This window comes from Rhinolophus ferrumequinum (assembly GCF_004115265.2).
Source record: "Rhinolophus ferrumequinum isolate MPI-CBG mRhiFer1 chromosome 3 unlocalized genomic scaffold, mRhiFer1_v1.p scaffold_36_arrow_ctg1_4, whole genome shotgun sequence".
Classification (NCBI taxonomy): Eukaryota; Metazoa; Chordata; class Mammalia; order Chiroptera; family Rhinolophidae; genus Rhinolophus; species Rhinolophus ferrumequinum.
The window spans coordinates 2,867,397-2,977,945 of NW_022680354.1; the positions used below are offsets into that span (position 1 = coordinate 2,867,397).

The following is a 110,549-nucleotide window of genomic DNA, read 5'->3' on the forward strand; positions in this document are numbered from 1 at the left end:
AAATGCGTGGCCTCACAGGGCCCAAGACACGTGGATCTGAATGCGGCTTCTGCCCAGTTGGAACCAAAGTGAGAGTGTGGAAGCAGAGGGACGTCAAAGCCCGCTTCCCGGAATATCATCCACTCGTAGCAGCAGTGGGACTTTCTGTGGGCAGATGGGTTGTCGGTGCAGCCAGTGAGCCGCTCACGGCGTCCGGCGTCCCCGACATCCCTGGAAAGAATGGCCTGTGTCGCTGGGCAGCTGTCTGAGTCCGAGCTGTGGGGCTGGGTAAGTGACTGAACATCTGTTCGCACGGTTCGTACCCAGCGCCAGGAAGGGCGGTGTACATCGGAGGTAAATTCCACATCATTCCCAGGAGGCCGAGCCCAGGACCCCAGGTGCTGCGATGCTGGCGGAGACCCGGCTGAGACCCGCCTGACGGAGCTGGGGGCTGGGGGTGATGGGTAAAGTGACAGAAGGCCCTGTGTGACAATGAGAGAGAGAGCGTGCTACCAAGAAGGCCCCTGTCAGCCCCACCTCTTTGGCTTTATTTGGCTTCCAGGATGATGGGGACCTACGGTGTGACAGAACCAGAGGCACAAAAGGGACCACAAAGACCTGCAGGGAGCTCCGGGCAGGGAGCCCCACGACCACTGCACCGCAGTGTGACCCGCTGGTGCCCGCCTCTGCCCAAGGCTGGGAGGCTCGGGGAAGACTCTGGAAGCAGTGGGTTAGGTGAGTGGGTGCCTGCATGCAGACCCATTGTCAGTCCCAGCCTCAGTTTCTCCTGACAGAAGGGAGATTGTGTCTTCCACCTAGAGTCCGTCGTCCTCACAGTATAAAGGCTCTCGATATTGTGACACTTAGCACTCATTAGGGACACGTGTTTCCATGACATCGCAGGCCACCAGGAAGCCGTGCAGTGTGAGGAAAGGTCAGCAGTCTCTGGGTTCGGCGTCCGCTGGCACATGACCGTGGGCCTCCCTCTACATCTGAGAACAACGACTGTGAGATGCGTGTGAGAGCCCCGTGCAGGGCAGGTGGCTGAGAGCAGGACCCGCGTCTCGGACGGACACCTGGGCCCTGCGGTGGCAACAGCAGGCTGTGGCTTGATCCTAAAGGGAAGTGCCGAGGTCCTGGCCTGTCCAACAGTTAGGCACAGTGGGGCCACCTCTGGGACCAGAAGAGGCCGGACGACGGGCCAGAAACCTGCCTCGTGCCGAGCCAGTCGTGACAGAACCAAACATGCTGTCACTGTGGCTCTGGCACCGTGTCCCTCTGGCTAGGACATCTGTCTTGTGCAGCTAGGGGACCGCGCAGTTGTCAGGTTCTCGCACCTGAGTCTTCTGTTTGGGGCCTAATATGTCTGTATCTACGTTGGATACGTCTATAGCACGTCAAAGGTGGTTGCTACTAATAACTGGTTAACCAGTGTGAGCTGACCATCTAAACCATAATATCGAGTTTAGGTTCTGAATTATTTAAAAATATGTTCAACTTAATTAGATAATTGCTCATCTCACTTGTATCAGGGGGAAAGAGCTTGAGAGCAGGTATTCGGTGTGGGGTGATGTGCTCAGTCTGTGGGGAGTGACCGCGATCAGCTGGCCTCCTGTGACAGCGATGGGTCTCCTGGCCACAGTGGGGCAGCCTGAGCAGTGTGGTCCCATGTGCTGGCTGGCGCTACAGAGTGCCAACCCCTCTGGGCACGGGGTGCCCCACCTGACCCACTTCTCGGGGCTGTGGGCCGTCACACGGGCCTGTCTCCCTCCCGGCCCTGCGGTGGCGCCACAGGGGGACAGCACTGCAGCCTCACTTCCCTTTAATGTGACAGGACGGCCATCCACAGAGGTGACCCTCAGGGCGCAGCTGGAGAAGCTACACCTGGCTCTGCTGAGAACAAGTGTTCAAATCCCCAACTCCCTGTGTGGTGACAAAGGTGTCTCCATCTACCAACTCACTGTCCTACACTCTGCCCAGCCTCAGGGAGGACGGCACACCCAGCAGTCCTCTCATCCAGCACAGGTATCCTCAGCTCCCTGTCGCCCGGCCCTGCCCCTGCCCCTGCCTCTCAAAGACCCAGGGCCATGCTTCCCTCCGTCGGCCATGACAGGCTGCAGCTGCAATGTGCTGGGCGCCTCGTCTGTGTCACTGAGACCCACGGTCTCCTGGCGTTGTCACAGCTCTGGTGACCCTGAGCAGCCCCCTGCTCTCATGTCCACGTAGGCATGAGGACCTGGCCTGTGCGGCGATAGCTCCTCCAGGACAGGTGAGGACAGCAGCTCAGCGGGAGGGATCAGAGAGGCCACGAGGAAAGGCGTTGGCGTCTCCACGACACACAGACGCGGAGCAACAGTGGGACACACGGGCTTGACTCCAGTTCAATAAGCTGAACACGAATCAGGGAGGCCTGTTCTGTCAGCCACATGGCCTTTCCAAACAGGTGTGTTTCCATCTTAAACTTTCTTTTTTAAAGTCATGGAGGAATGAAGAGCCAGGAGGAGGCCGGGCAGGGCCGGGCAGCACCACGAGGACGGTGACAGAGCCGTCACCCGGAAGTGCTACTGGCTGGAGCTGAATAACTTCCTGTTTTTGCCCAGAACCGATATTTCTGTGACAATGAGGGAGGTGGAAGGAGGCAGGAGCAGGTAAGGAGGGACACGGCCCTGTGTGTTCCTACAGGTGACACGTGCAGACTCTCACTCCACCAAACAAGGCCTCCCTCATTTCTGTCTGTTCCCCACCATCCTGCACCACCCACTGCCCGGTGATCCTGCTGCGTTGGGACCGTGTAAACCCTGGGGTCTCCTCGTGCATCACTCGCCTCCCTTCCCTCCCTGGGTCGAAGGAATTTGGCTTTGAGGAACAGAAAGCCACTTCACATTGCTTTTTCATCCTAACTGAAACGCCCCAATACAGGATGTTTGCGCTTGCAAATATTCCCTTTTTAATATTGCATGTGACGACTTTTTATGCCAAAGTTTTTTCTACACTTCTCAGGGCTGAAATTCATGTCAAACAAATCCATTCTACGGCTTAGAGCACTCGTGCTGGCCCTCTCCACAGAGGAGCAGCTCACACTGCAGGCGTCTGTTTGAGACCAGACGCACCTCCTTCCCTCACAGTCAGGACACTGGTTGCCACTGAGAGCAACCTGGGAAACCTACTAATCCTGTCAGAAACATCGCAGGTCACTCCCTTAAAAGTCTGACTCCACGTCTGGCACACACAGTCTGCACTGCCATCCACGTCCGTGGTTTTTGTACTAGGGTGTCACCTGGGTTCAGATGTCAAGCCAAGTGGCAGAAAGCCTCAGTTTCCAACTCTGTATTCAGAGCTAAGACTTCAGTACTCTGTGAATGTTCCTGTAAAGTACTCAGGGCTACAAGCAGACATTTCCCTTCTATTCCAACCATTTAAAGTTCAAGTTATCTTAAACATTTACTACTTTTTGTTGATATTGATGTGATAGGGATAGAGGTAGAAACCTGTGCATTCACGGGCACAGACAAAGCTGTCAGAGAGGAAACTGGCAGAAGCCAGAACTGAGAAGGACATAACATTCCAGGTCCTCACGCACACACACTTCAACCGTCAATGACCAGGGCACGTTTACACAGTTTGTAGAAATCACATTGAAGGGGAGGCTTCCAGGGTTGGTTGCACCTTGATTGAAATGGACGTTCTCCCACAGTTGCAGGCATTCTCCTCTCTTCAGAGACCCAGGCCCCTGCTGTTAGTGATGTAAACATTGTCACTGTTCTTCTGTGTGCTCCCCAAAAGGAGGAGCCTGATACTCGTGTTGCAATCCATGTAAAAGGCCGTCTCGTGCCAGCTTCTTCAGGGACCCCACTCTGTTTCTGGTGGCTTCTCTGAGATCATAAGCTGCAGAATACGGACTCAGCAAGTGGCAGGTGTGGGCAGCAGATGTGTCCTTGAGACACAAGAAGAACGAGAAAGAGGGTGCGTTGTTTTCAAGGCTTGTTAGCAAGAAAACAAGGGCAGTGAAATGACACAGGTCGCATGAGTGACCTAAAATGCAAATACTTACTTGAGCAAATGAATGTCATTCTAGGCGTTCAGGCAAAAACTGCTAATACTGTGCATGGACACATTTCATCTTTAAGAAGATTGTCCCCAAAGATCGTCCGAATGACAAGGCCTGGAGTCATCAGAGTGTTTGAGTCCACACCTGAGTGCCAGGCTCCACCTTCAACAGAAACACACTCTGCGTCCCGTGCACGAGGCCCGCTCACCTCACTTTTCTTGGGTGCCTTCCAAATGCTGGTCTTCACCTTGACGTTTCCAGACATGCAGCTGCTCATCAGGAAAACCGTGGCTTCCCTCCAGCTTTCTGCAAAGTTCACAGGTTGAGAAGACACCAGCTGTCCGTCGCTCTGTCTGCTGGGTGCCAAGTGCCCATCCCCACAGCACATGCTGATGTGGCCACGTGAACAGGTGCTTGTTAGAATAAAACTGCAACAATGATAGAATCCACTCAGATAAAATCCACGTTTGGCTTCATGTTATGGTCCGAACCTACTGGTGACACTGATAAGCATGAACACCAGAATAAATCTGCTTTCGTGATCAGCGTCCTTACACACTTTATGCGTGTCCCTCTGAGCACGTGTGTGTGCTTTCACGTGTGCTAAAAGCCCCTGTAGATCAAGCACGAAGCATGGGTGGATGTGGTGAGGACAAAAGCTGACTGGCCCTGTGCTCTCTGGCTCGGTTTCAGGGAACACAGACATTGAACAAATAAGTACGCAAATCAACTAGGCACCAGGAAAGCTGCTGGGAGGCCTTCGTCACACAGGGGCAGGTGGCCCCATCCAGGAGGTGCAGAGAGGGCTTCCAAGTGGCTAGATTTTTCGAGGACTTGGCTGCAGTGACGGCAGAGCGTCCCAGAGGCCACATGGAGGTTTTGGAACTGGGGAGGGTAGAGCATCATGTACCAATAGCCAGTGTGGCTAGAGATAAAGGGACAGTGAGGACGGACGACAAGAGAGTCAGGAGCAGATTACGCAAAGGCCTGACAGACCAAGTTAAGGGTTTAGAGGTTTTTGGTAAAAGCAGAGTTAATAGTCACGTGGGCGCCTGGCCAGGGCAGGCAGAGCTCCGATCTGGACCAAACCACTGAGCGTCACGACCCACTTGATTTGTTGGGTTTCTGATCTGGGCATGTGCATGCAAAAACAGGAAAGCTCCCAAAATGCATGGCACTGCAGGTGCCACGCAACAGGCACAGCGGTCACCTAGGTCACCGAGCGGTTCCTCTTACTGCTTCTGCTCACGGAATGTTTCCCAGGAGACAGTGGCCGAACGAGCCTGCCCTGCGCCCAGCAGCAGCCCTCCTTGGTCCGGCCACACCCCACTCGCCACCACGCAAATTCCAGAGGTAACATTGTCTCATCCGCAATGTCAGAAATTTTCTCTAAAAGTCACGCAGTCTCTTTAGTTTCCCTGAACAGTAATAACCTCTCACCTCTCAGAAATGTAAGTATGCTGTAACATCATTAAAATATCCGTCAGTGTTTACAGTTCTGCAGTTGGAGCAAAGCATTTTCTTTAACTGCCACGTCTCTTCTGATCTATAATTCCCCCCACCCTTTCCCGCTTCAGGGTTCACAAACAAGAAATTGGCAACGCAGCTGCTGCCGTTCTCTGCTTAAAGGAAGGAGGTTGTGCTGGGAATAGGCCTGAAGAGAGCACAGCGACGGCCGGACCTGAGGCGCCCAGGAGGGTCAGGCAGGCAGGGTCAGGAGGGACCCTGCCCAGACCTGGGACGATCTGAGCATCACAGTGACCACGGCAACGGCCTGGGACCCACTGAGCAGGAGAGGGCTCCTCTCGTCCTTACTGGAGAGCGCCATCGATACTCACAGGAGAGAAGACGGCCTTGACAGCTTTGTGACGATGAGAATTCTTCGTGGTACTATTCTTGCACCATTTCTGCAAGTTCACAATTACGTGTAAATGGAACGTTGAAGGGGAAAAAAAATCTAAGGAACAGGATGTGTGCCTCTGCTTCCTCACTGCTGTCACCGAAGTCGCAGGAATTTGGAGCCTGGGGCTGATGGGACCAAGGGAGCCGGGCCGACCCCCTCCAGTCGGCTTGGGGTCGCCAGGGGCCAGGGTGCTGCTCAGAACTAGGAACCCTGCTCCCGCCAGAGGACCTGCGATTTTAAGTCATCGTTTAGGTGCTGCTGTACCTCCCCCTCGCTCCTGGTGGCACCTGGGACAGCGCGCCCGCAGGCTGACCACGCTGGGCACTGCCTGGCACGAGGAGCCGTAGCTGGTACTACAGTGCCCGTGTCTTTCTCTGGCTGGTTTTGATGGGCGTGCCTGGATTTCCTGCGCAAATGACATAAACCCTGAAAGCGGAGGGACCAGCTGATGAAATGTCAGATTAAAACATCAGTGCCAGAAGGGACTCGTGGAACTTCATCCAAAGGAGCGCTGGGAATTCCCATGCTGCCCGTTTAAGTCTTGGTCTGCTCCTTAAGCAGTTACTTGCTTGCCCCGGATGAAAGATGAGTTTACTCCCTGATTTCACAAGAAGGCTAGAGAGATGAAAGTGAGATTACCTGTAAGAACTTTGAGGTTCTTTGTCTTCCATGCAATGGACGGGACAAGAATCCCAGCATACTCTGTATTCCTAAAAATAGATGAGCCACTTAATTTATGATCCAAGTCAGGTCACTTCTGAAAGGAAAAAGACGTGATTAGCAGGCTAACAAGTGTGAGCTGGCACAAGGTCACCCTCCGCCAACCCTGGACAAACACTGGCGACTCCCTTGGTTGTTCTAGAACGTGCTGCCACGCCCGTTCCAGGGAGCAGGGCGCAGGCTGAGGACGCGGGCGCTTCAGAAGCCCTGCCGCTGACGTCCTTCTTCCCGGGGCTGACCAACCGCTGGGGTCCTTGTCTTGGGGTCAGAGGGCTCAGGGCAGACAGGGCTGTGTCCCTCACAAAGGCTCAGCAGTATCCTGGGCTTTGCACGTGCCCTCTGCCCTTACCTGACGTGGTTTGTTGGTCTCTACGGTCCCTCATTTATACACACAGGGTGAGCAGGGCGCCATGTCAGCACGCGGGCCTGGCTCTCCTCCCCAGGAAGATTCCAGAATTCGGACTGTACATAAGGACCAGTGCAATGACCCTGTCACGGTCACTGGGGCACGTCCTCTGTCTGCCTCCCTCCAACCCGGAAATAAACCGCCTTTCCCAATATGGACCTGTCTGTGGTCTTAGAGCTGGCAGCTGGTGCCAAGCCTTTGAAACCAGCAAACGGCACCAGCGAGGCAGTCTATTAAATGCCATCTTGTCCTCAAGAAGGAGCCAAGGTTCTGACAAATACTGCTTAATGGTGAAAGTGGGGTCTGCATCCAGACTGCCCCTTTCCATATTCACTCTGCCCCATGCAAGCCTGAGCCAGCAACTCGCCTTTCCAAGCCTGTTTCCTCAACTGCAAAATGGGGGTGAAGACAACAGTCCCAGGGGACTGCAACCAGGAGTAATGAGACGACACGTGGACAGAGGTTAATGTGGCACCTGGCACGTCGCAAGCACTCAGTGTTTTCTCACTACTGCGATCTATCCTGCCACAGCCATACTCGAACCGAAACTCAACTAACTCTTCAGAATTATGTGGAAATAAACCCAGGAGCCACCGATGAACCAGTGTTACTACTTTGAGACAGAAGTCCTTGCCAGGGGGGCAAAGGGCTCCTGGTGCACCTCTGACGCAGGTGAGGTCCCACTGGGCCCTAAAAACCACCCGGCTCAGAGGGGAGCTGCCAGGCTCTGAGGTTCTCGGTCACCCCTGTTCACAGGGGCCCTGCCACCCTGCAACCCGGCCTGACTTCTGAAGTTGTCCCCACGGTGACCATGGGAGGGTCTCCAGGGGCACAGCAGCCAGGCAAGTTGCTGTTCACTAACCCGATGAAACCAGGCGGAGGCGGTAAAAACGGAAAAGTCAGAGGCCATGTCTGTCCTTGGGGGCCTCCGACCAGTGAGTGAGCACACCTCACCTCGTCGTTCGTAATATTTATTCTGGAAAAATATTTTAAAAAGGAATTTCTTCATTGACAAAACTGTAAAAAACTCAAATAACATTTGCACAATATTCCATAAATACATTTATATACAAAAAATATAGTCACATAGACCCGAAGTGCCTTTGTACATATTTACCAAAAATTTAAATTATAAAAAATGAACATCACAAAATACTCAAGCTTTACAGATATCATGAAAAATATTTTTACAAGTCCAAAAAAATAACACACATTTTTTCCACCTAGAAAAAAAAACATTTTAGTATCAAAAAGGACGATCAAGGCAGTGTTTGTGATTCTAATTCAAGAAAGACTGGCTCATAAGATCCAAATATACACTTCAGACAGTGCATGCTTCTTATGCAGTAATCAAGTCCATTCATTTAAATATATATTTTTAAAAGCAACTGTCCATAGTGCAATGGAGACGTCACAAAAGGCTGTGCCACCGGCACCCTCGAACACCGCCGAGCCCGCAGCCCGCTCGTGGGCAGGCCCTGGCCAGCCGGGAAGAGACCAGCTCGCGCGGGACCCAGGTCCTCAGCAGCAGTCCGTGAGGGTCTCCCTCTTCCTTTCAGCAGCATTCGTTGGGGCATATATCCTTGGAATTTTATTTAAGAGAAACGGGAATTTTGCCTTATCACTTCCACTCTACACCTAGAGGGGCCAACAGACAGAACGGGGTCAGCTGGCATGGGGACGGCATGGGGACAGCATGGGGACCCCACCGCGATGCCCGCTGACTGACCTCAGTTGCGATGACGCACTCGTCCCTGTCCTCTGATATGACGTACACCGACTGGTACTTGGTGTCTTTTGAAGGGGAGTACGCGGAGTCCGGCCTTTTTCTTTCTGAGGCTTCTCTCCTAAATGGACAATAAACCCCAGTAAACACATGGAACATGATTTAATAGTAAAAATGACCCGAGCCTGGAGGAGGACACCCCGCTGCCCAGCGGGGCCCAGCCTAGGGACCCCGAGTTCTGGGGGATGCCCTCCCCAGCCAGCCCCAGCACGCACCCCTGAGTGTCGGGGTGCCATTCTCCTCCCCTGCGGAGCCCTGCAGCTGGCACTTGGTCGCCCGCTCGCTGACGGTGGTGTCGCCCTTGAGCCCGTGCACCAGGTTACAGTCCATGCCCGGGTAGCGGGTCTTGAGGCCATTCTTGCTGGCGCCGTGATCCCCATGGAAGTCCACCTTCTTGTTGGTGTTCTTGACGTGCGTGGCCCAACGACGCTGACACAGGTGTCCTTCTCGCGCTGGCAGTTGGCCAGGTTGTTCATGGTCTCCGTCTCACCTCGGCGGGCTCGGCGGGGGGCCGGGCCTTGTGCAGCCGCAGCCGCACGCAGACGCCCAGAGCGGCACAGCCCAGCAGCAGCACAAGGACGAGGACCACGCCCGCGCACACGGCGGCCAGGGCAGGCGGCCCAGCCGGGCCATCCACGTACTTCTCACTGAGGTCCACCAGCACGCGGCCCGGCGGCGCGGGGAGCAGGAACTGGCATTGGGGCCCCCGTAGCCCCGCGCGCACTCGCACAGGTAGCGGCGGTCCCTGTCGTGGCAGGTGGCCCCATTGTGGCAGGGTGCATGCTCACACCTGCTGACTGGGGCGCTGCAGTCCTGCCTGTGTACCCAGGGGGGCAGGTGCAGGAGAAACCATTCCTCCATCCCGGCAGGTGCCCCCATTGGCACACGGGGAGGACGCACACTCATCCATGTTGTCATCGCACTGCCTCCCCGAGAAGCCGGCTGGGCAGCGGCACAGGTAGGTGTCGCCCAGGTCCACACACTGTGCACCTGGAAACAGGACGTGAGCAGTCAGTTGCTTGTCACCCGCAAACGGACTGAGGCACCTGCCAGCTGTCTGCCACTGCATCACACACGAGACACGAGGACAAACCAGACAGCCTGTGGCCTCACGGCAGCTGTAGCTTAAGGCGCCGAGTTCTCCCAGAGCCAGTGACCCACCAGGGAGCCTGGCCCGGCTCTGTGACTGTCAACAACAGGGCACTCGGGCTGGACGCACACTGTGCAGACGCTGGGCCTGCATCACAGCCCCCGCACAGCAACCCCACAAAAGGCCCCATTCACGGAGGAGGAAACCGAGGCTGAGAGAGGATGGGAGCCTCCAGGGGAAGAGTAGGGACTAGACACAGAGAACAAGAAAGCAAGCAAGAAGAGACACAGGGGCCCACGTCCTCCAGGGTCAAGTCCACTAAAGCACCAGCCATGCCGCCCCTCTAAAATGACGCGTCCGAGGTCACTATCAGAGACAGAGCCTGACCCTCAGGACGGTCGCCTCTGCACACATGGAGAGTAGGGCTGAAGGGACTCTGTGCATGGAAGGTTCCCTGATTACCATGTGGAACCGTGAAGCTCCAGAAGCTTCCAGGAGGCTCAAGCCTGTCTGGGTCCCTGCCCTGCCCCTGTTAATTGGCTCAGGGCACCCCACCACTCCAGTGGCAGGAGGCCTGTCAGGAGACTACAGTTCCTTACACGCAGCACACCAGACGACTATGTTTGGGTGACAGAGCAGAGCTGGGCTTTCCTCCAAAACCAGAGTGGCTAGAAATATCCCTTGAGCGCGGTCCTATGGAAGTAGGGCCCACTCTCAGGCACCGAGAGCCATGGGCCTTAAGCAAGTCGTGTCACTTCTGCGCCTTAGGCTTTCCCTGTAGAGCCTAAGAATAACGCCTGCCTTTCTTGCTCCCAGGAGGTCCAAGCCCAAGGACTGAACCTGCGCAGAGTTCCTGGCTGTGCAAACGGAAAGGATCTAGGAGCCCAGGGCCTCTTGCTTGGTCTGAAACTGAGCATGCGTGCCCCTGAAGGCCCTGTCACCAGCGCTGAGCAAAGGAGAGCTGGCGGAGGGCCGTCCTTACCGTGAGAGCAGGGAGAGGAGCTGCAGGAGTCCACTGTCTTCTCGCAGTTAAAGCCGGAGAAGCCTGCCAGGCAGCGGCAGGTGTACCCGCCCTCAGGGTTGTCTGAGCACCGCCCCCCATTGAAGCAAGGGCCATCTGCACACGCCATGGCACTCAGCTCGCAGAGCCTGCCGTAGAAGCCAGGTGGGCAGGTGCAGGAGTAGCTGTTCTCAAGGTCCTGTGATGGAGAAGACCAGAAAGCTGCCAATGTTGCTCCAAGAGACCCCGGCGGTCTGTGTGCATGCCAAACCCGTGCCCGGACTCACCATGCAGCTCCCTCCGTTCCTGCAGGGGCTGGCACTGCACTCGTCAGTCTCGGCTTCGCAGTTGGCCCCGTGTACCCAGGCCGACAGGAGCACGTGTAGCTGCCCTGGCCCGTATTGGTGCACGTGGCCCCATTCCTGCAGGGCTTGTGGTGCGTGCAATAGTTCAGGTCTGGGAGGGTGGGTAAGGGAGCAGGAGGGAAGCCCAGGTCAGAGTCAGGAAGATGGCACCTCCCCGTGACAAAGCCAGGGAAGCCGAGGGCTGAATGGAAGGGGACAGGAGGCTTACCCTGGTTGCAGAAAAGGCCCCCCCAGCCTTCCTGGCAGTTGCACTGCCAGGGCTGCTGGCAGGTGCCATGGAGACAGCCTGGGTACCGAATGCACTGGTCACAGTACCGGCCCTGCCAGCCCACTCTGCACCTTAGGACAGAGCAGGACAGTCAGAGGGGCACGGACATTCCTGGGTTCCTGGCACGACATTTCCCACTCACAAGAAACTGTTCCAGCAGTGCTGGAAGGAGTGTGACATTGAATCTCTGCGAGTGCTCCCATGGGTCTCAGGCAGCCTTTCCCGAGGCTGCCCAGGGGATGCTAGTGTGCCACTGAGTTGGAGAACCATTGAACTAAACACCCTCATTTCTGTGCCAGCTCTTTAACCAGCTATCTGTAAGTTCTGACAACTACGGAGCAGAGGTGAGCGACAACCTGTGACCTTATACATTTCCATATATTTATTAAATAGAAACATCAGAATAACAGCTCCCACCAGCTAGTCTTACCCAAATTTTTCAAATGATCGCCTAGGGATGCTTTACAAATGCACTAGGTGTAAAAGCATAATGAGGAGAAGGAAAAAAGTGACTTCTGCAAACTTACTTGCATTCCCCTGGCTTGTCACAAAACCCATGCTGTTCATCACATCCTGGCAAGCAGATTGCTACAGCAAAGAGAAAGCAAAGGGTCAAGCCCCAGCACCTCCCAGGCGGCCAGGGGCCGCTGCGTGTGGCTGGGACGCAGCCCAGCTGAGCTCCTGTCTGCCTGTGGCTGCCCTGTCCTGCCTGGTAACTGGACTTTACTCAGCCCAGACATGAGCATTCTTCTTAACACAGCGGCTCAAGCACAAAAGAGCTCGGAAGCCCCCACCCCCACCCATCCCCTTTCTTCTAAGAGAGGTCAGAAGTCCTTCCCCCTCCTCCTCCCCCACTTCCCAATTCTATGCACAAAGCTGCACCTCTTAATACCCAGAAAGTGTGTGAGTAGATAAGGGTGGACAGCTGGTCTGCAGAGGACCAGGGCAAGACAGCTGCTCTATTGTCTGTTCTCTCCCAGCAGCTGCCCCAGTGCAACAATACCGGGCCCTCAGCCCCACGCCCCCACTGCACAAACACCCCTAGCGTGTACACCACGCACGCACGCACGCACGCACGCACACACGCGCGCCCTTTCCGCCAATCGGAGCGGGCGGGGTCCCTGCTGCCTGTGCCGGGACAGAGCTAATGGGTGGCACGTGCGAGCTGGGGGCGGGGAGCGACTCCAGTGTTTGAACAAGAAGAAAAAAGTTTGAGTTTATGGCTGCCCCACGGTGAAGAAGAGGGAGGCCGGTGAGGATGGGAGCAGGCTGGCGGCAGGGCCTGCTGGCTGCCTGCCCTAGTTATGAAACTCATTAACAAGCCGTTTCCACAAGTTTTAAGACAACAGAGCCGCTCAGGCCAAGGCCGAGCTCCAAGTGGAGAGCTGGGCGACAACGATGCTGACAGTGGCGGCCCACCCTCCCCGCCAGGTACAGAGGGACACTGAGAAAGCACCTCCAGGGTCCAGGGCAGGACCTGAGAGCTCCAGGGTTTGTGGGGAGCTCAGGACCCACCCAGTTTGACTGCAGGGAAATCCGACACCCAGGTGTGCAGGGCAGCAGTGAGGACTGAGCAGGCCAGAGAGGCCTACTGGGGTCCAGCTGAACCAGGGCCAGAAGCCAGCAGGGTCCTCCCAGCCCCACCCCTGCCTGGCTTCCTGTGTCCTCAGAGCAGCTGCCTGGGCTGCCTGGACAGGACCAGGGCACGCAGGGCCTAGGTCACTCTTGTGAAGGTATCCCCTTCCCAGTAAGGTGCTGTGTGAGCCTGCACACAAGCAGACGGACACAGGCCCACAACTGGGCAGGGGGCCCTCCCCACGTGGAACTTGCACACCCAGGCCTCCACCCCCACCCTCCTGTGTCCACAGCCCCCACGAGTGCTAACCTCACACAGTGTGTGTGCATCACATGGGATATTTACAAATGCACACACTCTGATAAGAGGCCAAGCTCACCAACTCCAGAGAGAACATTGAGATGCCGTCCCAGCAGAGAACTTGGTTTAGAGCAGCCCCACTCGCACAAACTGCTCTGTCCCTCCCTTCCTTCCTCCCCTCCCACTCCCTCAGGCTTACTTCCTGACCTCTGGCCTGTCCCCAAACCCTCCCTGATTAAGAAGGACAGCTTCCCACAGCGGAAGTTAAAACATCAGCATTGACCCCAAACGACAACTGGAAGACTGGGGTCTCAGCAGGTCTCTCCAGCTCCCTAGCCTCGGTTTCCCCACCAGAATACATCCGGAGTACTACAATCCCAGGATCCCAGCTCCTAGGATACTCCCCTGATCACTGGGAAGTGGGTAAACCGAGCGAGGTAGCCTCTTCTCCATGGAACCCACCTTCCGTGCAGTACTGGCCTCTCCAGCCAGGGTTACAGACTTTCTCCCCTCTCTCCCCACAGGTGAAGTGGCCGAAGGCATCATCTCGGGGGCGACAGAAGACGGAGCAGCCCTCCCCATAATAGTGCTCGTCACACACGAAGCGGTAGGAATACTTGAGGTCTGTGCGGCCGCTGCTGTGCAGGTCCTGAGACCACTCCTCACCCACCGTCAGGTGCCTCTGCGTGGCCAGGCGGCTGATGAGTCTCTCCGGGTTTTCTGTAGGCAGAGGACACTCCAGTTGGTTCTGACACAGAACCCAGAGGCGTGGGACATGGGACGTGGGAAGACCCGGATGTACATTACTAGAAAAGGAGGCCCACGACCCTGAACCCTGAACCCCAGAGGGAGACCTACAATGAAAGGTGCAGGAATTGGTTTCTGGGGAACTACAGAGGCAAACGCGTGCTAACTGGGGGCAGTTGACAGAGTTTCCGCGATTCCTGGCTTGTTTTTACCTGTTGCGAGGTCATCGGGAGAGTCTGTGTGCAGAGCTTCGATGATCAGAGAGAAGGTGCCCTGGGGGAAGGGGGGACACAAGAGATAAACTGAAAATGTTTCTTAAAGATCCAAAGCATTGGGAACAAGTCAGTGATGGCCTGGTGGCCGCACATCTGTGTGCGTAGTACATCCTGGGGAGTGTCTCCCTGCATCTGTCCCGTTTCACTTTCCTCAAGGAAATGGAAGAACTTTTAAAACAGTGATTTCCTGAAGTGTTTTTCAGCCTGTTATTACAGGATATCACCTTTAAAAAAAAAATAGACTGCGCGGGAGCAGGCGGGGCTGGAGGGGCTGCCATCAGTCTCCAGGGGGGCGACCACCGCTGAGAGGCTGACGGTACAAGCGGCCCATCTAGGAGCAGGGGCCCAGGATCTTCCCCCAGACGGGGCTCATTCCACTCGGGGGCTGGGTACAGAGGCCGGATACGGAAATGTCCCGGGTCCTCGCCTCGCTGCCTCTCCCTGCCCCCGCTGTCACCCTTCTGCCGGCGAAGACTCCATGCCCAGGCCTGGCCCTCGGGCCGCAGCCTCGCAGACCGCGCGCCCACCTGCCCGGGCCCCCAGCCCCGCGCGCACAGGGGCGGCGCTCACCGGCCAGGTGAAGCCCAACGGGAAGCGGATGGGGTTGCTGAAGGCGGGGTCGGCGCCCGCACCGTCGGGCAGGCTGAAGGAGTCGACGCCCAGCACCGGCGTGACGGCGCTGCCGTAGGTGCAGGGCGGCTCGGGGGACACGCTGGCCTGGTAGTGCTTGAGGCACACGCGGAAGAAGGTCCTGCAGGCGCACGGCGGCGGCCCTGCGCCCCCGCGGCAGCAGTTGCGGTTCCCCAGCAGCCCCTTCTTGTTGACGAACTCCTGCAGCTTCAGCTCGAACACCCCCGAGCTCCAGACCTGCGGGGCAGGACGCGGCGTGAGCGCGCGGCCGGGCCGGGAGGGGCGGGGGCTTCGGGGCTCGGAGTCGTCGCTGCCGGGGTTCACTTTCGCTTGACAGTCTGCACCGCCCGTCCTGCTCTCTGCCGCCTGTGCCCCGAGCCCTGCCCCGGGCGAGGCGCGCGCTGGGTCCCCTGCTTTACACCACAGGGCTCCAGGGCACGCCGCTGACAGCCTACCTGGCAGCAGGGCCCCAGGGTCCCCACCTGACAACTTACCTGGCACAGCAGGGCCGAGACCACGGCGAGAGCCAGGGCGCACCGGCGGCCCATGGTGCACCGCTTGACGCGCTCGCTCTCCCGGCGTCTCCCCTTTTTCTCTGCTTGAAACCGCAGGGGACGCGAGCGGGATGGATGTGCGCCAAGGAGCGTGGGCAGAAGAAGGCCGTGCTCTGCCGGGGCTGGGACGCCCAGGGCTCCTTTCTTCCAGAGTCCGTCCCAGCTCTGTCCAGGCCGAGGCTCTTTAGATCCGCCTCTCGGCGGCTGAGGGCAGCTCTGGGGATGCAAGGAACCGGGCTCGCTCGGGGAGTGCTCCTGGAGCGGCAACTTTCGGTTTTCCTCGTCTTTCTTTCAATCCACGAGTAGGTAAGGGTCGTCTGCTTCCTGGTTTTGTCTTAAGCTTCTTCGCAGGAAGAGGGGTGGGGGCAGAAAGCGTCCAGAGATATTCAGCTTAATTCCCAAATTGCTGCAGAGGCTCCTCCGAGTCCGGTTAGAAGGCGCGGTCTGGAAATCCACGGGCGCGGCGATAATCCAGGGCCGGCGGTGCGCGGACCGGGTCGGGTCACTCGGCTCCAGGAACACCCTGGGCCCTTAGTCTCTCCTGTGCCACCGCAGAAATACGTGTCGTTCCGATTCGTGTCAGCCCCCGGCCAATGCCATCCAAGTAAACACGCGCGGAGCTGAGGCGGGTCGTGGGAGGAGGCTCTGCACGCGGCGGCGGGTGCTCCGCAGCGATCCGCCCTGCCGCCGGGTCCAGCGGGTGCGCGCCGAGGGTCTGGCTCTCGCCGGCGCCGCGCCCTTATATTCCGCCGGCCGCCCGCATGGCTAATGAGATGCAAATGAGCAGCCCCCCAATCTGGCGAGAGCTGTCACAAAGGAGCCACTTTTCCAAACCCTCCGCTCAATGGATCGCCAAATGGTCAGTGAGCTGTAAAATGTGCAACCCTCCTCCCCGCCCCACTCCTCCCCGCCCCCGGCCCTCCCCAGCGTCCGCCCCCAGCCCCCCCTTCCTCCCTCTCAACACAAAACGCACTCATTTACATTCCTGCAAAATGTTCACCGCAAGAATCCCCTCTGCTCCCGACGCTGGTGCCACCCCCCACCCCGGGCCACAGGCTCGCGGAGGCCCACTGGGACACGCGGGCGGCGCGGCGCCCTCCCGCCCGCGGAGCGCAGCCGGACTTGTGCGCTGGACGCGGTCGGGGAGACTGTCCCCGGCCGCGGCGCCCGCCCACCGTCTTCTCGCGTCCGTGTCCCGGGGCTTCGGGAGCTGCGGGGGGCGAAGTTAGAGGCCCGGGTCCAGTGAGCCTCCTTCTGCCCGGCAGCCTCTTCCTAAAGAGTCTGCGGGGCCGGGGGCCGATGGGATCCGGGCAGGCGCGAGCAGTGGGCAGGGTGGCGAGAGCGCAGCGGCAGTTTCGGGAAGTTTGGGCAGGTCTGACACCGACCCACCCCCGGAGAGGACGGCGACTCTGCGTCTAGGAACGCAGAGCGCGCGCGCAGGGCGGGGCCGGGGGCCGGGGCGGCTCGGCGCCCTCAGGAACCTGGGTGTCCCCGCTGCCGCTGGGGGCGGGGGCGGGGGCGGGGTCCGGGTAGCGTGTCCCCCAGCCCGGAGATCCTGACGCCTTTACTGCCCCCTCCCGTCCCGGGCGATTCTCGGCTACCACCACCTTTCCTGGGTCTCTGGCCCCTCTCTCCTGGGTATTCCCCCTCGGCCTCCCTCCGCTTGGTAAAAAGTGAGTTTGGTGTGTGTCGCTCGCGTGGCTGTCATTAAGGCCGTCTGTTTATTGTGCGAGGCTGAATCAGTGGCTCTTTGTGCGCTCAGCTGTATGGTAATGCAGACCGCACCTGCTCCCGCACAATGCCGAGAGAAAGAGCCCCCTCCGCGCGCCGCGGCCTCTGCGACAATGTCCGGCACATGTTCCAAGGACCTGCACCCGGACCCCCAGCCGCAACCTTTACACGACCATCACCTTATTAGGGTTTTACGCGTCCGTCAGAGCTAGAACTTTTGTCTTCATTTTTTAAAAAAGGAAATGAGTTATTGCAGGACCGGGAACACACGTATCACACAATGAATTATCTAAATTGCTCTCATGCTTGCGGGCTCAAGGCGGAGTTAAGGCACAGACTCCTGCTCTAGCACCCAGCACACACACACATACCCTACGGTGGCTTTATCCGCACGGAAGGTGTCAGTGTTGGAGTAGGTGTCACTTGGGTGGCTGTACAGCCCGCTGGTCACAGTGGCCTCACTGTAGGTGCTATGTCCCACTTGTCGGTGGGAACAGGCACCATCCTGGCAAAATGAGACTTTCGTTGCAGCAGATGTCGAGATCACAAAGTGTCACATAATGCACAGGGAGAGGGAAAATCCTAAATACAAGTAAAACTGCTGCAAACAGCAACCTAAAAACCACGTGGTGACATCGTCCACCGCGGTCCTTCCAGCTGTTAGTGGGAGCCCTGATTCTCTGATCCCCAGTCCCCCTAGAGTTTCAGGACCCACAGATACAGCACTCTAGGTTCCCCTCCACGGCTACCCCACCCCCAACCCCCACACTTCCACCTCTGCTGCCTCATAGAGAAGCAAAGATTTAATCGCAAGTACCTTGCATTGAGGTTTAAGGCTGAGGTGAGAAAGGCAGGCTTGGACCCCACCAGGACCCCTGCTGTTTGCTTGGGAACAAATGGAGGCTTCAGAAGCGGCTGGCCCCCAGGACAGAGAGATCCCAGCCTGGCCACCCTTTGGGGACGTGGTGAGGACACTGCATCACCCTGCCAGCCGTGAATCCTAATTTAATCTTGCCACCTAGTGTCGGCGTCCTGTTTTCACTGCATCCATGTTTCCTCTGAAAGCTAATTTCTGAGAACTCTGCTCCCTACAGCAAGGAAACTAGGGTGTGTGTGTGTGTGTGTGTGTGTGTGTGTGTGTGTGTGACCGGTGGTTGGGGGTGAGGCTTCCAGGAGCAGGGAGATGGAGAGGAGGAAAGGAATGTGAGTGTTAGATCCTCTTTGCCTCTGAGACTGAGATTCAGTAAGAAATGAAATATCAGGAACCTTTTAATTAGAAAATGGAAGTGGGAAACGGGCTCATTTGAATGCCTGTTTAGAAAACTAGAAATAAAAAAGTTCCATGTGCAAGGGCTTAAACCTGGGGGGCGGAGGGACTTGCCCCAAATCTTTAACAAACCCCCCTCAGTATCAAGTATTTGTTAAATTGACATGGCACAGATTTCTCGATTACAGCGGCACAGCGGAACTGAAAAGCATCGTAAAATCCATCAGAATCCTGCCCAAAGCGCTCATTCTTTTCCAACTTAATTTATGCCACGCGATTCTGTATTGGGGAAGTCAAGCAGAACGTGCCTTTCTCCTCCTCTCCTCCTTCTCCTCTCCTTCTCCTTCTCCTCCTTCTCCTCTCCTCCTCCTCCTTCTCCTGCTGCCCCCACCCCCTCCCTCTCTCCCACTCCACGGTGGTTCCTCTCCCCCTCTCCCTTTCAAAGCTGAGCTAAGGGGAGACTGTTTAACTTCAGTGTTTCTATAGGAGCCTGTTGTAGTTTAACTCCTGCACACCAGTAGCCGAGATGAACAAAGGAGAGACTCGAGGTCCAACTATTCACCCTTTCTTTGCACTTTAATTTTCATTGATTGGGAAGACAAGGGGAGCCCTTAGGGATTCAGGCTGAAGGGGGATGACACGCCTTTAGACGCCATCAGCCCCCTAGCCAGCCATCTGCTCCGAACCAAATGGCGTTTTTTCACTCCCGAACTGCATGTCTCTATACTCCCGCAACTCAGCGCTTCAAACCCCTTGAATGCAGGAGGGAGCTGAAGCTACAGGATGCTGAACAGACGGCCTTGTGCTGGCCCCCCGATACCCCTCCCCACACACCATAAATCCTCACCTTGTTCATTAGGCAAAAGCAGGAAACTTTCTTTTAAATACTTTTTGATGTCTCCGCAAATTCACTGTACAAAGTGAGGCTCATTAGGGCTGAGAAGGGACCCAATACATCAGGCCCAGGAGTGCAGAGGGGCTGAGGGAGTTGGTGCCTGGTGGCGGTTTGTTCCTGCCTGGCATGCACCGCTCACAGCCAAATTCCCCCAGTGGCGAGGGCAGGCTCAGGGCCACCACACAACCACAGCTGGGTTCTGTGTGCTAGACACCCAGAGACGTTACCAACCATGTTGTTAGGCCACGTTACCGAGTTAAATGTGCTCGTCCTCAGCAGAGTGTGAGCCTACGACTGTGGTCCCCAAATCCTGTGTCAACCCCCTTCGCCCAAAGCAAGGTCATTCTCAAGGTGTGTGTGTGGTGCTGGCTGTGAGTGGGGGCGGAGGGTCTGGGCAGATTGCAATAAACAATGCCCAGAACAGGCTTCCGACTCTAAGCCAGCCACAGGTTCAGTTTTCTGTGTAAACAAGTCTGGAGACTTGAGTGGGGTTTGTGTTTTCATAGACCAACTGAATACTGTATACCCAACAGAGAGGTTCTCTTATTCCCAAGAAGAATTAGGGTCCTTGTTCAGAACAACAAATAAAAAACTTCCAGGCAGCAAATCTGGTGTTGATCAAACATGCCAGCTTACTTGAAAAAAAGGAAGAGGGGGGGCCCTGGAGGAGGGGGGCCCTGGAGGAGGGGGGCCCTGGAGGAGGGGGGCCCTGGAGGAGGGGGGCCCTGGGGCCGATTAATCAGTATTAGCGTCACATCTCCCACCAACACGCCCTCCTGCCCGTTCTCCATCAGCCACCGTTTTGGAATCTTAAAGCGGTTAAAAGAGCGGAGGAATGGACGCGCTTGCTGTGAATGTAGGAAGCGCTTGCAGACTCGAAGGGGGAAACGCTACGTCTCTGCGATATGCACATTACGGCTATTTCTTTACTTCTTAAGAACCAAGACAAGACACTGACCCAAAGGCATATACAGATCTGCTTGCATTTGAGCGATGTCTGCATGTCTGGTTGAACAAGCATTCCCTCCGGAGCCCTCCATGCATCCTCAGCCGGAAGAGAAGAGGGCGGATCCGGCGTATGTTTAGACACTGGCGGCTTCCCCTCCCGGGCGTGCTCGCCCTCCCGACCGCAGCCCCACCGCGACCCCTGGCCCATCAGGTTCTAGTGAGTGTAGGGTGGGGTGACAGGAGGACAGAAACCCCGGAAAGCAGCGGTGGGCTCCGACAGCTTCTTCTAAGCCTTCCCCCTCTAACCGCAGGCCGGCCGCTGGAGACCCCGTGAGCGGATGGTGGCCCGATTTCCCTGTGGGGCAGGGTCATGGCGTGTCACACAACCTCTCGTTTTTTTCAAGGAACCGGCAGCGGTGGCAAGGGAAGGCTGGAATGCCCCAACCCAATGTGCTTTATTTTGTTGTTTGCGGTGCGGTGCGTTTGTGGCACCACCTCCTCTGCGGGTGCGCGGAGTGGGAGGTGAAGGGCGCAGGTCTGCGGAACGTTGCAAAGGCATGTGCGGATTTGCATGAGAAAGGGCGGGTCGCGTGGCTCCGGCGCGGCCGGGGCAGAGGACCTCTCGGCCCCTCCTCCCGCGCCCCCACCGCTCCCTGCCCCCTACTCCTCCAGTACCTCCCCTCCCCCCGCCTCCTCCACGGCGGCCGCCTCTCCCCAAACCGCGGATCATCTGCTCGGGGCTGCGCGCCCATCTCCATGACAAAGCGCGTGTTTACCTGGCCCCGGCCCCGGCGGGCGCGCCTTTGTCCCGGATCAGATGACCGCGCAGCTGCTGCGCTGCGCGCTTCCCCCCCCGCCCCCCCCGCCAAGCGGCCCCTCGGACCTTTCCAAGATAGAACGTGCCGGGCTCGGCAGGGGGCACTAGGTAGAGACTGCTGCTGCCCCAACCTTGGGCAGCGGCGCTCCGGAGGGCTTCCTGGAGGCGGTGGTGACGCTTGCTCTGAGGGGCGTCTGTGTGATGCTGGGGAGGGCCAGGTCGGCGGGGAGGTGCGGCAGATCACCCCTCGCCTCTAGGGGCCGCCGGGAGGTCGCACGCTCACGCGCCCCTGAGGTTGGGGAGGGGCTCCAGAGTCAGCGCTGTGGGCACCCGAGGGGCGGCTGCACGTACTGTCCGCGGGTGGGCGGCGGAGCCTCTGTGCACTGGCAAGGGGCGCGCCGCTGGGGCCCCAGACCCTCGTGCAGGGACGCTTGGCGGGGTCACCTGCATCAGTGCTCGGACCTTGAAATCTCAGGCCTGTGACTTTGTACGGCAATGGAGGAGGAAGAGAAAGAGTGTGGAAGGGCGACGCGCGGCAGGCCTTCCCCGAGGCCTCGCTGTCCCGGATGCGCCCCACCCGGGAGGTCGCGGGCACCTGTCGCCCAGTCCCCGAGCGACCGGTCAATCACCCGGCCGGCGCCCCAGGCTCTGAAACGCAGTCACCCCGGAGACGCCGCGCCCCTGGCCCTAACCCTGCGCGCGGTGCTTGGACCCCGCCCTCCCCGCGCAGTGTCCCTGCTGGACCCCAGGAACCCCGGGTGGGGCGGAGCTTTCTACAACGCTGTCCTTTCCTGGCCTCCCCACCTCCTCTTTTCTGTGAGCATCTGCCCGGGGAAGAACAGATGTGGGCACCTGCGGTGACAGGCTGCATATGTTCCATCCTATTCACAGGCATTCAGACGCGGCCACAATGGGCGGCCTTTGTGCGCGCACTCACTAAATAGATTAATCTGCGCTCCCCAGAGCACCGGGCTGTTTAATTTTTCACGAGCAATAACATCTGATCTAATCCTCAAATCGGCTCCCCAAAGCCTGCCCTCCCGCCCTCCTTTTTTTTCTCTTTCTCCCCACCCCCTCTCCCGAAAAACGTGTGAAGCTATTCAACCTTCCACCTGTTGCCTGCTGAACTGGGCGTGGGTTCTTGCGGCATCTGATGTGGGTTGGGGCTGGGGGTGGGGTGGGTGGGTGGAGGCGACTGTGGGGGCCGCGGTTGGGCCACATGGGCAGAGCTGGGCATGTTTATCAGCAAAGTAAACACAAAGTGGGAGTGCGGCTCCCCAAATGTTGTGCAAACAAAAAACGATAATTATTAAACAGCTTCCAGAGCAACCCAGCAGACCCATCCCTTCTGTGTAAGCGCCTTCAAAAATGTCCATAAAGTTCCCATTTATCTTTTTGTTTATTAAACTCTAGTGGTTTTTATAAACACCGGTCAATAGGCCACACAGCCAAAAGGTAACATAAATCTTAGATGTAAGACTTAGATTTTTTAAGCAATTTTGTTGCATGACTCTTTTATCTTAGCATCCCTTAGTCTGTTTTGATTTGTTTTCAGCCACAATGAGTCCTTTAGTGCCATTGTGGGTGTCACAATGCAGACGGACATCAGGCTGTGAATGAAGACAGAGGCAGTTTAAACAAACCAAGCTCTTTCTTTCCTTTGCGTCCATTGTAATATGAATGGGCCTTCTGCGTTCGGCTGCTAGGAGACGAGGCTTTGCAAAGCCCTGCTCCAGTAAATGGGCTGGAGAGAAAGGGACCCCAATAAACAGCCTAAGTATTGGAGAAAAACAGAGGGCACAAATTTAGGCAAATGGTTTTCACCTTCGGCTCAACACAGTTTCTTCATCTCAAAACGTAAGACCTACCTTCTAACGCTGCTGCATTCCTTGCTGTTCAACAGTTTCCTTCTTGTCATTTTAACTCTTACTCCCTGCCCTCCACCACCTCTCAGGGAACAGAATAGGGACAGCACTGGCTTACCATCAAGGTTTGTTTTCAAAATGCTATTACTATTTTCTTTAAGGAAAATGGAAGCAGCGCAGGGGCTGTTTGTCATTCACTACGTACGGAGAGTTGTAAAGTGCTTTCAAAATGGACACACTGGGCTGTTGCCAGGTAAGTGGGGGCATGCTTGGTGAGTCTGGATTTTTCAGGAACGATCACAAGCCATGAATTGTTTCAGTGGCACTTGGAACTGTTCCTGTTAACGTTAGTAGGTTAACTGAGGCAAGAAATGTAGCTGTTTTCAGGTTCTTAAGAACCCAGCAATAGTGTTTCTCAGTGGCTAGAACTAAGGCACAGGCCAGCGCTGAACCAACCACAACCCAGCAAGCAGAGAAACCGGGATCCTTCTGGAGATCACCGTTCACAACATGGGGTCCAGCTGCCCCAAGCGCGTGGCGGCGAGAAGGCCACTTCACATACTGGTCTGTTCATCCACTCACTGGTCATAGGGGCTGGAGGCCCAAAATGAAATTAGAGCTGCTTTTGTAACCACAGAACCAGCTCAAGCCGGTCCTATCCTGTTTCTAACAAGACCCGGAAACAGAGTCCACCCCACCTACAAACGTCCCTCATGAGTGACACCTGGGAGCCCTTAGCTGCTCCCCCCACAGTACCAGAGAACCAGGATGTGACCAGGACCTGACCTGCAAACCTTTCTGAAGCAAAGTGCCCTTGTCTAGAAGGACCCGGTGCTGAAACCCCTTAAAATCCCGGCTGAACCCTGGGCTAGTGAGAGGGACCCGAGCCCTGCCTCATGCCAATGGACCCCCAAATAAAAGCTTTTTTCTCAAAAGCCGACGTCCTGGTAAGGGCAGTGAGCCCTTGCTCTAACAGTCTGCCACTATGTAAATTATACAATGAGTAAAGAAGTCTTACCTGCTCTTTTATTTTCAGAAAGAGTTTGTGTGGGATTAATGTCTTCCTTAAATGCTTGAGAGAATTCATCAGTGTGTCCAACTGTGTCTGGACTTTCCTTTGTTGGAAGGTTTTTACTTGCAAATTTAATATAATAAATAAATATAGGAATACTCAGATGTTTGAGTTTTTCTTTGGTCAGGTTTGGTCATTTGTATGGCTCAAGGAATTTCTGCATCTCACCTAAAGTTGTTCAAATAGTCTCCTTTTAACCTTTCGGTTCAAGTAAAACTGTGATACCCTCTTCCATCATTAGTAAGGGTAATCTGTGTCTTCTCTCTTTTTATTGTGGTCAGTATAGCTACAGGTTTATCAGTTTTATTGATCTTGTCAAAGAACCAGCCTTTTGTTTCATTGGTTTTTCTCTGCTGATCTAGGCAGAAAATCCGGGCAGTCATTGGGTTTATCTCATTGTTCCCTTTCTTTCAAGGTTCTCCATCTTTCACTTCTTGTTGTCTCCTGTCTGAAAATAGTAAAACCATATATTTTTGTCTAGTTTTCTAGTTGTTTAGAGTGAAAGGACGAGTTTTGTAGGAATTATTCCCTCATGGACGGAAGCTGAAACAGACTTTCAGCTGCAAGTAACAGAAAACCCTAATTCAATACTCAACTGTAAAGAAATTCAGTTCAGCCTTTACATAAAATAATGAAAAGATACCGTCTTCTAGAACCCATGGAATTAGGAGATGGAGTGGTGTTAGTTACTTTTTGGCTCCAGCACCTGCCAAGGCACAAGGTGCCCTCCCTCTCTCTGCTCTTCCATTCTTGGCTGGGGGCTTCAGCCATGGGTTAGCCGCCTTGCCTGGCTGCATGACTCCTGCAGGGCCTCACGGCACAGACAGACATAGGATGGTGAGGAGAGGAAGAGGGACATTTTCTTTCTATGTGACGCCTTTTATCAGCAGTTAAAACACTTCAGGAATATTAAATGTGAATCAAACATGTACAAGTCAGTATGTTTATATGGTTGTGGCTTTTTTCTTTCCCAAGTTTTGGATGGTGAACTATTATTATTCAAGTAAAATCTAGGGCCCATGTGGTTGCAGCATTCAAAGACATTCAGTCCAGCATTCAAATAAAATTAAAACTGATTCCAAACAAACCTTGAAGGCTACTTAAAGGATCAGTTTGTTACCAAGAAAACCTGTCCCAATGCCTGTCCTTTCCCAGAACTCATTTCAACACTTCACGTTTCTGTTCTCTCATAGTAGAGGTGAAGTCTTCTCTTTAAGTTTACTCTCCCTTAATTCCCAACTTCTCCCTACTTTCAACCTAGTTTTTCTTTTCTTCCTTTCTTACCTTCCCTATTTTCCCCTTTTACGTAAATTCTCCCTCCCGTTTTTCAGATTTTCCCCAAACCGATAAATCTGATGTGCCCTGTAGGGCAGGTCTGTGCATTGTGCAGCAGGAGGCGGGGCAAAGCACGGGAACAATCACACGTAGTTTTTATTTTCTGCTCCTGGTACACTGACTTCTACGTACAACTTGTCTTTTCGTCTTCCAGGAAAGAGATGTGGAAGTAACCTTTGGTTTCTCCTTTCCTTCACTATAGTGTATTGTCGCCATAAAAAAATTTTAAAAGCCTTTAGAGTTTAGACAGATTTGGGTTTCCGTAACAATTGTGCCGCTTACACCACTTGTACAAGTTACTTAAGCAGTTTTTAAAACTTAAATTTAAAATTTTCGCTTTCATTAAGTAGTGTACCTACAGATTTTAAAATTCAAATAGTATTTCTAGATTTATAACAAAAAATGTCAATCTCACATACCACACATCCCCACTCGCACGCCCTTCCTCTCTGTCTCACTTAGTGTCTAATACTTTGTCTTTCTTTTTCAGGTGTGTATATTATCTGTGGGCTTTCTCACTCTAGAAGATGAGGATTTAACTCTGCCACCTGATTTCCTAGACACTGGAGGGGTCAAAGGAAAATAACTTTCCTCCCACCCTTGAGTTCTTCCTGCTAATAATCTAATTAACACGAGCCAGATTAACAGGAGAAAATGCCCAAAGTTTATTATGATGTACGCGCGGGGGTGCCATGAGACCTGACATGGCGTATTGGAAAGTTGAGGTTCATATGCCATTTTGGACAAAGGAGAAGTAGGCAGCAGTCTGGGATTTCAAAGACAAAGCAGAGGAGAAAGAGCAAACACGTGGTAAACAAATTCTTGCTGGGCCACCCAGAAACAATGGGGCACAGAGGGGAGTTCAGCAGGCAGGCTCTGCTAGCTTCCTCCCTGTCTGCCACATCCAGTGGGTATTATGCTGCTAAGGTGATGGTCTCTCCTTTAAGCAGGTTTTTCTATCTGAATTCCTTTTAAGCAGGTCAAGGGGGAGGGTCAAAGGTGCTTTGTGAGTTTTTTTTGTTTCTTAATAACCAGCTTAAAATCAATATCCCCAAAAGCATATTTTGGACAAAATTCGGTCCCCCTCAACACATGTTTATAAACACATTTAAGATCATCTCCCAGTTTCCAAAAATAGTAACGGCATCCTTTTAGAATAAATTACCATTCACTGTTTACCTTATTAAAATTATGTAATCCTAATTATTCATAGCCGAGGCACATACTATGATTACATTCTGTTTTTCGTACAACGTTTTGTCTTTCCTGGATTCAACAATGGCCTAATTTATTTGCTTAATGACTTTCCTATGTGTCTATTACTTAGTCACCAAACTCTGCAGATCTTTTAAAATATTCAAACACATCTGCTATTTGATGTGTAACTCTGTTCCTGAAGACATGGCTCCAGGGATCTCCTGCTCCAATCTAGGTGGTCTCTAGCTTTTGTCCTGGGACACCCCTCTTCTTTCTCACTTGGAGTCCTGCTTTCTAGGTCCCAAATATTCCTCTTTCTTGACTTCTTAATTTTGGAGAAGAATATCCTGCAGTGTGTTTCTGAAATAATGTACTTGGTAGATAATATTTTTGAGCTGCATATCTGAACATATCTTTACCCTCACACTTAACTAATATTTTGATTGAGAGTAGAATTCCATGTTAAAATTATTTGCTTCAGAATTTTGAAATTAATTCTCTGTGAATCTGAGCTTCCTGAGATTCTATTGAGAATTTCCATGTTGTTCTAATGTGAGCCTTAAATGTGACCCTTCTATTTTTTCCGATGGAAACTTTTTAAGATTTTTTCCTTTATCCCTGAAATTTTGTGATAATGTGCCTTGGCATGCGGGGCACTTGTTGTGCCCTTTTAATATGAGAATACGTGTTTTAGATCTAGGAAGTTTTCTTGAATTATTTCTTGAGTAATGTCCTCCTTTTCATTTTCTCTGTTCTCTTTCCTGTAAATTCCTATTTTTCAGATGTCGAACTTCTTAATCTTCTAATCGTCTTATGTTTTCTCTTTCTCCATCTTGTTCAGTTATCTGCGAGTTACCAAATTTATCTTCTCTGTTATCAATTTTTAAATTGAAGTTATTGCTGTCTGAATTTTCAAGAGCTCTTTCTTATTTTCGGAATTTTTTTTATATACCTTTCTCTTATGGGTGTAATATTATCTTCAGAGACTGTAGATAATCAAGCTTTTTAGAACATTTTTTTCCCTCCTACTTCCTGTTGTTTTCCCTTTTTTTTCTGCCTGTCTTCCTCAAATGTCTGTTGATCCTTGGTCATCTGTGTATACTTAGGAGAGAGGCAGAAATGCTTCTTGGAAGCTCTGTGGGGTAGATGAGGACTGCCGAGTGGTAGGACTCACATTGAGGCAATTAGAAGGGTTTGGGGCAGCCGCCTCCCTCCGCCTCCACTACTGTCAGTGTGAACCTCCTACTCCGGAAGTCCCAGTGTCCGCCCTACACCACCTGAGTTCCTACTTCCATCTCTTTCCTAGGCTTGCTCTCTGGAAGCCCTACCTTTTCTGATCCTGCCTTAGATCCTGCACTTCCTTCCGAGCTCATCTGGTACATTACTTGCTTACCGCCTTCTTCGTTCGCACATTATAAGCCTTACCCTGTGCTTTGCTTGTTTTCTAAATTTAATGTCTGTCTCCCCAATCACCACGTGACCGCCTTTAAAACTAGAGACCATTTCACACACTTCTTTCTGTAACCCTAGGGCACCCAGCCAGTAATCAGTAATAGGTGCTCAGCACTGTTGATTTTACTTAGGAAAAAGTATCAACAGGAAATGAAAGCCTTCTATGTGAATTGGAGAGATTACTTCCCAAACTGTTTAATACATATGGTGTCACTTCAATTTGGTAATTCTTTTTGAGTGTTTGATCTGTCATCTGCTTTGCAAGAGACTCTGAAAGGAACAATTATTTGATCATTTTACTTCCTTGACCAAAGTCTCTTGCTCCCTGGGGCTTACAGCAGTCCTGAGGTAGGTTGTGTAAAGATGGGTTTGGGGATGCATCTTAAATAGCTTGGTACTATTAATAATTGAAGTTTGTCAATCATTTACTTAAAAAATAAATTAGATTGGTTTTTCGCTTGGCTACTAAAAGGCTCTCTTGGTTGTACAGCGCAGATAAGGCGTTGCACATAAGAGGAATGGGGATTGTGAAGACTGCCTTGTCTCCGAGCCCAAAGGAGCATGTCCTGAATGTGAATTTTACTCATCTTAAAGCAACTTCAGAAATAAGGGCGCGATGGTGGCTTCGACTCCAAAATCCTTCGATAAGCCAGAGACCCACCCAGCACGATCAGGCGATGCTGTTCACCCAAACCGTTTGATCTGCCTCCGCTCCCTCGTGTATACACCCAGTCACTGAAGCTCCTCCAAAGCATCTTGCTTCCTCGCCAGCCATTGCTCCTCGCGCTGGAACTGACACCCCACTGCAGAGCAAGCCCGCCCCTTCGAAAACGTGGGCTCCAGTGTAATTATGACCTGCTCACGTTGGCTCCTAACCAACGGCTCCTACCGGCAAAGCGGTCCGCTCTACCCTCGGAAGCGCATTTGGGAAGCACCGTGACCTTCCAGCTTTACGGAAGAGGAAGCCCAGGGGCAGAGGTTAAACAACTTGCCCAAGGTCACACGGCCGGCGAGCGCACGCCCTGCTCGGTACTCCCGGCGCCCAGCCACGCCTCCCGCGGGCGTGGGCTCGGACGCACGGAGAGCCCTTCTGCGGGCCAGGGGCTGAGGAGAGTGGACACTCAGTGCTTGCGCAGAACCACGGCAGCAGGGTCCCCACCTGCCCACCAATTCATCCGGCCGTGCAGGCCCCACAGTGAACGGTGGAAGGGGCGGCGCCCTATCAGCGCTTGCTGGAAGCTGGGACGGCGTGACGCCGACCCCCGCTGCACCGCCGTTTCCCAGGCAACGGGCGCCGCGCCTGCGCAACTCGCTCCTCCGGCGCCTGCGCGGCTCGACGCTCCCCCAGCGCCAGCGTGTCTCGCTCCTCCTCCCGCAGGGCTGTGCGTCGACCGGAAGCGCCCCCAGCGGAAGCGGAAGTGCGCCGGAGACTACGGCGGGCCGACGGAGGTGCGGGTGCTTCTGCGGCTGTGCTGGCGCATCTCTAGGTAGGGCTGGGCCTGCGGAGTCAGCGCCGTCCGGGCGCCTCTCTCGGCACGTCGGCCTGGGCTCCGCTGGCTGCGCTCGCGGTTGTGCGCCGTCGCGGCCGCCCCGGCCGTGAGCCCCGTGGGGGTCTCCGGGGCCCGGGTGCGAGCCCCTGCGGCCCTACCCGCCTTCAGCCCCACAGTCACGCTCCCGGGCGTGGGACTCGTCCCTCCCCGCTTTTCCCCTCCCGAGCCTGTCGGTCCTGTCAGCCCCCGACCCCTCTCTGTGCTCCCTGCCCTCTACTTGGCGTCATCGTCCCCTCTGGAGATGTTTGCGGGTTCGGGGCAGCTCGGTTGCCCTCCGCTGCCCGGCTCTTCTGTTCATCACCCAGAGAGGCGGCGATTGACCTCTGCGCTTACGTCTCAGAACTGTGCCTTTGTCCCCGATCACCTCTGGGCTGTTCTGCACGCAGCCCCCGCGCCTAGCAAGTGCTGGGTCCTCGGAGAGAAAGAGGAAAGGACGGGCTCGCTGCTGGCCACGAGCTCCGACAATGACAGTGGGTGATAGGGGTGTCTGGGGGGTGGCTTGTCCAAGACGGCCAGGGAGGGGCCGGGGCTTTCTGTGCGGGAGCGGGTTTGAGCTGAGTTTGGGAGGGAAACGGGCTAGAGGCTTTTCATCTCTTCAGAGAGAACAGTGTTTCCAGATGGGAGATTAGAGGCACTCTGGCATATTCGGTGAAAGATTGGGAATGGCAGGAAGCTAAAGAGAATGCGGAAGGAGGAAAACTCGCAAGTGGTAGTGGAGAGAGTCTGGATGTGAGTTTGATGGGAAGAAGTGGAGTGCAGGCATCCCGTAGCCTCCAGGTTTGGTGCTGCGGCGTCGGAGGAGGTGATCACACCGAGAGAAGCGCACAGGGGAGCAAGTCTGGAGGGCAGGCCCCTCACTGCTCGTCCCCTGAATGTAGTAAGTTGTTTGCAGCAGTGCCTTGTGCCCCCTTTCGTTTTGTTCTCTGCCTGTTGTGAATCACAGCTTTGCGGCTATGTGTGCTCTCTGGCCTGCCCTGTGTGCAGCTGGCTGGTGGGAGGAAGCCACAGCCTTCCCACATCTCCGTTTTGATTCCCCCCACCCCATCTCGGCCACCTCAGCTCCACCATAGAGGCTTCCCCTGACCTTGCCACTCCTTTTGTCGTGCTGCTTGCCTTACCAGTTGTGTCCATGAAAAGCACTGACAGTACTGTCCCATAGCTGGGTCAGGTCCCTCAGGGGTAGTCTCTTCTTGACCACCTTACTCCCCAGTTTCTTGGTGTAATTTCTAATCATCTAACCTCCAGACATACGGAGGTCTCTTGCCTGCAAACCACAAACTGAGAAGACTGCAGTGGGTGACATCCGAGGGCACGTGTGGTTTTTAGTATTCTCAGGTTCTACCCCACCCCTGAACCTGAATTCTGGGGGTCATTTGTGGGGCAGAATTACTGTAAAGCCGATGCACTTCAGGCATCAGGTTCCTCACTTTCACGGGCCTCTTCCAAATCCCTCAGTGGTCTTCTGTTTATAATTTTCTATTTTTATTTTTTTTTTAAAGAGGGACCCTGAATCATAAGTTTCAGGCTCTACACAACTTGGATTGCTACGGAATTGGCCATTTGTCATATCCCGCTGTTTTGGTTTTGTGTTCTTGTCCTTGAGACTCCTCCCTTCCCCACCTGGGACTCTGTGTGTGTGCTTGTTGCTGAGGCTGAGAGAGAAAATAGGAATGAATGGTGCTGTTGGATTCCTGCTGCAACCTGGTTTAGTTCACTCTCCGGTTAGGGAGGGACATGGCCGAGACCTGCAGCTCAGCACAGGCACCTCTGGGACAATGCACGCTGTTACGTCACTGTCGGGGTGTCCTGTCCTTCAAGGAAAGGTCAATGGTCACAAGGAAAGTCCTCTTAATTGAGAGCATAAAAGCGAGATATTTCCATATCTCCGTGGAAACTAAGGTTATACACTGGAAATGCAGAGGAATTAATTGCATTCTTTCTTTATTAGTTTGAAAATGAGGCATCAATTATTTTTATAGCACTTTATAACAAGTATAAATAACTATTTTAACTTGCTTTTAGACATCTGTTTCTTTGTAAGGTGTTTTCTTGGAAAAGATTCAGAGATTTAAAATGTTACTTAAGGTTTAAATTATTTATATAAACACAATAAGATATTTCTAAAAGATTTTATAAGAGTAGTTTAAAATCCACATAATTGAGAAGTAAGTCATTAGGTTATTTTTATGAATAAGGAAATTAATGATGTACAGAGAGATTAAATGATTTGTCTTCAGTCAGACAGTAAATCAGGGCCATTGTGAGCCAAGAGACCCAGTTCCTGAGCACCCTTTTCTTTTAAACAAATATTACTCAATAAGGAGGAATGCATTTAAGTCAGGGCTCACTACAGAGCTCTGACTGTACCATGGGCCAGATTACATCCTTCAGCACATCTGCCGGGCCACCGCGTCCACATGGGTACGCGGGCTTTATGAATGTCCGTAGGCGTGCTGCCCCGTTAGTGCTGTAGCCAGTGAACTCAGAACGCATTCATGTAAGTTATCGGGAAGTCACTTAGGGTGAAATCGTTGCCAGCCATGGCAATAGGAAACTCTTTTTGAACAGCAGAGTTTTCTGGGTAGTTTAATTTTGAGATTTTGCTCATTAAGCACATGAATCTCCCATTTAGGATGGAAATCTTTCCAAAATACATGATTTCCGTGCTTAATAGAATGTGCTGAGTGACGTAAACTTTCTGTAATCTCAATAAACGTTGTAAACATATTTTGCTACATTGTGATGTAAGCAGCATCAGTGCTGTAGAAGCATAGACAGCTGTTTCCCTGTTATTTGTTTGGAGTCTTTATGTCTTTCAGCTTTTTTCGTTTGTTTGTTTTCCTGTCCTTTCCGTAGGTTGGCTATCAGCCGTTTTTTTTCCACTGACAGGCAGTATGCCTGCCTCAAGGGCTCTTCCATCCTTGCTGTGCTGTGGGCTTAGGGGTAGTTAGAACTGGCTGGAGACTAGTCCATAGATGGTAAGTCAGAGCCTGAGGAAGTCTCCTGTGAGTAAATCGTTCTAGCTTTAACTCATGAGTTTCAAACTTTCTGTTGGATTCGTATCCTGAATTTTGGATAAAGGAAGCATACCTTTTTACAGGTGTGCACACATTTGCCTCCTCTGATCAGCGACAGTGTTTTCACATCATGCTTCACAGACCTAGAAGGGGTTTTGTCGCCCTGCAGTGGGTGGGACAGGCCCAGGGCCCAGCGTTCTGCGTTGCTCCTTCGTCCTGGGACTGGGGGAACCTCCAGGAAAGGCAGTCTTTGGACTTAGTTCAGCTTTGAGTGATCTGATCCCTCTGAAATGCAGCAGTGTCAGGTGGGCTGTGGCCCAGTGAAAGGAGCACAGGCTTTGGAGGGGGGAGGGTTCGGGTTCTAATCCCAGTGTTACTGTCACTGTTTGCCTCTGTTTGTGGCCTCAGGCAGGTGACTGAAGGCAGCACACCTGCTGGAGCGTGCCTTTTCCAGTGGCCTCTGAACAAAACTGATAAGGGGCCGTGGGACTAGAGGACCTGTTTCCTGTGGGCTCTCTGGTGAAAAAAGTAGCGGTGTTCTTTGCAGAAAATTCTGGAACAGAAAAACGTTTTAAAGTGTACAGTCTGATGCATTTTGACATACCCTGTTTCCCCGAAAATAAGACTGGGTCTTATATTAATTTTTGCTCCAAAAGACACATTAGGACTTTTGTTCAGGGGATGTCATCCTGAAAAATCATGTTAGGGCTTATTTTCAGGGCAACACGGTATGTGTACATGCCCCCACATTCTCCTTTTCTGATGGCCCTGAGCCTTTGCCGCCCTCTTTAGAGATTCAGGTCTTGGACAGGACTTTGTTTGGTTCGCTGTCGTGTCCCCAGCTGCTGACAGGAGCACTAGGTGAATATTTATGGAGCGGATGTGACGATACACATCTCATGCCTTCCTTCACTGGGATGGGGGTGGGGCAGCAGAGGGCCGTCCGCCCTCCTGTGTCTTTTGCAGTAGGAAATAGGGTTCTTCCAGAACTGGAGGGGTGTTGGATAGTGGGCAGCCAGAAAAGCGGCCCACGACAGCCGCTCGCTGATCTCGTCTTGCCTGCCTCCACGCCTTCTCCATGACGTAGGCAGGGCAGTGTTTCTAAAATGCACGTTGTAAACACCTTGAACGTCACTGGATTTCCCTTTTGGTTGAAGTGTGCACACGTGTGTGTGGTTTGCAAGCCCCTTTGCCGTCTGGCCCCGTCTATTGCAGCCTCATCTCCTTGCTCTTCCCTTAGAGCAGAGGTTCTGCCACACATGGGGTTTGGCTTTGTTACTTCCATTTTCCATGTTTGAGGAACACATTTATAATGTACATAAAGTTGCAGGTTAAACTAAGTAATAGAACAGATAACTTGAAGCATCTTAGAAAAACATCCATTTAATAATAAAAAAGACACCTTAGGGACTTTTAAAAAAATGCATCTCTTATTACTCTTGCTTCATGCCTCCCGCCCGTTCTCCCATTTCTACCTGGCATGCCTGCCTTTCCTGCCTTTTCATCCTCTCACTCGGACAGCTGTCGTGGATCCAGGGTGTGGACTGCGGCTCCCGCTGAAGGGTCCCCACGCTCTCTGCCCTTCTCTGTCCTACTCTTCTGCCCTCGTGCTTGTTGCTTGTGTGATATTTTCCTGCTGCAGTGTAAGCCGCTAGTGGGCAGGGCCCTGTCTGTGTTGTTCATCGCTTAGTGTCGCTGTGGTGACTGACACGAAGCTGCTTACTGACCGAGTAGACCAAGTTTATGTTCAAATAAAATTACCCCGGTATGGTTGAGGAGAACTGGATGTTAGACTTACAGCTGCAGGTGGGCAGCCTATTGGAGAAAAGTTACCAGGATGTGTTTTTACTTTGATTCCGCAGTTTCACACCTCAGGTTTATCCCAAGAAAACCATCCAAGATGTGCTCAGAGACTTTTACACAGATGTGATTCACATTCTTACTTCTGGCATGCAGTATTGGAAATAATCTTAAGTACTCAACAGTAGGGTCAAATAATTCATTTTACACACACATTGTGCGTCCGATAAAATGACACCGTAAGAGGTTGACAATGATTTGGAAATACGTTCATAAGAAATTAATATACAAAATAGATCATAGAAAAGTATGATCCCAATTTTTAAAACCAATAATAAAAAAGTATAAGTATGTACTGTAAAATATTTATTATAGCCATTATTTTTGGAAGGTGAGATTATCAGTAGTTTTGTTTTTTGTTCTGTCTATGAATTTTCTGCAAAGAACATGGCTGCCTTTTTAATCAGCAAAAAAATTTCACAGATAAATATATTCCCAATATTAAAGAGTGATCTAGCTTATGAAAATCCTTAGTAAACCCTTGCTAACATTTATATGGCTTTGTTCTAAATGTTTAAATAAATTAATAATTTTGGCTGGTGCTGGGCAGATTTTACTGAACTTGAGGCAACTGATAAGAAGTGTTAGATGAATAAATTTATACTCTAAATGACATTGCATCACAGCAGTTTATAGAGTAGGTCTTAGGAAGCATTTTGCAGGTAAGACAGTAAATTGCCCAGAGTCTCACTGCTAGAAAGTGGGGGTTAGAGTTTGCACTCAGCAGTTTTGTTCTAGAGATTTCCTGTTGTCGTCAGCCTGCCCAGCAGCTGCCCTTCTCCCAGCACACAGCTGGAAGAGGTGCTCCTGCCGTGTTGTGACTCTTGGTCATGGCCACACTGCCCTGCAGGCTCCTCCAGACCATCCGGGTCTGGACTTCTAAACCCAGGCATATAAAGTACATCGCAGTAGCCACAGGCTTCGTTAAAGAAGAAATTATTCTGAGACGTAGAACAGTGAGGAACAGTTTATCCCAGACTGCTACTGTGTGGAGCGAGAGGGGAGTCACCTTGAATGTCCAAAGACGGGAGTTACAGCTACAGGCGGCGTGAGGGGCTGTGAGAATCAGGGTGTGGGTTTTGATCAGATATCGTCGGGGGATTCTCTGAACTGACCCAGCAGGACTGCTGACACTGGCCTCGGCGGGGACCAGCTGGCCCTGAGGTCGAGGCCTCGTGGAGAAGAGGGCCCAGGAGCCTGGGTGGCATTGGCTCCAGGACGGCGTCTCTGTCGGTGTTGGGTGAGTCCTGCATGGAGGTCTCTGAAGCACGGAGACACACCCAGGTGGCCCACCCTTAGTTTACTGACTTACTTGGTTGTTCGCGCATCTGTCACAACTCAGTAGACGTGGAGCAAACACTGTGCCTTGTGCTGGCGTGGGACAGACCTTTGGGATTCTGTGTCTGGGATCCCAGTGGATTTCTCTTGGGTGGGGTCAGTGGGAGGAAAGGAGAGGAGAGTGGCCTTCAGATACCAGTATCAGGGGACCTCACTGCGGGCCCCAGCCCCGCCAGCACATTACCAGTGAAAGAACAGGCAATTCCCTAAGACTTGGAAATTAAGTGCGGAACAGAAAATAGGCCCCTGTCATCCTGGACCGTTGTTTAACACATTCACCCAACATTATTCAACTTTCTAATACGATGAGCCTCTCTCTTTTCTGTTCACTCCTGCTCAGAGCCCAAACACTGCAATGTTACATGTTAATTCCTAGATTTTGGTCTTGTAGACAGAGTACTTCTGTCTGATGAAGATAAACCCAAAGGTTATGGTTTTGTTGCTCCATGGACATTGACCTGATTTGTCTCTGACAGAAAAGTTTACTGTGGTCAACTCCAGCTGGTCAAGCCCCTGACTCAGTGTCCCCAGGCTCCCTCATCAGTGTGTGTGTGCAGGGGTGATGGCCTGCCACCACTGGGGTGCTGGGTGTGCGCTAAGGTGGCCACACTGCTGGTCCTGCACACACTGCTCTCCATGGGAAGTGTCCCCTGACTGCGTCCATTGTCCTTGTGGCCACACTGAATGCACGTGGCGTCTCTAACCCGTCCTGTCAGTGACAGGTAGGGTTTATAGGTTTTTGCCGAGTGAGGCATACCGCTCGCTTCATTTCTCTGTCTGTAGAGATTGTGAATAAAGGAGCTTCTGGACTTGTGTCCACTTCCTCATGTACTGGCGACGCAATATGTTGGGATGAGTGTGGCTGTGAGTAGGAGGAAGCCATTCCTAGGCGCGGCCGCCTCCAGCACGACAAGTCCCCGTGGGCCTGCAGCCGCGCCTTCATGAAACTTCCTGCACTGACGCTGTTGCCAGACCAGCTTGTCAGAGGCTCGAGGGCCGGACAGGACTTCTTGTGCGTCCTTTCCCCACATCTGGAGCCTAATAGACTCGTTGATTCCTGATTTCTCTATACAGCTGCACTGTGATGCCTCCATTTATTCAGTCATTCACAGATACTGGGCCCTTTGCATGCCACGCACTGCAGGTGTCGGGGTTATGACAGAGTGACGTCATCTGCTCTGGAGAGGCTCATTGATGGAGGGATTCCCAGGCTGTGCTTGGGGTACTAAAATTCCTAGCGCAGGAGATAGAACCTCTCCTTTCTTTCTTTCTAATGAAAATTTCCTTATAGTTTGCAGGTAGAGTAGATGAAATTATATATGTATGTAATTATCTTAAAAACTACCTAAAGGTAGAGAATGAAAAACCTCAGTATATGTTCTTAGCAATAAAAGCCTTAAAAACAAAGAAATATTTAAAAAGGTAGTATCCACAAAAATTATCTTTAAGCATTTAGTTTTCCAGCATACTAACTGCAGTAAGGCAGTGGGAGCGTTGGACGTTTCGAGGAGCTGAAATACCGGAAGGCGTCCTCTAACGTCACAAGTGCCCAAATCTATGCCTCTCAAACTTTTCTTTGTAAATGTCATAGAAGAGCACATTGTAGGTGACATCCCTGAAGTAATTTGTGATTCAAAATGTGAGAAACTGGCTGTGTGGAAGACAGGAAAAACCAGTGTGTGTTTCATTAATATAATGAGCTTTTCAGTCCTAGGTGAGGAAGGAGGGAAAACATTGGAATAAAATCAGGGCAGAGTTGAGCCTGACTTCTTGTAAAATAGAGGAGAGTGTTTTGAGAATCTCAGTGTTGTCACTTGCAGTTTTAATAGAAAAATGCTTGAAACAAAAATCCCTTTTTGTTGGTAAGGGAAGGCAGCCAACCGTATGTGACAGAGCTGCCAGTGGGGCCTCATTGGAGGGCGGGGCCGGAGGCAGGTTCTGTTGCACCCAGAGCACCCAGAGCCTGTGGTCGGCTCCCAGGGTGGCTGGGGCTTGCTGGGAACCCATGCTCAGCACCCAGCCTGGGTCCCAGTGAAAGGAGGGGAGTGTCCTCAGTGCGGAAACTGAGGCAGACGCCAGATTTTAAGGTTTGCTTTTGCTTCACTTATCAGCAAGCCTGCTTTTTTCAAAGTGTCAACCTAGAGAGAGGTTGTGAAGTCTGAGCCTTCTGACCCCCCTTCTTTTGTTCTTAGCCCCCCCCTTTCCAAACCTGTGCCTTCTTACCTACCGTGTTGGAACATCCTGCTGAGAAGTACACGCAGCCGTCAGAGGCACAGGATCCGTGCGCAGAGGTCCAAGCTGTTAGGACCACCTCATGGTTGCGATAATCATTTCATGAAGTCCAGTTTCTGCTTCACAACTCACATCCCTTGGTAAATGTTCCCAAGAGAAACGCTCCGCTAGTAATCCCGTGTTTCCCCGAAAATAAGACCAGGTCTCCTATTAAGGTTTGCTCCAAAAGACACAGGGTTCATGTTCAGGGGATGTCATCCTGAAAAATCATGCTGGGGCTTCTATTCCGGTTAGGTCTTATTTTCAGGGAAACATGGTAGCTGTGCAGTGTTTGGGGTGTATGGATTTGTGCACTCTGTTATGTTTAATAACTTAATAAGCAGGACTTCCCCAAATTTCAGCATAAACGTGCTGCACATGTCCACTCAATTTTTATGTGGTTTTCCTAATAACGGCTGTTAAACAGATAACTTGAAATTGTGCTGATGGGCCACGGCCCATTAACAGGCAGTGCATTCTTAAATGATAACCCTGTGATGGTGCCTTTTCTCAATCTGGTAATCTATTCAGTTTCGTCATTTGTGAAATGCAGCTTGTAGATTTTTACCTGCCATGGCTGTTAGAAAGATTGGAGATCTTTTGTGTTGCGCACCCAGCGTCGTCGGGGGAGCTCACTGCCATACGAGAGCTGTGACTGATGGCCTCTGCCCCGAGGCTTGGCTCTGCTGCTCTCCGTCCTAAGCCTACGGACGGACGGACGCATCATTTGTTCTTGTGTTGCTCTTTGAGTAATAAGCGTTCTTGTTTTTTTTTTTTTTCATCAAAGGACCCTAAGTCCTGATGACTCTTAAAGAAAACCAAAGTGAAAGGGATAAACTGTTAAAGTACAAGATGTCACTTGGGACGTTTGTGACCTTCGATGGGTGTTATTACCTACTCGAACAATGTCTGATGTCACATCTTCTATTATATACAAGGACAGCTCACTTCCTGTGAAGTACTCTGTAGGGTTTTTCAAATTTTGAATTCTAGCTCTGCGCACCATGTTGTATGTTTTACATTTTAGAGTGGGCAGTTTTCCATTCAAAGTCAGTTATTCCCCACCTCAGATGTTACAAATACAAACGTTTGTCATTGTGAATTTTCATGTACCGTACTGTATTTGATCCGCGGTCGGGGACCCGAGGTTGGTGGATTTCCAAGTGTGTGGCTGTTCGGTGCCCACGTTGTTCAAGGGTGCACCGTAGTTTTCTTTGTAATGCCTTTATTGGGGCGTGCTTGCCATACAGTAAAGTGCACATGGTTATAATGTACAGGTTAACAAGGTTTAGCTCGTGTTCACTGGGAGACCATCATCATAATCAAGATAATGAACAGACCCATCACCGCAGAAGTTTCCATTTTGTAAATCCGTCCCTCCCACCTGCTCCCACCCAGGGCACCGCTGAAATACTCTGTCACTACGCATGAGCTCAACTCGCAGTGAACTAGGATCTTTATATCAATATAACCATACAGTGTGTGCTCTTTTTTGGTCTGGCTTCTTTCGCTCAGCAAAATTAGTTTGAGAAGCATCCAGGTTGCATGGACCAGTTTATGTTTTAGGTTTTCAAAATTAACTTCTAGTTGAGTTCCCATACTTCTTTGAAAACTGTTCATCTGGTTTTGAAATTAGTTGAGAAATCTGTTGAATAATAGTCTTTGTGAAAATCTTAAAAGATGCTACACTGTGTTGTCCTTGTGAAAATCCAAAGTTCCTCATGTGTTTTCATTGAAAACGCTTTACGCTCCCAACCAGCACATCGTGTTAACCATGTCATGTTGGTGACCAGGGGTTTTTTGGAAATAGAGAATAAGTATTAAGTATTGTCTTGTGTTTGCTTTGTAAGGTGCCACATCTCTACTGATAATGCCATAATTACTACTTTACTTTCTTTTCCAGATCCTTTCCAGGAGTTCAGTTATGGGTGTGAGAGGCTTACAGGGATTTGTGGCGAGTACCTGCCCACATGTATGTACCGTAGTCAATTTGAAAGAGCTGGCCGAGCGCCACCGGAGCAAGCACCCTAGCTGCATGCCCACCATCGTGGTGGATGCTATGTGCTGCCTCAGGTACTGGTACACTCCCGAGTCGTGGGTTTGTGGTGGCCAGTGGAGAGAGTACTTTTCTGCTTTGCGAGAATTTGTTAAAACCTTTGCAGCTGTTGGCATCAAGTTGATATTCTTCTTTGATGGCATGGTGGAGCAGGATAAGAGAGATGTGTGGGTGAAACGAAGACTCAAGAACAATAGGGAGATAGCCAAGATTTTCAATTATATCAAGTCCCACAGGAAGCAGCCCGGCAGAAACATGTTCTTCATCCCCTCAGGGCTGGCCATATTTACGCGGTTTGCTTTGAAGACCCTGGGCCAGGAAACTCTGTGTTCGTTACAGGAGGCTGACTATGAGGTGGCATCCTATGGCCTCCAAAATAACTGTCTTGGGATTCTTGGAGAAGACACCGACTACTTAATTTATGATACCTGTCCCTACTTTTCAATTAGCGAGCTCTGTCTGGACACTCTCGACACCATCATGCTCTGTCGACAGAAGCTCTGTGAGAGTCTGGACCTTGAGCTGGCAGACCTCCCTCTTCTAGCCTGCCTGCTTGGCAACGATATAGTCCCGGACGGCGTGTTTGAAAGCTTCCGGTACAAGTGCTTGTCTTCCTACACCTCCGTGAAAGAGAACTTTGACAAGAAAGGGAACACTATCTCAGCTGTAGCACACCACATAGCTAAAGTTCTTCGCTTACATCAAGGTGAGAAAAAGCTGGAAGAGATGTTACCTTTGGGACCAAACAAAGCTCTTTTTTATAAAGGGGTGACATCGTATCTTTTGCCAGGACAGACATCTCCGTGGATTTTCCAAAAACTCAAAGGTATAGCAACTTTGCACAAGCAGGTAGTACCCATGAGTTCAGACCCTGAATCCAAGCAAGAAATTCCTGTGTGTGCAGATCCTGAATCCAAGCAAGAAATTCCTGTGTGTACAGATCCTGACTCTAACCAAGAAAGTCCTATGTGTATAGACCCTGTATCCAACCAAGAAGTTCCTGTGTGTACAGACCCTGAAATTAAACCAGAAGACCCCATGAATCTGGAGCCTGAAATCAAGCAACAAGTAACCATGGTTTCAGAGACTGAAATCCTAAAGGTACGTAGACATGCCCACCAGAATCTAATACATCAGGGTTGGAAATGTACCCATCGAGGGCCTTGAGTCAGTGCATCCTGCCTGCCTGCAGCGGTTAAGGCGCTGTGGGGACATAGACCAGGACTCCGGGAGTTTAGTTTCGTGTGACAATCCATGAAAACTCACATTATAAACTATATGTGACACTGTTACAGAAGAGAGCTCTAGGAATTTGAAGGAGAGTGATCACTGTGGGTTAAGGTACAGACAGAAGTTCGCGGAAGAGTGGAACTGGAGCCAGACCTTAATGGGGCCGACACTGACTTTGAACGGCAGTGACTGGTGGTGGGGGCACGGAGGGTGCAGAGCGTGAGATCTGTGTCACTTTGGGCACAGTGGTCAAACACTGGACTGGAACATGGGTTTTGAGGCAGGAAGTAGGGAGGAAAATTAGGAAAAGGTAGACTGCAGCCAGATTGTGAAGACTATTAAATACCACACCAAGAATTTGGACTTAGTTCTGAAAGTAATAGAAAGGCCTTGAGGGGTTTTGACAGGAGGGCCACGGTTTAACCACTTCTGTGTGAGGTCCCGTGCTATGTGCTTTACATGCATTGTGTGCTTTACATGTATTATGTGCTTTACGTGTATTGTGTGCTTTACGTGCATTATGTGCTTTACGTGTATTATGCCATTTAATCCTGGTGTTACAGGTAAGATACATGTCCACATCCCTCAACGAGTTCGAAAGCAAACTCATTACCCACAAACCTGTTACTGTTCCTGGCATCGTGAGTGTCGCCATCTTTCATCTAGTTACAGTGGTACCTCGGTTTTCGAACATAATCCATTCCAGAAGACCGTTCGCGTTCCGAAGCGTTGGGAAACAGCCGACAGCTCGGCCTCAGGATCCTGCACTCAGCGGAAGCCACGTGACATGTTCGACTTCCGAGGGGTGTGCGAAAACTGAAGCATTTACTTCCGGGTTTATGGCGTTCATAAACCAAAATATTTGTCAACAGAGACGTACGAAAACGAGGTACCACTGTACATAAGTTACAAAGCTAGGAATTAGCTGTCCCGTTTTGCATAACCCGTCTCTCCCAGTCTTGCTACGTTTACCTGTCGACTTCCCACTGCAGACTGAGCCGTCCTTTGTCTGGCCCGCACACTGTACCCTTGCAGTCGGTCTGTGACGCATGCAGGAAGGAAGCCACATTTGCATTTCATTCTCTGAGGACCGGACATTAGTCTCTGTGGGGCCAAGGCGCACCCTGACCTAGCCACTCCCACGTCTCTTCTTGCTTTGGGAAGCTGTCCTGCCCTTCTGCTAGTCTCTTCTGTCACAGCGGGGTGGTCACACCTTCAGAAGCCCCCTGAGGACCCACCCTGTCTGTGGTGCCTGCTGGTGAGTGTGCCTGACATTTGTAGCACATGCTTTGGGATTTCGTGTTTGATTAATGTCTCACTGCCAAACCCCTTGTGCCTGTCACACTGTCTGTGTCATAGTAGCTGCTCCTTGGATCCTGAGTGCACATTTGTTCCTTGTCTTGCAGCTGTAGATTCGCTCGTTGGTGACTTCTTCTCCCTCTATACAGCTGTAAGGAGTCTGCTACCCTAAAAAGCCCTTCACCTCTCGCTGTTACATGCATTATAGCAGATAAGCTAGTTTGTTACACAGAAAATTGTTGTGAAAAGTTGAATGTGATACATGCATTAGAGCTATCAGTGGGAAAGTACTGAGGAGCTGAGGAAAATGTCTGACCTTGAAGTGTATTCTTACCTGCCTCAGAGAGGAAAAAGTACGTGGGTTTGAAATTGGAGGAAGGATAGACTTGGAACTCAGACCCAAGCCTTGACTGCACGTTTGACTCAGGCAGACCACACCCACCTTCCCTGTGGGTCTGGAAGCCCCTTGGCCCCCCACAGGCCCAGACGGTGGGGCCAGTAGACAGAGAGCTGGAGCCAGACTGGAGGAACCTGTACGGACGGCTTCAGAGGTGGTGTCAGAGGTAGACCGTGGAGCCTGAAGGACAAGGTCCGGAAAGGCACACGGGCGCCCGCGGCAGCCAGCCCGGTGCTCTTAGGGAAGGAACACAGCAGCGCTGGGCGCTCCTTCCAGTTCTCATCCGCCCCGACAGGCCAACTCACTGCTGTCTCCCACGGGCCAACACACGTGTCCTCTCCGGGCCCCGCTCTTGTCCTGAACCCTGGCTGGCATTCACCCACCGGCGACCCACCCGTGGCCTTCGCTGTTTCAGTGGGCACCCCGGCCCATTTCCTGCAAGGGCAGTGCCGACAGATTGGTCAGCCCACAAGGGGCAGCGCGTGGACTGGGCAAGAACTGAGGCCGTAGTTTTATACTCACCGAGGAGGTATTTATTACTGGACATCTTTGAGCAAGGGTGTGGAGCCACCCGGGATGTGTTATTGCAGAGAACGAACTAGTCTAATCCCACGTGAAAGACCAAAGAGCTAGAAATGGGAAAGGGCCAGGGAAGCAGGCGGAGAGCGCAAACTCCAGGCCAGTTTGGCAACGAGACAAACGCAGGTCAGTCTGGCTGTGGAGGTGGCGTGATCCCACAGTTAGAAACACGCTGGGCATCGGAAGGAAGTCCCACTGCCGGCGCTGCTGGAAGCCGTCCGCGCGCGGTGGGAGGTGGGCCGGGCCAGCAGGGGGCAGCCCCGCAGCCAAGGGCCAGGACCCCGTCCCGAGCAGCCGGAAGGCCCCGGACTGCCCCGGGCCACACAAGTGACGGCTGGGGACTGAGGCGGTTCAGTTGGCGGTGAGGGCTCGGTGACCTCGGAGACTGGCTGCACTGGGCCTGGCTGCCCCACTGCAGGGGCTGGGAGGTGCCTGGGGTGAAGCAGGCGAGGTCTGGGCGTGCACCGCCCGCCCCTGAAGTCCGGTGGTGGGCGGGCCTGTCTGCGGACAGGCGGGTGCCCTGTGCTCACACAGTGACGTTTATTGAATTTAATTACATCTTTGAAAATAATTTTGAAGTATCCTAAGTTCCCCTTGTTTTTCCTTAAAATTTTTTGCAAATAGCCCTATCAAATAGGTAACCAAAATTCTAGCATGTGTGTATTTGACCACACATGGGCACCCTGGAAACCAGTAATTAACCCCAGGCACACCCCACTACCTGTACCTGCCTTTCCTCCTTGGTTTACGTAATGTGGGGCAAACTGAATTATTAATAGCTTTAGAATTTTTAGATGAGGTGAATAACGGTTTTCCAAGCGTGGAATGCTGTATATCTACAGTCACAGACACAGATAAAAGGCACTTACTAGGCGATCCTGAACTAATTCATGGATTAAAATGATAGTTTAGAGAAGTTATGTGAAAAGGCTTTGTACATCCAGACAAGAGTGTTACTTCTCAAATTGTGTACAGTTGCCAAAATTTAGATTTCTTGGTAGGGTAACTATAATTTATTACAAGTTTCTAGATAAATTTGTCAGAATACCAACTCTTTTGAAATGGAAGAGGGAATAGGAAAATAAAGTAGAAGCTATTCTGCCTTAAAAGGATCGTAAAATACATGACTGTGACACTTCTGGTAGATTCTGTATCAGAAGGGGCACATAGAGAAATAGATCACGTCTGGTGATCTTCAGTGGGTTAGAATATCGAGTAATAATTCTTTAAAATCTTTTCTGCAGCCTTACTGACCTGAGAGCAGCCAGCCTGTGTGCTGTCTGGATTTAAAGAAATTTTGGCCACGACAGACACTGGGGGATATCTTACCTTGTAGTAACAGTTAGCACTTACCGTGCGCTGTGTGCCAGGCCGCGTGTTAGGTGCAGTTAATACATTACCTCACTTAATCCTCAGTAGTGTTGTGAGGTTGGCACTTTTATTAAACCTGTTTTACACATGAAGAAAGTGATTCAGACTCAAGTCTCCAATAATGAATGAACTTAACTGGAACTACTGAAGTATGTATAAATAACGAGGCAGCCTGATTCACAGAATTTTGCTATTCCACGTTATCCTAATATGACATTTTAAATGCCTTTAGCTGTGGGCTGTTTGGGTTTAGATTTTGAACAGTAATTTTGAACAGGAATTAATTTTCTCCTGCAGTGATAAGAATGGTGAGGAAAATCAGAGCTGTATGTAGGTTATGGCAGCCCTTCCGAGTCTGAGTACTTATTTAATGAGAATGGGCATCACTTTACATCGGGTATTGTCTCCTCCACGTGCCAAGGCTGCTGACATTGCCAGGCGGAAACCGGTCAGTGTTCAGCACACGTTTCACTCAGTCGGGCAGGGACAGGTGCTTAAGTGAGCTACCATTTCTACTCCCGGGGGTTCCATTTGGTGGGGGGTCAGACTGGGTAACAGTGTTGGGTCCGTGTGAGGGCAGCGTCATGAGGCAGGGGGAGGTGAGCTCTGGGAGAGGAGGAAAGGGTTTATGGACAGGTGACACTGGGGTGAGCCTCGGAAGGAAGAGGCTTGTGACGTGGGCGGCTGGGAGGGGCGGGGAGGGACAGACGTGTTACAGAGCACAGGTGAGGGCGGGGAGGGTTGCGTCCTGAGGAACCGTGAGGCTGTGCCATGGGATCGGCTCGCAACAGTTTCTATGGGGGTGCGATGGTTGTGCGGGAAAAGGAGGCGCTGTGAAGTGGGGTCTTGAGTGAAGATTAGGGTGAAGAATTTGTGGCAGCCGTTCAGATGCTTTGAGGATGGTAGTGATTGCATCTGTGTGTGCAAGAAGACGGGTTGGGTTGGAGAGGGGAGAGATGGGGTAGAGCTCAGCTAGAGGCTTTTGTGGCTTTGTTTCTCTCAGGAAGATGAAATGATGAGACACTGGAGGTCAGCTCGCCAGGTCAGCTGGGTGGTTGGAGACTGGGGGTGCAGCCGGGTGCATATTCAACGCTTGGAGCCTAGAATCCCAAAGGAAGGGAAGCAGAAATGCCACCTCCACGTCCTCAGTTTAAGTGACAGTTGTTCCATTTCCGAGTGCCTTGAAAAACACCGGCATGTGACATAAAGGTGTCGGCTGTTCGGTTTACAGGCTGCGGTTTTGGTTTTGTTTTCGAGGAGAAACTCATGTGTTTCACTGTTGAGCAGATTGCCAGGATGCGCCACGTCCAGGGGGAAAGCTACCTGGTGTACAACATCCTGACCAGTGGGGAGATCGAATGCAGCAACACCCTGGAGGACGCACTGGACCAGGCTCTGCCCAGCCAGGCCTTCGTGTACCGCCCCATGAGACAGCGTGTCTACTCCCTCCTGCTCGGACGCGGCCAAGGTGAGGGTCCCGGACGGCGCCGTCTGGGCTGAGTTGTGACTGATTGGCCAGACCAAGGCGCACGCGTCCTTTCAGGGCACAGATACAGCTAAACAGGGTTGGTTTCTCTGAGTCTGAAATTGAGGGCACTGCTGCCGTGTGTACAAAGCTGGGTAAATGCCACGGGACATCTCCATCTGATCAGCAAGCAGCCTGTTGGTTCCTTACAGGACGAGCGCATTGTTTCTATAAAACGTTACGTTTGTACGTGCTTTTTAAAAAATGTGAAAACCTTCTCGTCCTGTAGGAGTGTAGGGTGTGTTTATTATTAGAAGACAGTGTCAGTGTACTCTCCTTCAAAATGTGATTTTCATAAAAGAATTGTAGAAAATCCAGTACTTCATATTTTAAAATACAAACAGAATTTTCCTTAGGGTTTCGTAATGAAGTCTGTGCATGTTCCCGTCTATATTCCATTGCGCAGTAGCAGCGAGTGTGTCGGGAGGACCTTTATTTAACACCACGTGTGCAGTGAGTCAGGCCTGTAACCCTCTGAGGGTCAGGAGAAGATGCTTTGCAGTAGACAGCTGGTGCTTACTGCATTTAGTGACCTCTGAGGTCAGGCCCTGCTCACCGAGGCAGGCCGACTGCACCGCCATGGTCGGATGGGAGAGGGCTCGGATGAGAAATGGGTTTATATCCTGAGGAAGAAGCTGATTTACAAACAGAAACGAGAGGACCTGTGTAATCAACTTGGGGACCAAATATTGTCTGAATGATTTCTTTTTCTCTTTGGTTTTATGTGGCTCTGCCTGTATTTCTGAACATGCATGATTGCACATTGATTAAGATTAAAAAAATACATCTTCATCATGAGAAACATTTTACATCAGAGAATAAAATTTGCCTGGAATTGTTTATAGAGTGCAGCTGACCCTTAGCAACTCAGGGTTAGGGGCACTGGCCCCCCACTCAGTCAGAAGCCCGTGTATAACAGCCCTCGTCCTCCACACACCACAGATCCCCAACTGTGGCTCAAAATACACTTGACCCTGGAAAACGGGTTTGAACTGCACAGGTCCACTTACTAAAACCCGGGAATAATTGGACCTCGTGCTGCTCATTCAACTGTATTTTCTCAACTGAGGTTAAAATACATGAAGTGCACTAACTTAAATTCCTTACTTTGTTAGTGCACTTTACTTCCAGTTGTGTAGGTAACTTCGGTAGCTAACCATAGTGACAGCAAGACTCGCTCTAAGTGAACTTGTCTTCATAAGTGAGCTTTCCTTTTTTCTTTCTCAACTTTTTGGTTTTGTGATAAAGTTTACAATATTAGGATGTGAAAGTAAAATGCTTCTGTTGCTGGTTTATTTACGGTACTGATGAGGCATATTGTACGTTGTTTGAGTGGCTTATTCTTCTGTGTGCTTGGACGTTAAATACCCTCTACGATGGAGCATAGCCTTCCATAAATATTAGCAATATTAATAAGGCTGTTCAGGTCTTGTACCATCTCCTGCTGATTTGTCCTTGGTTCTTGAGGGAAGAGTGTTGAAATATTCAGACGTTGTTGTGATTTTTATTTATATGTTCAGTTCTGTTAGTGTTTGCTTCAGATACTTTGGAAGTTCTGTTCTTATGTGCATGTATATTGAGAATTATGATGTTTCTTAATGAAATGTCTCTTTTAACAGTATGAGATTTCCCTTTGAAAAAATCTAGTAATATTTCTTGTCTTCAAGTTGGCTTTGTCAGACACCAATATAAGCACTCCAGTTTTCTTAGGTTAATATTTGCATGCTGTATCTTTTTTCTGTCCTTTTACTTTTAAACTAGTTCTTTATATTTAAAGTACACATCTTTTAAGCAGCATATCATCTGACAAGCATATCCTCTGACCAAAAAAATCTGTCTTTCAACTGGCGTGTTTAGACCATTTACAGATAAAGTTACTATTGACATGCTTGGGTTTTACATCTTCTATTTTACACTTCTTTCGCTCTGGTTTGCTTTTTTTTCCCTCATTTTATCCTCTTCTGATTTCTTTTGGATCAGCTGAAAAATTTTTAGTATTTTGTTTCATATTCTCTTTGGAATTGTTAGATTTGTTCTTTTTTTAGTGGTTGCTCTAGGGTTTATGATACTCATTTTTAAAGGATCACCATCTGCCTTCAGGTAATAGCATATTGTGTTATGTGTAATGTAAAAACCTATAACAGTGCACTTTTGTTGTGTCCATGATTTTTGTTACTGTTGCTTTATGTCTCCTGCATATTTTTAAAACTTTTGGAGTTACATAGTACATTGAGTTCCACCTCGAGGCCACACAGTTTCCCCCAAAGATGACTATATAATAAAACACAATACAAAGCAGGAAGTTGACACTGTACAGTGCTCTTACCTAGACTGCAGACCTTGCTCACTTCACATTCCTTCACTTGTGCGAGTGCATCGTTCTGTGCAGTTTTGTCCCTTGTCAAGACACAGCACAGCCCCTCACCACCAAGGAGCTCCCTTGTACTGCCCCGTTGTCCTGCCCTCTGATGACCACTTGTCTGTCCTCCGTCTCTGGATTTTGGTCTGTTTGGAGACTTACATAAATGGAAACAGATATGTTCTCTTGAGATTATGCATGTATCTTAGACTCCATAATACACAATTCTTATTTTTTCTTTAAACAAGGGGTTGGCAGGCTTTTTCTGTGAAGGGCCAGATGATAATAAACATTTTAGGCTTTGAGGTCCCCCACAGTCTCTGTAACAAATACTGAGCACTGCTGCTGCAGTGCAGACGTAGCCGCAGACAGTACGTCGGTGATGGAGTGTGGCTGTGTGTTTATAAAGCTTTATCTAGTTTTCCCATGTCACCAAATTTGAATTTGATATTATCTCCCTGTATCACAGAATATTCTTCTTTTGATAATTTTTCCAGTCATTTAAAGTAATATGAAAAGCATTATTAGGTTTCAGACTGTATAAAAACGAACAGACCACATTTGCCCATGGGCTGTAATTTTCCAGCCCTTCCTTTAAGCAGTCAGTTGTCTTTTAAGGAATTAATAAATGAGAAAGTCCTCTACATGCTACCCAATTTCTGGTGTTCTTAATTTCTTTGTTCTGAGATCCAAGCTCTTCATCTGAAGAACTTATTTTTACATTTCTTGTGATGCTCATTTTAGTTCCATGAGTTCTATTTCCTGAAAATATCTTTAAGAAGTGTAATTTTGCTGGATGTAGAATTTGGGGCATTTTTCTGTTCAACACTTTAAAAATGTCATTATGTAGCCTCTGGCTTGTGTTGTTTCTCATGCGATGACAATAGTCCTTACTATTGTTCCCCGTATGTAATGAGTGTTTTTCTCAGGCTGTCGGTAAGGTTTTTCTCTCGATCACTGGTTTTCAGCAGTTTGTTTAAGCTGAGCTTGGGAGTGGCTTGTACTTTGTTCATTCTGCTTGGGAGACTAGCACTTCTCAGATCTGTGAGTTTATGTTTCCTATCAAATTTGAAAAAAAGTTGAGCGTTATTTCATCAGTTACTGTTTTCTGTCTTCATCTCTCCCACCTCTCACTCTGGGCCTCCAATTACTCGTATGTGGTTTGCATCTCATCGTGTCCCTCAGGCACTGAGGCTGCTTTCAGCCCCTTTTCTCTCTGTGCTTCAACTTGGGTAGTTCCTGCTGCTGTTTTCAAGTTCAGTGAGCCTTTCTGCCCCTCCCCCCCCCCCCCCCCCCCCCCCCCGTCTAATCCGCTGTTAACCCACCCAGTGAAATCATCATTTCAGATACTGTTTTTTAATCTTCTGTTTCTGTCTTCCCTGTCTTCATAAGTCTCTAAATTTATCCACAGTAGCTGTTTTCAAGTCTTTCTCTACTAATTCCTTCTTTCCTGTCATTTCTGGGCCTGTGTCTGTTTATTGACTTTTCGGCTCACAATGGGTCCATATGGTCCTGCTTACGTGTTCTCATGTGCAGTATTTCATGATCGTCTGCTGGAAGGTTTTGGCTGCTATCAGGAGTATTGAGTTTTGGTCTTTCCTGCTCCTTTAGGGCTTGCCTCAAGCTTTATTGGTGGGGGTGAGGGTGGGTTCTGTAGGAACTTTGATTCGAGAGCTAGTATGGCCCCACTCCTGAGGCCTGGCTTTCCTACACTCACCTGAGTGCCAGCCAGGTGTTTAATGAGGACTCTGCACATTGGCTGCTGGGACCGCGCTGGCAGGCCCCAGTGGTTGGTCAGCAGGGCTCCCTTGTGGTCATCTTGCCCGGCCTGAGTCTTGCCCTGGCTGGACGTGTAGTCCTCAGCGCACAGCACCAGCTCTCTGGGGCTCTGCCCTGGGTTCCCCGCAGCCGTGACAGTCTGGCCCTGCAGGCTCTCCTCATCTCTGACGTTCTGCCTGGACTGAGGTGCACAGTGCCTCTGGGCAGAAACTTGGGGTGAAGACTGTGCAATGTGAGGGTGCATTGGCTTCAACAGTTTGTCCAGATGGCGAGGCACTGATGGTGGGGGGACAGGTGGGCAGCCCTGCCCACGTCGGCCAGGCCCTGCGGTGCTCTTGTGCTCCAGGTGCTGACAAAGGGAAGCGTTAGTGCGACTCCTGTTCCTTCTTGGGGACGTTTTTTCTCTTGAAAAGTTTTAGATTATTCTCTTTATCCTTTGTGTTCACAAATTTTTCTCCCCTTCATTATCTCTGTTTTCTGTTACAGGCACTGCTAAGAGATGGGTGTTGGACTTCCGGGGTTGATATTCTGTGTTGCTTCATCTTCCAATTCCTGGTTGTTTTTCCCTACATTATGGGAACATTGCTCCACTCACTCTCTACTCTGGACAGATTGTCCTCTCTCCTTTCTCTGTCCATCGAGACCGCTGTCCTGGTGCCCTGGGGGAGCCCACCCCTGCTCTCCTCTGCACGGTCGGTCCCTGCTGGACCCTGTGGTAAGAGCTCCGCCCTCCCCTCCTGGCTCCGCTGTCTGCCGACCTCCGTGTGTGGCAGTCCTCGGAGCTGAGCTGGCCTCTTGTGCCCAGGCTCTCATTCACTTGCATTGCTTTAAAAACTGTCCGTATTGACCAATGCAGCATTTATTTCTCTGGCTCAGGCCATTCTTATCAATTCTGTGCATCCCGCCAACCCTTGAAAACGAACTCCTCCACGTCCCCACTTACCCCACGTCCTATCTGACGGTACCGTGTGCTTTTCACCCTTAGGCCACCACAGCTGGTGCACGTGTTTTCACATAGTTACTGTCTGCTGGGCTGTGGCTGAGCTGGCCAGGGGTGTCCAGGGGGCATTTTTCCACACTGAGGTGATCGATACATGTTTGTTGAGTGTATGTCCTGGAAAGTGCCACCTTTCCAGGAGTTTTTGCATTTAGCAAGGCATTCCTTAGAAAAGGACAAGTCTGAAGCTTGAATTTCACGTGCAGGAGGGCAAGAGATGATGGTCTCTCCAGTGTCAGCAGGTGTAACGGACAGGACAAGCCCACTCATTTAAAGTGCGTGTGACACCCGAGGTGCCTTTAACTGCACAGTGTGGACTCTGAGCACAGAGCCGGCCTTAAACCTGTGCGCTGTGGGCACTAGAGGTCACAGCCAGAGCCCCAGGCCCTGATGGGTGCCTTGATACTTCAGGTCTGATGATGTGGATGACCGGCTGATTGGACTCCAGTCCGTCTGACCATGCGGCGTTGCAGGTTGATTTCGCTCCTGCAGGGTTTCCTAGTTGACTGCATGGTGTTTCGATGGCCAGGTGTGGGGATAGCCCTGAAATCCTCCGCCCTCAGCCCGCACAGGGTACCCATTCTCACCTCTGTCTCTGATCTGTAGTCTGTCTCCCTAATGATCATCTCTGCCTATGTCACTGTGGAACCTTGTGAATTTGAGGAAATAGAAGAAACTCAGAAGCTGCGAAGGAAGGACCTGTGCTGTCCTTGACGCCTCAGCAGCTAACAGTGTTGGAGGACAGCCCCCTGCGGCAGCCGTCCTGCTCCTGGCCACTTTCCCTCACTTTCACCCAGTGACCGTTCTGGGGCTCCCATGGGGTTGGGGAGCCTGATGGTCCCGTGACGGGGTCATCAGCCCTGCCACTAAGCAGTCACTGACCAGGGGGTGAGGTGCCTTTGCAGGGCACCTACTGCCACCAGCATATTGAAATCCTTGGTGTTGACCTGGCAGGTGGCTTGTCTTCAAAAATATTCACAAGGATAGGGAGTTACTCTGTTTTTTAAGGGCTAAGGACACAACAATTATAGGTTAAATAGCAGTATAAAAATGTTACAGAGCCACCATAGGACAAATGTATTGTTTAAAAAGTCTGGAGGGGCCGGCCAGGTGGCTTAGCCGGTTAGAGCTCCATGCTTCCAACGCCGAAGGCTGCCGGTTCGATTCCCACATGGGCCAGTGGGCTCTCAACCACAGGATTGCCAGTTCGATTCCTTGAGTCCCGCAAGGGATGGTGGGCAGCGGCCCCTGCAACTTAAGAATGGCAACTGGACCTAGAGCTGAGCTGCACCCTCCACAACTAAGATTGAAAGGACAACCACTTGACTTAGGAAAAGTCCTGAAAGTATACACTGTTCCCCAATAAAGACCTGTTCCCCTCCCCCCCCCCCAAAAAAGTGGAGGATCATTACCAACCTGAAAATCGCAGTAACTGTGAAGTTAAAATCCACGGTGCTTCTCCTTTCTCTTCCCCTGCAGTGCAGCCCTCCAGACCTGTGGAAGGAGTCGGCCCTCAGGGGTTTGTGTCACATCCTGTCCGAGGTGTGCACCGCCACACACCCTGCTCCCAGGAATGGGTCTTAGTTACACGCAGGAGCCTTCACAGTGGGGTCATGGGTGTCCTTTGGGCCTGGCAGGCAGGTTGATGGTATTTCTCTGTTTCCATGTGTAAAGTCGTATGTAGTGAACGAGAGACTAGCAGACAGCTTCTGCTCGAGCATTTCCTTTGCTTTCTGAGCTCAGAGCCCAGTACACTGAACGTCCCAGTGAGAAAACCATCCTTTTCCATCAGGAATCGCCAAACCCAGTTTCCTCTTCTGCTTTTCTTGCTGTGTAGGCATTTAAGATTATTTCCTTTTAATTCAGACAGACCAAATTACTACAGACGTTTCTGCTATAGTTCAAAAGCGCATGCCAGGTTAAAACCTCAGCAGTGATTCATTTCCCCAGAGAAAGGGCCGAGCTCTGGGATTTTCCAGCAAAATGTGTTCATTTTTATTTTAAGGAGGTCTCAGGTGACATGAACCCCTAGCTGTGGGTTGGAAGGAGCAGGGAGTTGTGACTACATGTATAGAAGGGATAATCTGGATTAAAAGTGGAAATGGTGCCATCGGAATATTTAGGTTTGGATAGAGATGTCCCCAGACTACCAAACGTACCCTGTTTCCCCGAAAATAAGACCTAGCTGGCCCATCAGCTCTAATGAGTCTTTTGGAGCAAAAATTACTGTAAGACCCGGTCTTCTATTTATTATTATTTATTATACTTATTATATTGTATCTATTATATTATACCTGGTCTTAATAGTAAAATAAGACCGGGTCTTACATTGATTTTTGCTCCGAAAGACACATTAGAGCTGATGGTCCAGCTAGGTCTTCTTTTCGGGGAAACACGGTCGTCTCTGAGTGTTGCCATTCTCCAGCCTCTGGGCGCCGCCCTTCTGACCCTCCTGTGATGGCAGAAGGCATGTTCAGGTCTGTTACATCCCCTGTCCCCACTGGTCAGTGACCTGCTCCCAGTCCCGACTTCACACCCCTTTACCTGCCTCCACCTTAGAGACAGTACTTGTTGAATATCCTTTCCTGCGTCCTTCCCACAGTGTCAAAGAAATCTCACTTAGGGGGGGAAATTCCCATCAGCACACCTGATTTCTTTCACCTCTGGCCAGTCAGTGTCACACACAGAGATTAAGAGTTTCATGTCCAGACTGTGTGTCGTAAACAGGGTGAGCACTCCTTCTGGGGACATAAGTCTTGTTCTGTGGCCAGATTGTGCGGTCAGCGAAACTCATCACATGTAGGTCATTGTGCAGTGGAGGTACCAGTGCCTGAGCCGGAGGGACGGGAAGGAGGTGTGAGCCCAGTGCCCATGTGAGATGTGGCCTCAGGGGGAGGGTCCAGACCATGGAAGGCCGTGTGCAAATGTGGAGGTGACGAAAGCCATGGTGAGGGCAGGAGCCTTGTGAGCTGCAGCCGGGGCTGTTGGGCACTGGGGACGGCATTTGGTGCACTCGCCAGACTTTGGGAGGCCCAGACGTGTTCACGTGTGTTGGGTGCTTGTGCCGCAGACCTGGGGAGGACGCTGGAGGGAGAGCCAGGCAGTGGGAGGGCCAAGAGCGGTGCTCCGAGGGCTGTACTTTTATTCTGGCACCATGGGCAGCCGTTGGGGGGGGTCTTAATTAGAGCAACCTGGCAATATTTTTAGTTACAAAACAAAACAAAACCCAGTAGCCTCAGTTTGCTTGGAGAATGACTTGGGTGGGCATGAGACTGGACGTGAGATGTGACCGCTGGCTGGCCTAACAAGAGTGGTGACAGAGCCAGAAGGGAGCTGGGCAGGGTGCAGAGAGTTCCAGGGAGGGAGGACAGGCTGTGTGGCAGCTGAGGGAGGGGGGCATGCGGCAGGGGTACAGGGGCTGGGCAGAAAGTAGCCTGATGGCTCCAGGGCAGGTCGAGTGGGAACGTGTTCCTTCCACCTTCGCCTTGCTAGGAAGCTGCAGTGTAGAGTCTAGCTGGACGTTTGCAGCAGCCGACAGCCCAACAGCATTCAGAGCTGCCGTGGTTCTCCGTGTTGCCGCCAGCGTTTTGAATTGTCTCACGTGACAGTAGTCTCGATAGTGACATAAAATGGTGAATTTCAGGCCGGAAAGGACTGTCGTGTCCTTACTTTTCCATGACTGTTTTCTGGAGCAATGTGAGGTGGGAGGCAAGGGGGCAGGGACACTGGGGATCCCCCAGGTGGGGACTGTACCCCAGATTCTTATTTCTGTACCCAAGCTATCCTGCCCCCCCCAACCAGGCTGCTGTTCTCATTGGAATAAACAGATGGCCCTTGATTGCAGGGTAGTGGCCAACTCTCGGATGCCCGAGGTCCCCGTCAGTGACCTTGGGTGTGGGAACTCATGTGCTTGCCGTCTTGAGCTGGTCCCGGCAGAGTGGGCCCATTATACCGGTAGGCTGCTGACGGATGTTGGTACCAAGCACATCACTGACCCCGCTGTCTCTCTCAGATGGCGCCAGCGGCTGCCCCACTGTCCGGGAGTGGTTTGTGTACTCGGGGAACCCACTGAGGCATCCAGACCTGGTCAGGCCTCTGCCGATGAACATCCCAGGTATGAAGCCTCCGTTAGGTAAGCACTGATGCTCTGCCGTCTGAGACCAGCCCAACGGTGCATTCACTGCGGGAACATGGTGTTTCAGAAGTGCACAGGTACTGGGCCGAAGGGAAGGGACTTGCCGACTGTGGTTCTGAGCCCATGCAGGAGAAGCCGGCAGGCAGGCCGCTGGCCCGGGCTGGGCCCCCAGCGCCTGACACCCCTGCAGTAGCGGGAGTGGGTTCTTGACAGTCTGCTTAATGTCACCTCTTCTTCCTGTACTGAACTGGCAGCACGAGAGGGGAGATAAAGGAAAGTTATTTTGACAGGAAAAGTAAGTTTCCTTTTTATGAGCGGTATCTTGAAATGTGTAATGAGAGGGAAGGAATAAGGGGTTCATCCAACAATCAGCTGAACTAAATCCTTTCTTCCTTCGGGGTCGTAGTATCCTTTGAAAAAGGTGAAGAATTTATGACTTTAGGGCACAGTGTGTTCCATGGAGACAGTTAAAGGAGAGGGGGTGGGTTTAGGGTTTATTTTTAGTAACCTTGTCACTGTTTCAGAGAACAAATATTCTTTTAAGATTTGGGTAGTCCGTCTTTGTAGGTGTTAAATTTTCTTGTGTGGCTGTTATTTTCCATCACACAGCCTATAATTCACCAAATGAGGATTAGAGCACTGCAAAAATCTCTTTATAAATGGGATTGTATTGGGGGAGAAGTTGACGAAAGTTATGGACCATGTTCCCTTATTGTCTCAGTGCTGTTGTACAGTGATGAAGGTCCACGTCTCCTTCCCGCCCCTTGCCTCCCACTGCAGCCTGAGCCGTCTTTCAGGCACAGAGCTGAGCACAGCATCCTCCTGGATAAGTTCCATCCTTCCCAGCACTCTTAGGGAGCGGCCTTGGTACCGATACCTCCGTCCCTGGAGCTCCCCCTTTGCTGGCTGTTCGCGTGTCCCTCCCGTGGTGGCCCTGTGCCCGCATTCAGTCCTCTGCTGTGAGCCTTGGCGTGCTCTGGGGCACACTCATGCTTGCTGCCAGTGTGCTGTCCCTGAGGGCAGGTGTTAGTCTCTGGTCCCTGCCCTGATGGCCGGCGTGTGGGAGTCTGGGGGCAGGTGCAGGGGGACAGCTGCCTGGACATGGGGTAGATGGCAGCAGGGAGGACGGCGGGAAGCATGCCATCCGATGCCAATGCTGCCCCTCCGAGTCCCACAAGAAACCTCTTCATCAAGCAAATGAGCAGGGGGATTTTAATAATGCAGACGTATTCGTATATATAAAACAAGCGAAACACGAAAAATTTTATTTTAGGAATTTTTTGCATAATCCTTCCAGAGACGTGCTTCCCAGAGCGTGGGGCTCACAGATGCCCTGCCTCCAGATCTGCAGGCACCACACCTGCGTATAGAACCCAGGAACATGCATTCTTTGCGGCGGGTCCTTTGTGCACTGACGTCTGGGAGCCGCGGGTCTCGGGCTGAGAGAGCAGAGTGAGGGGCGAGGCGGCCGTGGGGTGGTCGTGACCCCGCTCGCACCCAGGGCAGTGCCTGTGTGGTGATGTCTGAACAGCTCCTCAGCTACAGGGTATGGCACAGGAAGTGGGGGTGCCTCACCCCCTCGGCGCAGGAGGGAGAGGGTCTCCATGCAGCACGTACACGCCAGCCTGTGACGGCTTCTGTCTGAACCAGGTCGCTCCGTGGTGCTTACCGTCCAGTCCTAGAGCTTCAAAGCCCACGGCTGTCAGGAAGGGAAGCGGCTCGTGTCCCTTGTTCTTTGAGGGGGTTTCTGCAGGAGGCACGTGAAACTTGCTAGTGCAAAGCATGAAAGTGACGGGACTTCTTTTCCCACCTAGGGGGGACACCTAGTTTGAATCTGCTGTGGCTGAACCAGGAGCTGGGAACGCAAGCCCTGCGCATGGACACGCTCCTGGCCTGTTTCGACCTCTTGTCTTCACGGGAAGAGCTGCAGGCAGTCGAGATGCCCTTCCAGGCGCTGTGCTGTCTCCTGACCTACCTGTTCGTGCAGGTAACCCTACTACTTTTGGCCTGCCTGTGGTACATGCTCTGGGGCGCAGCCACGGCCAGGTCCCCGTGTCACCTGTGTGTGGTGCCGCTCTAACCCAGAGTCCCATGTTGGAGAAGCCTGGCTGCCATCTGTGATGCACCCACATGTGAGAGAGGCTTGGGGACCTTGCAGGTGAAGGAACCTGCTTTCGCTCTGCTTCTGCTTCCCAAGCATTTCGTCCCCTGTCCCATCCCCAGCTCGGGTCCCCCGTCACTGATTGGGTGCTTGTCTCTGCCCCTGGGGTCCTGGGTGAGGGTGAGATGGTCTAGCTCTGAACTTGGGCTGACCAGCCTGTCGTCCCCGCCTTCCCATCTGGGCACATGGCTTCCACTTTCCTCAGCTACAGTCATTCATTCACCCAGCTGACAGATTTTACTGAGCACTTACCTTCACGCTGCGCCCTGAGAGCTGGTAATGGCTGCCTCCTGGGGTAACTGGAGACACGCATGGTGGGGCACCAGAAGCACCCTGCAGAAGTGCCGGTGACGTGTCCACAAGGGTCACCGCCATAGTCGTCGTCAGTGTCCTCAGCCACCAGCCACACGTGCACGCAGCTCTAGGGTCTTGTCACCAACCCTCAACGAGTGGGACAGTTGCTTTGTCATTCATTTTGCACTTAGTTTTTCTATGAAAATTGCACGAACCGAGAAAAGCTGCGGGTTGCAGCAGTTTCCCACGAACGCGGTAGTTAGTGTCTGGACCCTCACGACGAGGAGGGCTTAACATGCCTTCCAGCCCCTTCACTCCCCTCCCAGCTTGTTGTTTTAAAATGATGTCATAACAGCAGTGACAGAAAGTCCCGTGCAGCCAGGCGTCTGTTTCTTTAGCCCCTTTGGACTTTCTCTAACCCTCTCAGCCCTCGTCCGCCCTGAACGGAGTCGTGTGCCTCTGATTTTCAGACCTGAGTTCACCTTACAAATTACTGGCTGTCCTTAAGAAACTTACTTCACTGTAGAATTACGTTTCGAGGGAACCTTCCTTTGTCAGTGCCCTCTTGGCTCTGCCATTCTACAGCCAGTGCTGCATTTCCCACTTTGTAAACGTGGGCACGTGACTCTTAGGGGTTCTATGCCTTATGACTGGTCGCATAGGCAGTGGCGTAAACTTAGTTTTCACTTTACTGCTTTGAGTGGAATGTTTCTTTATTTGCACCAGACTTAGCAAAGTATGGACTAACAGTGCGGCAGGAGTGTGTGACATTTCAGTATAAAGGTGCATTTCCTTTGAGACTGTTCACAGGTACACAGGTGTACGTGTGGCCAGCATTTCCCGTGGGCAGCAGTCTTGGCGCTGAGCTGGGCCGGCTGGTGGTGGGCGCTGAGCCGACGTGGGTGCTCGGGCGTGTGCCCTGCGTGGTCTATTCCACCTCATGGTCACACAGCACAGCTCTGGCTCACTCGTCATTTGTGCAGGTGGCGGTCAGCTCAGGAACCCCCTTCCCGCAGAGACAGCTCAGGTCGCAGAACGTGCTGTCCTTTCGTGCCTGTGGAGCCAGCGGGAGGGACAGTGCACTTGGCATCCCCTCTCAGTGACCTTAGTGGCAGGCAACATGAGGCCGACCGCGTGGCTGTCACTTCAGGGGACACTCGTGAACTTTTCAAACTAGAAAACAGGTGGACACGGCAGCGGTGTTCCTTAGGTTAAGAAGCGAGTGTATCCGTGTTCACGGGGATAATTGTTCTCTCAGGATAAGTCTAAAGATGTGCATATATAAATTCTTACACTTTTATATGCTTATGATTACATTAGATGTTTTATGTGTAAGACAGGATAAGAGCACATATGTTCACTGTACAAACCTGCACAGAAACTAAATGCTCTTGTTTCGTCTGACCTCTAAGTTAACAGAATTTTTTATTAAGGACTCATCTGAGAGGATTCTCTGGGAGGGAGAGTTTACATCCTAGAACGTGCACGTTTTAGAAACAGTCTGGAGTGGAGCAGACCCTTTATCAGTAGTGTCCGTCTCCTGGAATTCTAAAAGGTGCGTACCCAGGACTGGCACTGGGTGTGTTGTAGATGTCACCACAGGTGGCGCCCAGTCTGAGATGGGTGTCGTGTGACAGACACGATGTAGGAGCCCGTGATTCTCTTCCCACGGTTGACAGTTTTACATCAGCATCTTCGGAGCTTGCCAGTGGCGAGCGGAGTCCCCTGCCAATGTGCCTGTGTAAACGCAGGGAGCCGCGACCGGGGCTTTGGAAAATGTTCTGCGGGTCTTGCCTCTGCAGTCCGGGACCTTTCTTCTTGTTGTGAGCGCTGCACATTTGTAGATGTTCCATTTTCCCCTGAAATAATTGTGGCTGTCGTTTCTACAAAGGGAACTACAGTGGCTGAAGCGGTGCTGGCCGTTAAGTGTGCCGCTCGAGCCCAGCGGTGTTAGTCTTGGTCTCCCCAGGGCACACTCGGCATTCTTACTGTGGCTGTGGGGTGTTTCAGCAGGCGGCACCACAGTGGGAAAGTGCCTGGTCCTGTGAGGGGACACACGGTGGGGAGGCAACGTCACAGTGTCCCCCCAGCTCTGTCTTCTTGGTTCTCGGGCCTCCTCCTCACTCCTCGTTTACTTGAGACCTGTCTTTTTGTTTCCGTCACTTCGTTAGAGCTCTGGATTCCACAAAGGATTGGTGGGGTCTCATGTTTCGGGGATCCTGGTTTCCTTTAAACTGATTTTCGAGGACTCGGGTGTCAGCTGGGGCTGGCCGAGTGGCTGTGTACCCCAGTTCAGGCTACTGGTCATGCTCTCTGTCTGCACACTCCTGAACATCAGCTTTGGAAATTGTCCTTGACAGTGATCACCTGCCAGGCATTGGAACTTTCCACGTTGCTGGAGAGGCACGAGGCTCCTCTGTCCAGCGCGGCCCCGGGCAGGGTGCAGAGCTGCGCCCCAGGGACTGGATGTGGCAGATGAGGCCCCAGTTGCCTGCACCATCGGCTTGTCTGCTGCTGGAGCTGGGAAGGCGCCATGTGAGAGCCTGTTGGGTCCTCTTGCCCAGGGCCACGAGTGCTAACGCTGGGCTCTGCCTCTCTCCCTTCCAGGTGGACACGCTGTGCCTGGAGGACCTGCATGCTTTCATCGCCCAGGCCTTGTGCCTGCAAGGAAAGTCAGCCGTGCAACTGGAGGCCCTGCAGGTACTGACGTAACTGACAGACTGTCACCGTCCTGAGGGCAGCCGGCCTGACCGCGGGGTCAGCGTTCGAGCCGGCCCTTGTTTTCTGCTCGTGGTAACAGTGGTGTGGTCCGTCTCGCCAGCAGCTGAGCCCGAGTCCTGGCACGTTAGCGAAAGCTGTAAAAGGGGCTGGGGGCAGACCGCGCCCTCTCCGTGGCAGTGGCCACCGCACATCATCGTGAGCAGCTGGACCAAACCTGCTCTTGTCCCAGCGCGCCCTTGTGATAGTTTTGCGAGCAGGGTCCTCGCTGCCTCTCAGGGTCCTGGTCATTGGAGACAGCAGCTTATTTGGCTTCTTATACACCTGTCGCCCACGTTAGGGGTGCCAGTGCCCCGTTCTGCCCGCTTCACCCGGGGCCTAGTCTCCCAGGCCGTGCTGGCTCTCCGGGGTGGCAGTGTCGCCCCCGGCACCTAGCTTGCGTGGGTTTTCATGTGGAGTGTTTGGTGATGGTTATGCGCCGTCTCCGGAGGCCTGCCTCCGGTGCGGTGTCACTCGGACATGGCCCCGCGTGAGCGCTTACCCTGACGTCACAAAGTGGCCTCGCAGGCCTCCCGCTTGCTGGCGGGTAGCTTCCCAGTGATCAGCTCCTTCCAGCAAGAGTGGGACCCATGCCACTGTCGCTAACCATTGGCTCCTTCTACGTACTGTAACGGCGCAGCTGGTTCTGCACATGGAAATGGGCCCCGCAACTGCCAGAGTCGTGTGGAAAGTGTTTTCAAACAGGATGGAAGCTTTTCTGCTGTTTTGTTGTTAATGGTTTTAATTTTAAAATTAGAGTTGACATACAATATTACACTAACTTCAGGTGCACAGCGCAGTGGCTCAGCATTTACATACGGTAGAAACTGGTCCCCACCATGAGTCTATTAACCGCCTGGCACCAGGCGTAGTTGTCGTAATACTGACTGTCCCCTGTGTGTACTTCACACCCCACGACTGTTTTTATAGCTGAGGCTCGTGCTTCTTAATCCCTTCCCCTTTCCACCCATCAGTTTGTTCTCTGGATCTCTGTTTGTTTTGTTCTTTAGATTCCACATATAAGTGAGGTCATGTGGTATATGTCTTTCTCAGTCTGACTTACTTCGCTCAGCACAGTACCCTCTAGGTCCATCCATGTTGTTGCAGATGGTTAAGATTTCATTCTTTTTATGGCTGAGTAATACTCCATTGTGTCTATATACATGCATCTCTGCTTCATCGATTTGTCTGTCAGCGGACACCCAGGGTGCATCCATATCTTGGCTGCTGTGAGTAACGCTGCAGTGAACACAGGGCTGCATATGTCTTTTCAAATTAGTGTTTTGGATTTCTTTGCATAAATACCCAGGAGTGGAATTGCTGGGTCAAAGGTTGTTCTATTTTTAATTTTTTGAGGACCCTCCATACTGTTTTCCATGGTGGCTGCACCAATCTGCAGTCCCACCAACAGTGCATGTTAGTTCCCTTTTCTCCACATCCTCGCCAGCACTTGTTTGTTGATTTATTGGTGATGGCCACGTGACAGGGGTGAGGTGGTATCTCATTGTGTTTTCATTTGCATTTGTCTAATGATTAGTGAGGTTGAGCATCTTTTCATGTGTCTGTTGGCCATCTGCGTGTCCTCTTTGGAGAAAAGGCTGTCCATGTCCTTCCTCTGCCCATTTTCTTATTGAATTGTTTGGGTTTTGTGTTTTTTATGAAATTTATTGGGGGTAACATTAGATAATAACATAAATTTCAGATATACAGCTTTACAATACGGCATCTGTATACTCTATTGATTGTTTTTCGATGTTGAATTTTCTGAGTTCTTTTTCTTTTTCCCCCTTTCTTCCGCCTCTCCCACCCTCCGGTTGAAGCCGTTGTTTCTCAGTCTAGTTGTGTAGGACACAGCTCCCTGGCCCATGCTCGTGTTATGAGCCTTGTGCTCCCCCGGCTGAGGCGGTCGGTCGCCAGTCGTCACTCAGCCACTCGCAGCAGCTCACGCCAAACTTCAGCTGCTCACGGCAGCCCCGCTCCAGGGAGAGCTGTTGTTCACAATCTTAGCTGTAGAGGGCGCAGCTCACTGGCCCGTGTGGGAAGCGAACCGGCGGCCTTTAGCGTTAGGAGCACGGTGCTCCAACTGCCTGAGTCACTGGGCCGGCCCAGAGCTTTCTGAGTTCTTTATAGACTTTTGGATATTAATCCTTTATCAAATGTATCATTAGCAATATGTTCTCCCATTCAGTTGGCTGTCTTTTCGTTATGTTGATGGTTTCCTTTGCTGTGCAAAAACTTTGATTTTATGTAGTCCCATTTGTTTATTTCTGCTTTTCTTGTCTTTGCTCAAGGAGACATATCCAAAAGAATATTGCTAAGACCAATGTCAGAGTTTCCTGCCTGTATCTTCTAGGAGTTTTGTGGTTTCAGGTCTTATATTTAAGTCTTTAATCCATTTTGAGTTTATTCTTGTATCAGGTGTAAGATGGTGGTCAAGTTTCATGTTTTTCCCCATGTATTTGTCCAGTTTTCCCTGCACCATCTGTTGAAGAGACTATTCATTCTTGCCTCACTTGTCATAGATTTAATGGACCACATACACATGGGTTTATTTCTGGGCTTTGTATTCTGTTCTGTTGATCTTGTGTCTGTTTTGTGGCAGTACCGTGCTGATTTGATTATTGTAGCTTTGTAATATATTTGGAAATCAGGGAGCATGATACCTCCAATTTTGTTCTTTCTCAAGACTGCCGTGGCTACTTGAGGTCGTTTATGGTTCCATATAAATTTGAAGATTATTTTTTCAAGTTCTGTGAAGAATGCCATTGGTATTTTGACACGGATTGCATAGACTCTATAGATTGCGTGGGGTACTATGGACACTTTAACGATGTTAATCCTTCCTATCCATGAGCACGGTATGTGCTTCCATTTATTTGTATCTTCTTCAGTTTGTTTCTTCAGTGTCGTATAATTTTCCAAGTACAGGTCTTTGACCTCCTTGGTTAAATTTAATCCAGGTAATTTTTTTTGATACTATTGTAAATAGGATTGTTTTCTTAATTTGTCTTTCTGATAGTTCAGTATTGGTATATAAAAATGCAACCGATTTCTGAATATTAATTTTGTATCCTACTACTTTACTGAACTTATTTATCAATTCTAATAGGTTTTTTGGTGGAATCTTTAAGCAAACTTTTTTTTTAAGGGCACAGCTCACAGTGGCCCATGCAGGGATCGAACCAACAACCTTGGTGCTACCAGCACCATGCTCTAACCAGCTGCGCTAACCGGCCACCCCATTGGTGGAATCTTTAGCATTCTCTCTATATATGGTATCACGTCATCTGCAAATAATGAGTGTTACTTCTTCCTTTCCAATTTGGATGCCTGTATTTCATTTTCTTGTCTGATTGCTGTGGCGATCAGGATTTCCAATACTATGTTGAATAAAGTGGTGAAAGTGGACACCCTTGTTTTGTTCCTGATCTTGGGGAAAACACTTCTAGCTTCTTACCATTCAGTACTATTTTAGCTGTGGGTTTGTTGTATATGGCCTTTATTAGCTGAGGTATGTTCCTTCTATGCCCACTTTATATCTATTAATACAATCACATGGTTTAAATCCTTCATTTTGTTTATGTGGTGTATCACCGTAATTGATTTGTTGATATTCAACGAACCTTGCATACCAGGAATAAATCCCCCTTGATCGTGGTGTATATCATTTTAATGTATTGGTGAATTCGGTTTGCTAATATTTTGATGAGGATTTTTGCATCAATGTTCAAAAGAGATATTGGCCTATAATTTTATTTTTTTGTGATGTCTTTATACGGTTTTAGAATCCGGGTAATAGTGGCCTCATAGAATGTGCTTGGGAGCCTTCCCTCTGAAGTTTGTGGAGTGGTTTGAGAAGAATAGATATTAATTCTCCTTTGAACGTTTGGTGAAATTCACCTGTGAATCCATCCAGTCCAGGACTTTGGTGGGAGTTTTTTGATGACTGATTCAGTTTCCTTAGTAGTAATCAGTCAGTTCAGATTTTCTGTTTCTTCATGATTCAGCCTTGGAAGACTGCATGTTTCTAGGAATTTATGCATTTCTTCTAGGGTTTCCAGTTTGTTGGTATATAGTTGTTCATAGTATTCTCCTATAATCCTTTGTATTTATGTGGTGTTGGTTGTCACTTCTGATTTTATTTATTTGGGTTCTCTTTTTTGATGAAGTCTAACCAAAGGTTTATCAATTTTATCTTTTCAAAGAACCAGCTCTTACCTTCATTGTTCTTCTCTGATTTTTTTTTTAGCATCTATTTTATTTATTTCTGCTCTGTTCCTTATTATTTTCTTCCTTGTACACACTTTGGTCTTTGTTCTTTTAGTAGTTCCTTTACGTGTAATGTTAGACTGTTTATTTGACATTTTTCTTATTTCTTGAAGTTGGCCTCTCTTTGCTGTGAATTTCCCCCTTGAACTGCTTTTGCTGTGTCCCATAGATTTTGAATCATTGTATTTCCTTTTTCATTAGTCCCAAGAAATGTTTTTTATTTTCTCCTTGATTTTTCATTAACTCATTGTTTTGTAGCATGTTATTTAGCCTCCACGTGTTTGTGAGTTTTAAATTTTTCTTATTGTTGTTTATTTCTAGTTTCATACCATTGTGATCAGAGAAGATGCTTGATAATGATTTCAGTCTTATTAAATTCACTAAGACTTGTTTTGTGGCCTAAAGGTGGCCTTCCTGGAAAATGTTCCATGTGCACTTGGAAAAAATGTTTATTCTGATGTTTTTAGGTGGAATGTTTTGTTAATATCTATTAAGTCTACCGGCTCTAATGCGTCACTTAAGATCACTGTTTTCTGGTTGGTTTTCTGTCTGGATGATCTGTCTGTTGCTGTGAATGGGATGCTAACATCCCCTCCCCTCCTACGATTGTGTTACTCTCCATCTCTCCCTTCATGTCTGTTCATATCTGCTTCATGTGCTGAGGTGCTCCAATGCTCGGTAAGGCGATGTTCCGGTGTTATAGTACATCTCCTTGTTGGACTGATCCCTTCGTCAGTATCAACACCCTTCTTTGTCTCTTGTTACAGTCTTGTTTTTAAGTCTATTTTGTCTGGTATAAGTATTGCTACTCCAGCTTTCTTTTCATTTCCATTTGTATGAAGTATCTTTTTGAGGATGGAGGTTTTCACTAGACGTAGTGCATAAATTCCAGGACCCCCAGTGGACGCCTGAAACCGTGGATGGTACCGCACCTCATATAAACTTTTTTCCTACACATACATACTTTTCACTTAAAGCAAGCATTTTTCTTTGGCGTATTCAAATTGCCAATGTCACTACTCTTGGCGCTTGGGGCCATTATCAACACTAACAACCGGGACTCGCTCTTAGAAATGTGTCGGTAGGTGGTTTCATCGGGGTGTGAACATCACAGCGTGCACTCGTACACACCTCGGTAGTCTTGCCCACCGCACACGTGGGCTAGATGGCACAGCCTGTGTCTCCTGGGCTACCAGCGGTACTGCCTGTCACTGCACTGAACGCTGTGGGCAGTTTTGACACGGTGTGGTATTTGTGTATTTAACCACACCTAATGATAGAAAAGGTACAGTAAAGATATGGTATCAACACTAAAAAATGGTACACCTGTGAATGGAGCCTGTGGACTGGGAGTTGGTGTGGGTGAGGCAGTGAGTGGAAAGTGGGTGTGGCGGCCCAGGACATGACTGCACGTGGCTGGATGTGACTGGGGACTTCATCAGCTCTGTCCCACAGGCCCGCCCCTGCTTCCTTCCGAAGGGTCAGATATAGGACCTGGACAGTGTCCGTGCTGCTCCATGAACAGAGATGTGTGCGCATTGATTGGCAATACAGAGAATAGACTGGCTGTGTGAGGTGTAGGTCACCACGACAGTCACCACGACAGTGGCCGTCAGGACAGAGTGACAGACGCCTGGCGATCAGTGGGAATCAGAAACCAAGGTGGAGACATAAAGGGACATAAGAGACTCCTGGTGGTGTGGTTTGGGCTGGCACGTTGGGGCAGCCGTCAGATGAAGGAACTTGATGGTAGGAAGTGTGCATGAAAAAGAAGGGTGTTTGTTTCATGGGGCGTCTCAGGGACTCAGGACGCCACAGTTTGCCGTTGTACGTTGTGTGGGGATGGGCTGCCCTGGCTGACGGCGCCCACGTAACTGCCCAGCTCTGAGGAGCTGTGATGGCTGGGAGTGTCCTGCCACGCCCCACAGACAGTGCTGCCGTCGGAGAGAACATGCCTCCCGAGCTGCACACCTTCCGTTTCTCACAAGAGTGCGTCTCCATTACAGTCTGTGTTACCGCGGTCGGATATGCAGTCCCTCGTGGGCTGAAATGTCGTCACACGGTGCCTGACTATAAGGTCAGGGTTACCTGAACACAAGCCCGAGACACCATGACAGTCGGTCCTAAGTGCCTAATGGGCGGAGCGTCTGCAGTGTGGGGACACAGGACATGGGGATGGCTCATGTCCTGGGAGGATGGAGCGGGATGACATGAGTTCATCTTCCTCCTCAGAGCATGACGAAGTGTTTATTGCTGGAGTTTTCCATCTAATATTTTCCGACTGCCATTGACCATGGGTAACTGAAACTGCAGGAAGCAAGTCTGTGGATAACGGGGACGTCTGTATTACTTCTGATTTTAATAAAAGCCAGCTTTGTTTTATAACACACAGGGGTGGGCACACAGATGACAAGAGACACTAGTGCATTGAGATAGCTCACGCATGAAGAACCGAGCGTGTGACGTATTACAGCCATTCTTTTCCGGTTGGAGCTTTGTCATGTCTCAGAGCTGGTTGTGTTTGCTGGTTTTCCCGCTCACGTCTGTAACTGTCCGTGTGTGCTCAGCTTACAGCTCTGGAGGACATGCGTGTTCACTGCTCTGTCAGCAGCTCACACTTGCTCGTACAGCCCATGTGAACACACATGCACACGTGCACATGCTTGCGGAGGAATAGATGGGATTAGTGTTGGAATCTGCACTTAAGAGGGAAAGTCATTTAAATGTGAGCTGACCAGGGGGTGCTGGCCTCGCCTGTGCCTTTCTGCCTTGTTGTCTCTGAAATTTGAGTTTAGGTTGACTTAGCAAATAGTAGTTTTAGTTCGTATAAGTACCATGTTACAAACTGCTAATAAACCCCAGTAAATGGACCTCATTAGCATGTAAACACCACCCAGTTGAGCTGTTTGCTGTTAAATATTTACTGTGAGGCTTTGAGCCTTTGGAACTGGTTTTTCTGGTTTCTGTGTCCCCCATGTCCATTAGCTCTGCAGGAAGCACTCAGCTTTTCCTTATTTCCAAACATCTTAAATCCTGTTTCCAAAACGCATGCTGCTTTCTCATATTAATTTCACTTGTAAGACCATACCTTTTAGCCACCTGCTCCCAGCCGTTCTCGGAGCCCCGTCTGGGGTCAGCCTTCTGCCCCGTTGACTCGCCTCCTAGGACGTCCCCTAATTCCAGTCCTGGGGAAGAATTGTTGGAAGGTGACGTCAGAGCATCAGGGTGTCACCGTGGCACAGCATGTGGGAGGGCTGTTTTCCCCAAGCCCCACTTGGCCTAAACTGGCCGTGTTCTGTCTGTAAGTAACTCGGAATGGGTCCCGGTCAGCACACTGTTCATAGCCCCCAGGGGCCTCTCCGCTGCTTCCAAGATATCTTCAGCCCTGAATCCTCCTCCATCAGACTTGTTGAGGAGGAAAGGCAGTTTATCTTCTAAACCATTTATTATAGTTAGAAAAATAAAGTAAGGCAAACATGGCTGAGAAATACTTTTAAACATATTCTGGGAAATAAGTGTTCGAGCCACAACGCTTTTAAGTATTATCTTCTGCCTCCCAGACCCCAGGACACACAGGAAAGCCCCTTGGATGTGCTCGTTCCTTCTGGGCGCAGACGCCTTGCTGGGGAGGGACCAAATATGGCGGTTGCTGAATCTGCAGGGACAAGCCCCAGCGCCAGCTTGAGCTGGTGTCCCATGTGCCACTGTGTCCCCAGCTCTCCCTGTGTCTTTACCCGCTGATAGTTACAGGAGGGAAAGAGCCATACGTAGGAAACTGAATTCATGTCTATAAAGCTTCGTGTTTTAAAAGTGCCCCTGAAGTATTGATGGCACCCCGTCCTGTGACCCCTAAGACTGCAGAACTGGGTTGCATTTCCTCCCTGCACCCCTCAAAGGCTTGCTCCTTGACATCCAACCCGTGTGCCGATGTGGTTACGTGCTTGATTATTTGGGGCTGAGCAACGAGGTCAGTTGTTTGTAAATTGTGAGATGGGAGCACAGTGAGTCCTGTATATTTGGGAAAAGCAGAGTGACCTGCTCTGGGAGAGCTCGCTAGCACTGGTGGTTGGTTATACCAGTGGAACCAGGGGGCACCGAAGACCCACCCACGTGCCATGACCTGCGCACATAGCCTGGCAAGAGTGAGAAAGCTGCCGTTTGTGGTCCAGGTCTTTCTGCTACAGCACAGGCTGTCCCGCCGTGTGCGCGCCCGCTGCGTGCCTGTGGCACAGGCCGTCCCGCCGTGTGAGCGCCCGCTGCGTGACTGTGGCATAGGCCGTCCCGCCATGTGCGCGCCCGCTATGTGCCTGTGGCACAGGCCGTCCCGCCGTGTGAGCGCCCGCTGCGTGGCTGTGGCACAGGCCGTCCCGCCATGTGCGCGCCCGCTATGTGCCTGTGGCACAGGCCGTCCCGCCGTGTGAGCGCCCGCTGCGTGGCTGTGGCACAGGCCGTCCCGCCGTGTGAGCGCCCGCTGCGTGGCTGTGGCACAGGCCGTCCCGCCATGTGCGCGCCCGCTATGTGCCTGTGGCACAGGCTGTCCCGCCGTGAGTGCGCCCGCTGCGTGGCTGTGGCTGTAGTTTGTGCGCTATTTCCACATCACACTAGACAACTCACTGTGGACTGTCTGTATCGTACACGGCATGTGGACAACAGGGTCTCACAGAGCGAAAGTCCTGTGGATTCCATTCCTTTTAGAGTGGGAGCTGGCAGAGCACAGCTCTGAGCATTGTTCATTGTTCTTAACAAGTGGGGTGGGCACCTTGTGCCGTGCTTTTGCTCACAGGGAGGTCCCCCGCATATGTGCAGTCAGACACTTGCCCGGTGTTCCACCGTAAGTCTGAAAGGCAAGTAACACAGAAGACAATCATTGTGTCCTTGTAAACAAGCGTGACACGATGAAGTGGAATCAACACATTGCCTTGTATAGACCCTTCTGCAGAGAACACACATGTCAGTGAAAGGTCTGGATTGTCCCCATGTCAGGTCCTGCTTTTGCTACTGTAGCAGGTAAGATTGAGGAGGTTGGGTGACAAGTCCATGGGACCCTGTCTACTACCTTCGCAGCTTCCTGTGAACCATTTCCAAAAAAAAAGTTTAAAAACAGACCCAAACCACCACATGTTGCCTCCCAGACAGACACTTGAGATGAAAGGACACCAAGGTGTGCAGTGACAAAGACACGCTGTGCAGTTACCACCCTGGGAAAGCTGGGGCCGCATTGGAAGAAGTGGGCTCCGGCCGAGTCTTTACTAGAGGAAAAGGGCCTGTTGTAATGAGGTGAGCCCACTGGGGTATGTCATGAATCTCTGAATCTAAATGAGCACGCACAGCTTCTAAAATAAATAAAACAAAATTTGACAGAATTGAGAAGACAAGTAGTCACGTCCACATTCTTGGTGGGGTCAGCCAGCGCGGCCAGTGGGCCAGATCTGGCCTGTAGCCTGGTTTTGTACGGTCTGCAAGCTAAGAATGAGCTCTTAGAATTTCATTCAGTTTCCCACGTGTACCTGAAAACTGTCCGTAGCTCTGGGTGTGGTTTGTCCGTGCTGATTAGACCGAGCCTCTGCCTGTGCTGTCACACGATACCCTGGGTGACGCCTGTGGGCTCATCGTAGCGGGAACGGGTAGAGGTCTCAGCTGCTTCTGTGCCGGGCCGGGGAGGACGCAGTCTAGGCTTTGCTGCATAGTCTCTTTTCAGAGCAACCCTTCAAAATGATAAGAAACCTACAAAGACAAGTCAAGAAATGAAAATTACTTGCCCTTCTGTGTCATGAAATAAATCCAAAACTTCTAGACAAAATTCTAACAAATAAACTGATAATACTGGTGACTGCAGGTTTATTATTGGAATACAGCGTTGATTTAACATTTGAAAACCTATGCGATTCACATTATTAACACAATAAATGAGAAAAGGCATATGGTTTGCTTAATGGATACAGAGAAAGTATTCGTTTACATTCAGGTTATGGGAAGACAGCTCAACAAACGAGGGCCAGAAGGGAACATCCTCCTTCTAAGAGTGTCTCCAGAAACCCACGGTGGGGACCAGACAGAACAGTGCACAGTGGGAGTACGTCCAGGGGAGTGGCGGTGAATCAGGCGTCTCGGTCACTTCTGCTGAACTGCACGTTCCGGCCAGAACAGAAGTCAGAAGGAAGAAATTCAAGCTGTAGGATTTGAAAGAAAGAAAGAAACTGTCAGTATTAGCAGATGACATGAAAGTGTACACGGAAATCCACATCTACAGAAAAGCATTGATTGCTAAGCAGATTTAACGGAGCCTTGGAGCAGTGAGTGGATGGTGACATCTTCTGACCCTGAGGAGCAGCCCGAGGGCAGGCACAGGTCCCCGTGGAGAAAGGGAGCAGGTCCAGTCTGCATGAATTAGGGTCACCTCAGCCCTGGAGCCTGTGCCATGGTTGCTTTTTCTAAATGACTGGGAGACAATTGAAAAAGCAGTGCTGCACACATACGTTCAGCCTTAGACTAACTCTGGGATAATCCCAGTTCACAGTCAATTTCCTAAAGTGATCAAGTTTATTGATTTTAATCAGTGAAGTGAAGCCTTCCTTGTAAAGGGCATAGAGGGGCACTTTCCCCGATTTATTTCGGTTTTAGCATGATGTTAGATACGCAACGACACCTGACAGCCGTGGTTTATTTTCAGCAACAGATAAACTAGAGAACAGCTTGCATTGTTCTTACCTCGTTGAGGGAATCGTGGCCACTTGGCTTTGTGTGTGGTCAATAGGCCAAGAATCCTGGAAGCCTGTGGCACATGAAAGGTGACAGTTCTCAGCGTGGCCGGAACCCTGTCTGGGTACGAACAGAAAGAATGTCTGACATCAGGTGGATTTGGCACAAAAAAAAGAATTTCATGTTGGAATGGCCTTCCTAATTTGTAACAGTTGTCAGCCCTATGGGCTAATAAGCCATTTTATTCCCAAATGATGAATAATCATTTAAAATGGTATGTTTAGAATACTTAGGACAGCGGGGTGCGTGTTCACAGTGCAGCGAGGCTTTCAGCACCTCAAGTGAGGTTCTTGACATCTCTTCCTTTACTTTTAAAGAACGATTGTAAGAGAATGCCCGGGCGACACCCCAGCCACACTTTTCTGCCTGAGTGCTTTGGTGTGGGGACGGGACAGGGACAGGTGCGTCTGATGAGCAGCTTGGAGGTCGTCCGCACACAGCAGGGGTGGGATGTGTGCTGTGGGCGATGGGTCACAGTGCATAGGGACCCTGGGCCCGGCCCTGTCCCCGCGGCCTGCACCCCAGTGCTTGCCGGCACGTGTGCACCCTTCACCTGTCTGTCTGCTTCCCAGCTCGACTGCGTGGACCCCAGAGCCGTGCAGCTGGGTGCCCTGCTGGTCCGCGGCCTCACCATGGTGGTGCTGGCCAACAGCGTGTGCGGCTGCCCCTTGAGGGTCGGCGACTTCATGCCCTGGAACGTGTTCGATGGGAAGCTTTTCCACGAGAAGTACCTGCAGTCAGAGAAGGGGTGTGCCGCGGAGGTCCTCGTGGAGCAGAATGTGAGTTCTCAGCGTCGCGCGTTTCCGCCATTGGGTTTGAAATCTGGCTCGAAGGCAGCGTGAAACGCTAGCCTGCCTGCTGCCTTCTGGTCACGGGGCTGGAAAAGAGCCGTGCTGCTAGAACGCCCATGGAGGGGGCACATTTACCCGGCCTCGGGTGCTGGCACAGGTCACACTCAGGCTGCTGCCCACACGCTCACACCTCTGCTCAAGACAGGACAGCCTGTTCCAAAAGCCAGAGTGCACGCTCCAGCACGAGGTTTCTTCCAGAACAGTCCATGGTGCCCGAGGCCCCAGATGTGCCCCCGGATGAGGGAGGCTGGCAGTGCCCAGCCTGGCGTAGGCCTCCCGAGCGCCATCAACCCCTGAATGAAGTACAGCTGGCCTGCAGGTCTGCCCCTCCCCCTCAGTAGCAGTGTGACAGTTCATTACTTGGAAATGTCCCCGAGGGCTGGCAGTCCAGTTGGGGACATTGCGTGCTGTTCCCTCCCTGTAAGTCCAGGCTGCGTGGTTCCTGGAAGACCCCCAGGGAGGCCTCGGTGGGCTTGCATGTTCGGTGTGTGCGACAGGCTCAGGGCTCGGCCTATCAGGGCACGCCGCAAGCTTCCAGGCAGGTAGAAAGCACCTGGCGGCCGCCGTGGTTACCTCTCTCACACAGAGCAGGCTGTCGTGGGAATCTGAGTGTGAGAATTCAGAGGCACACGTCAGCCGCGGGACAGTGACAGGGAGGGACAGTGGTCCTCGGCTTTGGCTGGTCACCACTGAGCTGACGGAGGGTGACAAGCCTCTGAACCACCGGTCATGGGCCTCGTTTCCTTCCTGTCCCTAGCTGCTGGCCAGGCAGACAGGACGGACTGTTCAGTAGTAAAACACAGCAGGGAGAGCGTGCCCTCCTCCTTTGCAGGTAGCCATTCCCACATGACTGACGCCTGACAGCGAAGCGTGGAAATGGTGACGTGTTACAGGCACAGGCTCCTGAGATGAGGTCATGTGGTGTGCCTGCGTCACGTAGATCTTGATGACTTGGAGAAGTCATTGACCTACAGAAGAGAGACGCCAGCATTACTGCCGGGGACTCAGGACGTGGTTTCCTGGGGCCTGTCGTCAGGTCCCAGTGCTGATGGAGGGAAGCTGCCCCGCCTTCACCCCGCGCGTGGAGAGCGTGGTGCCCGTGCTGACACGAGTCTGTTTGCAGAGGTCCCGGCTCACCACGTTTCACAGCCTCAAGTCTGTCGTGTGCAAGGCTTGCCTGAGGGAGGACAGACACATCGTCAGCCGGCAGCAGTGGCGACCACACCACTCAGGTGAGCAGCAGGCATGACTGGCTGCTCCGTGCGGCCCATGGTCAAGAATGCCAGGGGCTGAAGGGACCAAAGCCAGGGGGTGCCACTAGCAGCTCGTGTTTAGGTTCCTTTAGGGAGAAACCTCAGACGGCTCATGAGTTAATTGCAAAGTTAACTCTTCTCTGGGTGCAGGCCCAGTGATGCTTGGGTAATGTTTGTTTATTTGACAGATGTTTGGGTTTATTTTTCCTCATTAATAAAAGTGTATCAGGAAAAATTAGACTGTGGAGAAAGTACTTGAAGAAGAAATGCAAATAACCTTTTGTTCTGTCACCCAGAGGTAACTGTCGAAGGGTGATGTGTTTAGCAGTGTCTGCTTCTGTCCCATTGGGTCCCCATGCAGCTGTGTGTCCCCTTCTCCGCTGGCACTCACCCACAGCCCAGCCAAGGTCATGCTGACGGGGCCCCCACACTCTGGCCCTAACACCGCACACGCCCTGTTTGCTTAATGGCTCCCCGCTTTGAGCTCGGGTGGCTTCCATTTTTCTCATCATACAGACTGCATTTTTGTGCATTATTTCCTTCAAATCGAGTACCGCAGTTTACAGAATTATCATCGAATTCTACATTGACGTTGCCAACTTGTTTCCTAAAATCCTTTTCATCACTTTATACGTTTACCCTGTGAAGAAGAGTTCTCTGTCGTGGTACCCTGGACAGGATGTAAGAGTGTGTTTTTTAGCTAATTCGACATGAAAAGGCATACCTCATCAGTTGGCTGCATGTGTTTATCAAGTGAATTAGGACCTCTTCTTTATCAGCAAATTTATTTTGATCATTATTTCCTGGCCTCATTAAGATCTGTACCTGTAAGATTTAGGAGCAGCCCCATTTTTTTCCCGATGGAGTAAGAGAACCCACCCCAACTTCCCACCCACCAGACTGTCTTCTGCAGACCTATTTGGCATCTGCCTTGCCACCAGGTGCCAGGCATGAGGTCCGACCACAGGGACTTGCAGGCAGTGAGGATGGCTCTTTGTCCCAGGCCCGAGTAGGGACAGACTTCCCCCAGCCCTGTCCTTTTACTCCCTCCAACTCTTTCCTACCAGCTGTAGATACACAGAATGTGAGACCCCAGAGCAAAAGTTTATTCCCTGCAGAATAAATGTGCAGCTTTCCCTCCACGGCGCCTGCTTCCTGAACTGGTTGGCAGCCTGTCACCGGAGCGGTCACCCTGCAGGCTCCATCTGCAGTGGGATTGTCAAGAGAGCAGGGACACGGTGCTGGGACCTCACAGGTGGTTGTTCTGAGTCAGCAGCCGACACTGGGATTCTGACGCCTGAAGCTCCCTCTGCATTTCAGAGGGCAGGCATCCCCGCTGGGCCTAAGGGGACTGCATGTGTGACAAGCCCGTAAGGACAGCATGGTTTCAGAGTTGTCATGTGTTTCCGTTTAAGGCTGTAGGACGGTGACTTTTAATCTTTACAAGAACGTATGTTTGATTACTTTCTGACGAAGCACACTGACAGACGGGCGGGATTTGGTGATCCTGTCATATTCGAGTTAACAAAGAAAACTGTGTTTCGAGAGAGATGATGAGTTGATCTCCATGATTGGGAAACTTCCTTTTTTCCCTTCACGTCATCATTTCTTTACAAATACAACTTGATGCTGTCTGGTTCACGCCCCTTGTTTTGAAGAAGGAAAACTTAGGCCCCATGTGGTGGGTCCCCATGAACTATCAGGATACTTCTAAAAGCACGTTCAATCTGACCTCGGGAGGCCTTCTGGTGTTAAACTCCGGTAGATGGGTAGAGGGGTAGGATTTAGGGCTTTAGGAGAGGGAATGTGAGAGTAAGAAAGTTGGGTATGACACAAGCTTAGGGAATTGGGACGACAGCATCTGGGTCTGGCACACAAAGTCCTGCACATGGGTGGTGGGTGCACTGGTCAGGGCCCTCCTGGTGGCCAGCGGTGTGGGGCCCACCTCCCCGGGGAGGCAGAGCCAGTCAGAACTCACCGTGAGGCCACTGCATGCAGGGGACCGAGCAGAAGGCCCCATGTCCTCAGCCTGCCCCTCCCATCACCAGCATGGTCCCTGGGCACACATCCCAGTGCAGCCCTCACCCCTGCCCAACCTCGCTGGCACGGGGCCCTACACCTGCGTTTTACATGGGCTTTCCCTGAAATTGAAAGACACCAGAAGTTTGAAAATGCCAGCCCAGTGCCACTTGCTGCAGTGTTGCACACAGCGTGTCGTTTGGGGTTAGGTATCCGGTAGCTTGCTGGCACGCTGACCTCCTGTCCCCACAGGGCGGTGGGAGAGACAGGGACCCGGCTCCCACAGGACGAGCTCCGGGTACAGCCGGGCTGGACAAGGACAGCACTGGAGAAACCAGGGGCCAGGTAAGAGGGCGCCAGGCCCCCCGCCACCCACCACGGTGCTGTGCGGCTCGTGTCTGCTTCCGACACAGGTTAGATGCTTGCAGGTGAATAAACAGGTGAGCCACCAACAGGTCTTGTGCCATCCTTCGTGAAGTAGAGACAAAGCGTCTGCCTGCCCCTTGCTGATTCATTTATTTCCTGTCCGTTCAGGCATCTGTTCAAGACTGTTTTTGTAATGTAATTACTGTTTTTTACCTCTGCAACGTCTAAAGTGGGTGGTGGTTTCACAAGTCGCCCACATTGCCACGGACACCCCAGCAGGACTGTGTGTCCTGGTCTGTGTCTGAGTGGCTTTATGGCCATCACGGTGCTGGCGTCCGGGGCCTGCGTCCCAGTGTGTGCGTCCCCGCCCGTCACCCAGCCAAGTTGTCCTGGGATCTCAGCGTGTGTCCAGAGTCCACTGAGCAGCAGTGTGGACCAGGGCTCGTGATGAGGTTTCTGAAATGCCACCCCTGGGGGAGAGAAGCCACATAAGTTCCCGCGTGCAGTCACCTTAGGGGTCCCTCTGAAACACCAGATCAGGCCGCCAGTTGTGCCTGGAGCCCCCAGGGGTCTGAGTGAACACACGTGGTGACAGCCACCGTGCTCGGCTCTAGTCACTGTCAGCGTGGGCATCACTCCCACGGACGCCAGCGGAGCCATGGCTGTTTGTGCTGGGTCAGTAACCGAGATGAGGGCCCTGCCTTCCCCCACGCGTCACGTGTATGTGCATTGTTTCAATTTGGAAGGTTGCCTGGATTACGACACAGGGAGCCAGAACGCGACAGGGTGTGTGTGTGGACCTAGAATCTCACGGTGACACCCAGGGCCACAGGGTCGCTGCCTCTGCCCTGAGTGTTGGGAGCGGACACTCTGGGTGGAGTCCCATTCGGCACCCTTAGTTCTCCCCTGCGCTCCGCGTGTCACACGGAAGGCCCGTCGGTCACTGCCGCCCTCAGGAATCCACTTGTGGCCAGCAGTGCCGCCCTCCAGGGCTCCCTGGTGCCTTGGGGGCCCACAGCCACGGACAGTGCTTTCATCCACCCACCAGACTGCCTGCCTCTGGTTGGGCAGTGAAATTGCTTGGGGCGGCTTGGGGACCACCCCGAATTTCTCACTCTTCAAGGCTGACAGGCTTCTTTAGGCGAACCAGAGAAAGAAAAATCTGGAGCAAAGCTCGTGGCCTGAACAGTGGAGTTGACAGCCCCTCCCCCGCCCTCTCTGTTATTTTACGTGAGGGTCCTTGAAAAGGTGTCTGACAAGGTGACATGTGAGCACAGGCCTGAGGAGGGAGAGAGCAGCCGTGCAGCATCTGCAGGAAGGACGGGTGGGCAGCAGGAGCAGGCCTGGCCTCAGGCTCTCGGAAGAACTGCCTTTCCTCCAGGGGACATGCTCCATGGCACCACCAGCGTGCCCTGAGCTGGCAGGCCTTCATCGGGCTGTGATGAGGTGCAGGGGTGTTGAGGGGATGGGCTTAGAGTGAGTGCAGTGGGGCCCCAGCCTCCTGGCCAAAGGCCGAGGCTCAGAACGCCCCGCCGGCCCAGGAAAGCAGAGTGAGGGCCTGGGGACCCCAATGGAGTCTCGTAAGCCGCAGAACCCACCTGGGCTTCCTGAGTGGACAAGAAAGGCCGCCCCTAGCTGTCCTCCTGCTGTCAGTGTCCCCATGCAGGGCCTGGTGTGGTGGCAAATGGTGACCTTGGCTTCCTCCTCCCCACTGGGTCTCAGGAAGCCGGGAGAAACGAGCTGATGCAGCGTCCGGCTGGGGAGGGCTGCAGGCTGCCGCTGGCACAGGCTGGGCAGGACATGGGTTATGCCTAGCTGCACACCCACATGGACCCTGGGTCCCCTGCACACCTGCTGGATGAATCGTCTCACATCGGGCGTCTGGTCTCGGGGGTCCTGCCAGCCCCAGTGCTGTGCTCTGATTCTGTTCCTTCGTGCTGAGCTCCGCCACCTTCTCCTGGGCCACGTGGGGCTGTACCTATCAGGACCTCTGAGGTGCTGAGGTGGTTGTTACTTGTCACACTTGCTGTGCCTGAGGCAGCCTGCGACAGCTTTTGACGGGCAGACACTGTCTTGGGCCCGTGGCCTGCCTGCCCAGAGCACACAGGTCCTCACTCCTGGTGGGGTTATCGGGCTCCCCACACGGCCTTCCTGAGACCCGAGAGAAAGTATCAGTGTAGTGAGTGTCAGATGCAACTGACAACCCTCGTTTCTTAAATCTTGTTTCCTGGCATTAATTCTGACATAGCTCTTAATACTTCTAAGTGGACTGCTTTAGAGGTTTTTCTATTAAAAAGCAAACAATGTCAATTGTACCACAGTAAAGCTTTTTTTTTTTTTCTAATTTTATTGGGGAACATTGGGGAACAGTGTGCTTCTCCAGGGCCCATCACCTCCAAGTAGTTGTCCTTCAATCCAGTTGTGGAGGACACAGCTCAGCTCCAAGTCCAGTCGCCGTTTCCAATCTTTAGTTGCAGGGGGCGCAGCCCACCATCCCATGTGGGAATTGAACCATGTGGAAAATTTGTTGAGAGCTCGTGCTCTAACCAACTGAGCCATCCGGCCGCCCCTCCGGAAGCTCAGGCGCAGCTCGTTGTCTTCAATCTAGCTGTGGAGGGCACAGCTCACTGGCCCATGTGGGAATCGAACCGGTGACCCTGTTGTTCAGAGCTCGTGCTCAACCAACTGAGCCATCCGGCCGCCCCAGTAAAACTGTTTTTAAAAAGAAAATTTAAAAAGCATGCAAGCCAAAGCCTGACTGTGTGGGCTGACTGTGTCCTTCTGGCCATTGGCTGACCAGCCCAGTGAGGCCTTGTGCTCGGACACCCAGTGTCCCCAGGACACGGCCAGCGAGCCCAGCCCAGGAGACAATGTCGTGAATGTCGGCTGAGTCTGTCGGCTGAGTCTTCGCCTAGGTGATGGCAGAGGTCACGGGGACACGTTGAAATTGGAGAAGGGAACCTGTTTTCTTTGGATCTATAGTAAACGAAGAGGTGTCTTCAAAATCTGTTGGCAGAGATTTGTGTCTGGAAATTTCTCCTTCTCGTGTACATTTAAAAAACAGTGACTCTTCTTCCTGCTGGAGCCTAGAAGCCCACAGTCATCCCTGGTGGCCTCCCGCAGGCCCCTTGCGTGACATTCTGCTGTCGCAGCTGCATGGCTGCTGGCCTGGCAGAGGCCCAGATGCCACCTGATTTCTCGCATCCTGCGTGTGACTGGTCCTCAGGGCAGGTGGGGTCAGGCTGAGAGCCTTTCAGGCTGTGCTCTCGACCATCTGATGGTGAAAAGAAAGCAGTGGGTGGCCACACGTTTGGGGGTGAGCAGGCTGGACCCAGAGGACAGGGCCGAGCTGAGGGGCAGGGTGGGGCTCTGACCACGATGCTGGGGGGGTTCAGGTTCCCGTGAAGGATGGTTCCGGGGAGTGACTGAGGCTGGGGGGCGGGGTGTGTGTGTGTGTGTGTGAGGCTGTCACCCCGTGTATGTGTGTGTCTGAGGCTGTCACCCCGTGTGTGTGTGTGTGAGGCTGTCACCCCGTGTGTGTGTGAGGCTGTCACCCCGTGTGTGTGTGTGTGTGTGAGGCTGTCACCCCGTGTGTGTGTGTGTAAGGCTGTCACCCCGTGTGTGTGTGTGTGTGAGGTTGTCATCCCGTGTGTGTGAGGCTGTCACCCTGTGTGTGTGGTGTGTGTGTGTGTGTGTGTGTGTGTGTAAGTAAGGCTGTCACCCGTGTGTGTGGTGTGTGTGTGTGTGTGTGTGTGTGTGTGTGAGTGTGTAAAGCTGTCACCCGCAGGAGCCCAGACCTGGCCTTGCCACGGGCGTGGACTGAAGAGCTGGGTCTGAGCTGCCAAGGAGATAGGAAACTCGCCAGCTGGGCTGTCTTCTTTCTGACTCCTTTCAGCTTCAAAGAGGCCTGGGAAGAATTAGGACCGAATCGCGAAGAAGCTAGAGTGTCTGTATCACCAGCGAGCTGCGAGCGTGTTTTGGGGATCAGCTGGCTCTCAGGCACAGCAGTGCACAGAACAGGGGCCTCCCCATGGGGCCTGCATGCCTCCAGCCACTCCCGGTGACGTTTCCTCCTTGAGCTCTGGGCCCTGCACCACCCTGTTATGTTCAGGGTCATACCCCACTGCCAAGCACCGAGCACGTCACAGGCCGGGATCGCGGTGCAGGCGGGGCACACACACCATCCAGGGGGCCCCAGGGTCCTTGCCAAGCCTGGGACATGCCCAGCATTTTTCTTGTAAATTTAGTGCATACAAATGTAACTCCCGGTCAGCACACCACCTTTCTGACAGACGAGCTTTCCGACTCCATTCACACATGTAAGTGGAGCATCAGGTGCGCAGCCTGCAGTTGTTCACACAGACGGACGCTGTGACAGCCGTGGCCGCTACAGACACACTGGCAGGCGCTCCGGGCCTGTGCATCGCCACCATCAGCGCTGACCAGCAGGTCCAGGCTGGTCCTGTCTTGGGAGTGACCGATCGGCAAGAGCAGTCAGACACCCGGTTCTCACTTTGCTGCCAGCTACTGATGGAGTGGAGCAGGTTTGCTGTGTCCACACTCACATGGTCAGCTGTTGTGACATCCAAACAGAAACCATTTCTCTCTCCAGCTGCTCGATTTCAGGAACAACTTGGAGCTCTAAGGGTTTGCAGGCTGGGGGCCCGGCCGGACAAGCACCTTCCCCTCTTCTGTTCTGATCACTTAAAGGCAGAAAATCAGTAACTCTTGGGCAGCTAGCGCTCGAGACTGCTCACCGCTGTGCGCGCGTTGTAAACGCAGGTCTTTGAAGGATACCCCTGCTTTGGCGGGCAGGCCAACCTCCTCACACACGGGTCACACAGGTCAGGACGTGGTGTGTGAGTGTTAGGGCTGAGACACTGGCCCCCGGGAGCCCTCAGGTGGAGGGTAAGTCAGGGTCTGATGATGAACGAGGGTGGAATGTGGGCGGGAGGAATTCAGGGTCCTCAAGGATGACACGCGAGCACAGTCGCTTTGGCTCACGTGGAGAGGCGTCCATGCAAGTGCTGTGCGTCGTCCAGATGTTTGCTAGTTTCAGGTGCTTCTGTGTAAAATATGTCTTGTGCATGTGCACAAGTGGACACACACACACACACACACACACACACACCCCTTCTGTTAGGGCTGGAGCACTTTCTGGGTCAGGGAATCCACCTTCTCAGTTTGAATCACCGTGAGTGGGTTATGTTATCTGTACTAAGCCAGCACATGTTTTGGTGGGTTTTGTGTCTACCTTGGAACTGCCGTTGTAGTATTTTTGGAGATATTGAAGTAGCCTAATAGGAAGTTGTCTCTATTTTCAGGACAGAATTAACAGGCAAAATTGTTTGTGTTATTGAAAAACTGAAAATGCCTCAGAGTGAGAGTTCAGTTACTGCCACAAATGGGGACGTCCCCAGGGGCCCTCGGCTGCTGGTGTGAGCCTGGCTTCCTGAGGTGCTGCACATCAAAGCCTCCCGAGGTGCAAACACGGCACCCCTTCCTTCTGGGGTGAGAAGTGACGTGTCACATTCCACAGTCGGTAGCTACAAACTTGCCTGTGATTTCTGCAGCTTGTCACATCCAGTGGTGATTCCCAGAGGAGGCTGGTGTGTTGTGACAGAGCTGTGATCACCTGTGATAACAAGGGTGGGCCTGGAAACTTCATTCCAGCCATTGCTGTGACCCAGGGAGCCTCACTTCTGGGAGAGGTGTGAGCAGCAGGGACCAGGCTTTGTGGGCAGAGCACCATTTGTACTTGCAGGGTGGTTCTTTCCTGACCTCCCAACGTGCCCCATCTGCCCCAGGGACCAGGGAACGGCACTCAACCCCATCTGGAGACAGAGCCCTGTGGTCTTTTGTGTACTTGGTGCAGTGTCCCCCTGAGCTGAGCTGTGGACGGGGAAGCTCCATTTGCAGGCCAGTGGTGGCGGTGACGGTGTAGGGGTGCGGCCCCGTGTAGGGGGAGGCTGCTGACGGGAGCAGTTCGTGCATTGTGCTACCTCTGAACTAACTGCTCCCACTTTAATGGGGCAGGCAGCTCAGCGTGCTGTTCTGTGGATCTTCCAGAAATGTAACTTGTTTGTTCCCCTGTCTGTTTACTGCAGGAAGCAGGCAGCACGAGCCTGAGCGGTGGAAAAGACACTCGCCCTCCTCTGGGTAAGTCCACCTCGGTGTCCAGAGTGAGTCCACGGTCAGAGGCTGCAGTGCACTTAACATTGACATCACGTGCCAGACTTGAAAAGAATTAGACGTTAAATCGGCTAATGGGCAGATTTACTTGCTCCCTCCAGAAAAGTGTGGTAGAAAAAGATGAGGAGTGGGGACATGAGACCTTGGCCTTGCCTGCTTCAGAGGGAAGTGAGGGAACCACGACGTCTTATCTGTGAGGCGAGAGGGGCCGAGGGGATTGGCCTGGCTTTGCACAGAAAGGAAAACAGCCTTTGCAGTGGCTTTTCCCTCGGCACATTCAAAAGGTTTTGTGGCTTCTCTTCAGAGGTTGTGCCTGATGCCATGGCCACCAGCACTCGTTGCCGTCACCAGTCGGGGTGTCCCGACATCTGGGCCTTCCTAAGGGGAGCCAGGCTGTGTGGCTGGTCCCAATGTGCCGTCCAACTGCTGTAGCACACCAACAGTGTTTCCTAGTTACAAACTAAGCAGAGTGAGTGTCCCAGGTCTGCCGTCTTTCAGCCCTCAGAAGTGTCTGTACAGGAAAGGAGGGGACGCCTTTCTCCTCCTCTTCCCGGAGGGAGTGAGCTCTGTGTGGGGGTTCTGCCTGGGGGTCCTGACAAAGTGTGTGACTCAAGCATCTGTTTCTGTCGTGTCATCCCCTCGTTTGATTTTCGCCAGGCTCCAGCTCAGTGTTTCTTACTGCAGTGCACATGCAGACAGGCCTGGGTTCGGGCAGACTGGAAGCCCGTAGGGATGGGTGAGGAGAAGGCAGAAGTGGAGTGTCCGGAAGCCTGCGTTCCACAGTCAGTAGCTACACAGCCAGAAGCCATGTTTCCACGACTGAGAAGCATGTCTGTGGCTCTTTGTGAGCCCTGAAGACTCGATTTTAAAAAACACTTAAAATGAATCCAAGTTCAGAGTAATAATCTTTTCATGAAAGAATGTTCAGGTAATTCAAGAACTGAAATATTAAGCCCAGTAACCTCTGGGGTATTGATTCTGGAAAGACATCTAGGTTAGAAGTTCAAAGTCAGGCCCTTCCTTAGCAGGCGGCTCCCTTACGCCTGGAGAGCTGGGGTGACGACCAGGCTCCCTTCCGGGTAACACTCCAGGACTCGTGACCCCCAGCTCTCATAAATGCTCACCCTTGTCCCCCAGAAGACGGGCCCTTTAAAACAGCGTAAGCCCTGAACATTCCCAGGCTGGACTGCAGATTGCACTGAATCAGCCTGACTCAGCTCAGGTATGCGTAGCCCCAGGCTTCGTCTTGCCTGAAAACCCCGTCCATCTAGTGTTTACCAGAAAAGGGATCTTCTCCAGATAGTTTGAGCCATTTGTGTAAATCCCCACGTCCTGCAGCAACTCCTTCAGGGCACTTACAGGTCTTACTACTTCCCATGCGGGTCTTGTGGGACCTACAACTTTGTTTCCCAGCTTTGACATGCTTTGTTTCCCAGCTTTTTTCATTCCTCTTAAGAGTGTTTCCTGTCTAAATAGTGACATTCTGTTCCTTTCATTTGAGACCACTGCTGCTTCTAAACGTTTTGTTTCCTTGCTCCTTTTCTCATTTGTACAGTTTGAAATAAATTCCTCATCCTTTAAATTATAAGTCGCCCCCCATGGAAACCATTTCCCTTCAGAATATTGAAGTTCCAGCTTGTCACTAAGACCTTTGTGTTCAGTCAGCAAGCTCAACTGTGTCATTGCGTTGGTATGGTCTTTTTACGTTTAAGAAACAGTTGTAGTGAACTTTTGTAATCTTGATGTTTTTTCAGTTATCTCTGCAGTCAAGTGTTGGGATGAAATTTCCTTATATCAAGTTTAAAATGAAAATAAAATACTTACTACTCAAAATTAAATGTAAGTTCATATTTCTTTGATCACTTAGAGGACATTCCACTATCCAGTGTATTTCATCTTTGTGAAGAAGGATGTTGAATTTTGTCACAGCCTTTTCTGTGTATGCTGAGATCATGATGTTTTCTTCTTCGCGTCTTTGACGTGACGGGTCACGTTGAGTGTCCTGGACCTGCACATGTGGAACCCACCCTGCTTCCCAGGGAGACGTCTTCACTGGTCGTGTGGTGTGGTCCTGGTAACGTGCTATTGAATTCGGGTTGCCATTACAGTGTTTTGTGAAGATTTTCACTTCTTTGTTTATCAGGGTTATTGGCCTGTAATTTTCTTTATAGTGTCCTTGTCTGGCTTTGATATCAGGGTGCTGCTGGCCTAGTAGTAGAATGAGTTTGGAAGTGTTCCTTCCCCTTCAGGTTTTTTGGAAGACTTTGGGAAGGTTTGGCATTAATTCTTTTTTAACTAGTTGGTACAATTCACCATTTAAACCATCTGCTCCGGGAATTTTGTTTTTTGTGACGTTTTTGATTTCTGATTCAATCTCCTTTCTCATTGATTGGTCTGTTCAGATTTTCTATTTCTTTGTGATTCAAAGAAATAGAAAAGTCTTGGAAGGTTGCGTTTCTAGGAATTTTTTCACTTCTTCTAGGTTATCCAATTGTTGGTGTATAACGTGTCCTCGAAAATAAGACCTAGCCAGAACATAAGCCCTAATGCGTCTTTTGGAGCAAAAATTAATGTAAGACTCAGTCTTATATAATATATTATAAACTATAGTATAGTATAATATAATATAAAACCGGTCTTACATTAATTTTTGCTCCAAAAGACACATTAGAGCTGATGGTCCAGCTAGGTCTTATTTTCGGGGAAACACGGTATTTGATGAGTGAATGAGAAAATTTCCTAAGAAAGGAGTAAGGAACTAAAACTGAACAGACTATTCACCATGGAAAACCTGAAAGGGACTCACTGCCCTTCCCCCAAGCAGAGGGCTTGACAAATAAGTTTTGCCAAACTTCGAGTAATTCCCTATTACAGAAACAGAGACGGGCCAGTCTGACCTAGGCTGCATGGTCCTTCAGGCACAAGGAAGAACATTCCAGAAAGGGACCTTCGTGTTCAAAGGCTCTGAGGTGGTGTGAACTTGCTGTCGCAGGAGCGAAGCGGGGCACAGGCTGGGCCCATCCTGGGAGGTGGGCTTTATTTGGGGTGCTCTCTTGGACACTGGTAGTCCTGCGAGTGACGTATGACCTTTAGTTGTTTTCCATTCAGACGCTGGCCATGGCTGGCTCTCCGGAATAGCTTAGCCTTCAGTATGTCACGTGTGTGTTGCTTCCAATGTGACTTCTCCTATTTTAGTCCTTTGTAGGAATTTTTTCCCCCTGAACGTTTCTTTGTTTTTTTGTCTTCATATTCTGAAATTTCAAAAGAATTGTTTGTGTGAGGGTTTCCTTTTACCATCCATTCTGCTTGGCATCGTGTGGTCCTTTGTCCATCCCCCTAAGATCTGGGGGTTTTCTTGTGTGATTTCTTATAAGGATTACAGGCTCCTCCTTGTTAAATCTAGAATGTTCCGAGTGTATCTTTCTTGTCCTCGGTCATATTTTCTGTCGTTCTGTTTCAACACTGTCTCGTATAGAAATTCCTCAGCTTGATTTCCAACCTGCTGTTTCTTTCTGAATTTGAAGAGTAGTTTTTGTCAGAGTAAACATCACTCCCTTCCCCTAGGCTGTTTTCAGCAGATTAATCCCCTCTGTTTCCAGAAGCACCTATTTACACTTTCAACATTTCAGATGGGTATTTGCTAATTATCTGTGTTTCTTCTGTTTTAGGAATTACCTATCAAGTTAATGAATTGGCTTTTTTGCCCCACAGGAAGCTGGGACCCCGTATCTGCTTGTACGTGTCTCCCTCCCGTCTGGGGGGCAGTGGTTTGCTCTGTGTGCTCCCTTCCCTTACGGATCCAAGAAGAGATGTTGATTCTTCAGTCTGTTCAGCCTTTTCCTTGTTAGGACACAGTGGCGACTTCGAGCTCCTTCCATGCAGAACTGGAAATCAGGAGTCCCCACAGCATTTGTTTTTTCCTCGACTTACTGACTCTTGTTTTTGCTTGTGAGTTTGATTAGTTTTCTGTATACATTTATCATAATTCAACTTGAGATTCTCCCCCAGTTCTCCACATCTCCTTTCAGTGCATTCGTGCGATGGGCATCTCATTGGCTGCGCTTTCTGGTCAGTACCCCCTGCACTCGCCTAGCTCGGCCCTGACTGGGTGCTCTCTCGGCCACCTCCCGGCTGTCACCCTTGTCACCACCTTCGAATCTTTACACCTCTCTCTCCTGTTAGATTTCTGAATCCTGTATCTTCCTCTTTCTTGGTTTATCCTCTTATCCTGAGAAAAAGGGCATAAATCTTTGAGGCCTTGCAGGTCGGAAAATCTTTTTATTTTTTAATTGAAAGTTTACCAAGTTACGGAATTCTAGTAACTAGTTTCTCTTCTCTAGTAAACAGTTTCTCTTAGAATTTTGTAGACTGCTCCATTGCCTCCTGGCTTCCTCTGTGTCCCAGGTGAGAATCTGCTATTTTTCTGATTCTTGATCTTTTGTGTGAACCTTTCTTTTTGTCTTAGATGTTTGTAGGGTCCTCTCTGTACTTGAAATTTCATGATAGGTCCTGAGTGTCACCCATGATGCTGGACGGTCAGTGTGGCCTCAAGTCCAGCATCAAATCACACGTGTTCTGGCAACTGACACATGTTCTAGACAGACAGCACAGGACGCTCTCGGCTCTTCTCTGCCCACAGCTCTTATCACCGTCCCGTGCGCTCTCGGCCTCCAGCTGCCCCACCTGAGTGCACGTCCACTCGTGTATACTGAGGCTTCGCTCCCATCCTGTGTTCAGAGAGGACAGTGTGGACGTTCCTCCCTTGTGAGCCACCTGCTTATTCCGCCTCTTTCCTGTAGCTCCTCTGCTTCACAGCCACATGCGTCAGTCCCTCCCTTCTCGCGTCAGCAGGTGGTTCCCTTGGGACAGCATCATGGAAGCTTTGGCCCCCATGTTCTGCCGTCGTCGGCTTTTGGCCTTTCTTGCTTCAGCTCTCCATGTCTTTCCTTCGCTGACTTAACTATGATTTCACCTTGCGAAGAGAGAAACTGAGGCACATTGAATCTGAATTAAGAGTTGATTTCTGCACAAATCCATGCGATGGGGCAGCAGCAAACTGGCAGTGGTGAGAAGCGCTCCCCCAAACTGTTGGAGGGAGAGGCCCCTGGGGAGGAGGCGGGAGCCCAGCAGGAGGCCTGGCGGCTGCCGCCTGGGCAGCAGGCTGTTTGCTGGCTGTTTGCGTTTGCGTGGCCCTGGGCTTTGGCTTGGGAACCTTCAGGCCTGGACAGACTGAGGTTTTCATTTGCTTCCATAGGCTGCTGAGGCATGAAAGCCACCTCAGTGTAATGGCCCCGCATGTAATTAACATAACAACCTCCAGACTGAGCCTGCACCTCTGGCCTCAGACGAGGAAGGAAGGTGGTGGGCGTGCGTGTCTGCTTGGCAAGGCCTTAGCCGATGGGCCCCTAGGCCGGGGCCCAGCACCCCAGCCCAGCCTGTGTGCACCCTTGGCCCCAGCAGGAGCTTCCAGAGGGGTCCCCACTCGGGCAGCTGGGGGCAGCCCAGACACGTAGGCCATCACAACTGCCCTGTCCCTGTCTGCCCCGTGAACGGTGACTCAGAGCTAATTCTCATCTTGCAGACGGAACTCTCCTGGGGTGGTTTCTGTGGTCATTTTCTTCCTTCCATTTTTTCTGCTCGTTGTCACTTGTCTACAGGTTGGACTCTTCTGACGTCTTTGCGTCCTTTTGCTTTACTTTGTGGGAAATTTCCTCAATTTTATCTTCCATCTTTTCTATTAGTTCTTTAATTTCACTGTTTTTAAATTCTGAGAACTCAGAAGGTTTCTTTTTTTATAGCAGTCTTCTTTGTTTTGCGATTGCAACGTCTTCTCTTACAACAAGGAAATTAATTGCACCAGTGGGGTTTTGTTTTGTTTTCTCTTCCTCCTTCGTAGATGGTTCTTCCAAGTTTCTTTCTCTGTGTGCTTGTTTGTTTCCATTTTAGATTTTCTTCCTCGGACGCCTGGTAACTCTTGAGCGTCCACGCGTGTGGCAGGAAGCCTGTGCCCAGCTTCAGTGTGGGTCCTTGGCGAGCTGTGGCACTGCCACCCTTCACTTTTTACCTCGGGTGGGTCCGTTTCCTTAGAGGAGAGTCAGCACAGAGGGGAAGGTGACTTAAGAAAATCTGAAGAAGGTCCAAGTGACCATTTGAAACTAGGGGTGCAGGAGGCAGTGAGAAATGCCTTAGAATGACTGCGGACTCCTGAGTAGAGCTGTTAGGATTTTAGTACCATCGATTTGGGTGGGAGATTCAGGAGGAGAAGAACATGGAGCAGGCAATAATGTTGAGGTGCGTTGCCTGAGGCACCCAGATTTTGGAAGACCGAGGTTCAGGTTCTGCTGTGCCGCTGCTGTGGGCCTGGCCTTGGGCAGTGCCTCTGGCTTCTCCACGCTCTGCCTTCTCAGACCATCACCTCCCCTAGTGACATTAAATGATGGAATGTTTACACGCATTTTGCAAACACACACACACTGAGCACACGTTCCGTCACATCCGCAGTGGTGGGAGCGGCTGTGGTCAGAGGGGCTCAGAAACGTAAGCTGAGAGTCATGGCAGGGAACCAGGACCAGATGCTGGCACCAGAGCCTCACCACGTGATGTCCCTAGGCGATAATGTCCTAGGCTGCCCAGGGAGGAGCAGCTTCCCGTGTCGCACACATGGGAATGACATGCCACGTAGGGACGACACAGACCGAGGCCACGGGGGTCAGCCTGCGATAAGCACCGGTGAGTGCGCCTAGGCCAGGTGGACGTGACCTCTGTTTTCAGCAAGTAGGTCAATAGTGACGACCACAGTGCCGCTGTCAGTAAAGGAGCTCCCCAAGGGCCGTGGAGACCCCTCAGCTCCTTCTGGAACTTGGCAGGACGTCCCCCAGCTTCCCTTCCAGTTGACAGGTCAGCTGCACACACACGCATGCAGAGACATGCAGAAATGGGCACATGGGCGTGTACACACATGAACATGCAGACACACCTCTTCAGGTTCGACTGCCGCACTCACGGCACCGCAGCTGACAGGCGCCCCTCGTCTGCACAGCTCACCCTCCACATGCCCTTGTCCCTCTTCCTGGGGACTTGTCCTCAGCAGGAGGAGCAGGCGGCGTTGACACTCATGCTCCCAGGGGTGGCTTGGGTTGCGGGTGACCAGGAGACTCACAATTGCTTGTGTTCTAGGTGGTCCAGCTGAGGCTCTGCAGGGACGGGACAGCTGACAGTGCTTAGAAAACCCGGACACCAAATGTCAGGTCAACACATCCTGCTCATCTTCAGTTAACACAAGAAGCACCCGACCCAGGGTGTTCGAGCCATAAAGTGGGTGTGCTGTGTGTTACACTCCTTTCCACAGACGGCAGTGAGGACGCAGCAGACATCAGGACCACGGCTTTACCGCCACACAAGGATCATCTCCAATGTGGACGTGGTGAATGTTGACGTCCATGGGGACGTGTTTCAGGAAGACACTGAGGAAGCAAAGACACCCTCCAGTGCTTGGCAGGGTACTTTGGGGGCTAGGGACATTATAACTCCCGGTTGGCATGACGAGTGTGGAGGAGACCTGCGTCCACACGTTGCCGACTGGCACAGAGTGTCTTCTAACAGCTGTCTTTGAGTTCATTACAGTTAAAAGTATACTTTCCCAGCAAGTTCTCTTCTCACAGGTTGGCCCAGGCCGCTGATGAACGAGGACCTTTGTAAAAGTTTACTGCTCCATGCACGTCACTAGTGTTCCTCACGTTACAGCTCTTAGGTTTGGATTCCTTGTTTAAATTTGTCAAAAATGCCACTTGGTCACGAGTTCAGAGTTTCCCATTGGAAGGTGGAAATGACTGTTGGCGGTTGCCGTGTTGCTCCTAGGCATTAGCCAGCCCGTCCTCATTTCAGTGAGGCACGTGCAGCGGCCGTGCCTGCTGGCTGCCCCAGGAGGGGCCCTCGTCTGCGGCCCTGGAAGCCGCTGCACAGACAGCAGGCCGGGTTTGGCATCTCCCTTTTATGTTACGACAGTGATCTGTAATACACGTTTGTGGTTCATAGCCAAATATAAATGATTAGTCTGCTGTTACCAATGAGAAAACTGACTTCTTTGCTCCTGTTTTTTGTTTGGACCTATCGTTAAATACCTAGAGCTGGACAGAAGCTTGGGGATCTAACCCAGGCCTCAGGCATCAGGCGAGGTCCAGAGAGGTTACCTGGGGCTCTGGCGACACAGGTCCTGGTTCTGGCGGGTCCCTGGGCCGCCACCTCCTGCTTTGTGCCCTGGTGTCATCATCTTCATTCGATGGGTTTGCTTCAGCTCACAGTTTCTCAACTGTGAGTCGTGTACACCCTTGAAAGGAAAAACAAGGGGTGATTTTTTGCCCATGTCGATTTATTGTTGTTCCTCTGCTATTAAAATATATACAAACATGCATTGGATTCCTTATGCCTCGCACATTCTTAGTACAACTTTCAGTCCCAGACGTCATGTACGTGAAATGAAAACAGTCACGAAACAGTGTCGTGATCACAGTCCACACGAGGTCTCAGGGAACTGGCCAGCGGTCTGTGCTTTGAAGAGGTCTGTGCTTTGAAGAGGGCAGTGGCTGCAGTGCTGGCCCACGAAGGGACACACGAGGCCTTGACGGCAGCCCAGCGTGCGGGTGATGCTGGGCCAGGGAGGCTGCAGAGGACCCTGCCCAGGGCACTGGCCACAGCCCCATGTCGGGACCCTCCCTCTCCCTGTCCCCCTGTGGTGACGGGAGTCCACAGCCATGCACCCTTTCCTTGAACCAGCAGTGCATGTGGTGTGGCACCCGCGCTCTCCGTGCATGGCTGACCCACATGTCGAGTCTTCTTTGGGTACGTGGTTTCTAGAGGGTCTCCTGCCTTCCCCGTGCTGTTGGAATTTTTGCAGCAAGGATAACGTTATGTATTGTGTAACTGAAAGTAAAACGGGTGGCCAGTGAGTGTTCATGTCTTGTGTAACGTGCATATTTTTAGAGCACTAATCTCTAGGATTTAATAAGTCACATTTTCTTTAGGTTTCAGCACCTACGAGGTTGGATATTTCATTTTTTCCATCCTTTGAACTTTTTAAAATTTCAAGCTCTTTCAGGCACCTGCCACAGCTTAGGAAGGAAAATAAGTAGGGAGCCACCAGTATGTCCTGATTGTCACATAAAACAATGCAAAAGGAGAACAAAGCGTCTGTCATGGGGGTGGCGGGCCCATCCTCCATCGCACGCTGTTGACATGCCTGCGTGTTGTTTGTGCCTGTTTATTTCCACCGTTGGGGAGTGCACTGCGCCCTGTGTGTTGTCCTCGCGTCGCCTCGTGCCCGAGTCCGGCTTCCCTACCACGGAGTTGTGTCTGCTTCGGGAAGAGACGGCTGCTGCGGCGCTTACCGCACTGTCCTCAGTGGAAAGAGGACCCTGTGCAGTGACCTGGGAAGCTGCAGCTCTGGGGGGACAGGGGCCCGGCCTGCTCAGCAGACTGCACTCTCCCCCGGTGTCGGGGAGCCCCCCCGGGCTCTGACGTCTGGAATCCCTTCTTCGATGGCAAGTTAAGCACCTGTGGTGCCTGTGTCAGGCTGCTGCCTCAGTTTCTTTAGCGGAGCTGCCCCGTGCCTCTTCTCCCTTGGCTCACGTCTCCCAAGTGCTCTTGGTGACACATTCAGAAGAGACTGGATGGCAGCTCGCTTTGCCAAACTAACCGTGGGATTTAGTCAAATGATGGCAGAATCGGCCAGCAGTTGGCAAACATTTCAGTTGCTTTTTTGCCCTCATGCTGAGCCAAGTGCACAAGAAGGTCCTAGATCATTAGAAGCATCACCCATCCAAATCCCTCTCAGCCTCGGGTGCCGTCCCAGGCCTATTTCCCAGTGAGCCTCCCTGTCACCTGCCACTGGGCCTCACCTGCCTGCAGAAGCAGCCCTGGGGGCGGGGTGGGGGCAGTGAAAGCCAGCTGACTTTGGTATTGCCAGCTCTGTTAAATGTCAGATAAAAATGAAGGCAGCTTTACCTTCTCTATTTGATGAGCCAACTGAACTAGAAAGAAAAGCAGCAGCAGCCTGATCCTTAGGTCTTTGTGATTTCCCCAGAAAACCTCTTTGCCTGGGGAGGCAGAGGCAACGAGAGCCCGCAGTGCTGTGGATTCTTCCCGGAGGTCGGTGTCCAGACACGCAGAAACGCTGGCATTTTCCCAGCGACCCTTCAGGCACCCAGCTCAGCATGTTAGTCTCCCAGGTTAGAACTGCAGGGTAAGGTGACGCAGCCCCGCCTGTGACTTGAAAGGCACGAAAGCTCACGGGCCACTAACCATAGCTGCATATTCGGCACATTTAGCCTTAATCTGTGATGGAGTGACCTCATTAAGGGCCATTGAATATTAGTAAAGTTTTTAATAAAACTGAATAAAGTAATTCAGGAAAGAAATCTCTTCCAGGACGATTTGTTGACTATTGGTTTTCTCGCTGACTTTTTCTAGTTTCATTGTCTTCTAATCCCATTTTATGAGACAAATTTAGTACCAAGAGGGAAACACTGTCCAAGATCTGTTTCTTGGCATTCATTCAGCCTCTTCATCAATCGTTGCATTAACATCTGATTTAGAAGTTTGTGTAAAATGGCTTGAATTATACTCTTCTTGATCCCTGTGGCTGTTAAAATACAGGGAAAGCAGATAATTCTATTAAATTAATCCACCAATCTATTGACTCAAACGCTTCAAGCCACAGCTCTTAACTTATCCAAATCAAGATAAAAGCCTGTCAAGTGGGAAGAGGTACTAAAAAGTCTGAGCCCCTGAAATAAGGCTAGTGCATTCACTCTCCAGCCAGTTCCATCCTTGTGTCCCAGAGAGGTCTGCGACAAGCCACTGTGTGGTTGAGTGAAGGGGACAGTGAGTTCAGTGTGGAAGGGAAATTCTCTGATAACATCACAGTGGACCCTGGAGGAAGCCAGTTCTGAGGAGCAGTGGCTGAAGGAATAATGACTCAGCAATACTCTACATCCTAAAGCAACGTCACCAATTTATAGTTAATAGAATTTCGTTCCATTCTGAAACCCAAGAGTCATACTCTTTCCACCCCCCTCCCTCAGAAACACTCTTCCTTTGCTGTTTTCTGAGATTCTGGGATTTAACCTATTTCCTTCTAACAATCTGGCCTTCTTGCCAAGTCTTAAAGCTGATTTAAGATAGAATTTATCCCAGGATGGTGTGAAGTGAGTTCAGCTCTTGGCGCCTCATAAAAATGTTCACAGCACGTTATCATGAGCTAGTGGTTGAACTAAATATTTCTGAGCTCGGGTAGATAAATGTCAAAACTCCTTGTTATGTTTGGGTACTGAAGGACTTATAAGAAGCCTCAGATCGTTTATACAATAAACCACCCTTGCATTTGTGGATTCTAAAGGCAGAAATTACACGTTCGTAGAAAATGTGGCTCTTATTCAATTCAGGTTATCTCTTTGGAGCACTTCTCATTCTTTAACACTTAAAAATTATTAAAGACTCCAGGTTACTGTATTGAAACTTAAAAATGAAGGAAAAACTCGTTTTTAAAAAAATACACCAACTACATGCTAACTTATGCAAATAGCCCCATAACTTTTTTAAAAAGTGAGAAGACAGTACTGTTTGACACATTAGCAGATCTAGTTGCTGTGTGGTTTTATAAAAGACAGCTGGACCCTCGCGTGCTTCCGCATTCATTGGTGGGAAGTGCTGTTTCGTTGACGTGAAGGAAACAGCTCTGCCAACCCGGCTGAAGGGTGCGGCCTGTAGCAGCCTTTCCGGGGATCTGCGCCTGTTCCCCGGTCGCCCCCTGGGAGCCCACCGCTGCGCTTCTCCAATTGCACGTGGGACCTGAAGTCAGGTCGCTGCCCTTACACACTTGGCGTGGATTTTTTCCTGTGTACGTTTTGTAAAGTGCGGTTGTCTTCTGGGATATACTGGTGCTCTGAGTCATCTTCTAAATTTCATTAAACAACATAAAAACGTCGCCACCGGTCTCATCGCGGAACTTCGTGGCTCAGACAAGGGCCCCAAACCTAATTTTCCTTGAAAGCTCAGATTTCATTCCTGGTAACAAAACTAATCGTTTTCGATTAGTGACAATTTCGTAGCCTCTGGAAAAGGGGACGAGGGGGACGAGAGATGGGCCTGGGTTTTAGCCGTGTGTTCGATGCTTTTAAAAAGGCGTCGGGAAAATACGGGAAAAACTAATGCGGGGTCCGGGTAGCAGGTTCGGGAAGTGCCCCGAGCCGTCCGCACGTTTCACGGTTTTGTGATACAAAGTAACCGAAAGTCAGCAAATGTGGGACACCCAGAAGCCCTGCCACCTGCCCAGGAAGAAGGGCCAGGGACACCGGTGTCCCCCACCCTCCAGTAAGTGACCGAGAGCCAGCTGCCTGAGCCAGTAAGGGCGGGTCGGAGGGAAAGAGCGCGCTGACGTGATGACGTAAGGGTCACGGGGCGTTTACGCAGCGTGCGGCGCTTGCGGGGGCGTCGAGGAAGGAGCCTGAGATCGGAGCCCGGTTCCCTCGAGGATCTGGGTTTGAATGTGCCCTTTTAGAGATTTTTATGAGCTGACTGTGGTAGTGGATGTAGGGGAGCAGTGGCTGCGCAGTCGTCGTCGGCTCACTTGTTCCTACAGAAAATTGGTGTGTGTGATGCTAGATGCTGGAAAGGTGAGCTAGTGGGAGGGCACTTGCCTTGGACAGCAAGGCCTGGGTGGGAGTGGGGAGGCGGGGTCCGCAGTGGGCGGGACTCAACTGGGTGTGAGTGGGGAGGCGGGGCCTGCAGTGGGCGGGACCCAACTGGGTGGGTGTGGGGAGGCGGGGCCTGCAGTGGGCGGGACCCAACTGGGTGGGTGAGGGGAGGCGGGGTCTGCAGTGGGCGGGACCCAACTGGGTGGGTGTGCGGGGCGGGGCCTGCAGTGGGCGGGATTCGACTGGGTGGGTGTGGGGAGGCGGGGTCTGCAGTGGGCGGGACTCAACTGGGTGTGAGTGGGGAGGCGGGGTCTGCAGTGGGCGGGACCCTCCTGTGCTTGAGCCACCTGCCACGCGTGCAAGCGTCCTTTAGTCTGATGGGTAAAATCATCTCCTTAGAACATGGTTTTCAGAGTTGTGACGTTGGCTAGCGGTTTGGGTTTGGGCCTGCAAAGTGCTCGGGAGGGGGCCTCCTGGTTCTTTCTGCGAATTTCCCCCCAGTCCAGACACCTGCCCCACAGGTCTGAGCATCCTCAGGGCAAACGGCAGGGACAGCAGGCAGGCTCCAGGTAGGTTCTAGAAAAATACGAAAGATGTCAAATAACAACGGGTAGAAATCTCAATTGTAAAAGTCCTAGAAATGAAAAACTAAATGAACTTTCATTCTTCCCCAAAGGGGCAACCATCCTGTGACGTTTCCGTGTCTTTTGTTGTTTTCTCTTTGCCTTCGTGGTGATGTTGGGTTGGAATGTGCCACCACTCAAACTCATAGACCTCTCATAGCCTTTAAAAAGGTCAAGTTCAGAAATAAGTCAGACAAAGACAAGCACCATAGGATTTCACTTACATGTGGAATATAAAGGAAATAACAAAACAGAAACAGACTCCTAGATACACAGAACAAACTGATGGTTGCCAGAGGGAGGGGTTTGGGGGTAGGGTGAAAAAGGGGGAGGGATTAAGAAGTACAAATTGGAAGTTACAAGATAGTCATGTGGATGTAAAGTACAGCAAAGGGAATATAGTTAATAATGTAATGACTATGTGTGGTGTCAGGTGGGTACTAGACTAGTCAGGGGGATCACTGCATAAATTACATAAAACAACCACTGTTCTCTACATCTGAGACTACTATATTGTATGTGGACTGTAACTGAAAAATTTAAAAATTATTCTAAAATGGTCAAATTAAATACCTAAAATATGAGGGATGCAGAGGCAATTGATTGAAAACTAGCCAACATCAAACATTTCTGCAGATAAGTTCATTGTTGGAAAAGCAGGTCACTCACAGCCAGACCCCTGAAGCCTGTAGTTTCGCCTTCATGCTCACTGGTGTTTTCTAGGCATTGTTCCACCGTCTTTGGAGAAGTCACCACTGACTGAACAGCTAAAGGTGGTTAGAAAGAAATGGAGGAACCAGCGAGTCTGAGAACCGCAAGCTGGGGGATGGGGAGTGGACTGCGTGCCTGGAGGGCAGTGGCTCAGCAGCTGTCTTTCTGGTTGTCACACGCTCGGAGCCAGGACTGGGCCAGCCCACTGGGTGGCTGGCTCAGCTCAATGCCCTGTCGTTAGGATGAGCCTCAGGGTGTGGGGGTCCTTCCCTGTCAACCTGGGTGTGGAGGACACTGCTGGGGGGTGCTCCAGCACCCAAGTGTCCTGTGCAGGCTGACCCCACAGTGGCGTTCTGTGGGTCAGCACCCGTTCATGCCAGCTGGCGTTTGCTAAGAAAAGTGAGCTAATTTTAACGCTAGCCTAGAAAACCCACAATTGGGGTTTTAGTGGTCTGCCAAGTAATGTAACACATTCCAAAGTGGGTGAGGGGCGACGGGTGGGAGTGCTGCCTCCTGGGACCCACATCCCTGTCTTCACCGCAGGTCACCTCCTCCTCAGACACCACTAGCTCAGGTTTGTGAGCTCGGGGGTCGGCCTTGCCCTGCATACCACAGGCTCCCAGGTGCCAGGCTTCTGCCTGTGCAGCCCCCTCCCAGCCTGGCACAGCTCCTGGCACATCCCTGGTAATTTGAAAAGAGTACTGAGTGAAAGAGTCCACGATGCCTGGAGTCCAGCTGTGCAGGTAACCAGGACGGCCTTGCCAAGAGCTCGGGCCAGCTGTCAGCAGCTGAGTCCTGACCCAGCACCTGCCAGACTGCCCCACTGGTTGGTGGAAGTTGTTCTCTGCACTTCCGCCTGGACAGTAGGGGGTTTGTCTTTTCATTGTTTCCTTATGGAAAAGATCTCGAGAAACCATCAGCAAAAGACTCAGAGGAAGAACTTTATACAGGAAAGAAGGTAAGTGAACCAGCCCGTCTTCCTGAATCTCAGGCAGGACCCCATCCAATGAGCATTGTAACAAAGTGAGCCCGCCTAGAGCTTTCATCCACTTTCCTTAAACTTCTACTAAAGTCGCAAACAATACAATTTTCTTTGTGATGGCCATTTTCATTTCAGTGTCGTTCTTCTTCATTTATCTACACCATTTTATGTCAATCTTTTAACTCAACCTGAAGCTTTTTAAAACAGACTCCTCAGCAGCTACAGGGTTCCTGGAACCTGTTCAGTCATTTGTTCACTCATTCACGTTTATTGAGCAACTACTGTGTGCCCAGTGCTGAGGCTACAGGAAGCGACAGTCCCACTGTCAAGGAGCTCCGGGGCCGAACCCGCGAGGTATTCACTAGAGTCGGGACAGTGTCGTGGAGGTGCAGTTGTTTGCAGGGACGTGGCTCATAGCGTGGTATAGAAACAGTTCAGGAGCAAGCAAGTCACCCTGAAATTTAGGGCTGTGGCATTTGTTATGAAAGACAAACAGGAGTATGTTATGCTTTGGAACAAAGAAGGATCGCTGCGCTTTGTTTGGGTCTTAATGTGTGAACTTTGTCCAAGGACACCTGCTCAGCCAGCCTGTACCGAGCACCCAGCGTGTGCCATGCACGCCCTTGCCCCACGTCAGAATCAGGACCAGTGTCGGATTTTGTTGTCATGGAAAATGCCAAGGTCCAAACAAGAAGAAAAGTCATCAATAAAGGTGTTCCATTCTGAGCTGCAGAAGACTTTGAATGTTAAGAAACTTGATGGAGAAAATGTGACATTTCCCACATGTCAAGCCATGACTAAACCCTGAAACTCCCCTCCACCCTGATGTGGAGAAGCCCACAGGAGGTCCCGGTCACAGCAGCCCACTGTCCATCCACATTGGCATCCAAATGGCCTGGATGGAGGGTGAGCAGGCTGGGTGTGGGCATTCACAGGTCCAGTTCTCAGGTGGCCTCTGGGATGACACAAACACGGGTCTCACGCCTGTGTGCTGCTATCCTGGAGGGCTCCCTGGAGGTTGTGCCACAGCTGGGAGAGTGGAGGTTGCTTGGCATTTGAGATGCTCAGCTGTGAAATGAGCGAGATGCTCTCCAAAGGCCCCATGGTGACAGTGCATGTGGCCTCCCGGCGGGCTGGGAAGACAGAGACGGATGGAGAGAATCGAGAAGATAGATCGTCATGCACACACACACCGTGAAATCACGAGCTTTTCCTTAAAGTCTTAGAAAACTCATCAGCGCCAGATGCAGTTGACTCCAGATGAAACACTTGGGTTGACAGTCCGGTGCTGCGGGTTTGGTTTTCCAACTGCACTCGGAGAGAAGGTACACTGTCTGCCCACCTTCGCAGAGTGCAGTCACGCTAACGCCATGCAGTGTCCAGCTAATTAATGCAGTGAGATGGGTAGGGTAAGAACCGTTCCCCAGCGTTTAGGCTGGAGGAGGTGAGGCCCTTCATCCGTCCTGCACCTCCCAGGGTCCTTGCACACCATCACCTCCAGAGAGCCCTGCCCATTGACGTGTCAGTGATATGGTGAGGCCCGCGGGAATCCGGGATGTGGGGCTGTGGTCCCTGGAATGCCACTGTCCTCACAGTTTTCTTCTGTAATGTACTCAGTTTCACACATGGTTTCCTGGAGGACCCTTGCAGATGGATGGGGAGACGTGGCTTTGTCTCTTTGGACGTTGCTGTGGTTGTGGGCGCTGGGACTCAGGTTCGGGACTGTGGTCTAGGCAGGCAGTGAGGAGGCAGATGTTTGAACACAAGTGACCTGAGAGAAAACACACACAGAGACCATCCCCAGACTCCTTAGCTGTCCCTGTTGTCTCTCTGCCCACGTGGCACTGGCAGGAGCCCCAGGGCACCCACAGAGCACACGGGCATTTGTTTTTAAACAAATTGCGTCTGTCCCTCTGGTCAGTGGAGGCTGCTCTTCTGTGCTTTGTTGTGGAAGGACAGCTATTGCGCTTCTGACTGGTCACTGAGTGGCAGGACGACTTCTGCCATATTTGACCTGGAGGCAGAGTTTGGACGGCACATCCTCGGGCTCCCTGGCAGGACTGGGTGCACCAGCCCCAGCAGGAAGTGCCGGGGACCTTCTCTGGAGGGACGGGGTCCGGGCCGTGGTCTGCGATGGTACTAAGGGCAGTGAGCTGTGGCATCGTCAGCGCAAATAGGCCGAGGACAGAGACTGGGGGCAGGTGCACTCTGGCCGCCAAGCTCAACCCGGAGTAGCTCCCAGGGGCAGAGAGGGCCTGGGGCGCATGTTAGCCCGCTGGACTGTCCACAGAAGTGTGTGCCCTCCCTGGCCGCCGCAGAGCCCCAGAGCAGGCTGTCCTCCCAGCCCTGGGGACACAGGCCTGCCCATTGCCCAGTGACCCGGAGCACTGCCTTCCGGAGAACTGCCCGCCTGCTGGCCTCTCGATGACAACACCTGCCTGGGGAAGCCCGAGGCGTCTGCAGGGTCTGGGCGCAGTAAATTCTCCCTAAGAGGCAGCTGCTGTGACACAGCTGGCAGTTACCAACTTCATTGCCAGGCCCTTCTGTGGGCCCTGGTGTGGCTGAAACTTAAACCTCATTTCAAGGAGTCAAACGAAATTCAGAGTATTTACAAATGATGCTGTGGCCTGAGACGGAGTGAATCACTGGGTCCCACACACCAGCGACCAGCAGGGACGGCGGGGACGTGAGCCCCCGACCTTGAGTCTGAAGTCCATTTGCCCCTGGGACCTGTCTCTGCCCCACCCCCACCCACGGAACGCTGAAGGAGACATTTCATTCTCCTTCCCCCCCCCCCGCCCCCGTACAGCTGAACCCCATGATTTAGGGCCTTCAGGAGACCGTCGTTAGAGCCCAGACTGGCTTTGTGCCTCTGAAGTTGCGCAGCGTTGCCCTGTGGTGTCAGTGGCGCCCTGGACCGCACGGAGTGTCCCTCTCCTCCCTGTCGGGTGCCGAGCAGCCCCGCTAATCCCTGCGGCCGCGACCACGCAGCGCCAACGAGCGGCAGAGAAGGAAACGTCAGGTTCCGGCGTCCTGCCCACCCTCCATCTGTGCCCACGTCGGGGCTCACGGAGCATATGCTGCCTGTTGCTCACTGACCATCTGCTCCTGAGCTGATGAAGTGTCCCCGTTACCGTGGAGACGGAGCCCTTGATTGGCGGTGGCACCACAAACATTCGGTACTCAGGTTTCACTTTTATCTGTGCTCTGGAATGGGACTGAGGGACGGGAGGCGTGGGCTGGGGGAGGGGAGGCAGCAGGACAAGGAACAGGTTTTGGGGGTCAGGTTCCCTCACGTCGTCCTTCTAGTCCCCCCACCCGCCGGCCTGGCCCCTCCACACAGCTCAGAGCACGTACAGTTAGGAGTTTCACTGACCAATCAGAGAGCGGTGTGGGGGCTTGTTTCTGCTGGCCTGTCCCCCCCCTCCCCACCACACACACACTCCAGGGGAACGTTCTTGAATCCCAGGGTGATGTCTGAGGGCTGAGCCTTTGTCCCCAGAGAGCTTCAGCTGGCCCGGACGGCACCCTGCAGCGGGAACCTCTGCCCCCATGCAGTTTGGGGAGCTCATTTGATGGGAACCAGTGGGTCTGGGTATCCCTGGTCAGGGGTCCACGTTGCTCCGTTGCTCCCAGGGTTTCCAGGAGGTCCCCCCCACCCCGGGCTGTGCAGCCCTTGGAGAGTCCTGTTGTTTCCGACTTGAATTGAAAAAGCCCAGCAGTCACCAGAAGGGGCAGAGCGCCCGCCATGTGCTGAAAGGTCAGGCACAGGTGGCAGAGGCGTCTGGACCCCCAGCAGACCCCTGGCTTGGGAATGAGCGTCTGGAGCAAAACTAAACTTTTGTTATTTGGGGTTTTTTTGAGCCCTAAATTGAGTGACACAAAGTCTGGGTTGCATGTGTGTCCCCCCCGCCCCCCCCCCAGTCTTATCCTGGTGACCAGTGTCATGGGAGTGCACGCGCGGCCGGTGGTCCAGGACTGCGTCTGTCTGGGGTGGGAGGGGCTGTGCGTCCAAAGTTGCTCTGCAGCTCAGGACACTTGTTCTCGCACACGTGTGGTGCATGGAGCCCTTGCTTGTGGGTGAGCTGTGTCCACAGCGACCGCCCCCTGCCCCCGAGCGTGTCCTCTCCCCTCCCAGAAAGAAAGGTTCTGATCGCCCTGCACGTGTTATCGAGGTAGTGGGACCACCTGGCGTAGGCACAGGCGACCAGGCAGGAGGGCGAAGCACGGGGTCTGCTCTGGGGCCCACTCGGTGCTTCGTGCGGCCAGCCACTGGGTGTGGGCCCAGTATGGCGACACGGGGCGCCTCGGTGTCCAATGTGTGTCCATTGCCCCTGGAGGACTGCGTGGGGGCAGCCCCTCACGCCCACATGCTGGCAGAGGAAAGGGGGCCCAGGCCACCACAACGCTCTCTGCCAGTGGGTGCCAATGGCCCCCAAAACTTCACTAAATCGGCTTTAAAGGTCCATTTGTGGCATTAGAAAGTGACCTTCCCCAGTCACAGGCTGGGATGTCATTGTTGTGGTCCCAGATGTCAGCACAGCCTGTCCTGAGCTGAGCAGTGGCCCCCAGCTGCCGCCTCCCTACCGCCTTTCAGAACTCTGCTGCTGGGGCTCCTCCCAGACCCTCCCTGCTGTGCGTGTCCAGCGGCCCAGCCTTTTCCAACAGGCAAGTCCTCGTTTGGTAGAATTCTAAGCTCCATGAAGCAGGCACTGTGTTGCTTACTAAATCACATTTTCTGGTGTCATTCATTATTGTTGCTTCTGAGCATAAGATAGTGTTATTTAAATAAAATTGAAGTCTGGCCTTCAATCAGCTTCCAAATGAACCAACAAACATGCTGGGCACCAAATGGATTTAAAAGTAAAACTCCTACTACCGTGTTTCCCCGAAAATAAGACCTAGCTGAATCATCAGCTCTAGTGCGTCTCTTGGAGCAAAAATTAATATGAGACCTGTTCTTATTTTACTATAAAACCGGGTCTTTATAATATAATATATAATATTATATAATACCAAGTCTTATATTAATTTTTGCTTCAAAAGACACATTAGAGCTGATGGTCCAGCTAGGTCTTATTTTTGGGGAAACACGGTATTAGACTTTATTATCTCAACTGAGGTTAAAATAGAAATTTCCTCACATCTCAGTTTCTTCTAACTTGCGACAGATGCACATAAAAGACCCACTTCCAGGGTGAAGACTGGAAAATGCTGATTGCCCACTGTGCTGTTTCAGTCTGTTCCAGCAGCATGTAAACTTGCAAACAGAAACCTTCCCATTTCTTATGAAGTAAGCATCACATTAACACAGAAGAGAGCAGTAAGAAGAAGACTACCAACTAATATATAAATAGCAATGTGAAATCCTAAATCATTAGCAAACAGAACCAGCAGTGTGTTAAAAGGATTCCATATTGTGACAAAGTTTGGTTTTTTTCAGTGAAGTAAGAATGGCTCAATATTAGGTCTATTGATCCAAATTACCATTTAATGGAGCAAAAGAGAAAAATACTCCTGTAGATGCTGACAAACATGGGAAGAATTTTAGCATCCATTCTGTTTTTAAAATGCTCCAAACCATCTCCTTCCTCCCGCGCTGCCAAATGCTGACCCAGAAACCAGGGTCCACATGAAGGGGCGAGCGCGCCTGGCCGCTGGCCTCTCGTTTTGCATCCATCAGGCGCCCCCTGTGAGGCCACACGGGGGCGCTGTGGAGGGCGGGGCGCTGCTGCCTGCCATGCCCATGGGCCCCAGAGTGGTCCCGGACACGGGTGGGCTTAGTAGCTGAGCCGGGAGCCCAAACAAGGGTCAGCGTCCCCAACGTGGGGTCACATTAAGCGTGGAGGGGACGCGGAGGCCGCTGCTTAGCCAGGAAAGAGCAAGCCAGGGTGGCCCTTGGTTTCTTTGTAGTAAAGGCTGGAGCTGGGGTCACACCCCAGCGACATGGCCTCACCACAAAGGCAAAGCAACACTCTGCCCCCTCGGTCATCATGGAATCGCGCCCCCCCCCCCCCCCCCGCGGCGCTGGACCAAGGGGACGAGAGGTCCGGAGTCGTATGGATTGAATTCATCATCGCTCTTGCAGTTGGACTCAGCTCTACTAGGCTTTTTCTGTTCGGTTTGCAGCCAAACCCCTAACAGAGCAGACTTGCCATAATCAGGGCTGGCCCGGCACTGGGGGGTGATTTCAAGTCTATTCCTGACATGCCAGCATCCACGGGGGTGGCGGGGGGGGGGTCTCCCCCGGGGGGGTCTCCCCGTGGATTAAGTCCCAGAGGAAACTGCAGCCCAGGTTTCCCATCCCTCAGCCACAGTTACGGATTAAAAAGCACAGAGACTCCCTAACTGCACTTCCTGGTCACTTTCTGGAGGCAGCACGGCGGCGCGGTCTGGCGGTGCCGAGGGCCCTGAGCAGGTCCTCACACCGTCCTCAGCGCAAGCCGGCCGTTGGGGCCGAGCCCGTGGGTGAGTGGGACCAGCCCTGGGGAAAGACGTGGACGTGAGGTGTCTGGTGGAACCAAGTCACCCTGACCAGAACTGAAGGGATCAGGAACTAGGAACACGGGTTGAAAATTCTCCAGTTCTGAGAACCGGCTTGATGCACATTTTGGGGAAATGCTCACACATCCCCTCCCCAGTATCACGTCACATTCCTGACACCTGCTGGCACCAGGTGCACCCTAGAGGGCCACAGAGAGGAAGTACAGATCGAGGGGTTGTCGGGGCCAACATGTGCAGTTTTTCTTGGGGGCTCCGAGCTGAAACCTGTTTCTGGCGACCAGGTTGGCAGTAGCTCTCAGTGTCACTTTGTCCTGGAACTGTGGTACCCTTGGGCTCTGCTCACCGGGTCTGAGGAGTCCTCCCTGCCCCCTTCCTGGTCTGACCCTCTCGCTCCCCCACAAGCCTACACAAGTTTCTCAGGTGTGTTCTCACAGATCTGAAAAGAAATGTCAGGTACTTTTTAATGAGTTTATTTGAGTGCAAATGGATGACAGTTGAGGAGAAGCCAGGTCTCAAATGCTTCAAAACGGGGCAGACGAAAGAAAGTGCCCTTTTGTATTTCGAAATGTCTGTAACACGCAGAAAGCCACAGTCCCGCAAATGAGCCGCGTTCCATTTACTCCCAGGTGCCTTGTTTCACTGGCGGGAGTCCAGGGCTGTGACCAGAGGACAAGCATTGGCTCTGGAAGCTGCCCTCCCAGCAGCTTTGCAGGGACATCCAAGTCACCAGCCGTGCACCAGGGCCAAATCCAGTGCCTAATCCAGTGCCTACTGCCTGACCCAGTTTGGGGTTTGCCCAGGGATAGGTGTTCTGTTTGGGCTGTGTGATTATGATTGTGACTTTGTAAACTTTCTGGCTTAAATGAAACACATGCTTCTCAATATGCATCTTTATAAACAGGAGGAGGGGCTGTGCTGTGATTGTGAGTGGTCAAGTGTACACGTGGGGGGACACAGGAACAGTGTCCAAGTGTCCCGGGCCTTGGCTGAGTGCTGCCCAGCCGCTTGTCCCTGTCCCCCAGTCCCTTCCCTCCCTGTCCCAGCCTTTTTTCCTGTGTCTCATGCTGAGGGAGGGTCCTCCCCCCAAGGCTGAACTGTCTGTGCTTCCTGGGGGAGGCCCAGAATCCCTGGGGCCTGTGGTCCCATGAGCTGACACATTTGCACTCTGTCTCCTTCACACACACGTGCATTCACACACCACACACACGTATGGCAGTCTGCACACATATGTACACACATATGCAGACACACGTACACACACCCCACATGCATATGTATACCACATGGCCACGCACACAATCACACATCACATGGTCGACTTGTGCACACACAGCACACCTGTACACACGCGGCCTGCACACACATGCACACACCCTGCACCCACAGCTGAACCAGTGTCCTGCACTGTGGTCCCTGCTCTGATCCCACATTGCTTCTGTTTCAAGCCCTTTCTCGCTCTTGGCTGCAGAACTTCCTCCCTGCAAGCGTTCCCAGTGCACGGCGCCTCCATGTTCGAGCTGGACCCCTGGAATCTTCCTCTCCTGCTCAGTGCCTGCTCATTTCCCGTGTTGGGAGCCTGTGGCTCCAGGTGCCCTCGCCGGGGGATCGGTCACAATTCACTGAGTGGACCCTCTGGCTGAGGCCTCTCAGCCCAGCAAGGGGTGGGCTCCCACAGATAAGGGGCTCCCACTTCAGAGGGCACTTGTCGGGAGAAGACAGCAGAGGCGGGGGTTTCAATCACAGATATCTCTTGTGGCTTGGCCGGGTCTCAGGGTCTTGGCCCACTGACTGGTCCCACAGTCTGTCCCCATGCGGCACACATGGTTTCTCCAGCCCCACAAGGGAGAGGCAGACACAGCCTCCATAAGAACCAGCATGGTGGCGGACAGGTGGCTCAGCTGGTTAGAGCAAAAGCTCTGTGCATTGGGACTGCCGGTTCGATTCCCACATGGGCCAGCGAGCTGCGCCCTCTGCCACTAGAATGAAGTCATTGAGCTGCCGCTGAGCTCCTGAAAGGCTAGGTTGGAGCCCGGGCTCTCAACCACAAGGTTGCTGGTTGGACTCCTCGATTCCCTCACGGGATGGTGGGGCTCCGCCCCCTGCAACTAAGATTCAAAACAGGACGCCTTGAGCTGAGCTGCTGCTGAGCTCCCGGCCTGCTGAATTGGTTGGAGCATGTCCTCTCAACCACAAGGTTGCCAGTTCAATTCCTCAACTCCCGGAAGGGATGGTGGGCTGCGCCCCCTGCAACTAGCAACGGCAACTGGACCGGGAGCTGAGCTGCGCCCTCCACAGCTAAGACTGAAAGGACAACAACTTGACTTGGAAAAAGTCCTGGAACAGTACACACTGTTCCCCAATAAAGTCCTGTTCCCCTTTCCCAATAAAATCTTTTAAAAAAAAAAAAAAGAACCAGCTCCAGAATCAAGTCACCTGCAGGAGGGGCCCAGGCTGGTGTGGACACTGGCTCTGTGGCCGTAGACAAGTTGTCCTCTCTGAGCATCACTTTCCTCAGCTGGGGGGAGCCCCAGGGCTCGTGCAGACACAGGACCCCACACAAACCCCAGGCACAGGACCGAAGCTGGTGTCACTGGAGGTTGCACGGAGATCTGGCCGCGGTGCGCTCAGCCCCGTGAGGACAAAGCTTCACCATCACAGCAGCGACCAGGGGCGCGCTCGTCGGCAGCCTGGCAACAAGAGCCTTCGTGAGCACCTCGCCCTGCCAGGGTCATGCTCAGGGTGGTGACACCTGCCACGCCCTGCACACTGCCATGCAGTGGCCTTCTGCCTGCCCCAAACTCCATCAGACCACAGGGCCTTCAGGACTTCCGCCAGCCCCGGTTACAGCAGGAATGGAATTAGTACACAGAAGACACTTAGCGCAGTTTGCAGATATTGTGCACAGCACAGTGGCCTTCGTGTGTGTGGCTGTTTGTACACACGTGGCTCCCAGCAGCCCTTCTCCCCAGGACACGTGGGCGTACCCACTGGCACAAGTACATCCAGTTTTCATTCAGAGCTTCCCCAGGCAGGCGTGGGGTCATGGCTTGGGCAACACTGCCTCGTCCCACTTCTCCTCAGCCCCTAAGCTCTCGGGGCCACCGTGACACCTCCATCCATCCCCCTTCTTCAGGAGTCCCCATGATTTTGGGGAAGGCAACGGCAGAGGGGACATGGGCTCTGTGTGCACTGATGCCTGCTGGGCGGCCCATTACCACCCAGCTCTGCTTATCCAGAGCAGAAGACAGAGGGTGGCAAGGCCAGGCGACATCCTCCTGCCCACCTGTGGGTCCCTTGCAGACCAGGGTCAGTCCCTCCATCTTGTTTGTAGGTGAGGAGCCAAGCCAGGCTCTGGAAAGCAGAGATTTGGCTGAACTTTGAGGGAAGGGTGGGGGCTCTGGCTGGACCACCGCTATGTGGGCACTCGTCCTGCCTCAGCCACCTGAAGGACACCCACCCACCCCGAGTGTGCCTACTCAGTCACTTGCTTTCTTCCCACAAGACCAGGTCTGGGTCTTTCGCCTGGAATGGGGCAATCGTGGGCGCTCAGCTCAGCCTCCTTTGGCCTCCTCTCCTGGAGCAATTTTGTAGGCCTGCACTTAAAGCCTCGACACCACGTCAGTGGCCCTCAGACCTGGGCCCCACCCAGCGTCCAGGACCAGGTGGACCTGAAACCCTGCACTTGAGCAGTCTGAGTGGCTGCTGGTGCTGCTGGCCAGGACGCGCTGCGAGAACCCGAGACACGTTGCTGATGACACTGGGCGGCACCCGAGAGCTCGCTGATGGCCAGGGCGCCTCACCCCAGCGAAACCCCAGGGCGGAAGGCAGCCGTTTCGGCTGGCCCACTGCTCAGACCTGCATGTCTGCATTGCCGGGGACCCTGCTCCAGCAACACAGCGAACACCCCCCGCCCACCCTCCCACCCCAAACCACCGGCTCGTCCTGCCAGCAATTGAGCAAGGGTGGCAGCTGTGCGCATGCGCCCCCAGCAGGCCCCCACCAGAGACGTGTTTCTTGTTTTCTAGACTTTGGTTGCCTCCTGGCCCTGCAGCTGAGGGCCGTGCAGCTGGACTTCCCACCTTCCAGATCACCAGGAGGATGCTGAGCACACCCCCCCGAAGAGGTGTGGGGACAGCCTTTGAAGTGGCCACCCTGCAGCTCTGTCCCCGGACATCAGTCAGAAGGTGGGAGCGGGGTGGGATCACACCTCGTGATGGTTCCAGGATCAAGGGAGAGAATCACAGACCTGCATACACTCGGAGGAAAGGGAGACTCTGTAGCCCAGGGCAGCTGGTGTCCTGGGGCTGGGCTGGCCTTTGGCAGCTGAGAATGGTCAGCTGCGGCCACCAAGAGTGGGGACCTCAGCACCCCCTCCCACGATCAGGGGCCTGAGTATCTTCAGTGACACAAAGGCTCAGGGTCCCAGGCACCACTGGGGGCCACTTTGGGTCATTCCTATGGAACCTCTGCAAAGCCACTTCCAATCATGGGAAGTTGGTGGGACCAAGTTCCGGGGTCTCCAACCCCAGCAAGGGGCGCGCATAGCCAGCCCCCGTCACTTTAGCCCTCACCCTTCATTCACAAAGCCACATCCGGCCCAGCCATGGATAACAACTGATTTCAACATACGTGCACTGAGCACGGCAGCACAGCAGCCCAAACGAGCCGATCGAAGCAGCCATGTTGCATCCTGGAGCACTCGATGGGGTTAAGGCTGGGGTGCATCCAGAAGCTGCTGGAAGGACACCCAGCCATCCTGCTCCCGTCAGGCAGACGGCCCCGCGTGGCCTGGACTGTGAGCAGCCCCCAGTGACTGGCTGGGGTCTGCACTGGGTGAGGAGGGTGGAAAGCACGCCACAAACGTCATGGGAAGGTATTAACACAAGCCCGCCTTGTCCCAAGGGGTGGTCAAAGTACCGCCTTCTAGAAGGTGTTGAAGTGTCTGTCTCCAAGCACACTGTTTCTGCACGGTGAGTGCCCTGGAGCCACAGCCTGGAGGCCTGTGTGCAGCGAGCTGCTCCTACCTGCATTCAGGGCCCAGGGCCCAGGAGTGAGGCCCCCGGCTGGGCACCCAACGTGCCTTTAGCCCACTTTGCAGATCAGAAAACTGAGCTCTGGGAAGCAAGCCATGAGCCCCAGGTCACGACGACCCAGTTCTGGCTGGTTTCTAGCAGGTCTCAGCAGTGCGTTGGCCCTCACCGACGAGGGGTGACCAAGGCAGAATCCCAGCAGAGGGCCCAGCACAGCAAACACCGTGAGCCAACCGAGCCCCCAGAACGGCGTCCAGCAAGTGCCCCCCTGCATCCAGCCTCAGGCCACCAGCGTGCACAGCCCCCCAACCAGGGGCCACCTGCACACCTGACACTTTGGGACAGTGGGTGTGGGCTTCCAAAGAAACAAAAGCAGTGACCTCCTGGGTCCCACTCTGGTGGATTTGGGCTACATCCTGGCTGAGGGTCCAGTTAGATTTCTGGGCTCGTCTCTTGAATGCAGTCCATCTGGGCCTCATGCGGAAAACAGACCCTGGCTAGACAGAGCTGCAGCTGAACCGGGTCCCAGAATGCTGGAACTTTCCAGCCACTGGGAGTCACTTGTTCAAGGCAGGAGGGAGGGCAAAACACGGTGAGGTTGGAGGCTGAGAGCAGTGGGTGCAGGAGGAGGGGGCTGGAGGCTGGTGTTCTCAGACACCCCAGCCTCAAGAAAACAAGAAAGACAGAGAAGCTCTCCAACCATACCTCCTACTGTCCCACCTCTTCCTCTTCCTGAGCTTAGTGTCAAGGACGCAGCATGTATTTCAGTGTCCCTACTGTGTGTGGTTTTTCAGGACCCCAGAGAACCATTCACTTTGTCCAGATCCAAAATAGTAGCAGTCTATTGTTGAAGCTCACTTCTTTTTTCCCCCCGGCTTTTGCAGAAATGAACACGTTAGCACAGAAACGCTGAGGAATCCCACACGGTGCCCAGGCTCCTGACCCCTCCCCACCAGGACGCAGAGGCGCTGGTGACCACAGGTGGTGTCTGGAGGCTGCAAATCCAAGGGAAATGCTGAGCACACAGGGCCCATGAGGCCGGCAGTGTTTATTATGCTAAGCTTCTTAGACAAATAGCTATTAGACATATAAAACGGTTA

The 110,549-nt window shown here is 52.0% G+C and overlaps 2 protein-coding genes across 12 annotated transcripts; one reads left to right on the plus strand and one right to left on the minus strand.

Moving 5' to 3' along the window:
- Window positions 1-8,159: 8,159 nt before the first annotated feature.
- Window positions 8,160-16,521, minus strand: DLL1 (delta like canonical Notch ligand 1). Its single transcript, XM_033100473.1, is given in 17 exon segments — window positions 8,160-8,694; window positions 8,786-8,904; window positions 9,058-9,261; window positions 9,264-9,338; window positions 9,341-9,541; window positions 9,544-9,654; window positions 9,657-9,698; window positions 9,701-9,832; window positions 10,915-11,131; window positions 11,220-11,284; window positions 11,287-11,388; window positions 11,506-11,636; window positions 12,093-12,153; window positions 13,904-14,161; window positions 14,401-14,461; window positions 15,034-15,330; window positions 15,588-16,521. Coding segments are annotated over 17 exon segments (2,136 nt in total). The 5' UTR covers window positions 15,642-16,521; the 3' UTR covers window positions 8,160-8,688.
- A 13,047-nt stretch (window positions 16,522-29,568) lies between these two features.
- Window positions 29,569-91,383, plus strand: FAM120B (family with sequence similarity 120B). Of its 11 annotated transcripts, XM_033100467.1 has the most exons (13): window positions 29,734-30,246; window positions 40,166-41,246; window positions 41,319-41,419; window positions 46,482-46,662; window positions 55,867-55,968; window positions 57,804-57,976; window positions 61,052-61,144; window positions 72,802-73,008; window positions 74,204-74,312; window positions 76,605-76,697; window positions 82,826-82,877; window positions 83,568-83,838; window positions 90,087-91,383. In XM_033100467.1, the coding sequence occupies exons 1-12, from the start codon at window positions 30,241-30,243 to the stop codon at window positions 83,638-83,640; spliced, it is 2,271 nt and encodes a 756-aa protein (XP_032956358.1). In that variant the 5' UTR covers window positions 29,734-30,240; the 3' UTR covers window positions 83,641-83,838; window positions 90,087-91,383. The 11 variants fall into 11 exon arrangements, with proteins under 11 accessions (XP_032956353.1, XP_032956358.1, XP_032956355.1 ...); XM_033100462.1 differs by lacking the exon at window positions 29,734-30,246 and adding an exon at window positions 29,569-29,713 and having other exon boundaries at window positions 40,166-41,419; window positions 76,605-76,792; window positions 90,087-91,378; XM_033100461.1 differs by having other exon boundaries at window positions 29,737-30,246; window positions 40,166-41,419; window positions 76,605-76,792; window positions 90,087-91,379.
- Window positions 91,384-110,549: the final 19,166 nt, after the last annotated feature.

Excerpts from the sequence above, each read along its gene's own strand:
- FAM120B (XM_033100461.1), top strand. Across the intron at positions 73,009-74,203 it reads AGGTCCTCGTGGAGCAGAAT|AGGTCCCGGCTCACCACGTT; the intron begins GTGAGTTCTCAG and ends GTCTGTTTGCAG. Across the intron at positions 74,313-76,604 it reads GTGGCGACCACACCACTCAG|GGCGGTGGGAGAGACAGGGA; the intron begins GTGAGCAGCAGG and ends CTGTCCCCACAG.